This window comes from Rhipicephalus microplus, chromosome 4 (assembly GCF_043290135.1).
Source record: "Rhipicephalus microplus isolate Deutch F79 chromosome 4, USDA_Rmic, whole genome shotgun sequence".
Taxonomy (NCBI): Eukaryota; Metazoa; Arthropoda; class Arachnida; order Ixodida; family Ixodidae; genus Rhipicephalus; species Rhipicephalus microplus.
In genome coordinates this window covers 135677038-135821216 of record NC_134703.1, presented here as the reverse complement: position 1 = coordinate 135821216, position 144179 = coordinate 135677038, and the positions used below count along the sequence as shown (strand labels likewise).

At 45.2% G+C, this 144179-nt stretch overlaps 1 protein-coding gene across 1 annotated transcript; it reads right to left on the bottom strand.

Annotated features, from left to right (window-relative positions):
* Positions 1 to 22994: 22994 nt before the first annotated feature.
* On the bottom strand, positions 22995 to 130036 carry LOC142814418 (uncharacterized). Its single transcript, XM_075893177.1, has 2 exons — positions 129216 to 130036; positions 22995 to 23160 (listed from the first exon to the last, which is right to left on the bottom strand). The coding sequence occupies exons 1-2, from the start codon at positions 130004 to 130006 to the stop codon at positions 22995 to 22997; spliced, it is 957 nt and encodes a 318-aa protein (XP_075749292.1). The 5' UTR covers positions 130007 to 130036.
* Between the last annotated feature and the right edge of the window lie 14143 nt (positions 130037 to 144179).

Sequence of the window (144179 nt, the reverse complement as noted above, 5' to 3'; positions counted from 1 at the left end):
GCGAATGCGCTTATACACACACACACACACACACACACACACACACACACACACACACACACACACACATATATATATATATATATATATATATATATATATATATGTATTATGAGACGACATCCGATACGGCAGCAACCAAATTGTCTTTTTTAATCCAGATGCACGAGCCAGAGAGCCAGCCCGCGTGTACATACGATGATGATCACTACGATGGTTTGGTGATACAGATGAAGATGAAGTACATAGTCAGCGCTCACACTATTTTCCCCCCTTCGCGAAAGAAGGCAGCAAGTTAGAAAGGGTTCGGACGCCGAATATGTCGTTTCAGTCGAGAGACGTGGGCGATCTCGGTGTGGCGGCGACGGTGATCAGGAGCCGCGTTGACAGGAGCAACGCGATAGTTGACCTCAGATGTTCGTTCCAGGACGGTGTATGGACTGAGATATCGGTGAAGGAATTTTTCGCAGAGCCCAGGTACACGAACAGGTATCCACAAAAGGACTTCGTCGCCTGAGCGGAACACAACAACTCGACGCTTCGCATCAATGTCGATTTTTCTCTTGTCCTGAAAGGAAGCAGTGTTGGCGCGGGCGATTTCGCGGCAGCGGGCGACGCGAGCGGCGAACTCTTCCGGGAGAGATGAAGATGAATCGGAAGATGTGGACAAAAAGGTGGTGTCCAGAACAAAAGTCGGTACACGGCCATACACAAGAAAAAAAGGGCTGAAATTCGTCGTAGGCTGTATGGCAGTGTTCTATGCGAACGGGACGAAAGGAAGTATTGTGTCCCAGTTTTTGTGATCCGGTTGCATGTACATAGAGATTATGTCGGACAAAGTTCGGTGAAAACGCTCAGTCAGACCATTAGTTTCTGGTTGATACGCTGATGTGGACTTGTGGATGGTGTTAGAGGCCTGTAAGACTTCAGCAAGGACATGTGAAAGAAATGTCTTGCCACGGTAACTAAGGAGCACACGCGGTGCGCCATGTCGTAAAATAATGGCGCGAAGGAAAAAATCGGCTACTTCCGAGGTAGCACCTGATCAAAGAGCGGCCGTCTACGCGTAGCGAGTAAGGTGGTCTTCGGCAGTAACAATCCAACGGTGACCGGCTGGCGTAAACGGAAGAGGTCCGCATAGGTCTATGCCCACAAATTCAAAGGGAGTGGACGGGCACGGCAGTGGTTGCAATGGCCCCGCGGAAAGAGACGTGGTACGTTTTCGGTGCTGGCATGACGCGCAGGAAGCGACGTACTTGGCGACAGAAGTGGAGAGGCCAGGCCAAAAGCAGTGAGTCTTCAGGCGGTCGTAGGTCTTGTGGAACCCTAAGTGGCCAGCTGTCGCATCGTCATGAAACGCTTGTAGAACTTCCAGACGAAGTGAGCGAGGAATGATGGGAACCCATTGGTTACCGAGAGGATGGTAAATTTGCCGACATAATGTTCCCTCTTGAAGCTTGAAACCGGCAAGTTGTCATCTTAGGCGGCTGTTTGGAGCACGCGATAAGCCAATGAGCCGATAGATGATTGTGCGGCACTAGGTATCGGCATGTTGGAGCGAGGCGAGATCTGTGGACGAAAGAAGATCCGCCGAGGCAACTAACTGTTCCGAAGCAGCAGCCGCCTGTTTGGTCACTTTGGCGGGCGGTGACGAAGAGAGGGAAGGTGACACTTCGGCGCTTTGCGAGAGCGGGCAACGGGACAAAGCGTTGGCATCTTGGGGCTCTCGGCCCGACCTATATGTGACGCTGTAGTCATACTCTTGCAATCCTAGTACCCAGCGGCCAAGACGTCCCGACAAATTTTTGAGAGACGATAACCAACACAGAGCATGATGGTCAGTCACTATTGTGAAATGTCGGCCGTATAAGTAAGGACGAAACTTTTGTATGGACCACACGATGGCGAGACATTCTTGCTCAGTGATGGTGTAGTATCGCTCAGCAGCTGACAGAGTACGGCTCGCGTAGGCCACGACTTGTTCTTCGGAAGCGTGGTTCCGCTGAAGAAGGACAGCACCGATGCCAAGTCCACTTGCGTCAGTGTGTAGCACAGTAGGTGCTGCAGGGTCGAAATGGCGAAGCACTGGCCGTGATGTGAGGCATCGCTTGAGGGTGTGAAAAGCGGCTTTGCAGTCATCCGACCAGACAAAGGGGGCGCTCGGGGTCAGACGTTTGTGCAGAGGAGCCGCAATAGTAGCGAAATCACGTACAAAGTGGCGGAAATACGACGCTAAGCCAAGGAAGCTGTGGAGGTCTTTCTGTGTGGTTGGTGTAGGAAAGTGCAGTACCGAGGCAACCTTGTCGGGATCGGGCTCAACGCCATGTTTACTGACGACGTGACCTTATACCTTGATTCTGTGACTGCAAACCGACACTTCTTAGTGTTGAGCTGGAGACCGGCCTTAGCTAAACACGTGAGGACTTCGTCTAGCCGTTCCAGGTGTTGGGAGAAGCTGGACGAAAAGATGACAACGTCGTCCAGGTAGCAAAGGCAGGTCTTCCATTTTAATCCCCGCAGTACCGTGTCTATCATCCGTTCAAATGTGGCTGGGGCATTGCACAGGCCGAAAGGCATCACATTGAATTCAAAGAGCCCATCTGGTGTAGCAAATGCAGTCTTCTCTTTATCAAACTCGTGCATTGGAATCTGCCAATAACCGGAGCGCAAGTAGAGACTTGAAAAGTACTCGGCACCTTGTAAAGTATCAAGAGCATTGTCGATGCGAGGCATTGGGTAGACGTCCTTACGAGTGATTTTGTTGAGTGATCTGTAATCAATGCAAAACCGTACCAAGCCACCCTTTTTTTTTTCACTAGTACGACAGGAGAAGACCATGCGCTTGTCGAAGGCCTGATGACGTTGCGCGCGAGCATGTCGTTGACTTGTTCTTCTATAAGCTTGCGTTCAGAAGCCGACACACGGTAAGTGTGGCGGCGAATCACACGAGATCCGCCAGTGTCGAGACGATGGGCGGTCATTGCTGTTTGACCCAGACCTTCGGAACAAGCGTCAAAGCAAGTTTTGTGCTTCATTAATAACGCTAGCAAGGCATCAGTTCGCGTTGAGTTGAGATGTTCACACAAAGGGGCCTTGAGAGCAGGAAATGCATCTTCCGCTGGCATACACTTTGAGAATGACGAAGCAGATGGACCAGTGACGACACAAAGCGGTACTTCTTCGGTAATGCTGGCAACGGTGGTCCCCTCTGGCAAAAGAAGTGGTTCTGGCGTCGTGTTGCAGACTGTGATGCTTGCATAACCACGGGAGAACCGCACTAAACAAGATGCGATGGTGATCCCTCGAAAAATGCAGCGCTGGCAAGGAACAACCACAGCGTCACCATCTAGAATGTCTCGTGACTTGATCGTAAGGACACGTTCTTGTCCGGGAGGCAGGAGGAAATCCGCAGCTGTCACAAGGTTGGGCGACGAAAGATCGGCAGCAGAAGAAAGCTCAGTGTCCGTAATACGAATGAGGGGCCGACCACACGAAATTACAGCAGACGCCGCTGACAAGAAGTCCCAGCCTATGATTATCTGATGAGCACATGAAGACAGCACAGCCGATTGTATGTGATGACGGATTCCATCGATGAGAACACGAGCAGTGCACAACCCGGTCGGGTGAATTGGACTGTCATTAGCGCCGCATAACATGGGACCGGCATAAGGAGTTTGCACTTTACGCAGGCGAAAACACAATTCATAATCAATTACCAAAATTGCGGCTCCAGTGCCTATAAGGGCGTCAACAAAAACACCTTCCACACAAACAGGCAGCAAATCAGCTGGACGAGACGGAGGAGTTGTAACGTTCCGACAACAAGCAGTTTCCCCTCCAAAAACTGCACCTTCTAGTTTTCCGAGTCCAGAGAGATCGGAGCGGGACGCAGGGGTGATGACGTACGCCGAAACAGTGACGGAGAACGGCGGCGAGATGAACGAGAAGGATGAGGCCCAGCATGAGACCGTGGAGGGGAGGGCGACTGACGGGAGGTGGATGGATACGGTGCGGGATCGTATTCATCGGGTCTCAGGGCAAAGTCTCTCTCATAAGCTGAGTAACCACGTCGTTCATCCTGCTGACGGCGGCGGCAGAAACGGGATATATGACCCCTTATGCCACAGTAGAAGCAGATGGGGCGCGGAGGACGCCATGTAGAATAGTGGCGTGGCCTTGGCGCTTGCATTGTCATCGCAGCCACATGGTTGCATCCGACGTCCGCAGGCACGGTTCAGCACTTCTCTTGCACTCAGCACTCCGCACAGCACTTCTCTTGCACTCAGCGCCCTCTCATGGCACCACAAGTCTCTCAGGAAGCCCACATATGGAAAATATGTTATACCACAGTTTCATGCCACTACCTGAGGGTGACGTGTTCGTTGTACACGTGTTGGGGCGTGCTCGGCATGATTTTAAAATGCCTGTCCAGCAGAAATACAATTGTGGCGTGTTACGTGGCCGGTGCAATCATTTGAGTGATCGATATGTGGGGTTTAACGCCCCAAAACCACCATATGATTATGAGAGATGCCGTATTGGAGGGCTCCGGAAATTTCGACCACCTGGGGTTCTTCAACATGCACCCAAATCTGAGCACACGAGCCAACAACATTTCCGCCTTCATCGAAAATGCAGCCGCCGCAGCCGGGATTCGAACCTACAACCTGCGGGTCAGCAGCCGAGTACCTTAGCCACTAGACCACCACGGCGGGGCAGTCGGTGCAATGAGCTCCAATGTGACTGCAAGCAATATATGACGGTGTTCGCTGTCGACGATGCCGAGGATTCGCATGTGATGCGACTATTGTGACCATAGCCCCAGCGCCCACAACAGAATTTCTGATCACGGTAAGCAAAGTTTCGTTTTGCAGCCATTGTGCGTTTTCCCTTTTTCGTGCCCTGACAAATATTGCAGCTCGTTTACAGTAATAAGGTAATATAGTATTAGGATATAAATTTTGTGACATTATTTTGTTACAACTAGTGCTCAGTCGCAATTGAGAAACGTATCATGCAGCGCATACTTTTACTTTATTTGCCCTCACGTGTCAGCTTACAGTCTTTTCACAACGTTGTTATATAAGGAGTGTTACGTACCATGTTCTGGCAGATGTGGTGATTAGCGGTGTAGCGTTCGTGCTAAAAGCGTACTCTGTCCTAGCACTTATTCAAGCCTCACTGAGGCACACGCGAATGAAAAGGCAGCTCTGTGTTCTCTTGGTGGCACACTTGAGTGGCCCCTCGCACTCTCCACGACCACCTTGTTCTCGTCAAGTTACCACGAGCGCAGTCAAATAACAATGCTTAAATGAGGGGATAAGCATCGACCGTATTCTGACAGCGTGAAATACGCACGGATTAGTGCTCATGTGTCAAATTACGTGCAAAAAATAGACTTGGACAGATGCGGAATGTCTAGCACATTGTTGCATTCAATATGTACCACTCTTGTTTTTTTTTTCATGGTCCTAAAACAAGCTACTTTACTGAGAAAAATAAAAAAATAAAAGGTTTCACCACATGTATATGAACGTAAGGACCAAGCATGATGTCGTAGGCCCGTGTGCTCAGATTTGGGGGCACGTTAAAGAACCCCAGGTGGTCAAAATTTCCGGAGTCCTCCACTACGGCGTCTCTCATAATCATATGGTGGTTTTGGGACGTTAAACCCCACAAATCAATCAATCAAGGACCAAGCCTGGGTACATAGAGGCAGCAAGAAACATTTCACCTGAAGGAACTGAACAGTGAGCGTGCCGTCGCCATATGCTTTCTCATATATTATCATAGACCCGTCTGCTTTTTCGCAGACCCTAATATGGTTCACAGTGGTACCATATCACAATGGTGCCGCACGTGGCATATGAAACTGAACGTCGCTAAATGCAAAAGCATGCACGTAACCAGGCGCTACGTTACCTCTTCGTCCTATTCTCCTAACAATTAACCCCTGGAAACCACAGCTTCTTATCGCTACCTTGGCGTTCACATATCTAGTAACGTGTCATGGAAACACCATGTCCATTACATATTATCTTAAGCAAACCAAACTTCGGGTAACTTGAAAAGAAGGTTCTATGTTGCCCCACCGTCGCTAAAACGATCGCTTTATACCGCCTACGTTCGCCCTCTACCAGAATACGCCTCATCTGTCTGGGACCCGCACAGCTCTACATTATCACAAAGCATTCAGGCAGTACGAAATCGATCTGTTCATTTTGTTTCATCTAACTACGATCGCAATGCCAGTGTCACAAACATGAAAGCTGCTCTTAATCTACCTTCCTTAGCAACACGTAGAAAACAATCACGCATTCGTCTTTTTCATAAAATGTACTACCATAACCCTGCTCTTCGTTCCTTGTTCACACACCCAGCTCCATTTCACTCACACCAACTTGACCATCATCACAATGTTGACATACCCTATTTTTCATCTACTGCAGGCTCGCAATCATTTGTCCCCAGGACAGTAGGTGATTGCAATCACTTACCAGCTTTCATAACTGATATAACTAATACAACTGCATTTAAAAATGTCATGTCCAGCGTACTGTAGCACTACATGTTTATTTTTCCAACGTATTGCACTTTAGTAGATTTCCGCAATATGTTGTATAAATCTTCCAGTCTTACTTTTTTGCAGTTATTGTTCATGCTCTTGTTTTTCCTATGCACACCCCACCCCCTCTGTAATGTATTTATACCCTGAAGGTACTCTAAATAAATAATTATACAAACACATAAATAAATTAATAAATAAATAAACAACTATTAAGACCTCAAGAACCTAACCCACGTGGGCTTATTTCAAACCGATTGAAGTGTTTTTTGGCACTTTTGAAGGAAAAAAGAAGTTTGATCTCAAGATATGCAATTGCTTGGTGAAACTTTATTGACAAAGAATATTTGAATAGATGTCTCAAAGTTCTCATGTAGATATCTTCCCACAAAAGCTTTTCAGTTACGTATAGCTGAGTCACTGTACATTTCCGCATTTTCACAAAAATCACCATGCACACGCAGGCTTAATAAATATTTATTGATTTTAAAGTTTGTTCACCCCTGAGCGAAGAAGCATGGTAAGCCACGATACACCTTTCTTTTCTTTTTCAGGAAACTTGTATTTTCCAGGTGAATGAAAGTAAAATGCAGTTTGCAAAGTGGAAGAAATATAAACACACAACGTCTGCGTGTACCGTGTGATGTATTTTTTTCCATACGAAAGAGTTTTGCACGAGGCATGCAGAGGTTGTATACGCTTAATTCCATGCATTGGTCTGCTGTATTTGTCGTAAAACTTACATTTGAAGATTTGCAGCATAAAATTTCAGTTTAGAAGTTGTTAAGTACCTTTACAGACGAAAACACGCTATACCTTTAATAATGGTTAAAATTTCAGAAGTTGCTAGTTACTTTTTGCTTTAAAGGTTTCTCTGTCACTTGGAGAAATACCGTGAGCTATATGCTAGAAGTTACCATATTGAAAAGTAATAGATATAACTTTCAAATTAAACAGATACAAAGCTTAAAAATGTATGCCTCTACTAGAGGTTACGTGGTTAAGAGTGTAGCAAGGTCATGTACCTCACATTAGTTACACCACTGTGCTTGGGATTCCAAAGATACACTGCACTACAAGACCTCACAAACCTAAGTTTTGCCTAGGCGATTTGGTCTTGCGAACTTAGATATAAATTCATGGAGAAATATATGTTTTCACATACTTTTCGTCATCGAGGACGAGCAACTATGCAAGCTTCGGCGAATGCACTGTTACATGAATACCCGGAAGGAAGCAGCAGTGGCAGGAAAACACTGTGATATTTTGTCTACTTTACTGCAACACTCGCATAGTGACCATTAATGCGTAAAAAGGCCGTAGGGTCGCTTTCACAGGTTAGTGGGTTCGTGGGAGCCTCAGTCGCGACTGCGCTAAGACACACCCGCCTTGTTGTTTGTTTCCGTCTTCATTTTTATCTTCATTTTTTATATAATTAAAAACATGCAGTTGAGAATAGCGTGGCGAACAGCGCTCCTCATTTATGTACAAATAACACACTTTAAGCAAACGTACTCTTTAGCCTTTCCCTCTCATCTCATTCAGCACCACACACACACAGAACCAAGTTGCTTCTCCAACAGCACCCGCTCGAGTCTTAGAAGATCCCTGCCTCACTATGCGGGGAACATCGTCTTGAGGCATTATTTCTTTATGGGGGCATTCACAAATGGTCAGTCTGTGGGTGTGGACCACAGCTTGAAATGTGACAGCGAGTACGGACAACCGGCGAGGCGCCATGCATGACATCCTGTCGCATTAACGTCGACGCTGTCACGTAGGCCGCGTACATCACCGCAATTGGTTGACATCGCGCTGTCAAAGGCCCATCATTCGTTCCCTCTTCGCTAAAATCCTTGCGACGTCTAGACAATGTATGACGTCGCTCTAGATGGGCGGGGGTCACGCAATTTTCGTCTTTATCTACTGCTCGTGATAACATTATGTCGAAAGCTTTCCAAACAAAGTTAGATTGACGTAAATCATGGTTAATCGAGATATTTGACTTCTTTTTTAGATTGCTTGATGACGCCTACAAAACTTTACGAGTAATAAATTGTTCACTCATTGATTGATAGATTGATATGTGAGGTTTAACGCTCCGAAGCCATCATACATGATCATGAGAGATGCTTAAGTGGAGGACTCCGGAAATTGCGACCACCTGGGGTTCTTTAATGTTCCCCCAAATCTAAGCACAAGGGCCTACAGCATTTTCGCCCCCTTCAAAAATGTCGCCGCCATCATCGGGATTTGATCCCGCGACCTGCGGGTCAGCAGCCGAGTACCTTAGCCACTAGATCACCACGGCGGGGCAATCGTTTGTTGAATACTAAGTAAGAGATGGGTTTCTGTGAGGGCATTGCACAAATTTTGCACAAAGCGCTTTGGTGGATTTAAGGATCTTCCATGAACCTAATTTGAAATTATGGGAACGTTGTTTGCGTGCAGGCGGTTTCGGCTTTGACTGATGACCGACTCTGGCACATCAAGACGAAGCCGCGCCGAGCCGTTAGTTGACATGGAGACACGTTCTCCATCGTGTAGGCGTGGTATGACCGCGACGGTAGGCTTTTGAAAACCGGCTGTGCTTCAGACCCCTTTCTCACTGAATGGAACGCCACGGTGTATCCTTCTGCGCGTGACTCCTTGATCGCCATGATGACCCAAGCAACGAAAGCGTTTGAAGAAGCCGGTGCTATCACACAAGGGCTGCGCTGTATCCTAAATTATAAGGATAGCACTGTACTTAAGCTTGCCGCAGCATTTCGTAATAACGTCCGCTCAATCAATCTTCGCAATCTCGAACAAGAATGGAAGCATATGATCAACTATACACCGAGTGTCTGAACCATGGCACTAATCTTCATTGAGCGGCCTTGGTCTCACAAAGGGGCGTGTTTTGAATAGCAGTAACCATATGTAGGTACTCTTCATGAAAACTAACCATTTACTTGGTGTGAACCAAACATTAGAAGCTTTCTGGAACGCTATTTCAGCAATGAACGTTGACTCCATATTTGCCTTTAGTGTCCTTTAAGCGGTAAAATTGGTCGATACATTAGGAGAACGTTGCACAAGAAGCCTCCCTACGCAAACAGGAGGCCCCATCGATGTCTCATCGCGGCGATAGCATCCCGTCCGCCATGTCTGACTACCCCTGCCTGTGCGTGCTCATAAATCAACGCGCCGTTTTGGATTCTCTGCTTGCAAGTCAAAACGTGAGCGTTTCCTCGTTCAAAGGCACTGCGATCGAATTGTCCCCACCTGTCTCATTAGTCGGGGCGAGCGCGAATAATAGGCGGCCGAACTAAATGACGCATGGCTTCCGCACGTGCCAGGTTGCACTGGTCTTCGTGCTTTCCGACATTATACGCACCGCACGATAACAGAGCATGCCGTTCTATTCTCGGATCGTGCGTGACAGCAGCGCTGCCTTCGGCAGCAGCACAGCCTAGGAGCAAAGCTACGACTTCATAAGCCTAACGATCATTTCGACTGTCATTTTCGAAGCCGCAGGAAGGGCACATATCGATTTCGAAAAGAGGGAGGGATATGATTGAGAGCCTGAAACCGCAGCACGCCGACGCGAATGGAACGGATGCGGTCGTGCAGATATTCGTCAGAATTTAAAAATTGAAACGCCTGTGCGCACAATGCGAATGTCCAGAGTCCGCGTATGTTCTGCAACTTCCGCAGATTATGCAACACATTGCCTCTTTTTTTCCTTATTTGTTTTTCCGCCTTGTGGACGCAGAGCTGTAATAGATTGCGACCAAGACCGAGCTGTGTTTGTACGATAGAGAGCACTCTGTCATGGAGACGTACGGGCTTCGTACAACCCATGTCCCGTTTGCTTTACCGGATCGACCAGTGTGCTCGAGCGACCTGTGCAGCGGTCGTAGATACGATGATACTATTTATCAAAGAAGCAAGACAAACAGCCTTACTTGAGTGCGCGTGATAGAATATAGAGTCAGCACAACTTGTGTACCAAAAAAGCGTGAGCTGCTTCCTTTATTCGATGTTACTGTTTTTATTCACCGCATGATAAGAGATCTAACTCTTTTTGCAAGCAATCGATGTTGGAGCGATGACACCCCCTTAAAAAAAACTGAGAAGCCCGCCTTTCACTCAAGTTTTAACGTAGTAGATCATAAGTGAGTACGGGTACGTAGCATGCGGCGCATCATTCTATAGTGTCACACATTTCTTGAATATGTGCCTTTCTCCGCCACATTCATGAAAGAAAGCCTGGAAGAGAAGGGCGATGATGATGAATAAATATACACTGTGCAACATTAAGTCGGGACAAGTCATGATTCTCTAAGTGGGAATTTTGTTCATTCAAGGAACCCCCTGGCCTTCGCTTCCTCTTTGGCTCTGGCGACGAGGTGTCGTTGCTGTGTCAGGTAGACTGAGACGAGCGTGGCCTCCCCCGTTTTGTTGAGGACCCCGCTTTGTTGTGAGGGCAATGTGCCTACATCTAATTGTCATGGGCATTCCAGAAACAGGTGCGTTATAATGTCCCGTACGCCGCACTGTACACATGTATTATGTAGCATTGGGTAAAGCTTTTTTATACAAGTAATCAGCGAAGGTAAGTACTGCTTTCGAGTTTTCAAAGTGTCGTGCTTTCTTCTTAGTTTCCTTTTGGTGAGGTGTGAGTACAGCCTGCATTGTATCCTGTGAACTTCAAGGACTACCTAGTGAGTGATGGGTGCGCACAACGATTCGCGAATGTAAAGGGGACTTCTTAACAATTTAGTTATAAAATTCACATTTCCTTTTTGGTTGTAGAGTTACAGCGAAGAGGGAGAGAAATATCGCATCAGAGCAGTCAAAACTTTTTTTAATATGTCATTATTAAAGTACACCTTGAGGAAATGAGCCTGGTTGTGGGTGTATTTCACCGCCCTCCGAATGCCGAGAAGGCGTTTTTTGATGGTGTTAATAATTTTCATTGTTCTTGCAACACAAGCACTTGTAGTATATTGTTAGCTGGCGATTTTGTTATTCCTCAAATTAATTGGGGCGCGGACTTCCCGGAACCGCTTTCTAGTGCTGCTGAGACCTTGGTCGACATTGTTCTTTTTCATGACCTAACACAAATAGTAAAACAACCCCCCCCCCCCCCCCCCCCCGTGTTCAAAGTAATGCACAATCTATTTTGGATATTTTTCTTGTGAGTGACAGAACCCTTCGTCGAAATCCTGCTTTGTGCGCCTATGACGGTGTATCCGACCATCGATTGTTATATTTAAGCATTCCACTGCACGTAAGGAAAGAAGTGAAAGAAAAACGCGTAGTGCCAAATTTCACTCGTGCTGATGACGTCGCCGTTCTTGACCTGTTAGATATATTGTTTCCTGATTTCAGTGATATGTATGAATCAAGTAGTTGCTCTGTCGAAGATTTGTGGGGTTCCTTCAAGAATCTTGTTATGAAATGCGTCTCAAGTCATGTCCCCTCAAAGGTTATCAGAACGCAAACTGCTCGCCCTTGGACGACGAGGAAAGTAGTGCGAGCGGGACGCAAACTAGAGAAGATGCGCAAAAAACCATGCCAGAACCCGCCATCTCCTCATTTATCAAAATTTTCTAATATGCGTTTGCAGTTAAATGAAACCATAAAGAAGGCGAAAGACTACTTTTTCAACATATCTTTGAAAAACTTCTTGCTTTCTGATCCTGCGAAGTTCTGGCGACACTTGTCACCTAGGAAGCAACAGGCATATAAAATCCTCATTAATGGAGAATTGGTAACTGATGAATCATTCCTTGCGTCATCGTTTAACAAGTTATTCTGTTCAGTGTACACAAATGACGATGGAATACAACCAAATTTTGCGGTTTCTCAGGACGTGCCTAAAATTTCTGACTTAATGATAACTGAAGAGGGTGTCTTATTTCTGCTGCTTAAAATCAATATAAAGAAATCACCAGGAATTGATTGCATACTGAACTAATTTAGAGTAGGGTATGCAGAATGGTGTTCAAAGTATTTATTTATTATATTAAAAAAACATTGTCCACTGCAGAACTCCCGAGAGATTGGAAGCGCGCGAAGGTTGTTCCGATCCCTAAGGCAGAAAATCCATCACTAATCACGTCATACAGACCAATATCTTTACTGTGTATTTGCTCAAAATTGCTAGAACATAATAATTTTACGCACTTGTCAAACTTTCTGCAACAAAATAAATTGATTGATTACCACCAACATAGTTTCCGTAAGGAAATGTCGACGGTTACCCAACTCCTTGACACAATACACGAGTTTGCTTCAGCCTTAGATAAACAGAGTCAAATTGATATAATTTTTTTGTACTCCCAGAAGGCATTTGATCGTGTCTCCCACCATAAGCTTTTGTTAAAATTAAAACCCATATTACAAAATAACTCACTTCTCTCATGGATAGAGTCATACTTATCGTCTGGTAGTAAATGCGTATCAGTTGGCGGCTCGTGTTCACGCCCAGCGCTCGTGAAATCAGGCATTCCCCAAGAGTCGATTCTCGAGCCACTATTCTTTTTTAGTTTATATAAATTATATCGTAAACGATATACCTGTCAAAATAAAACTGTTCGCGGACGATTGCATCCTTGATCAGGAAGTAAACACACCTGCCTTACAGGCATTATTAAGTAGTGCCCTGGACAAACTACATATTTGGTGTGAAAAAATGGCAGATGAGCATAAATACTACAAAAAACCATCTCAACGACAATTTCAAGAAAGAAGGCACTACTTACTTTCCAGTATTCAATAAATGGTCACTGCCCCGCCGCGGTGGTCTAGTGGCTAAAATACTCGGCTGCTGACGCGCAGGGCGCGGGTTCGAATCCCGGCTGCGGCGGCTGCATTTCCGATGGAGGCGGAAATGTTGTAGGCCCGTGTGCTCAGATTTGGGTGCACGTTAAAGAACCCCACGTGGTCTAAATTTCCGGAACCCTCCACTACGGCGTCTCTCATAATCATATAGTGGTTTTGGGACGTTAAACCCCCCATATCAATCAATAAATGGTCACTGTCTTAGTGCTGTAAATCGCTATAAATACATAGGTTTAATTATCACTACAGACCTCCGGTGGAATGAACATATCACTTTTCTAGAAAAGAAAGCCATGAAAAAGCTTGGATATCTCAGAAGATCGTTACGACAGTCAACGCAAGAAATAAAACTATTAGCATATAAAACCTAGACTCGTCCCCTTTTGGAATATGCCTGCGTGATCTGGGACCCATACACAAGGAAAAATATTGATAAACTAGAAAACCTACAAAGAAAATCTGCTCAATTTATCTTTCGCTCATACAATCGACTTACGTCAGTCACTGCTTTGCTTCAGACAGCGAACTTGGAAGCTTTACATTTGTGGCGATATCGCGAAAGACTAAAATATATGTACCTGCTCTATCACGACAAACTTGGCATTGATTCAAGTGCGTATATAGAAAAAGTCGTGCGGGCGGATCACTCAAAAAAATTACAGGAATTTTCTTGCAGAACGAACTTGTACATGGGCTCTTTTTTCCCACGAACTGTACGCGAGTGGAATCGCCTCCCTGGTGGGATTGTGGAGGCGGCGACAGTGGCGTCATTCTTATCGGAGCTAAAAAACTTATAGCATATGTCTTCCTGCCATATTTGTACTCTTTGTTTTGTGACGTTGCGTTGTTAGTACACAAGTGATGTTAGTACGCACTTAATTAGGTATTATGTTATGCGCAATTACACGTCATGCACTGTATATTGTTCTTTTTACCGCGTTAAAACCTGTTTGTCCGTGGCATTCTCTGTGCGTAATATATTGTGAAAATGTTCAGTGTGCTATATTCATAAGTTACCCACTCCTGCTTATGGCTTCACTCTGAAGCCAGCAGAAATCCTGTAAATAAATAAATAAATAAATAAATAAATAAATAAATAAATAAATAAATAAATAAATAAATAAATAAATAAATAAACCGCTTCGTATATCCTGAAAGCCACTATGAGCTGACATGCGCATTCTCAGCCCTCTCCTTTATCTTCTTCGCCCACTGCAGGGTGCCGATTCATTTGCGTAGGACGCAGTACCTATTATGGTCGAGAGAACGAACACATGGAAACAGAGACAGATGGAGATAAGTAAGTATAACGAAAGGGAACAGAGACAGAAGGAGACAGATGGCGAAAACACGAATGCAGAGAAAGAGAGAAAAAAAGAGAGAAGGAAAGAGCTAGAAAACAGAGAATAAATGTAGGGAAGTAAATAGCGGAAGACAGCGACATCTAGAGAGAAAAATATAGAAGTACAGAGAAATATATAGACACAGGTACAAACAGTTGATAAGAAGCAGATACACAAAAAAATCTCAGCTTCCACTACTTGCCCAGGACTGTCAGCACCCGTGAGGCTAGTGCTTGACCTAGCTAAGTTCTCCGAGTAACGCCAAGCTTATGCTAGATCTGCTAAGTTTTTGTTAGTGGTACTGTGTAGGGCTAGAATTTACTAGACTCGGCTAGACATGATGCTTCACTATACCTGTTAGGTGATGTTTTCAGTCTCGCAATCACTGTTACGTGATTGTGACGGCAACGTGTCACGTTCATACCTATCTCTAGATGTTAGGTCATTTCAGTGGCTTGACTAAATATTACGTGATATTTTGTTACACGACTGAAATGCACGATGTTATACGCGATCTTTCGTCACGCGAGTAGTTACGTGATGTTACGCAGCTTTAGTCACCTGATTAGTTGTCCGATGTTACTTAGAATTTATTCACGTGAATGATTCCGCGATGCTACCTGAGTGTAGTTTCGTGGCACGTTACGGGATATTTAGTCACTCGTCTTGTTATGAGTAACGTTACGTTACTGTCGGACAGCATTATACACGATGTCATGTGATTTTTCTTTCCGTGACTGGTTGTTACCTGATGTTTCTTGATGTAGAGCCGTGTGACACACTCGTACGTCATAGTTCTTGTGTCCCGAACCGGACGAATCGCCTCTCGTGTTCTGTTAGCGCAGTGGTAGAGGTTGAAGAGGATGAAGCGAGTGCTCGCTGCTTCATCATGACGATAATTTCTGTTCAAATTACCTTGCGCAACGAAAAGCCTAAAGATCTTAACTCTTCATTGCGGTAGAAAAAAGACAAATCAATCACAGTCACGTGTAATCCAGTGTAGCAAAAGAAGGCAAAAAATCTAGCGATGGACAGTAGGAGAGAAAGGTGGGCAATGCCACCAGCTCAGCTGCTTCCTCACCCTTCTCATCACTAGTCCACAACTGCGTCATTTATTGCTCTCTTGAACTTCAACGTGTTCTGTGTGATAAATCCCAAATAAACAGTAACAGTTTATTCTATTTGACTCACAGTGCTCCACTACACTAAATTTCGGCTGAAACGAGGCTTTGAAGGTATACTACAAAATGAATCAACTTTGTATTGAAGTCTATTTTGCTATCATATTTCAATGAAGCACTGCAAAATAAGGAGATCTGGAATCTTTTTGAGTAAACTTGAAAACATAAATTTGCGCCAGCGTTGTTAGCTGCGATGACCCAGCTTTATATATATGCACGTTAGTTTGCTGTTAGTTTATGAATCTTTTTTTTGCAAGAAAGTTACCGCATCGTAATAGCAGCCGTCGCAGCTGGGGTTCATGCCGGCCGTGAATGTCGTACGTAAAATATTTGCAAGTACTTCTTTCTCCTTCAAGTAATACTGCTTGTTGTGGTTTAACGTCCCAAATCCACGGTGTGATCATGGGAGACACCGCAGGGGAGAACTTCAGAAATCGCACCTGGGGTTCCTTAACGTGCACCTAAGCACACGGTACCTTGAAGTAGTAACTAAATCTAGAAATGCACACTGAAGTTTTGAGATTAAATAATGCCTAAAGAAATCGGCAGATCTGATTGGAATGCATGTACCTTGGGAATGCATGTCATGCGAAGCATGCAGATAGAAAGTGACTGTGTTGTAGCTTTTTAATTCAGCGAAATGTTACTAAGGGGTGCTAACGATATGCACAAAAGCACAGACAGACACACACACACATGGTAAATGGCCGCAAATGTTTTATATGTTTTTTATAGCAAACACCTCAAAGACCCTGCATACAGGGTTTAGCATGAGAAGTGGGAGAAACAAACAAGTTAGTTATTATTTACAAAGTGTGACTCAACAGAGTTTTTGAAGTGAACATGGTTCATGTGAAGGTCGATATCTGAGGGAAGATTGTTCCAGTCGATGGCAGTCTTGACAACGAATGATTGCAGATACGTGGCAGTGTGGGCACGGGGACGCTCTGCGGTAATATCATGGCTGATGCGTTGAGAGATGCGATGACCTGGACTGATGGGAAAACAGTTACGCAGAACATGAAAAAAAACTCATGAAAGAGTGAAAGCCTTGCAATTTCGTCCCACGTCTAAAGATTAGCTAGACCTGCCTTTTTATTTACGTTAGTTACACTGATCGTGTCAGAATAATTATATTAAATAAATGTAATCGCTAGGTTTTGTACTGACGCTAATAGATTGGCTATAACGCGTTCACAGGGATCCCAGACGAAATAAGCGTACTTCAATTTGGGTCAGATTAGTGTTTTATGAGCTAGTAATTTCAACCGAGGAATATCACGCAGTATGTTGGGGTTTTATTCCTGCTGGAACTCTCACATTATTTTTTTTTATTTCGTCAGGTCAACCCTGCAGATGTCTGCTTTTTTCTTAATGCTCACACGTTAAAAGTACCCAAATATTCTCACATTTCTTGGGTAGACATAAACTGTTAACCACGTGTGGTTCAGACCCGCATACCAGTGGAACATACACGTCCGAAGATATATGCCACTATCTGGCAGAAAGTGCTCGATGACGCCCGTGACGGGAGTATGATATTATTCAAGTTATGACAACGAGTGATATCCGTCAAATCATCTCACCCTCCCAACTAATTTTGGTTTACCCCAAGTTAAGGGGGTCATCACGAGAGCACCCGGATGTAGGCGAATAGATAGATAGATAGATAGATAGATAGATAGATAGATAGATAGATAGATAGATAGATAGATAGATAGATAGATAGATAGATAGATAGATAGATAGATAGATAGATGCAGTCTGCAACACGCAAAAAAAATGCTTCACATTTATTGCCTCAGCGGTCTTTTAAAGTGAGCTATCAGCCTAATCGTGCAAAAAAGACTACACGGGGTGATATTTAGGCTTATACGCAGGCTTTTTATTCCAGTAAGCGATATGCTTTGTTCGTTTTACGAGCTTCCTTTCATCCGCACAACCACCACTCATTTAATGAGTTTATTAGCGGCCGTCATAAAGAAAAGTTTTATATACACAACGTGTGCGCTAATGAGGCCCTTGCTTTCTATCACAATTAGGCCCGTTTCGACTCGGCGTAAATGCCTATGACATCGTTCTTCAGCACATAATTGTTTTGCACATAATCGGATAGGTCATCCAAATGAGTGGTTTCGTAATGGTGCTGCGGTTCCCAGCTAACGTTATTGTGCGTAGATTTTAATTCTGTGCTAATGAAGCAGGCCAGATTTATTTTAAAGGCTTTTATGTATGCTGAAAAAGGGACTGATTCTGTTCTTTTTATATTTTCGAATGTTTATCTTATTAAACAAAAACCGGTTTATTGAGCATGTCGGACACAAGTACACCAATATACGTTTTGATATTCCCGCTTATTCAACACGTTAATATACCTGAATGGATTAGCGTTTTTTTTTTCTCCCGTTGTTCTGCCTTCATAAATTTATGGTCACGCGAGTGAGCCACGCGTTCTAGACTTTAGGCTCGTGAGCAGAATACCATAGCCTGAAAGCTTCTGTGGCAGTTCCCTTGAAATTTTTTGATGCTATGCACACTTTATGAGTTGTAGCTAAAATGTAAATTTTTTTTTCGTGTTCACTCAGGCGAGACCTTAAAGACCAAGAATATTGAGCAAAATAATATAATCATCGCAGCTACCTGGGTATTGAAAATGCAGATGAACAAAATACTAAGTAATTCAAACACCTATTACTACAACCCAATTTTCTTTTCTTTGGTTGCCTACCAAATTCTGCTTTTGTTTCTGTTGTCCAGTATTTACCATGATATTTCTTTAAGTACTCGTTTTGGAAGGATTTTTGTTACATTTGGGGACCTCTTGTGCTACGCAGATGCGCTCTTACTATTGCGTAGCTACATTTGTTATCTACTTGAAGTTGTGCTCTGTCACAGGCCTCTATTGATGGACTAATACTTTTCGCGACAACAGCGGCACGCGACGCGAACAAAAATAAATCACTGCGGTGGCCGCAATATCGTTGCTGGTTAAAATGCGGCCGAAATAAATAAAGAAATCATAAATGTTCAACAAAATAAACAAAAGAAATGCCCGATTTCTTACAGTTCACGTAGTTTATCATATAACATGTGTTAGAAGATAACAGCGTGACAATGACAGAGTAAATTGCGACCATGCAATTACACGCTGTGTACGCAAGACGTCACTATTTTCGCAAAGAATGGTCAAAGACAACTGTTTTTGCATGAAAAAGAAACTTAATGAATATATGTTTGCAGCACAAAGCTGCAAGAACGTGCATGCGAACTTTATGAAAACATACACTTTTGTCAATGAACATTTTCTTAGTCCGGAGAACTCGGGACTTGTTGACAGGGGGGGGGGGGGGGCAGTAGCTAGGGGTGGTTGCTCTACTAATTTTCGGAGTGGCCTTGTTTAGTGCTGCAAATTTATTAGTGGTCTAAAGACGAGAAACACAAACGTGGTGGCAAAGCGTGCCTATCTCTACAAAATTCGGTCTATTCGGCAAGAGCATTCCAGAGACTAAACGAGTACCACCGAAACCCAGATTATACGAGTATTCACTAATCAGACCTGCTGAAATGCTCTCGCGTCTGTTTTACTTAAACTGTGGCATATTTCTCATCGGCGCCACATTTTAGTCCAACCAAGGCGTTCAATAATGCTTAATAAATGGCTCCTACCGCCTGCTTGCGCTCGTAAGCAGGCGGTAGATCCCATACCTAACCAGATCCCATACCATATTTTAGTAAGACAGTGGAAGTTGTTGGGTGTCTGATGAGGAGCATTTTGCCACAAGACTTTTTTGAATCACTTCATCACGAGTGCAGAAAACAGGTTTTTTGAAGCGGTGCGAAACGAGAATGAGCGGAGGCGAGCTCGAAAACCTTGCCGCTCCTCCACGTAGCCTTCGAGAGCCAAATCTCTTCCCCTTCCTCTCCGGCATGCGACCAAGAGGTCACGTGCGCATGACGTGCCCAAACAAGTCCAACCCCCGAACACGCGAGCGGCGTTGCTTTGTTGACCAGCGTTATTTTGTGGTCTTCTGCCTGTTTCTGCTAGATGGTTTGGAAACGCTGGCTTAGACGTGGTAGATTAGATGAGCACAAACCAAGTAATCTTTGTCCACATTGTGGGGAAATAGCTTCATTAGAACACATGCTCTGGCAGTGCACTAAATTCGCTCATTTATCGAACATCACCTCTGCCAGATGGGAGGCGGCAATCCGCAGCTCGTCCTTGGCAGATCAGCTGTGGGCTGTCCACCAAGCCCGCGTGGCGGCTGAGGAGCTTGGCATCTCAGTCCCCACGTGGGAGCTGCCCGCAACACAGTGATCTGTGTTTTGGAGGACCAAATAAAAGTTTATCCAATCCAATCCAATGAGTGTGCGAACGCGTAGGAGCGTCTGCTCGATGCGCTGATCGCGGGGATACGAACGCATGCGAAACGCCGACACATTAGCCCCCCCATCACGTGGCGATTTACGGGAGAAAAATAGAAAAAAAAAAGACGCTCACATTCCCTTATTGCGTGTCATTATATATCTTTTATTATTCTCTTCAAGCAACAAGTGACATAACATACGCATGCCATGTTAAATAATTTTAGCCATGTCACGTGCCACTGTTTGCAACGTGAGAGCAGAGTTGTCTACGTGGAGGACGAACGTCCCTGCATTGTCGTGTACGTAGGGCAATTCATACGTGCACGTCATGCCCTAATTCTCGGGGCGAACGCTGGCAGAAGGAAGGAGGAGCAACGTTCATCTTGAAATTTGACCCATTTCCGCGGCGCGTAGCGTTGAAAATTTTGGCAGACTTGATCGCGAACGCCTCGTTTACACATTGCGCTTGTCAGCTGAAAATTGTCACACTTGGTGAGTGGCCCTTTAAATAATGCGTTTAAACTCTATTTTGCAATACCAAGCATGCTTAGCGTTATGTAAATGACCGATGAAGTCTAGTCTGCTTCATCGTTTACGTTCTTTCTTAGAGCGGGGTCACAAAAAGTTTTTACACTTGAGGGGGTGACAGCTAATATGATGAAAAAGGAGTGCCGATACATTTTATTTAATATTTTAGGTTTATGTAGACACGTCACTGTTTACGATGGCCGTCAAGCGTTTGTAAACGCTGTGGTGCCTGTTCACGTGATCAGGATGAATCGCGTCACAGCGAGTAGCAGGCCGACTACGAAGGCCTGGGAACAAGGGCTATCTTGAATAGGGAGACTGGGTTGGATTGGATAAACTTTTATTTGGTCCTCCAAAACAAAGATCACTGTGTTGTGGGCAGCTACCACGTGGGGACTGAGATGCCGAGCTCCTCAGCCGCCTCGCGGTGGAAAGGGAGATAGAACCCTTACGAACTGATGAGACGCCTTCAGACGAATTGATTGTCTTTAAAGGCATCAGGAATGCCGGTATGTTGCAAGCAGAGACAGCTAGCAACGGGCCGGAAGAAAAGCTAGCTAACCAGTCCAGAGTTTTTGCAGAGCCTGTCAAATGCAGTGCACTTGAAATTAAGTGTGTCGAAGCAGCTGGAATTCTTAGCCATTCCGTCAAAAGGAGGCGTCGGCGAAAGCGTAGCTCAGAAAAGACGACAGCCGCCAAGTGCGCTGAAGCCACTGTTAAGTGCCGTGACGTCTTCATTCGAGACACCAGGTCCAGGGCTAGGCATAGAATCACGAAAGGGTCACCAAAAAAATTTTTGAAGCTCAGTCAATTACTGAGATTGCGATTAGGCAGGAAGCGCTTCAAGAAAGACCGAATTTCAAGGGAATTCGAACACCTAGATCCCCACTTGATCTCATTCTTTTCACTTCCACGTAAATGGAAGCAAGTGGAGAAACGTCGCCAGCGCTTGAGCCGTAATACAGGCTGTTGTTCCCCACCATGGCGAAAATGTCACTGGTTGGCTGGGAGGAGTAAACGACGCAGTGCAGTTCAGCGGCTGCGGATCAAACGTAGCTGCTACTGAGTTCAGCGAACAGGTTGGTTCGTCGTCCCTTTGTCCAGACCGCAACCCTCGTAAGCTGTGGAGCGCGCCTCCCTTGAGTTCATCTGAGAAGGTGCCGTCTTGCCATTACCGAGAGTGTATTTTGCGTTTAGTTTTGAGAACAATTTTTTTGGTATAGTTAGGTCACCCACGGATCAGTAAGAAATGCGTCTGAATTTTTGTACGTTTTACTTTCCTTCAAATCGGAGAAGCAGGCATTGATATGTTTGTTTCATTATTTTGTTTTCATAATACTTTGAAAGGTAACAGTCTGTTTTATTGTATTACTTTAACACAGAAGGCTGATTAAAAGCTCCTGTTTAAAATACATTCTGTGTTAGGCATTACGTGTTGTTAAGCGCGTCAGTGCAGGTTAAATTTTAACTTTGTTTTGAATAACGCATGCAAGTATGATTTTCAGTCTTATTTTTTGTTTTTGCTCGAGTGTGCTTCCTCTTGTCGAGGTGATAAATTATTGGCTGCACGCATTGAAGTGAGAGCTTGTAGGAGGACTAACTTTGTTATGTTTGATGGTCTGACGCTTGCAAGTGACTCCAGTGTGCGTGATTCAGAAATGCTTGGTATTGTAAATTGTAGTTTCGAGGGTCAAATTGAGTAACCTCAGCAGCTTCGATCGTCCACAATCTGTCTAAGTCACAATTGAGAATCACTCGAAAAAATCTGTTTGGTTAAACAGTGTCATGCATGGACTCTTAGCTAAAAGTGTGTCCGCAATGTGTATTTCTCCTGAGATACGTTGCTCGTGATGCTATTTTTTAGCTCAGCTTAACCTCGAGAAAATTTTTTTCGTTCGTTTTTGCTGGTCTTGCGATTTGATCAGCATTTGGAGGGCGCTTGCTTTGGCCAGAGTGGCTTGGCTTCGTGCTTGACTCCGCTGTTCCAGTGATCCCCTGTGGGGCTATGCAAGTTACCACCGGCAGAGAGAGCAGAACAGCTAGAATTCTCAACGGTCAACCAGCATCCCTCCTTCCGAGCCACGCTAGATGGCTCAAAACTTCGTATGAGTTGTCTGGCGGCGGTAATTCTGTTATGCCACAGGCATGGCTCTCGTTCGGCAGCGCTTCTTTTCACGAGAAACGAGCGCAGTTCCGGCGAACTTTCCCCCCTTCCAGCGCCACCTTCCACGCAGACGGTGGTGAGCCACCGTGAAGTTCCGGCGAAAGCGTCACCTCCTCCACCGAGCCACTGTGCAGTTCCTGGGAAAGCTTCGCCTTCTCCGCCAAGCACCGGGAACTGGTGTCAGAGAAAAGACCAAAACGTTAGTTAAGGCCGTGCTGGCCTGATGTTTGAGGATTTAGCCCCAGCCAACGTCGTCATGCTGGCCGGCTCTGTAAAAAAAACTATAAGCTGCTATAGTAAACGTTGCTATCTGTTGATGTTTTCACAACGATTGCCTCCCTACTCCACCTTCGGGCAACGGCTTCAGCGAAGTTTGTTCGACTGCTCGCCACTCTCGGCTACCGCTACCATCGAAACACAGCGAATTCCTAACAGTGGTGGCAGCGGTGGGATGCCATCAAAGCCGAATTCATAACAACGTTCAGTCATGCACCTCAGGACTTGTTACAAGTCTGGAAGCGTTTATTGAGAACGCTCAGCGACAGAACACTGGATGGGTTGATGATACGGAAGATGATGACAAACTTCTCGTCCTTTTTCTTTGTCAGCTTCTCTTTCTCGCTGTAGAGGCGCCGTTACAATTCGCAAGTTTCATAGAGTTTTACGCCACCCCGCGGCCACCGGTGAATTGTTTCAAATAGTATCGGTCGGTGGGGCGGCGGCGCTCCTGGGTGCATTTGCTTTGTGTTGTTCGATTCGTCATTGCAGCCGCAAAATGCCTAAGTTTAAAGGCCTAAAAAGCAATCGCGTGTGCTACTTGCCGAAGTGTACAAACAGAGCATCGACGACAATCAGCCTCAATTCCTTCTCAAGAGACACCGAACACTAAATAAACAGGAATCGGTCAGCTGGAGGCAAATTCGAACCGGCACGTTTCCAAATTTGCACATCCTGAGTAAAATGCACCCCTCGGCATACTCTCCTCTTTGCCCATGGTGTTCAGCTAAAGCCGCTCTGTACCACGTCACGTGGGAGTGTCAGGCCATTACAGCCTTACAACCAGTACAAAATCCAACAGCGGAGCGATGGGTGGAGCTGCTGGCCAGCGAGAAGCTGGAAGATCAGTTGAGTCTGATCAACCGGGGAGCCCTGGACTAAGCCCCCCCCCCCCCCCCCCCCGCAAGCCAAGCATCTCCGACTACTCGGAGCTTATCCGCAGAAAAGTTCCTGTAAATAAATAAATAAATACGTTTTCACCACCACCACCTTCCCAAGAGATGAAGCGAGAAAAAAGGAATGGATAGTGAAGTTAAGAATTGGCAAGTCGGTCACATCACAGATGAAAGTGTGCAGCGTGCACTTTATCAGCACCGACTACTTCTGCAGAAACGTAGGTAATAAAACGAAAATATCTTACTTTTGCTTGCGTCAAGCCCCAGTTTGTGGTCGCCGCTACATCTCGCCTCGTAAGAAACGCATATGTTTACATCTTGGGCTGCACCGAGTATGCCATCACTAGGTCGACCAGCACAGTTGTAGACAGCGCAGCGAGGATGAGCAGCTTATGTCATTTCATATGCTTTAAAAAGACGTAACTGCTTGTGAAGACGCACACAGCTTCTTGTGAAAGACGCCGAGTGCAAAGACGTAAATGTTTATGAAATCGAGAGAAAGACGTACTGTTTGTGAAAGAAGCACTTGGCATTTTGTGAAAGACACACTCCGATACTCTCTGTGGGCGCCATATCGAATCACCCACTGCGCCCCCTATAGGCGACGAAACTTGCCAATATAGTTTCGCTTCCGTTAGTCCATCCTAGATGGTCTAATTGAAATTGGCGACGGAAGATAATTGGCCACGAAAGAATACGGAGAGTTTGACTCACAGTATCAGACACATGCATAGTGAATATATGCAGTTCTACAAGGACCTAAGTTCCAGAAAATGATTGGTTGATGTCATTTTAGTTATCGACCTAAGACGAAAGCGAAGTGTGTCTAAAATGTAGTTGCGGTTTTGTTTTAAATGCAATTAGCATGCAGCATCATTATTACTACTGGTTCTTCGACATGGACGTACCCACAGTGACAAACATTGCTATCGGCTTGTCAGAACTACAATGACGTGATATAATAACAGCGTACCATCAAAACAACAGTGCGTTACGGGGTAAGCTTTTCGATGATAGGAGAAACAGTCCTATATGACCCCTTGCATTTAGGGCCTCAGTGTGTCAGTGTAGGTAGCTGACAGACCAACTTTCCGTCAAACATACCTTCATTTTTTCTAATCACTGTTCTCATGAATTCCTTTCTGTTTCTAAATAACCTTACCACCCCCAACCAACCTCTTTCCGCACGAAACCGCTAACACTGCAGGCCATCAAATTTTGGGTTTCGGCTCTGGTACTATTGCCACTTACTTGGTGCTCTAAAGGCACCACGAAAACGTACTAATTGAAGAGACGCCACTCCCATTGAGGCTGGTTCGGATTCCTGTATGTCGCAGGAACTGTCTCTAAGCAACGCGTGGTCCCCAAGGCTGCGACAATGAGGGTGATGCAGCTTGAAGTTTTACATTACCAGTGGAGGGCTGAACCCTAGCAGGGCCACAGTGACACATGCTTATACTACTCACATAGTATTTTAATTCCCTTCTTTCAGTCCAGTGCAGTGCTCCCTCTCGTGTTGCGAAAAATGGCGCATTCTTTCATTTTTTACAGCCTCCACTGCAGCCAAGAATGAACATATAAATGGAGAATATTGCTTATACTTGGAATAAAGAATTTTCTAAATGCTCATAGTAACGGTGTTCCACTAACAAGAACATTATATAAAGCAGTGTTTCAAAATATAACGCGAGTCGCTGTCGTCTTTCGCAAGCACAGAGGATATATTTGAAGAAAATGCAGTACGATAAATCAAGCAGCAATCAGGCTTGTCAAATATGTAGTACGTAGAAAGCGAATACGGCTCAGAAAGCTGGAACTGTGCAAACGTCCAATCTTGTTGTTGGTCCAATTAGCCATGTGAAGTCTCCCGGATTGAGTATTTAGACTGTGATGTCTTTCTGCTTTCCCTTAAAAAGTACCAAGTACTGTAAATCATTAGACACGTTTTCTATACATGCTTCATTGCACGTCATCTCATATTCATGTTCGTGTCAATGAAGTCTGTTTTGTAGAAATATATGAGCGCACTAAGTGGAAGAAAGAGAGCGCTTGACAAAAAAGACGCTCAACTAACAACTGCAATTTATCAAAAAAAATCATTGCACTAGAACAGAAAAATGCGCTAGCGCCAATACCTATCAATTAAAAAGGCAGCATATCCACGGAGGGAATGATGGAGAGTGGGGCGGAGCATCCGTCCGTCCATTCGTTCTTGTTTCCGTCCGCCCTTGCGTCCATCTGTGTGACCGTCCGTGCATCCATTCGACCGACCGTGCATGCGCCTGTTCGAACGTCCGCACGTCCATCTGTGCGTCTGTCCCTGCGTTCGTCCATGCATCCGCCCCTGCGTCGGTCCATGCGTCCATCCGTCGGTGCAGCCATCCGTGAGTCCGTCTGTGTGTCCGTTCGTCCATCTATTCAACATTCCAAGTACGACCATCTCGTATCTTTTCATCATATATTCCGCATATGCACCGCCATCCAGCGGACATTCTAAGGACAAAACGAGAGGTGGCACACGCACACTTTCTTACGGCTTGCACTTCGTATGTACTTCCCACCTTTAACCACCTCGAGGTAATGGTGTATACTAGTCCATTGTATTCATGGCACTGCGGCTCAACGCTCGCAAAACCTTTCTAAAACTAAGGATGTTACACCCAGGGAGTATAACGTAGCAACCCTTTCTTGTCAGACAGTGCTCAATGTACATGCCAATGGCTGCTAATGGCGAATGAGAGACAGGAGCATTCGGCTTTCAGTTAACGCGCACGCTGTGAATTTTTTATTGTTCAACAACGCACAAAAGAAATCTCTCACCGGCACCACCTTAGAGGTCAAAATGTAAGGCTGGTTTCACACTATGACTACTACTACGACTACGAGGGACGAACGGCTGCCGTATAAGGAGCTTCGCCCCTAAAAAAGCGTCAGCCCCAAAGAGTATGTTTATCTTCTTCAACTGCTCAAAACAGACATATCTTTTTCATCTAGCGCAACCGAGGGAACACTGATACACTTGCTTGCGCTTGCCCTAATCGTTCGACGTCCATGATATCGCTTGTCAATTTGAGTTTAATTTGCAAAAAACAATCCTCGTGCTGCCAAACTGCGGATTGCAACCACGATGCCTGCAGTGCATCGACAAGTGCGTGCCACATGCTATACCTTCAAGGTCGAAGCATGTCCTTTAAGTTTATCATTTAAACATCGGCCTGTCGGCCCAATGTACACTTTCCGCAGCTCAAGGGTATTACGTACACAACCCCTGAAGTACACAATACAAACAGCGTGGCAGTTTTTCTTTTTGCGCAACCACTCTTGTTCAACCTTTTTTTCTCACAACTACCTATTACGGGACACAGTTTACCAGTTTGCAGGGAGCCGTGAGAGCAACGTAAACCCGTGCTGCGCCCAATCTTCATCAGACTGTGCGACATCTTGTACACAAAGGGCAGGGCTACAACCGTTCTCGTTGGCCCTTTTTTCGTAGTTTGGTAGCACCTAACCGCTAGAACTTCTTTAACATGGTACTGCCTGCTACCATCAGCAGGCTGGCCGAGTAACCAGGACGGAGTAGGCGTCTTACTTGATTCTGGAAACTGCAAGCCAATTTATGTGGACATGATTTGCTGAGTGAGGTACTAAGACAGGAATTCGCTATCACCTTTTTAATAGCTTGCTTTGAGAAGAGTCAAGAGTAACAGGCACTTCTTTGACCGTGGGGAAAACTGCCAGCAAACGTGGTCAACTTGATTGAAATCAATGTTAAGATCTAAAAACTGCAAATCATATGTGGCTGGTTGTTCGTGGGTGAATGATAATGAACTTGTGCATTGTTTAAAACAGTCCAAAATGTTATTTACTATTGAGGTCGGGGAACAGTTATCCTTTATGTTCAACATCACTAGGAAGTCGTAAACATATCTGCCGACATTAACTATAGGTTGTCCCAGGAGCTCATCTTGTAGCTTCGTGTGGAATTTCGCCAAGAATATTTCACGAAGCACAGGGGCCACAAAGGACCCAATGCATATAACCATCCTTTGGACAACTGTAAAATCACCAAATTTCACTAAGGTCGCACGCAGGTAGCACTGAGGCCGCTCCATAAAATTTTCTATTATAGTTAGAGCATTGTTTTGAAAGTTAACTACCTTGAAAAAGTCAATGGCCTCCCACATGGGCAGAAACAGTTCATTGTGCGGGGCAGAATGAAACAACTTTTCAACATCAACCGAAAATTGATAGTAGCAGCGCACATACCTGACAACAGGCCTCCCACTAATACGTCCGAACACTTAAGCTTGAAGGGGTCATCAGGTGTCAATAATTTCAGGTGTCGTTGCAGGTAGGAGCTGACGAGATGCTGCCAAGATATCTTTTCATTGACAATGGCTCGTAGAGGACAGATGACCTTATGGGTATTGGCCAAAAAGAATACTTCTAGAACTTCACCTTCGCAAGATTTTGTGATTTTCGACCTAGAGAATGCGCTGTGGCGTTCGACTTTAATAGAACAAGTACTCATGCCCACATGACTAATTTGAGTGTGATATTCCAGTAGTAGCTATTAAGGGTGTAGCAAAATACGTTTCTTCCCACTGTCCTCTTTGTTTAGCGAAGCGAACAAGGATACATGCCGAGTTGTGGGAACCGAACGATGGTATAAAAAGGATTTAAAAAAACGATAATAATGCAATGATGCCACTAGGAGCAGTAGGAGTGCGGAATGGCCAGCCCTGGGCTCAAAATTCTGGAATGCCTGATTTCCTTGGATGATCTCCCGAATGCCTTATCTTCCGAACACTTTCGACAATTGGTGAATACTTCTTTGGTTATCAGGCTTACATTATGAAAAATGGTTAAGCATCCTCGTTATTTTATTGCAAATGCAATTATATATTACCGGAATAATTATAATTACCGGCATCGGCATTAACTTGGGCGTCACCATCACTCCCCGTATATTGATTGATTTGTGGGGTTTAACGTCCCAAAACCACCATATGATTATGAGAGATGCCGTAGTGGAGGGCTCCGGAAATTTCGACCACCTGCGGTTCTTTAACGTGCACCCAAATCTGAGCACATAGGCCTACAACATTTTCCGCCTCCATAGGAAATGCAACCGCAGCAGCCGGGATCCGAACCCGCGACCTGCGGGTCACCAGCCGAGTACCTGAACCACTAGACCACCATGGCGGGGCACTCCCCGTATATGTATACATATCGATATACACAAAAAAACGCAAGAATTAAAATTCCAGGAAAAGACTACAGTGCATGGAATTGAACTCAGGACTTTTAAAACGTGAGGATGCTGCTGCTGTATTTCCGATAGACCGGGGTTACGCGAAGAATAAAGATAAACTTAGGAGGAACACAGTTGATATAAAGACAGAGGTGTAGTAGGCGCATTGCTTATCAATGTACATTGCTTGTAATCAGCTGAGCTATTTTAAAAACGCTGCTTTATTGTTACATTTTATTGTCTGATTTACTGCTTTTTGAAGTTTCGAAAACACCAAATTGATGAAAACATGGTCTCTTTTCGGGAAAAGACTAATTCCATTCCCACCCCATGCCGCGCGAAATGTGCCTCATTCCATTCACATGCCATTCTTCCGTGCATTGGTTCCACTCTACTCCCGTTGCATTGCGGGGTCGAAAAATTGTGGGCCATTTCCAAAATCATTCTATTTCCGGAGTGCCAACTCCGCAACACTGCTCTGTGCTCCATCAGTGCCACAGATTATTATTTGCACATTGTCCGCAAGAAAGCGCAAAGTTCTCGGCAATGGTAGAGTCAATTTATATGACACCTACGGCGACACAGTTGCGCATATGTCCGGCTAGCAACCATAGCTATGCGGTGAAGTCGCACATTGTTTTTGCAGGTAAGATGCCTAAGCACTGTTTGGTACCGCGTGTCTCAGCTCCCGGCTGAGACACGCGCTACGGTGATGACCAAGGTGCGGCGATGACCCGGGATTTCTTCAGTCGCTGTTTTTGGCCTTCACGCAGCTTTGTTTGTTATAGTCCCTTGAATAAACCTTGCGTCAGCGAGTAGTTCGAAGCCTCCAATCAGAAAATGCCGCTAGCTAGAATTGGACCCACGGGTGATTGGGCTTGCCGCGTGTTGCATCGGACACATCGCAAGAGATTTCGTGGATTGCGTCAGACTGGCTGGAATCAGGTGAGGGGGCTTTCTGCTCGTTGCGTCAGACGCACCGCAAAATATGCCAAGGAGAGCATCAAACTGCCGCTTTGGTTGACGCCCGTTGCACCAGACAGCTCACTCGCTGGATTTGACACTGGTTGTATCAGTCAGTCTGTCGAGTTGAAGCCACTTGCATCAGACGACGCCAACTTCAATACTTTGGAAAAACAATGCAGTTCGGTTAAGACTCTCAGGCATAACAGCATGTCACCCATCACCGATCTACGAGTCTGTCATGTCAACGATTGGCGATGAATGAATAAACACCTGCCTTCGGGACTGCACCACGGGAGTACACAAGCATCTTCAAGTCTGTCTCGTACTGCATTAACGCAGAGGGACAAAGACTCAGTGGCAGCCGGATAGCGTGTGCCGCCGCTGCTGCCTTGTCAATTGTCGCGAGCTATGGCTGATAAAAACTACTAAAAAACAAATATTCTATAGACTCCAAGATTCTGACAGTGAGTTAGAGAAGCCTGCCACATCGATTAATTTATAATATGGTTTTGGATGGCGGTGATGACATGGCCCCAATACTTTGCACTTGAAGCCTAAGGATGTGAATCTAAACGAAATAAAAGCATCAGTTCATAGCTAACGAGATACTGAGTGCACGATGGTGACCTAATAGGTTCGGAGTGGACACCAACGTGCACAGCCGCCATCCTTGACGGGCCGCCATGTTGGTTCTTGGAAGTCGCTCATTTGCATCGAAGGTAATGTGCTTTTCTGCAGGATTGGGCTGGTTTCCTTACGTAGCAAGCTCTAAAGTAAGAGGGTTGTTCTTTGAGGTTTTCTGTGTTCAGGGACTCGAGTTTGTGTAATATACTTCGAAAACAGTTCGTTTTTCGCAGTAAACCCGTCGTATTGGGCGAGTGGGAACGAAAGTTTAGGGGCCCTATATTTGGGTGGCGGTGGACCTTCATATGATAGTGAACCTAGCTCAACGTGTGCGCGCAATTCTTGAAGCAAGCGTCACCTTGTCACTGCAGGCAGTTCAAAGGTGTTGTGGTGCAGGGCAGGAGTGCACGGTATAATTTATGATGGTGCCTGTAACCATGGGGCAGGTGGTTGAAACATTTGCATTGTTCGTGATGTTCTCTCCGCGCCAAATAACTGCGATGCCCTGTTTGTCATGCCCTCGTGCCTTATATATTGCTTCAGTGCGTAATAAAATTTCGTGCAGGAAGTTCACTTCCTCCATGCAAATCCCTACAATGGACTGCTTGGAAACCTTACAGGTAGTTAGCACTGGCGAAAATGAGAGAACTCAGTCATATCGCACCTAACCCTCTCCCCTTCTACCAACAAACCTGTAAATGAGGATTGACAGAAGACAAAGACACGTGATCAACAAGGAACATCTTTATTAGTAATGGTAGTAATCACTCGTGGTTTCACCAGAATGTAGACTTAGCGGAGCACTGGCTAAATCTGCAGAGGCACAGTTTTGCTCCAAGCTTGCTTCAGAAGTGCCATTCGGCACTGGAGCCACCTCAGATACCTGAGCACTGGCCGTCTTGGGTTGTACACTTGCGACTCTGTCACTTGAAATATCAGGATGCGGAGATGGTATGTTTGACAGAGCATTCCGATTCTTTGGCGGCAATCTGCACTGGAAGAGCTGAAAGAGTTGACAAGTACAATTTGAGATTTCCCACTCACTACTGCAAGAAAGAAGGCATTATTGAGTTTGTAAAAAAAAAATCACGCTCTAACTCTGGCCTTTGTGTAAGTCTTTTTAACGAAGCCCGAGCAAATCCACATGCGTTGTATAAAATCATTAAACGTATGCACGAGCAATGAATACTCCAAACAATAAAACATTCACATTCAATTGAGCTCACTTATGGTGAAAAGAAAACAGCGTCGGGATTCAATCTGGCCTTAGTTTTTTTAAACCATCCTGCCTTCTTTTCTCGTAGCTTGTGTCCTCAAAGTGGGGCTTGAACAAAGCAAGAATGCGAAATCTCATACAGGGTGCGAAATAAACTAACGTAATCCATTTACAGCACTAAATAAAACTGATCACTTCATAAAGTCATGCTTGTGGTGATAAACAAAAGAAAAAAAAATTGCGACGCTGCACCGCACTCTCCCACGCGGCAGATTTGAGTTAAAAGCAAACAACCAGAATCTTTTGTGCACAGAAACAGAAGTGTTTAGCACAGACATAAAGACAGACCGACACACAAGCAGACATACAACGAATGGACCCGAAGAGTAAATTTGTCGCATTCTATATTTTTAAAACCAAAATTTTTCTGGTATATTTAAACGAGGGTAGCTGTTCATCTCGCAAATGTGCCCTTTATGCGAAAAAAGATACCCCGTGATAAGACGCGCAAACTTTAGCTGCTGCATTGCACTTGTACACGAGTACACTTGAAACGCGTTCGTCGGCGTCTACACCTGCACTTCTCACACATCTGTGATCAAAGGAACATGTGAACGCGAGTGTCTGTCGGTGGTTTGCGGGCGCGGCGTTTACACATGGCAAAGCAAATGATTTCATGAAAATGCGGTGATAAACTCAATGAACTCGCGAGTCTCAATACAACAGGCACTCACCTCACAAATGCGTGAGGAAGCAGTTGGCTCACAGCAGTGTCGTAGAACTTGCGCAATCCAGTGTTTCCGTCGGTTCAAACAAGTCGGGGACCAGAACAATCTCACACCCCTCCATATGGTTGTACATTGCGGCACGCAGCACCCGAGAATTCTCACTTCAAGGCTCTTGTAGTAGCACTTAGCGCAAGGATGGTGTCACAGCAGATGCTATAGGATTCATAGCGATGTGCACAAGCAGCTCATACCGCAGCTTGCACACCCGCACTGGTAGATAGTGGCGGCGCAGGAACGCTTGATCGCAAGAACCAACGCCTGCTCTAGAAAGCGTTGCAAGAACCAACATGGCGCTTGTTGCCATGGAAAGCGGTACTGGCAACATTGTCTTTTAGCAGAGTGGCAAGTAGTGGGTCAAAGGCTGGTACCACCCTAAAACACGGAGACGCGCGCACATGTAGGCTCCCTAATTCGCTGCAAATGTCGTCAAAACATGAGTCTTTTACCAGCCTTGTTTCATGCATAGTGTCGCATTTTTAGCACAGCCAACACATTACTACGGCCTTTATATTTAGGTATCTAGGCATTTTTTCTAAAGAAACACACCGCCTAAAACATACGAACTGATGTGGCACCTCGGACATGCGTAATATATGCTTTTTGATCGACTACGTTCACAATTATGAACGCAGCCACCAGTTCAAGATGCGTGGACCTTGAGCAAGTGCTTGAACTTTGTCCAGGTGGATCATTTGTTTTATTTGATGGACAGGTTAACATTTCTGTATATGTGCATATGTGCCTTTTCTTTACCTTTGAATATTCATATGTGTATTTCCCTTTCCTGACATAATTTTGTGTGGCTGTGTTTCTGTGAACCATCGAATGTACATGTTCTCTCCACGTGATGTCATATCCATGTTCATGTAATTGAAGTGTGTTTTGTTATCATCGTTATTGTATGTATAAAAAAGTGTTCTGGTGAAAGGTATTGACGTCTGTGACAATAATTTTTTCTAAACACACATACCTTGCCTATACTAAGTGTCCTCATGAAGTCTTAGAACCCGGCACGGCTTCCTGCTCCCCCATAGTAGAGTACCTAGTAGTCTCAATTGTTAACCACTTTTCTAAACCCCCGCCCAACTTGTGTGGTAATCCTTTCGCTTTAGAAATGGCTAACTTCTCTCCCATATTTTAGTACTAAGTACTCAAAATCAAACACTTTTTCTAAACACACCAGACGTGAATTATCCATCTGCAATTTGATTGTTCCGTTCAGAGACAATACGTCACGATCTGGGACCCCTTTTCATTTTCTAACAGTAAAGTACCAAGTACTCCAATTCGTTAACCACTTTTTTAAACAGACAATATCCCAAGAAAGATTATCGTATTTGAAAAACAACTGCATATCCACGCTGTGATTGATGATGAGATGGGCGAAGCGTCCATTAGTCGGTCCGTGCTTCCTCTATCACTTGGTTCTGGCTTCCGTCCATCCGAGAATTCATTATCGCGTCCGTCCGTGTGTCCGTCTGCCCTTGCGTCTGTTTTTGCGCTCGTTTATCTGTCCGTCCATCTATCTGTCTGTCTCCCTGTCTGTCTTTCTATCCGTGTGTCCATCCACCAGTCCATCCATTCGTCCATCTGTCAGTACATTGATCTGTCTATTCGTCCATACATCCATCCGTCTCTCCTTTGTTAAGGGTTCGAGGTGGATGGTAGGTACGGCGGTTTTTTTAGGGTAGCAGGCTCCCCACCGTCGTCCGCATAGCCGATATTCGCCAGTGAGGGGACACGTTAGGAGAGGTAGAAAGAAGATTTACTTACATGATAGTTGAAAGATGGAACTGTACAGAGATTCAGAATGTACAACAGAGACTCAGTTCATGATTCAGCACATGATGCAGCTAATCTTCACACAATGTCTTCGCCTTTTATAGCCCGCCGTCTTTTTACAGGGAGATCCGAAGAAGGCGGTGACCACTCTTGCTACAAACCAGGTGACGACGTCTCAGTGGTCCACCAACCAGAAAGGGTGCAGATATTGCACCACTTGGCTGGGTGAAAAGATCCAATGGTAGCACAAGTGCACCACATAATGATGCACCCGGTTCAAGCCTTGAAGGCACCGCAGGGCGAGCAGGTAGAGTCTGGAGAGGGAAAGCTGAGCTCCTCCGGGGAGATGGCCGCTGACCCGAGTGTCAGCAGCGGTCCATGGCTGCTTTCAGCTACAGGCTTCCAGAACTTTCTCGAACATGGCAGTCCAAACGCTCGATCACTGAGAACGGCTTATTCGACGTGTTCCCACCCTTCCGGGCTGTCGGTGCTTTGTGATGGCATCGCGTATATGACAATAGCCGACTCGAGAGGTTAACCTAATGAGACCAAATACAGTGGCACCGCCCCACGCTGTTCGAGCCCGTTCAACAAAAAGGGTTGTCTCCCGAAGCTTTCGTTGAGACCCAACCACTACCTGGAACCTCTACAGGACAGCGTCTTGCAGACTGGGCGCCGATGGGGTTGAAAACATCCTGGCATCCAACAGCATTCAAAAATGGCGTCTGCCCAGACGAATTGCCGGGCCAACTAGCTCCTCCACCACCTGGAAAATCTCGACTGACCAGCGCTCCCAACCGTTGGGCACGAAGAGAGTGACTGAGGACAAGGACGATGGCCTGGCTTGGAACCTCCAGCTGCGAACTTGCAACACACTTTCAAACCACCTTACAATGATCGACAACAGCAAGACGAAACACAACACAATACTATGCCGCAGTCAAGTGCATTGAACTCGCCTAAAACCCTCCAGGCTTCTAAAAACACCAACCAAAGCGAAACCCGTCCGCTAAAGTTCTGACACAATTTTGTGCTGCGAAAGTTACAACATTCGTGGATATAGAAATGTCTTCTGAAGAAGGAACAATTTGCCGTGCGAGAAAAGCACACAAAGGCAAACACATTTTGGCCCCAGATAACCGTAAGCACCCTTTTTGAAAACAATCCTTCTCCAACCATCCTCACTACTATGTTGCAACCAACATCTGCTAACTTTTCACTAACTCACTGAAGCACAACTAACTACTCGATTTTCATACAAATGCCGCCTGAACCTACAAAAGTTATCTGGGCGCATTATTCATTTTCTCAAGGCGTAGTCGTCAGTACCTACTTGTAGGACACCCTGACGCCAACGAAAACTCACTCACAACAAATCAAACTGCGTCTTATAACTACCTGAAACGTATTCTTAACGTTAACGTTCGGTAGAGCGCAACTCTCAGCTCTAGAGATCACATGACCCCCAAGCACTCACTAAACTAACAAAATGAAATTACCATCACATACTAGTACGCTCGTTTGCTGAATTCAGCTTCATGTCAGCCCATGTTTTTAAAGAACGCACAGAACTTTGCTATGCGCCCCAGAACGACATCTTACTCTCATCCAAAGAGCGCTAGCATACCAACACGCACCTAACCATAGGCAATATCTCTATAACCTAGGCATCACTAAACGCTAGATGCCTTACACGTCAGGAGCACCTAGCAAAACTTGCGTAAGTTTTGTAATAAAAACCTTGTATCACATATTTGTCAAACATGAGCACTCATTCGCTTTGGTTTTATTCTAAAACCTTCTTTAAGAATGCTCATTTACTCCCCAAAGGCGGTAGAAAACCTGATTGATTGATTTGTGGGGTTTGACGTCCCAAAACCACTATATGATTATGAGAGACGCCGTAGTGGAGGGCTCTGGAAATTTCGACCACCTGGGGTTCTTTAACGTGCGCCCAAATCTGAGCACACGGGCCTACATCATTTCCGCCTCCATCGGAAATGCAGCCGCTGCAGCCGGGAATCGAACCCGCGACCTGTGGGTCAACAGCCGAGTACCTTAGCCAATAGACCATCGCGGCGGGGCAGGTAGAAAACCTCGTGCTACACTAAAGGGCACGAAGCATACAAACTATGGCTCCGCTCGACAACCCCACCACGCTTTGAATACTACCGGGGCGTACAAACTTAATTTACGATTTACGTGCTCTTATCTCAAAGAAAAACTCCTTTCACGCAGTCGGTTGATTGATGCGGGTCACTGCTTCCACATAACGCTTAACTAAAAACTCTCACACTGCTTGAAAAAACAAACCTGCACAGCAAAAAGTTTTACACCCACAATGGTATAAAAAGGGTGCTTTTACGGGAAAGCACCATTTGCAAAACCCTTTAACAACCATAAATGGTCGATTGAAAAAAAAAAGCTCCCCTTTGTTTAGGTGCCTGCCTCGATAGTACCCTAAAATAAGCTCTAAGGGTGCTTTTGGGCCTGAGAAGGGTGTAGGTGACGATTGATCAGATGGAATATGCAGCAAAAGAAGAACACAGAATTATAGTATTTGGGATTTTACGTCTCAAAAACCTCGATATGATTATGAGCGTCGTAGTAGTGGAAAGCTCCAGAGATTTTGACCATTCGGTGTTCTTTAATGAGTGCTGATATTGCCCAGGCTTCTACCTTTTCGCCTCCGTCTTAATTCGACTGCCACGGCCGGCATCGAACCCGCGACCTTCTGATTGGCGGCCGATCAGCGTAGTTACTGCACGAATATGTTGACCTTCCGTTGAATGATGGCCTAATTGACTTAGAATGTGTGAAGGTGCTTTGCAAATACAGCAGAATGCCAGCAGAAGCAAATCGCGTTTTATCTATAATGGCAATTAACTGTAATCCATGTTACGAAATCTTTACTTACCGTTGGTTTTAAGCTACTTGTTTGCTATGAATTATATACACACGCATGATGTTTGCCCGAGTATCTGCGTGTGTGTGCGTGAGCCTGCGCAGGTTAGATTACACCTGTAAGTGTTCTTTAAACTTTTCTTAGTCATGTTGGAGGTATAGCCTACAGAGAAGGTGAGGGAGAGTAATGTGCAGATCAAAATGAAAGAGCGAATTTCATGAAACATGCAAGAAAACCCACGAATAGAATTTATTATAAAGTGGGGCTCATTGAAAATAGTTACGAGAAAAAAAATAACACTGAGAACATTCACGTCTACGTGGACAGTATGTACATGGGGAAACTGAAAAAAAGCCGGAACATTGGCGTCCCTCTGGTGGTTCCGCGGGTGCGGAGTAAGTTCTTTCGATGTGGGTCTTCTTCCCAGTGACAGACAGGCAGCCTTCGTGCTTATATACACACGTGCCCACGCCTCAATGCTTGTCCGAGAGAAATCTCTGCTTAGAAAACAAGTGCGGCCACATAATCGTTCAGTGCCTTGAGAGGCCGTGAATACGCTGCAGCGACGTTAGAAATAAAAAAAAATTGGGTGTAGATATTGAGAAACAAGCCATTGAGAAGATAAAAGCAGTGCTCCAGTTTTTGAGGATTGCTTGCCTCGAGCGCACGAAGAGCGTATAATTTGAACACGTTTCAGACTAGACGGTAGTAATTTAGGGCCATAAAAGCTCTGCAATAGAACAGGAGTACCTAAACGACATATATTGTTTAACAAAAACATGGCAGAGGTTTTTCACATAATACGGTTTCGTATTCAATTGGCCTTCAATCACACTGCCACCGGTTTCAGAGCGAAGTCGCAAAAATATTTCACATTATCACATTGAGTGTTTTAGGCGCACACACTTCCAAACATTGGCGTGGGTTTGATGTGCTTCGTACTCACTGTATTTAAGAACAGGTAAGTGCAACCCTGTTGTTGGTTATTTTAATAAAAGCGAAAGACCAACGCTCGAGGCATTCTTCACCCAACAGGAGCAATTGAGTTTCCAAATGATCGGTTACAATATTTTACATTCCCATTAACATTGGCCACTCGTTTTTGCGGGCCCTTCCCTGACTTACTGCCAGGCTTCGGTTTTCTCACGAGGAAAATATCCCGGCTGCAAGCTCCGGACGTGCCAAAGCGCTATTCGGTCACTTACGTTCGTTGATGAACCGTTCTACGCCTAACGGGTGGTACGCCCTCCCAAAGAGAGACCAGAAGGTCTTGACCACACGGCAAGTTAGCAATGCGTGTTTATTATCCCCATGGTCCCTGCAGTGTGCGCATTGCTCTGAGCAGACGTAATGCCATCTGTAACTTCGGTTCACCGTAGGCAAGACGGACCACCCAAAGCGCCACACCACATCCCGAGTACTGCCTGGCAGCCAGCTAGGGGTGGGCAGGACCCACGGAAACCCGGGGTTCTTAACTTCGCAGTCGTAATTCATCAGCAATACCTGCGCCAGCCCTGTGAAGCCAACATCAGGGTGTACAGTATCCAAGTTTAGCGTGGCTTTTCTCCTATAGATGCCTATGGCATGCCTATAGAAGGGCGTCGGGTTCAGCGCTTTGGCCCCGGCGGCTGTGTCTGCGAAAAACAATTATTTTGCTCTACTAAGAAATACGTCGAAGCTTTTTCTGACGGGGTAATCTTCTGGTTGCTGGACTACCCTGAGGATCGTCTTCATCGCAAAACTATCTGCCAAAACCACGCCCGAAGGGTTGTTCCGGCCGCCCTTCTTGCGAAGCAATCATAACTGTTCATATTGGACAAGAAAGCGTTAAAAAAAGAAGGACTGCTCGATGATTCAGAGTATGGTGCACTCTACTATGGGAGAGAGCTTCGAGCTGTACAGGTATCTAACCCGTGGTCATGAAAAATCGGTAGATCCCACATGCTGTGGAAACCGACGACATGCGAAGTATGAATGAGGAACGTTGATATCTTACTTTAAAATCAGCACAACGTTACGAGGCGAACCTGCATTATGCCGTACATTACTTCCATGTTATGATTATCATGTTTTGATGTGTCATTTACCTTCGTCGTCTATTCATGTCATGCGATACCAAATATGGTATATGTGGAGCTAGCGAAACGGCCACTAGCACGCTGTGAGCGCTGCATGCAATAACGTTTTACAAGGCACACATATAATGATTATCATGCTTATACGTGTCATTTACGTTCGTAGTCTATTAACGTCATGTGATACCAAGCTTCGTATTTGTGGAGCTAGCGAAACGGCCGCGAGCGCGCTATGGGTCTAGCATGTAGTTATGTTCGACATGGCACGCATATCAAAATTATCATGTTTGGACGTATCATTTACCTTCCTCGTTCATTCACGTCAAGTAATATCTAATTTCGTATATGCGGAGCTGGCGAAAGGGCCGCAAGCGTATTATGAGCGTGGTATGTTGTGATGTTTTTACGTGGCACTCATGTCATGATTATAATGTTTTCACCAGTCATGTACTTTATTCATCCATTGATGTCACGTAACACCAAATTGAGTATATGTAAAACTAGCGAAACGGCTGCGAGTGCATCATGAGTGTGGCATGTGGTCATGTTCTTACATGACACTTTTCTCATGATATGATGTTTAATATGAGACATGAATGAATATCACCCATTCATGTCCTATAATAACAAATTTGGCATGTATGAAGCTAGTGAAAAGACCGCGCACGCACCATGAGCTTGGCGTGCAGTCATGACTAGTCATAACATGAATTCGTTTATTTTCTTTTTCAATAAAAAGTCATAACGTGAAACTCAAAACATGCATGTCATGATTTCCACGTTATGGTCTGTCACTTATGTTCTCGATGCAGTCGTGTCATACCATACCAGTTTTTCAAATGTCATGTGAACGAAACCACCGCAAGAGCAGCAAGACTATAAAATGTAAATCAAGACAGTCGTGACACGCATGACAAGCCAATTATGTTCCTCATACAGTTATTTTATACCCTACCAATTTCCATATCAATACCATCATCAGGTCGGCCAGGAGAGCTAAAAGTGATAGGCTGCTAGATGGATGGATGGATGGATGGATGGATGGATAGATAGATTGATAGATAGATAGATAGATAGATTGACTGATTGATAGATAGATAGATAGATAGATAGATATAGATAGATAGATAGATAGATAGATAGATAGATAGATAGATAGATAGATAGATAGATAGATAGATAGATAGATAGATAGATAGATAGATAGATAGATAGATAGATACTCTCAAAGTCGCCGAAGTTCGCTAAGAAATGCTTCGCATGTAAAAGTTGTTAACAATTTAGAGAACTTGTTACTCTATTATCGCAGACCGAAAAGCCGTCCTGTGGACCAGCCATTTCATGAGGCCATGTCGACAAAAATTACGTTTACGGCTGTCGGCTTCAAGCCGGATACAGCAACTTCTCGGTGCACATAGAACCTCATGTGTGTTAAGAAAATATGTTCAACTATTTTTGTTACTTGGTACTCAACTGTGGGAGAGCAGCAAGCCGTCCCTAATTAAAACCATCAACTATATGGGCCATGCAAAGGTCGTTGTCATTGTTGTCAGAGCCGCAGTACTCCGTTACCGCTACGCACTGCATGTTTCGCAAGGGGGATCATTGCTCCAGTTATCACGGTGCTTTCTGTATAAAAATATCTTTTGTACATAAAAAACCCTGCAGTGATTTGCAACATTTCGGTAGCTGCTCTTTCTTCAAGCGTGCTTATTAGTACGATCGCATTACTTCAAGCATGAGAAATATTCACTTTGAAAGAATTTGGAAAAAATCACTGTTTTGGGAGGCACAATCTTGAAAGAAGGTGAAGGAAGAGAAAAGAAATTGGCACACTCGAAAGTGACCTTTACTAAACCAGCTTTATTAAGCCAGGTTTACTAAACTGTTTCGTTAACTGTATTAAACTTAACTGTGCACATCTTCTGAAACATTCACGCATGTGTACAAACACAAGAAAAGCACAACAAACGCTCATCACAACCTATCAGATAAAAAAAAGCAATTTCATTATCTAATATCAACAAACTACGGAACACTGATACATTGTTCACCAAATTTCTGAATGCACATAGCCTAAATGGGTGTGCTTTTTGTGTGTTTGTACGCATGGGTGTGGGTTTCAAAAGATGTCCCACGGTTTAATATAAGTCAGTTGTGAGTGTGCGCTTTGCCGCGTCCCTTCTTTCTTTAAGTTTACGCCAACGATGTTTTACACAGATATACACCAACTAGCTTGAATGCATACGTTACCGAGTCATTGAACACTAAGGACTTGCTTGGCACGTTGAATGGCCCGTGGTGTATATTTGAGGGCGGGACTGAGCAGCGCAGCTTCCCCGCGTGTGAGGCGGCTGTGTACCACGCATGACACGACATCAGAGTGAACGCCCCAGAAATAACGAAGGAAACGAGTTGTGGCTACGAACATAATAATTAATGAATGCGCCATTTTTTCCAACACATGGAGCGCTACTCCACGGCAAAATAGGGGTATTCTGTGAATTAAGGAAGAGATGCGATTCACGTCACCATGGCTACGATTAAGTTCAGCTATTGAACTTAATTGAACTTTAGGGCTAGTAGTGCGACTTTGAAGAAACAAATAAAGAACTTATTCATAACCACCGGTCTACACTATCGAAACTACGTAATGGAGTCTCATGCCTCTGCAAATGCTTAAATTGTTCATAAATTTCTATGTCAATTATACGAGTGTATACAGCGCAATTCATTGTATAGGCATGCATTTTGTGTCTGTTTTTGAGTTGTTTCATTGATATCGTTTAGTTGTGAATTTTTACGAGAGTGACCTCTAATTCTTAAAATGTGTTATGTAAACTTCTTGTGCTATTTATGTTTGAATTTTGTGTGTACAATTGCAGGTTGCTTGAAACCAATGTATTGAATATATATATTGTCTGTCAGTACTGATGTCTAAGCTTTGCAGTGTCACGGACTGCGGAGGGACAAGGGCGCCTTTGTCAAGCTGTTCGCCTTTAGCCCTTTGCCCCTGCAGTGAGCTCTGTATCCGGCTTACTGTAAATAAAAGTAATACTACTACTACTACTACTACTACTACTACTACTACTACCACTACTACTACTACTACTACTACTACTACTATAGGTTCAGCTCTCTGTCGGTGGGGTTTAATATGGATTGAGAACTATACCTCCCTCCCCAAGATGTTGGCTCATTTTGGATTATGATTAGTTTATACACAGGTCTTGAAAGGCACAGCCATTCGCGTTTTCACATGTGTGGCTTAAGCGGTGTAGCATTATTTAGTAAAATTTCGCGTCAGCTTTCGAACACAAAAATAAATTGCAGGGATGTCATAGTTGAAATTCGAAATGATTAGTAGAGTAATTGGTTTGTGGCTTGTTGACAAAGGGGGAGGAGTATTTCATTTAGAAAGAAATAAGCGTGGTGCTTATATCACCATCTGTGGTCACATTGACTTATGTCTTTCATAACTCTCTCAAAAAGATGTTGAGAAGTTTAAAATTCAATTTAATAATAGATCTAGAGTTTCACGTCACGAAATCACGATGTGAATGTGAGAGATGCTATAGTGAAGCATATCGGAGTTTTCGAGCATCTGGAGTTTCTTAACTTGCACTGACAGCGCGAAATACACGGCCCTTTAGCATTTGGCCTCCATTGAAATGTCTTTGCCGCGGCTGGAAACAAACCCACGAACTACGCTTCAGCAGCCGAGCAGCACCTGCTGCACCACGGCGCACTGTAGCTTGACTTGCAGGAACACAGATATGGCTGTTACGTTGCTAGCTATGTGTGTTATTGCAACGTGAAAGTTCTTAGTGAAGGGGTTTCCAAGACGTGGCTCCAGACACCCACCAAAAGACGAGGTCGTTTTGACACTCCACTTTATACACCCATGAAAAAAAAAAAACGAGCACACTTAACATGGACAGACTATGTAAACAATCCTTTGCTGTCTCTTTGCGCTTCCGAAGTTCTAACCTAACAGTCCCTCATCTTAACATGGACACAAGACACGAGGCTTGTCTCACCAAAGTTCGTTGGTACTTCTTGAGCTGGATCACGCTGTCCGCACAATAGACCAGGCGGCTACTTGAAGGGTAGGCCCCACAACCGTAGCTGCGTCCGGGCCGGACCGCTCCGCTGGAACTCATGCTCGTATCCCGACAGCTCCGCCCGTTCTCGGGCACAGGATGCCTGGAAGCCACAGCACATCAGCTACGCACAGCCGTGGCAGGTAGTACGTGGCAGGAAGCCCAGGCTCAGCTGTTACCAGGCTCAGGTCCGGAACCCAACGGCCAAGTAGTGAGCCCCGTCTTCCTCGTTCCTTTTCTCGTACCTTCGCCGCCACCCTCCTTTTTTTTTCCTTTTGGGTTTCCAGCCCAGTGATCGTGTCACCTTCGTCGTTGTCCCTTCCCAACTCTTGTAATGGCACACAATTCGGACTTTCACGCACGTCACTTATCACAATGGCCTCCGCGCGTAGGCCGTGTCCATCTATGTGCCAGCCGGCAAAGCTGGCTTGCCGCGGGCCATAATGCTGTGGAGTCCAAGCTTGGGAAAAAATGGCAGTATATCCACGGGGTGAATGAGGGAGAGTAGGGTGAAGCGTCCGTCCGTCCATTCGTTCTTGCTTCCCTCCTTCCGTGCATCCGTCTGTGTGACCGTCCGTGCGTCCACCCGTTCATCCGCGCGTGCGTCCGTCCCTGCGTTCTTTCATGCATCCGCCCCTGCGTCCGTTCATGCGTCTATCCTTCCGTGCAGCCATCCGTGCGTCCATCCATGCATCTGTCTGTGTGTCCATTCATCCATCTAGTCAACACTCCAAGTACCACCATCTCGCATCTTTTCATCATATATTCCCCATATAGAAGCACCACCATCCAGCGGACATTCCAAGGACCAAACGGGAGGTGGCACACGCACACTTTCTTACAGCTTGTGCTTCGTGTCTACTTCCCACCTTTAACCACCTCGAGTTCATGGTATATACTCGTTCACTGTATTCATGGCACTGCGGCCCAAAGATCGCTAAACCTGTCTGAAACCAAGGAGGTTACGCCCAGCGAGTATAACGTAGCAACCCTTTCTTGTCAGATAGTAGTCAATGTACATGCCAATGGCTGCTAATGTGGAATGAGAGACAGAATTCGGCTTTTAGTTTACGTGTACACTGCGAATTTTTTTTGTTCAACGCACAGGAGAAATCTTCCACCAGCACCACTTTGCAGGTCAAAGTGTGGGACATGTTACGTACTACGACGAGGGACGAACGGGTGCCGCTTTAAAGAGCTTCGCCCCTAAATATGCATGGTGATTTAGAACACTATATGCTATGAGACTGGGGAACTGCCGTGTTAGGTTGTTTATATTGTAATCAACAGCTTATATTGCAGAAAGCTATTGAATGAGGTAACTAAATCTGCGGTGTGACGAAAATTTGTCTGGCAACAAAAAATCAAGGTTCAACAAAACTTACGCTTGCCAATTAAAAGGAACACAAAACTGAATCGGTGTTTCGGTGCCGAAAATGGGTGTCTTTTTCACAATAAAAATAGAATGGTGGCATTTTATTGTATATGTGTCGAAAGACGAAACGTGCTTGGTGATACCTCAAAAAGTGGACCTAATGTTCGATTTATCATGTTAGTGGTATATTGTATGCAAAGTGACTCGACGAGCAGGTGGGATGATAATCTTTGCTTTTTTTGATTATGAACAAGCCCTAAAACAGCACAACGCTTCAAGCATTAAAAAACATAGTACAAAGAGTTGATAAACGTACTGATGGTTTATTTACAAAGAACGAAAAATTCGCAGATCCCACGTACCTTGGGAATCGATGTTATGCGAAGCATGCGGAGAGAAGTTGACTCTATTGTACCTTTTTTATTTGGCGAAACGTAACTTTATGTATAGAAGCGTGTAGAAATGTACAAATGAAGCATGTTTACGTTTGCGTAACGGTGCCAGTAGGAACATGGGTATTAGCAATACCAAAAGTGGTGAGCTGTTATGCAATGCTTGTGCCAGCGAGGATGGTGGCCTTCGACACTCTTATATAGGTGATCTTTAGTGAATAGCGTTTCCCTACAGCTGTTGTTAGCTCGACATGGTAGCTGTAATATAAGAGTACGTATGTATTGCTTATAACATTTGATAGCCAGTGCTGCCACCGGAATTGGCGTTTCACGAACATCACACCCTACTTGAAACACAGTTGCGAGATTCTATGTCCAATCAACTATATGACAGCGCAGTACATGAGCACCCATGCCGTCCATTCGTCCATGCATCCGTCCCCCCAGTCCATCCGTCCAAGCGTCCATACATTCATTGATCCATCTGTCCATCCGTTCGTGCATACCTGTCCGCCAATCCATTCGTCCGTTCATAGGTTTGCCTGTATTTTTTCGGCGACTTTAACGTAGACAATATGGTGTCACAGGTCTCGTTAATTTGGTAGGCGATCGCCGGGCTAATTCCAAGGGCTGAAGTATCGGCCCCCGAACCGCACCACGAAAGCGTGGACAATTTAGAAGTGGTCCTTTTTGGCGCGGCCAGCGAACGCCGGCTGTGGCCCAAAGAACAAGTCAGAGCCGAGAGTTGATAACCAAAACAAAATTATATTCTCAATAATGGCAGATCAAAACAATACACAAGTATGCACGCTACACAATAGTTGAATACAATATGTCACCAATCAAACAACGTACTACACAGTGCAATCAGCCACACACGGAACAACGGACACAGACAACAATACGCACTACAATGCAGTCGCATGCATTGAACAACCAAGACACTTAAAGACTAAGGAGATAGAAAACCTATTCAGTCCAAAGTTCTTGGAACAAAAATCTGGATGATACTCTTCCGAGAATCACTCACTCAAAGTCCAGCGTTGTTGTCGTTCTGCTGCACCCGAAGTTTCTCTTCCAGGAAACCTCTGTCGTTCCGCTGCCCCCGAAGTTTCTCTTCCAGGAAACCTCGCCGAAGTTTCTCTTCCAGGAAACCTCGCGTCTTCAAATGGCCACTCTCCAAGCTTCAAACTTCTTCGCCGGAAACACGTCGGCTTCACACACGCAGCTGTTGCCACGCGTCTTCGCTCGATAGCGGTAGACACAAGCTCTTGCCAGTAGCTCGAGCCTTCACCCCTCAGGGGGAAATCCTCTTCTTCTCCTGCTTTGCCCCTACGGACAAAACCTTCGTCGACTACACGGCGGAATCCCTTCGCACTCTGGCGCTAACTTCCGTCTTCTCCTGATCTCTCATCTCGGCTGCTCGATTAAATACCTTCCGCGCGCGATTCCAGAAAATTCTCATAATTTCGTCGGCGCAATGCGCAGCGAAGGCTGGGGGAGGGCGAGACGGTTTGAAGGCCGTCCGCGACGGATGACACAACCCGGCATCACCACGCCCCTTTCCATCTAGGAATTTCGAGAGCTTGCTCGGCAGCTGGTGTGGGGTGAGGAGGTTCGTCGGTGAACCCATGCTTCCGAGGGGAGAGGCGCGCACCCGGGGAGTCTTTGGATGTTTTTTTTATCGTGGACCTCGCGGCGTCACTCTGGCGCTTCGTCGCGAGAATTTGGCGGCGCGCCCTTTTTGAGCACTCGTTTTGTGACATATGGACCTTAAAAACTATAGCTTTACTGAGTTGTCACCGTTCACTTCGTGGAGATGCATTGATTTCTTTTTTCTTAACACTCTCAAATTTAAATTATCAATGTCTCTTCGCGCCTTTTCTTAGTTGATATAAACTATTATTCACCTTCAGTGCATTGCAAATAACTGCAGTCGGTATTGGCTCAACGTGATGGTTCTATCGTGTGAGTACGTATTAATGTTTACAAAATTGGATAACCATCACTGCATCCCCAATTGACGCTTGAAGAAAATGGCGGCCTATTTTCAAAGCAGTTGCAAGACTTAGTATGGCTCTGTGGTAACATTCTTGGTTGCCACGCAGAATGCTGGGTTGAAATCCTGCTGTGACATTTCTTCTTTACACTTGTCGGGTAACTGCAGCCAATGTAAGCATTTTTCCAACACTCACGCGTTTTTTTTGATTACCCGTGTGTGTTCTTGCGGATATGATGTGATGTGTTCTTGGGTGGATATGATGTGTCAATCACCTGTGGCACATACCCGCCCCGGCTTATGTGCCATAGTCTGGTAGGAAGTGTTTCACGACGTAGGTCACGGGATTGCGACGTAATTCATGTGATGTCCAGCGAGTCATGTTCGTCAAACTAAGTTATGCTACTATAGTAATTTTGGTTTATCCCAAGTTAAGCGGATGATCATCAGAACACCCAGAAGTAGGCGGCTGATAGATAGATAGATAGATAGATAGATAGATAGATAGACAGATAGATAGATAGATAGACAGACTCCAAATGTGCTTGCAGCACGCAGGGACATGTTTCGCATTTAGAAGACATATGAAGGCATCAACATGTCTTTCAATGCCACCTGTGGAAACTTCAACATTTTAAGCAAAGCACTGGCTAGGGTTATCACTATTCGTTAGCATTTTTGTTCGCTTATGTTGACGCTAAGATGCAACTGGTTAACCCCTGTTTTTTATTGTGTTTTTGTTTGTTTGATCTTGAGAACTTGAGAGCAAACACACTCGGTCTTCACTCCCGACTATACGCAGGAATAACAGTTTCACTTTGTCTGCTAGGAATATTGTTACAAACATTGGAGAGCTTTCTCATAGCATTAGCAAAGTTTAGCGTTAGCGTTTCGAGCCACTACGCATGCGTCGTACGCTAACTGCTTGCGGGACCCCGTTAAGTGACGGCAATAGCGGAAGACCGCAGCGAAGGCCTAATAAGAGAATGCTATTCAAAAACTTCCTAATATGTATGAAAATGTTTGGTGAAGGTGCAACAATGGGTGCCAACATGGCAAGGTTCCCGCGGTATAGTGGCGACTTTGAACCAGATTGGCTACTTTCTTAGTGCCTGTAGCGAACAATACTTCTGGCTTCTGGATACTTCTCAGAACGCAGCTCTTTAGGCGCTTCTCTCTGCTTTCAGTGGCGTTGCCGTTGTGGATGTCGTGACGTAACTAGTTTGGCGAACAGGGACGAAAGAGAGTGAACGCGGAGCGCAATGAGCGGCTGTGTTAGCGACTGCAGTGCCTTGTGCCTTCTCGTGCGTGGGGACAGCGCTATGTGTGCCTCTCGTGCATCAATAATAATAATAATAATAATAATAATAATAATAATAATAATAATAATAATAATAATAATAATAATAATAATAATAATTGGAGTGTTTTGTACCAAAACTGCAACATGATTATGAAATACGCCGTCATGCAGGGCTCAAGAAGTTTTACCATTTGTTATTTTGTTTCGTGCACTGACATCGCACACTATATTGGCCTCTACCATTGCGCCGCCTTCGATACGCGTGGAGGCGGAAATGTTGTAGGCCCGTATGCTCAGATTTGCCTGCACGTTAAGGAACCGTAGGTGGTCAAAATTTCCGGAGCCTTCCACTACGGCGTCTCTCATAATCATATGGTGGTTTTGGGACGTTAAACCCCACATATCAATCAATCCTTCGATATGCGATGACCGGGATCAAACGCTCGACCTTCGGGTCAGATGATGCCGATCCCTGTCGTCACTGTTCCACCGAGGTGGGCAGTTTGTGCGTGAGACGCCCTAATGGACTCTTAGGTTTTGCATCCAGTTTCCTGTGCATGACTTCACCCTTCATAAAAATAGTTTTTGAGTGCATGTCTCAGACACTTTAAAAGTGCGTTCATTGTCATTGGCGTCTTTGCGACCGGCAGAAGGAACAAGGACGAAATAGAGCGAACGTGGAGTGAAGCGGAGGATGAAACACGACAATAGTGGAGAGAGCGCGAGAAGGAGAGAACGAAGGTGGCAATACAACACGTCTCTCGACGGCCACCCGTGACGCCACAGTAGTGCGCACCGTCATTTGGTTGCCGATGACGTCACTACTGATCTATGCAGTGAAGGTACGTACCGATACCACATTTGGAAATGCAGCGCTACCGCAATGAAGCTCTGTGTGCGGCGGCTGTTCTGGAACGCGCCCACACGCTGTCTTCTTCAGTCTCCCGGTTAGCGAAGTAGTCGCGCCTCCACTTGTCACGGAATCAAAATGCTCAAACAACTTCGTTGCTCAGAATTTGTATTACGTAGTATTGTGATCATCGCTGAATATTTTCGCATTAAATAACCAATTTTCTATCAATTGCAGATATAAAAAAGTATTTTCCAGCGTTTCTGCCGTGTCAGCCAGTGCGCACGCATGTCTTCACCCCACCTGGCTTTGAAAGTTGAGGTGCAGGAGTCTTTGCTTCTGAGCTTGGTTACAACGAATATTCGCAACAAAATGAAGCTCGACTGTACATCTTTAAAATATCACTGCATGAAGTTAGACTGATACACCTATATCTTAGACTTATAAAGTTCAGTGGATAAAAACATTTTATTTTAATCAAGCATCTTTGACCTTTTTAATGAGTTCGGTCTGGGATTTCGAAAAAAAACTGCATCAGTGGGTGTAAACAATTCGTTCTGTTATTTTTGAAGTTTTTTATCTTGTAGAAAACAATGGCATTGTTTATTCAAGTGTTCGCAACATCACTGAAGTGATGTTTTGTGCAGTTGCCTAACATAACCGCGGACATAACTGACCAAACTCTGACAGAGCTACGTTTGGCTAAACTTGGCTGCATTTTGCTTGAGTTCTGGCTCCCTTTTCAAAACGACGTGACGGCAAATCTACAGCGGCGGCGCGTCCACGCCAAAAGTAGTTATGCCGGCCCAATTTAGTAATAATGCTGAGTTGTGCAAAAAGTATTTCTGGCCATTTAACAGAGCTGTAAGTGCGCGTGTGAAGACAAGGTTTGCTTTGACAATTTCTACGAAAAAAGGATCAACTCTTATTTTTTTGGTATACTTAAACATTAGGTCTTCGTAATGGTGCTTAAAGTCAGCTGGCAACTGGTACTGTGCGTGTGAAACCATGGAACCATTGTTTTTACTTTCTTTTTCATTCGCCGTTACACTGTTACCACGCCAGATAGCCATCGTAAAATTGCTTAGCTATACCCTGTCGTTGCAGTCTCACAAATATAACTAAACAGGGTCCAATAAACCACAAGCAGTCGAATAAATTGGCATTAGGGTGTGCACTAAACCATGAAATTATTTTCACTTCTATTTGGATATATTAGGAAACGGGGAATCATCCAGCATCAAAGTATAGACGCGGGCTTTTTTTACCCCAAAATTCATATAGAGTGGAATGTTTTACAAAAGACAAATGATAAACATAGGTGGTTTCCGAAGCTTTTAACAAGCGCCCTCCCCCCCTATAAATATTTAAGCTATGGTATCGCCAAGTGGTCGAAACTTTCGGAGCCCTACACTACATCATACCTCGTTATTATTCTGATGTTATGACGCGTAAAGCTCGAGATAGTACTATTATTATTGCTACTATGACCGCGAGTGCACTCAACAAAAAGCTGTGTTTAGTAAAACCTCAGTTGGCATCTACACCGTCACTATCGTTCGGCAATATTGTGCGCTTTTGACAATCACACGGAAACACTTACGAGGCTCTCATATCAAATCCTAACCGATTTCTGCCAGCGCGCTTGTTTTCTACGAGACGGCATTAATTAGAACACGTTCACAACGCCTAGATTAACTCTCCGGGATGGACCATTCATTCATCACGGACCACTAGACCATCAGTAATCTTGCGCAATCTGTTCCAACCTCGGTGGCACGTCGGACCATTCGTCAAAGGAGGAGAAAAAGTGCCGTTCAGGCACGTCGACGCATCCGTTACGTCCCTTTCTTGTGCAGCTGCCTCTTTTACTGTACACGTTGAAAACTTTCAGTATATATGTCAACTTTCTGAAACTCTCTTTCTGAAGCCGCTGTTGTCACGGAGTAGATCACGCATAGGCGTATCAGCCGCGGGGGGGAGGGGGCAAGGGGGGCGCGAGCCCCCCACTAAGAAAAGTTGGGGGGGCTGAGCACCCCCTCCCACTTTCGAGAATGCTCACTCTTGGTTGCAGGCTCTTTTATATATATATATATATATATATATATATATATATATATATATATATATATATATATATATATATATATATATATATATATATATATATATATATATATATATATATATATATATATATATATATATATATGTGTGTGTGTGTCCCGGCTGACAAGTGAGGTAGGTTTTCGCGATAGAGTTGGTACGCCACTGAGTAGTTGAGACAATACTAACGCGTGTGCGAGTTCGCCAGTGGTTTTCAGACTCCCGTAGAGTGCATGGTCTGGTACCAGTAGAAAACTGCTGAACCCTGGAATGCTCCTTACTGTTTTCACTGAAAGGTGGAGGAAGCTCGGCGCACAATAAGCAGGATTTTTCAGAAGAAGCACTAAAAAGCAGGTCTGTAGTTCTAAAATCTTATATTTTAAAGGGACGGACAATTTTTTTTTTACCCAGTTTTTTCGGAGTGACCAAAAGATTGCATTTCACGGTGTTCGCAGCTAATGTAGTTACCTTCGAAGGCGCGTAGTCATTTCATAAGCAGTATTTTCCATTTAAAAGGCTCTGAACAACGATGTGCCTTTTTGTCCAGCAACGCTGAGAATTCATAGCGATGCCGGTAGCCCTTCAATCGGCTTGTGCATGCTGTAGTGACTATGCCTAACCACATTTTTTCCGAGCTTTGGAACTATTTTTGAAAACAACAAGGTGTTACCATGAGATGATGCGGCTTTATACAGCTATCCTGTATTTGTACCACATGGCGTGCGCTCATGAGCGTGATTCGTGGATCGCTTGTCCCATGGTTGTCCCGTAGTCGTAAATCTCTAGACACGCAAGCCAAGCCACGTCACCGTAAACGTCACTGCGTGCCATTTCTGAGACAAAGTATTGGTAAAAAACGACGTCAATCCGAAATATTAGCAAACTGTAAACAGCGTGAACGAATCACAAGCACGCAAGAAAGCTGCTGAATACGCGCCGATGAGGAAGAGATCATTACGTTAGGTGAAGGCGCCACCACTTCATTGCTCAGTAGTAAAGTGTACGCCTATATGTACAATTTTATAGAGCAATATATATATATATATATATATATATATATATATATATATATATATATATATATATATATATATATATATATATATATATATGAGCTTTTCGAAGTTGCAGAAGCCGCAATTCGATGCAGTCGGTGCGAGAAAAAAGCAAGTGATGCTAACATGCTGATGTTTCCCGGCACGCTATATAAGCGCCAAATGCAGAAGTCATTTCGACTGCACGCTGGGCGGTGTGCCCCACAAGTTTATTACGATTTTAATACGTAAAAAGAAATTGGTGTATTGAATTATTTATCCATATTCTAGAGCGTACAAAATAGCCATGACAACAAATCTGAGGGGCTTCAATAGCCCATGATGAAAATATACGATCAATAGCGTTGGCTCAAAACCATATCAGATTAAGAATTTCTCGTTTGAATGTGATTATTAATTACTCACATCTAGTATCTATATACCAAGGAATGATTTCGGGTGGATTTTTACTAACTAAAAGTGGGCCTGATTCCACTTCAAAGCAAATGACTCATTAGCGCGCACATTGTATAAGTCAAATATTATTTTCCAATGGTAACTAATGAACTTTCTTCTCTAATTGAGTGCTGGTGACGCGGATGCCATAAAGAGATTAAAGTGAATCAGAAAAGTGGACCTCTTGATTAAAGAATAGCACGCATAAAGCTAATGATTCGCCCAGCTGTATTCTTCGTTGGACTATTGATTTGACAGTTCAATTTAAAACATTTGGTTCGTATTCTCTAAAACATCGTAAAGCAAACTTTTTCGCTGGAAAATACTTTAGCTAATCATATGTTAGGCATATCCAGTGGACCAATGGTAAAACGCCCGCAAAAAAGAGAAAACTTGTGAGTTCGGTCCTGTTGCAATATGCGTCACACTTTACGCTAAAACAAAAGTTTGAAGTTTTGTTGAAAAATTCATCTATTCCTTTTCAAAGAGAGCTAAAGTAGGTGTAATGATTAGACGACGGTCGTGCTGGCCACTCTGCGCAGTGAACGCCAATATACAGAGTTGTTTCCGTATTTGGTTAGATTATCGAAGACATAAATATTTGGCTGAACTGTAAAACAGCAAGAGCTTCATAAGCTGCGTCGTCACTGGTAATAATTGATCAGCATTTCTGTTATTTTTTTATTAAAGGCACAGCAGTAGTTTGAAATCAACTAATATCTGGAAAGTATCAGGAGATCAAGCACCGCAATTTCCTAGGTCGTCAGTAATCTTGCTAATATATAATCTCCATTATTCTGAAACTGCACATTATTTCATTAAGCCACTCAATTCTTGGCCAATCCCCAACAGTGGGTATAATCCCACGGACAATAGGTGGACAAGAACAAGTGTCAGAAACGAAGACACCAGCTCTACTATAAAAGCTTTGTTCGTTTAATACTTTTCAAGCCTATGACTTTCCATTCCATTCATTCCATCTAGGTTATCCAGATCTGGGACAATCGTTCTCTGTCGCATGTGACTTGGGGTGTCTTTTATACTAACGCATTTGCTTGCCGCATCGGATGGGCAGACAGTGCTGCGTGAAATCATTGCGGCGCTGAGGAAACTTCCATCAAACATATTTTGGCTGGTGTCCTCAGTAAAACTGTCAGAGACAGTCTCTGCAAGCAGTGTTTGCACGCCTCGACGACCAGCCGCTTTCCGAAAAATTAAGCTTGGAATATCGGAAAAATGTGGGCGGTAACCTGCGCTTCGTAACCTGCACTTCGCCGATGACATTGCATTGCTGAATAACTCAGGGGACGAATTGCAACTCATGATTACGGAGTTAGACAAGGAGAGCATAAAGGTGGGTCTTAAAATTAATCTGCAGAAAACGAAAGTAATGTACAACAACCTCGAAAGTAAGCAGTGCTTCGAGATAGGTAATAGTGCACTTCAAGTTGTAAAAGACCATCTCTACTTAGGGCAGGTAATAACCGTGGAGGCGAACCACGAGGTTGAAGTAACGAGAAAAATAAAAATGAGGTGGAGCACATTTGACAAGCACTCTCAAATTATGACAGGTAGATTGCCGCTATCCCTCAGGAGGAAGGTATATAACAGCTGTATCTTACCGGTAGTACCGGTAAGATAAAGGTCTTATATAACCCTGTTTATAAGTCTCCAGGTATCTGCTTCATAGCTAAGTCTTAGCTATGGAGCAGAAACCTGGAGACTTACAAAAAGGGTTTGGCTTAAATTGAGGATGACGCAGCGAGCAATGGAAAGAAAAATGGTAGGTGTAAGCTTGAGAGACAACAAGACACCAGAGTGGATTAGGGAACAAACGGGGGTTGAGGAAATCATAGTTGAAATCAAGAAGAGGAAATGGACATGGGCCGGACGTGTAGCACGTAGACAGGATAACCGCTGGGGATTAAGGGTAACTAACTGGATTCCCAGAGAAGGCAAGCGGGTTAGGGGGAGACAGAAGGTTAGGTGGGCAGATGAGATTAAGAAGTTTGCGGGTATAAATTGGCAGCAGCAATCACAGGACCGAGTTAACTGGCGGAACATGGGAGAGGCCTTTGTCCTGCAGTGGACGTAGGGAAGCTGCTGCTACTGCTGCTGATGATGATGGGAAAGATTGAGCTTCACGCCAAAAAGTGACGAAGGCCCTCCTGAAGTTTCTGCGATCAACCCGCTTCATCGAACGTTTGTGACGTTTTAGTGTGTTTGCGTGCTTTCGCTTACGTCCTGGTCTCTTTCTCTCATTCCCTTTTTCTTACTTTTCTGGCTCCCGTTTCTCCTTTCCAGTGCAGGATAGCAAACCAGACACATGCTTTCTGGTTAACCTCCCTGCCTTTCTTCATACCATATATATCTCTCTCAATGTACGACTGCATGCATTGTACAAAGGCTATGCGACTGAAAAACAATTTAAATGTTTTTTGTAGTTAAACTGTTGACCGCGCAAAAAATGTAGAAATCAGGGAAAGAAACATTTCTTTTTTATTGCTTTGTTTTATACAATGATTGAAAATAAGGTGTGCACTTAGAAAAAAAAATAACTATCCCACACTAGAATACTACCGCGCACGTAGCCTGACGTGTACTAGACTATAGCTTTGAATTATAACGCTTCAAAGTTTGGGCACAAGGCGGACTTCTAAGTTCTCATGGAAACGGTTTCATCGCATTATCGGTTGCTTACAGTATGAATTTATTCGCTTTGCATGCGGCGAATCGAAGGCGGTGGCATCAATTAGAAGAAGCATTCTGCACTATTAGAGGACAAAAGTTTAGCTGACTGTATGCTTCATCACTCGTGCACATCTGAAGCGGTTCGTATTGCTCCCTGGATAAATGATTTCTTCGTATTTACGACCACTGCATAGGCCGCTATAGCACACTGGTGGATTTGGTAAAGCAAACGGGACATGAGTTGCAGGAAGCTCATGCGTCTCCATGACGGAGTGGCCTCTATCGTGCTAACAAAGCTCGCTCTCGGCTGTAATATTTTACAGCGCTGTGACCACGATGCACAAAAAAATAAATAAAGGAGAAGTGATGAGTTGCATTTTATGTGAACGTTGCAGAACACTCAGGACTATGGCACGACGCGCACGGACTTTTGTTTTGTTTTTCTAATTTGGATGAACATTTGTTGAAACGCTATCATTTCGCTCGCTTCGCCGAAGTGCGGTTTCGAGCGCTTAATCATATCCCCTTACTCTTAAAATCGATATGCACCCTTCCTGCGGCTTCGGGAACGACAGTCGAAATGACCGCTAGGTTTATGAAGTCGTAGCGGTGCTTCCTACAGGCTGAACTGCTGCCGAATGCTGTGCTGCTGCCGCGCAGACCACCAGGTTACAACAGCATGCTCCGTTATCATGCGGTGCGTGTACTGTGGGAAAGCTCGAAGACCAGTGCGACCAGGCACGTGCGGAAACCACGCGTCATTTAGTTCAGCCGGCCATTATTTGCGTTCGCCCCGACTAATGAGACAGGTGGGGACAATTCGATCGCAGCGCCTTTGAACGAGGAAGCGCTCATGTTTTGACGACCAAGCAAAACATCCAAACCTGCACATTGATTTATGACCGCATGCAGGCAGGGGTAATAAGACATCGGAGAATGACCCGCTGTCTCAGCGTTTGAACATCGGCGGTTGTTTGCTGCTCGCGCAAGAAAGATCCGTTTAGAATAAATGTGAACGATTATGAGCACTGTGTTCAGAGAAATCTATTCTCACAGACAGTGAAGATCAATAACATTTCAACAGAACAGAACGTTCACGAATACATAAAACATTTGTTGCTTAAAGAAATGTATACATAGTTAGAATACAAGGTAAAGAAAAAGCACAAATAAAAGGTGACTATCAAAAAGGTTGAAAAGGAAATGCTTGAGTGGAAGCTCCCACAATGCTTTACCAGCAGTAGACAAGCCTGCTTTTGCCCTCCAAAAATCTCAGAAGCATGCTTTTCTCTGGTGGGGCCCACTTAGACATCAAGCACCTTTGGTTTGTTAGTTTACAGGCTACCATAATTATCATATAAAACATAGTTCTTTCGAAGAAATAATTCTCACTGACTAGTATGGGTGACTTACCCCCGTATTTGCAAACGCTCCTCGACTTGACTTCCACCCTTCACTTGACAGAGTTGAGCACTGCGCCACCGCTCGGCTGAAAATGACGCTGCGCTACTCAAGAATTGCAGCAGATTATCACTGATATGCAATGAGCGGCCGTGCCTAGAGACGGCGCTCCCATCGGCTTTCTCAAGTGAAGGTGTAGCGTTGAGTGAAGGGATGTTCTAGAATACGGGGGTTAATCTCCAATAAAGTTTGCCTTGAATTCAAGCCTTACCAAAGAAAACTACTAACACGAAGACGCACTTTGGGCACTATCTGATCCGTCAAAGTTGCCACGCTGAACTCGTTGGGCGTGCTAGGTTAACGTTCATTCTCAATCGCTGAACGTCAACAGCTCATCATGCCCCTAGTAAGAAAGCTGCTACAGCCGCGAATGGTTGGCATGGCTTCACGCATGGTCAAAAATTTCCACTCCAGCGATTTGTTTTTAAACCTCCTTGGTCAATATGTCCATTTCTTGTATTTACATGGCATTTACACTGGTAATGAACGAACGTCGGCCTACCAAAACGAGGCAGGCCGAAAGACAAGCTTCGCACGTCTTTCACAGACGAACATAAACGGACATGAGCAGTGCCGAAAGAACTCCTGCAATAACAATGATATATAGCATGGGCAGTTGTCAAATCGTAGACGACAACGCATTGTCGAAGGCCGCCGCCCACCATCACCACGGCGACTCAATGAAAAGCGGCCATTGCTTGAGCACAACCACAAAATAAGAAAATGGAAAGGAGAAAACGAACCCCGCTTGATGTGCTGACAGTTGTTTATGTTTATGTAAATGTACTGCGTGGTCGAGGTAGTATTTTTGTTTAAGCTCGAGACATGATCCAACACAGTCAGATTGTCAATCATCAAAAGAAAGCAAGAATATGTGTGACCACAGGCCACCGCTACGTTGAAATTAGTCCTATACCGGCCAGGATCACATCCTCAGAGGAAATAATATCTCGATATCTGCGGTTTTACACACCGAAACAGTGATATGGCTAATAGTAATACCCCAGTTGCAGCTTCGGAAATTTCGAGCATAGGATGTTCTTTCTGTGTGTATTGTCTCTTTTTTGTGAAGATTATTTTGGCACTTTTTCTTGTTTACAAATATATAAATGCTCGTTCACAGGCGCTATTCAAGGAAATGTGTGCGTTGGTTGTTCACAAGATGAAGTTGAAAGAAAATTTGAAAAACGACTTCAATTTTCGAACATACCAATCAAGCTGCTTCAGCTGGTTAACTGAGCGAACCCGTTGTTCTAAACTGGTTAACCCCCTTGCCTCTTCTTATTTACTACTTGTTTACTCTTGTCTTCACTATATACAAAGGTGCAAATACCAAACTTTTTTTTCAGGTAAAATGCAAGAATTCACAGCACTTCCTTCTTTGGGCCTATGGGATATCCTACTTATACTGAAAGAAGGGAAGTCTGTTTCGAGGAATTGCGCTGTAATTTTCACAGGGAAGTGGGAGTAGAGGCGTTGGGCGAGCACACCGCAGAGGTGCTTGTTTTTTTTATTCTATTTTTGTTCATACTAGCGGACTGCCCCACCGCGGTGGTCTAGTGGCTAAGGTACTCGGCTGCTGACCCGCAGGTCACGGGATCGAATCCCGGCTGCGGCGGCTGCATTTCCGATGGAGGCGGAAATGTTGTAGGCCCGTGGGCTCAGATTTGAGTGTACGTTAAAGAACCCCAGGTGATCGAAATTTCCGGAGCCCTCTACTATGGTGTCTCTCATAATCATATAGTGGTTTTGGGACGTTGAACCCCGCATATCAATCAATTCGTCCAAGTGAACTTAGGTCGGTTGTAAGAACGCTGGAAGCAAATTTCGCTGGCTTCAGCCTTTTCAAAAGCACATTTATTTTATGCGGTAGAATGAAATGCATGGTCGCTCTTTTCTTAGATCGTGCTGTTTAGTAAGACCAACCCTTATCGTATCTGTGAACTCTGAAATAAATATTTTCGTTTACAAGGCTGAACTTCCTTCGAAATGATTCCATAAAATTGATAGCTGACACTATCTTCAGCGCATTGATATTGAAGAAACGTTTTCATATATACTATAAACGTGATGTTTTAGGTGCAGCAGCGAAAGCTGATTATACAAACTACCAACATCCTATTCTTTCTGTCAAACCTTTTGTTTCCCCACGTTTACATAAAACCACTAGTAACAACATCTCCAGTACTTTCCTTGGCATCATTGCCTGTTATTCCTATTAATAATGTGTCAAGCAAGAAAAGCGAGCTGTAAATTTGCACTTCTTTACAATTTAACTTAGAAATTTATATTAGCAGGCAGGTACAAATGCAGTTTATTGTTGCCATCAGCTGGAATCAATGAAGCTTTGGTATCATTGAGCTCGATTCGACGAAGTGTTTTCAGAAGTAAATGAGCAACACTTCACTGATTTTTCCCCAACATTTACACAAAAGGCGTCAGGGGGGAAGCACCTTACGCCGTGGTTCGTTTCCTTCTCTGTAGCAATAGTAGTATTTAACCACCTCTAGCTTATGAGCTGCTCATTAGATAACAATGTGTCTATATGTCCTTGGAAATAATATAACTAGATAACATTAGTGGTTTTGACCGCATATTCAAGGAGTAGATGATGATGAGTGTGGTGAAGCGTCCGTCCATTCATTAGTCCGTGCTTCTGTCCATCTGTACATTACTCGGTCCGTGCGCCCATCCGTCTGTCTGTTTATCCACGCTTCCGTTCATCCACCTGCCCGTGCATCCATCTGTTCGTCTGTCTGTCCATTCATCCGTCCGTGCGGCCGTCCGTGTGCCTGTTTACCGATGTTTCCGTTCGTCCACCTGTCCGTCATCCATCCGTTCGTCTGTCTGTCCGTTCGTACTTTCGTCCGTGCTTCCACCCATTCGTCCGTCCGTATGTCCATGAATCCATGCTCTTGCCCACCCATCCGTCCTTGCTTCCGTTCGGACGCACGGACAGATGGACACATGGACGAACATTTCGCTCCACTCATCATCAATCACTTCGTGGATATGATATGATTTTTTTTTTGGGGGGGGGGGGGCATGTGCTGCTACGCGAGAGCATTGAAATTGTTAGCCATGCTATAGTCACGATAGTTTTATCTTGACTAGATGTACACCACCACAGTCGATCACGGCGGTGCACATGCATTAGCCACAAGAACAAACACTGGCGTCGCTGTGGTCGTGGCGATGTGAAATCACGTCACATCACCCCGACCGCCTTTTTCTGCGCCTTTTTTGCCTTTTTTTGCGCCTGCCGTGCACAAGGTATTTAGCGATTGTAATTATTCCTCAATTTTGTGACGCAAATTTCTCAACATACAGAGTGCAATGTTTCACAACTAGTGAAAGTTTTTAAAGCTGTAAGAAGTTTCCATAATTTAGCTTACGATAGGCAGACTCCCATCCAAACTGATGATTTATTGTGAAATTGGTGATACAGGAGAAGACGTTCGTTGCTTTTGTGGCGTACACCACATAATGGGTACTAAGAAAATATGCTAAGTGGTACTAACGTTATTACAACTAGGCATATACTCCGGGTTCACAAAATGTCTGTGCCGAAGTATGAGAAATGAAATAGAAATGTTTTCTATTCACTAAATAGATTCCGCTTTACCATGCAAGTGATGCCTGCATCTGCAAATGATCTAAATGATTTGACAGAGCTGCGCTTTCTCCAGCAGGAGACATTACATGAACATGGCCGTCATAAGCACTCACTTAACATATTCGTCAAACAAAATAGCTCAAAATAATATTGCCCCACGCACAACCATTTCGGGAATAATAAGATTTCCGTTCACTGGGATCATATGTACAGGTTTCTTCTCAACAGTTGCCAAGGATTATGTAGTTTTATACCCTGATTCGTGTGAAATGCTGGAGTGTTCTACCACCACCTCACAAACGCTAATGGGAGCTTTACACGGAAGCACCTCTGATAGCAACAATGTCAATGCAAACGTCAGAAAGTTGAAATGAACTCTTTCTATGGGGAACTCACAGACGTGGCCCAAGCAGTGGCGTAACCAGGGAATGGCTCACCGGGCCTGTCCCCTACCAACCCCCCCCCCCCATATTTTTGCTCATACTGAGAAAAAAAAATGACCATTTAAAATAGGTGCCTTGCCCCAACCCCGAAAAAAATTTCAACCTATATGCTTCTGGACCCATTCAATACCTAAACAACCTGTGCCTTGATGAGGCGATGACTGATCTTGCACATCATGGCCACCAACGGGTAATCAACTGCAAGGAAACTTAACACATGAGGTGGCCATATAAACTGATAGTTCGGAGCGCAACTGCACCGTTGCTAAGATTCTGCACGAAGAGACCGCAATAGAAATTTCCGCACCTAACCTCCACCGCTTTTACCATCAATGATTTGGGTCAATTAAAGCTTAAACATTTTTGCTAGAGGAACATGAATCTGAACAGCGAGTTGAGCGAGCAGGTACATGAGAAAAACACACAACAGCGGTGGTGTTATTCTAGGGTGAGTGCCTTCCGGTATATGTTGTGATACTCGATGCTGCACGTGAGCGCGCGGCTTGACACACTTGTGAAGTGCTGTCCGTAGATACTTGGATTCCTCCGGTACAAAATATTCTAGGGGAGAAACCCTGATATCCCCAAAAAGAATCACCCATGCACGTCTCAACCTTGCAATGTAACTATTGTACCTTGATTTCTTCTCAAAAACACATGAATATGCGTCAATGAGATTGTTGTATCCAAGCGGAAGTGTCTTCTTGATTCTCACACACGCATATTAAACGAATATTAGCGCGACGTAAACAGAGATGGGAAAGAGAAGACAAACGACAGCACTGACTCGCAACTAAAGTTTATTCCTAAAAAAAGCGGAATATATGACATCTAAAAAAAAACAAAGCAAAGACAAGAAAACAACCATCGCGCCAGTTCAAAGTGGCAAAGCTTTATAAATGGCTATGTGACTAATCAAACATGCAAGCTATCAGTGAGATATGCAACTTCTGCACCTTATAGTGTTATGGAAGGCCGGCTGATGCAATTATCACCTTGATTGATTGATTTGTGGGGTTTAACGTCCCAAAACCACTATTTGATTATCACCTTTCAGTGATATATAAAAAGCTTCCAAGATTTCTCGAGACCATTGGTCTTTGTGGCAACATCAAATTTTTGTGTTTCGCGTCAGCATAATTGCATCAGCCAGCCTTCCACAACACTATCAGGTCTATAAGTTTCATATCTCACAGATAGCTTGCACGTTTCATTAGCCACATAGCGATTTATAGAGTTTTGTCACTTTGAGCTTGCGCAATCGTTCTTTTCTTGTCTTTGCTTTGCTTTTTTTTAGATGTCATATATTCCGCTTTTTTTTTGAATAAACTTTAGTTGCGAGTCAGCGCTGTAGTTTGTGTTCTCTTTCCCATCCCAGTTTACGTCGCGCTAATACTCGTTTAAGATGGAAGTGTACCAACTCGCCCTATTTTCCTTTCTGATGTTTCACACACGCGTCCGAATGGAATTGATCATCGCGATTAGCAGCGGGACAAAGACCTTTTCACTCATCTCACATCGCTATACGGCCCTGCTCATGATTGTGCAGCAGCAAAAGTAAACTTTTTATTGTTTACCTAAAACGTTACTAAATCTGTTTGCTTCATTCTGTTTGCTTCAGATTGAGACAAGCAAAAAGCTTGCGCAAACGTTGGAACAGCGCACGAAGCGAGCGCATCATTATGTAGGCACGCCGCCGCTCACATCGAAGAGTCCGTGTCATGACGTCATCTGCCAGGCGGCGCCACTCCAACTTCTCCGGGCTAATACATATCAAGGGGCACTTGGTGGTGCTGGTCGGTTTTTGCTGCAAATACTCTCAGAGCATCCCGTTAACTGCTTTCGTTGGTAAGTGGTTTTCGCGACAGAGTGCACTCATCATCTGGGAACTTTCTTGCTGGGTCTGCTCGCACGTTAATGGCATTGATTCTACCCGTCTTTGAATATAGTCAGATTGTCCTAACTTCACGTGAATGTCTACATCGTCTCTTTTGCCTTGCAATGGAAAAAATTCATGATCCGGCTGCCCTGGCAGATTTTTCACACGCGCGGGCTTGTATTAGTGGCAAACAAAATGACTCGGTAACCTTCGGGAGATGCTATGCACAGTGTGAGGTTTCGAAGGCCGCGGAAGTCCTGTCCTGAATTTACAAACTTTCTGATCTATTGAAATATTTTAAACCCCCCTCCACGTCGAATCACCACGTCAAATTCAGTTTGGACTGTATTCTTAATGAATAAAACAAGTCGCCAACCTAGAACTGTTTTCCGCCAGGCGTCCTCTAGACTAAAGCTCTGTAACCTGGGGCCCTGGGGAAGTATTTTGCGGCTTTGAGCACGATGCCAGAGCCCCGCCCTGAAAGGGGGTATCGCATTTTCGTGCTCAAATGAGGTTATACGGCAACAAATAAAGATAATTTCGAGTTCGCAGTGTCCCCTAGTACCCCATCTTCGCATTTAACCATGGAAATGTCTTCCATACCTTTCTTTTGATAGGCCTGAAAGACGGCGAAAAATGCTTCGTTAAAAGACTAGACCCGGCAAGGACCGCAATCAAAGAATCTCCATTTGTGAATCAAGTGTGTACACTGTGGTCCATTTACCGAATATGTTCTCTTCGCATGCAACCCCCCTCCCCGACCCTCCGCTTTCGTTTTGACTTCCGGCACCCACCATGACGACTTTATGTCACTTTTAGCCCAACGCCTCAATATGTTGCCGTCCCCTGCTTCAGAGAAATTGTATTTTGATTGTGCGTGTTCCACGGATTTGAGTGTTTTTTTCTCTTTTTTTTTCATCTTTATCTGTCGACGTGCTCTAGTTAATGTACAAGATCTCGGTGCCGTCTTCTATTCTTAATCTCGCAATCTCTCTTTACCTGCAAAGAATCCCCCAAGTTGGTCAATCAAATTTCAGTTAACAAAGTTAATATTTATTTGTAAACTGATTTTGAAACAGCACTCGCATTATTTGTCATCCTATATCGATTAAGAGAGGTTGGTATTAATGCACAAGCTTGCAGTTTTAAACACCCATTATAAACAAACGCCCATTATAAACAACAAGTTCAATTCAGCAACGGAGCTACCTTAAAGGGACATTAAAAGCAACTATTAGGACAACGTTGATGAGTTATCGGCGAGGAAGCTATAACCTTCAGTGTGTGCAGTGCGCGTAAAGACTGTCTTCTGAAAAGTGAACCCATTGAACCCAACCACCTACACCGAATTGCTCGTGTTTAGATTTGCTCTTGGCGCAGAATAGAACGAAAATGATCGTGGAACCAATCAATCTAGTATATCAACTACAAAGAGATTATCACTACCATAACTCAATAATAAAACATTGCCCCCACCCACTCCGTCAAAGCCGCATGTGTGGTGTTTAATAAAACATCACTGGAAATTGAAGTTCTCAGTGTGGCATGCAAAGCGGCCAATTTTCAGGCAAAACTCACACTTCTCTTTCTCCTGCGAGTGCACAGAACTTCAAGCATATATAGGCGAGGCCAATCTATTCAAAAGGAAAAAGAGAAGATCATTTCGCTTTGTGGCTTTGGAGCGTCACCCAAGAGTATAATATAAAGTGAGGGGCTCAGCTGCGCTCTCCGTAGCCAGAACACTGCCATTGTATGAGCCGAATGTTGCTGATAAAGCCTGATGGAAGCTTGCCGATGGGATCAGACGAGATTACTTTCTCGCCCTTTTTTGTTCTTTTTTTTTCGCATGGCTTACCCCTAGATCTACATCATCTGTTTCTTCCATTCCTTATCTCCACATAAAATAAACAGATGAAGAAATAGGTAAATAAATGGAGGAGGTACAAAAAGAGCTCATCCCCAAATGCGCTCGGCCATGTTCCCATCTACACAGGAACGATTTTCTCCTTGGCTCAGTCATTTGCACTAAATGAACGTTCATACACGAACGTGTGTTCCCTGAGTTCAATCCCATATTGCCCTTCTCCCCCCCCCCCCCCCCGCAATATGAGCTGAACTCATTGCGATAAATAAAAGCAGGTGAAAAACGAAACAAAAGGCCTAGGAACGAGCTTTTCCTTTAACTGAAGTGCGACAAAAAGTGCGTAATGCTGTCGCATGAAAGTTCTTAGACTGCAAAAGGAGGTGGAGCACGAAGAGAAAGGAGCAAAAAAACTACAGTTTCAGCTTCATTATTGGAAACTGAGTATCTGCCATAGCGGTCCAATGTATGCACCACCGGCGCTTCGAGTATTACTTGACGCTCTTCTTCAAATTTCGCTTTCTTCGTGGCACTCTCCGGGCATGTTTTTGCGTGCGCTCTATAGCTGTACACAAAAACACGAGGTAAGACAACGCAAGCTCCAGATTATACATAGCAGAGTTTAACCCTTATCTGATTGTGCGATGCTGTGGGCAACCTAATCAAGGCCATCTTGGAAGGGCCGACGCAATCCTCGCTCAAAGTTCCAGCACACTACTAACGCGAACACTTCTCAAAGTGGGCTTTCTAGTGTAGGTCCTGATTACGCCCACTGTTTCTGTCACCTCAGACAAACGGCGCTGATTGAAGACCGAGGAGGAATGAGAGTCTATTCGTCGACATGGCACTGCAATGATTGATTACAAGACAATATGGCGTTGCGGCATTGGCTTCCAGAGGTGTCAGTCGGGAGATTTGCGCAGCTGACACAGAAACTTTGCAACTCTTATTTCAGTCTACCAGAAAATTTCTAAGAATGGCTAACCATAGCTGTATTCACGTCAGGACCATTTTACATGACATTTTGTGATTGTTTACCATATGACTTACAAGCCATCAGGTTCGTTGCAATGGTGAGTCAATACATACAATGATGGGGTACCTGTATGACAAAATCGTAGGTGCTACAGCTTTTCATGTACCCAGTTATTTTTTATACACAGGTGTTTTGAAGGGAGTGTATATCTGTTATTATAACCAAATCGTGGAGCACGCGACGCTGTAAATTCGACATAACCAAATGTGCTGTGCACATAAAACTAGACCTACAACTGCATTTTACTATAGGAGCATGCTAATATCCCTAACTGAAATATATTGCACTACAACTGTTTCGCTTATTTCATTGCAAAAGGCGACTTTAAATGAATTTTTAATGAAGCAATAAAGATAAAGTTACATTGTTACCTGTAAACACTCTTTGAAACAGTTTTTATGGAATTACCTATGAAATGTATTATCATGGCCATATTTTTCTGTACTCATTGTCGTTATCTGCGGCCGCTGTCTTCATACTGTGCCGGCCCTAAACAATTAGTGTCATATTTTTTTGTTTGCGTTCGGTCTGCCATCTTATAGCCCACAAGTAATTTTCAGTTATAAAGATAGTGACTTTTTTATTCTATATCAGGAATGAGGCTTTATAATTCATTGCTCGTGCTGTAAATTAAGTGGCTAAGTTTACGTTGATGTTGACGACTGATTCCTTCCTCTTTTCTGCATATATAACTTGCTAATGCAGCTTAAGAATTTTTCGCCGAAGCTTTCATTCACACGACCACATTCTGCGAAACTCACATCTGGTGTGAATAATTCTTTCTTATGTACTTATGCAAAACTTATTTCAGTAAGATAGAACGACCTGCCGTAGAAGCCTAGTGAATATAACAAGGAGTTTAACAAGTGCAAGTCAACTTTTTGGCCTTGTTTTAGCAGAGACAAATTGCAGCAACTGTTTAGAATTAGGGCCAAAATAAAGAAACCCAGGTGATCAAAGTATTTGGTAGGCACCCGTCATGGCCTGTCTAAACCAATCCTATGTTTCGGCACGTGCTTTTCGGCAACTTGTCTACATGAAAAAACATTTCTCCAGCTGTACTTCTTGTAATTGTTGGCCGCTGCTGAGTCAAGAAACAGTAGAATACCGTACGAATACTTTATATGCATATGGTAATAATCACAACATGAACTATGCAGCATTATGTGCCCAAGACCGTGACCTAATTGGAAGCCTCTTTACGCACTAATACCAAACAGTAAACGAAAACAATAAAATTTAGAAATAAAAAAACAGACACTCTTCGAGATCAAGAATAAACGTTTTTATACAAATGGCATAATTATCCAACTTGGCAATATCAAAACAATTATTACAATGTGGCTAAAAAGATTCCACAGTACGCATCATTTGATACACAATCTGCAGGATTCCTCGACATAAAGTTAAATGACGCCACTCTCATCACTCACAGCGGTGAAGCAATGCAGCACACGGTTGCTATGGCGCTGCTCTCACGGTTCACTGGCGCCCCCTGGGCTGCTGGAGCATTCAGGCACACGATTGCGAAACCATGCATGAACGAGTGCTGTCAGTGGCCAGCCTGACGTTCCTGCATGCAAGGATGGTGAATTCGCTGCTCTGAAATGGGTGAAAGTACAACAAAAAACTGCCATCGATGAAAGAATAGCTAGTGGGACCTTATTCAAACAACACAAGTGAGTCCACATAGGCTCCCCGCTACGCTCGATAACGTTACATTCCGTTAATAGAAGGGCCGCACATTTGCATCGTAGCTCTTTCGTAGATTGACACGCTGTGTTCCAGTCACTGCGCCTGTCAGAATGCTGACGAATCCAGCACAGCGTAGGTCACACAAGGCTTGCGCATATTTAGGCTAAGAGCTTAGCATGAGAGTCGTGAGGTTACCGCCTTTTATGATGTACTTACTTATTTACTGGCTTTCCTGCTGTTGCGTCATCACGAAGCAAATTAATCGATGAGAAAAATTCACGAATGCATTCCTGTTTCCTCCAAATACATTAAAAACAACGTAATGTGTGCAAGTCATCTATCACCGTGTTTAGTGCAATTATGCCCCCAGATTACGGGTTTCAATATCTTGAGTGTGTACTTCAGAATATGTTGCACAAGCTAGACAGTTCAGTGACAGGCCATGCGTAGTGCGAAGAATCTTTTATAGAGAATCGTCGAAGAGACAGCCCCACCCAGCAACTGTATGGATCTTTACCTGAACGTGCCTAAGATAGCTAATATCGCTTTGCGATTATTTATGGTTTTCGCAGCAGAAGGCCTTTTCACGTCATATACACAAATGCCGAAGACTGTTAGCTTATCCTTGAATTCACGATAACTCAAGAGGATTCGTTATGAACCCCTCAGTGCTATAAAACATGGATTTTGTATTATTCGAATGTAATAATTCGGCTGATAACTCAACGGTTCGATAATGCATATAGCAGAGATAACCCTGTTAAAAAATACATGACACGCTGATAAAACCATCTGGAAGAGCAATTGACTGCCAGCAGTGAAAACCTTTTAGGCAATTCAACGCTCGAGTCGAAAATGAAATCTGATTGTTAACATCCGATTCATGTTCCGGAGGCAGCGTTCAAACTTAATGTCACCTTTGGATGCTATTAAGATTAGTATTTTGTCTTCCCTGAGAATTACTAAAGTGAAAATCACCTAGATAACTTTCACGCTCCTCGAAAACTTAAGAACTTCGCGGAATGGTATCAGAATGGGTTCAAAATGACAATCTCGCGACCGCGGCGACCACGCTTCGGACGGAGGTGGAAATTCTGGGGAGTCATCGTGCTTAGATGTAGGAGCACGTTAAACAGTTCCAGATGGTCGATATTTCCGAAGCTCTCCACCACGGCGTCTTTCATTATTGTATGGTTGTTTTGGGAGCCAACCCAACAATTACTTTAAAACGACTATCATTTAGAGGAGTTGAAAAAATCATGTTACTGCTCAGCGTTTAAATGAAGAATCACTGATAACGGAGTCACGTGAAAGCACCGTGTTTCCATTTTTCACTCTCGTAAGCTTCATCCGAATTTGCACCTCAAACGCGACGCTTGAAAACTTCTCCTCCTCTTATCACGATGGTGTAGGAATATCAGACCACCGTGACGGTCCGACTTGAGACGCAGCGAATGGGGCTTATGAATAATGAATCTCCACGTATGCCGCTAATGAAAACTGAGCCTTGCAAGGTTCCACACACAAGCACTCGCTGGCAAAGCTGAACTTGCGTAAAGAATTGGGAAATTAGGAGGCAGTGGCTTGGATATCATTGGCCTTGGGAAGGTTTAGGAGAACTGGATAAGATGAACACATCATCCGATGCCGAAGAGTAAGAAAGTAAGTAAATAAGTTATTAAGTAAGTACACAAACAAGTAAGTTAATAAATAACTCAATAAGAGTTTTCACTTCTTGCTTACCCATATACTTATTTGTTCCGTCAGTCAGTCAGGCCATCACTCGGTCATGCCGCGCGAGCCTTTATTGATATCCGGAGTTTTACATGCCAAAACCATAATAGAGTTATGAGACACATAGAAGGGGAGGGCTTCGAAAACTTTAACCATCTGGTGTTTTTTTTTTTTTTGAAATTAGCCTCTATCGCGTGGTCCAAGGGCATCGGTGTATTAATCTCTAGCGGCTCGGACCTAACCCACCACTTTTCCAGTCAGCAGGCGAGCATCGTAACCGCTACGCCAATGAAATAGACAGCGTTAGTTGTTATTGCAGGTAGTAGCAGAGAACAGAGCATCATAGGTCACGAAAAGCTGGAAAGACTTAATAATTTAGACCAAAGTACACTATGCTGTTACCAAATTATTGAGATATTCTAACTCGCATTATCTGGTGACGTGGTTCACTGTTTTATGGTTCTGCAACTGCTCTTTACTAATCAGTCACTTCCAGCGAGTACGAGCAATAGTTCCTAACACTTTTGTGTTCATATCTTTAAAGCACTCACTTGTGAAAACCAAAATCTTTCAATAGAACAACACTCGACAAGTTATTGCCAGGTCATTCTTACTACTAAGAGATCAGTGATGTACCGCTGAACGGTTAAAACACAACTACTATGGTTCATTTTCCAATAAATATAGGTATTCTTCATAACAAGAGTTAAAAATTCATTTCTATCACCAGCATTCCTTTTCGAATGTTCGAAAAGCCACTAAGCAACGTTTGAAAAAAAAAAATGATTTCGTTAATTTTTCCTGGCTTTCTTTCCTGGCCTTCTTTCGTCTTTTTGGAACAGTAAGTGACGCCAGCAGTCTATTCACATCATAATCTTATCAGCTCTGGATCAGCTCATGTACGAGAAACATCTGCCGTGAATCGTCTTTTGCCTGCTCTAATGTGCAATCGCTCGCCTGTTCTGCTTTGTCTTGCCCGATTACGGAGCGCAATCAGATGATTTTTCTTTGTTTTGTGCGTCTTCAGCTTCTAAAGCACATACAACAGAGTGTGGCCACAAAAAAAAAACGCGAAATAGGTTCAATGTTTAGGGCTGACTTTTCCCACTTGTTCTGTGAAGAAATTAATGAGGGGAAGAAAAGAACACCAGGAATAGTAGTGAATGCGAAAAAAAGAAACTACTCTGGTCTTTGTACACAAAGTGGTTTAAAGGCCCGTCAACAGCGGTGCCATTTCAAACAGGCGTAAGGTGTCTGCTGAATCCAAAAACTGTCATAAGCTGGCAGGGAAATCATTGCTGCTATCCCTGCGCGTGCCGGTTGAGTAGGACATCGTGGGCCTGCACGGACCTCTGGCACGGACATCACAACGGGAGCTTGAAATGCGTTGGGTGCTCCCAGACACGTTCCAGAGCACAATATAAGCGTTCTAGAGGGGAACTAGCCGAGGCGCAGTTGAAGAATTCTGGAAGGCGATAACGCTTGCACTCATTTGTGAAAGCGGGGCTTGCTCTTTGCCTGACCCAGTAGAAACGGGAAGAAACTTTTGAAGAAGCACCGAAAGGGATTTGAAGTTGCGTTGTAAAAGTATAGTTAAACTTGTTGGTATACATTGATAAACGTAAGCCAAATACTGGTATGAAGCTTGTATAAGGAGGGTGAATGATACACATTGTCTAATTTTATATAGCATAGAATTAGTATTACGAATATATCAGCGTAATTTGACCCCCCCCCCCCCCCCACCATACTTCGTAATCCTTGATATAGCATAACCTGGTCAAGCTGCAGCGAACATATACGAAAACCCTAGCAAAACCATCGTATGAGATAGCATACAGCTCCCAAGCAGAAACGCCAAGCAGAGCTAGCCGTGTTTCTTTTTTTTTTTTACCGAAATACAAGTTCGGGTGCAAGCACTTTGCCTAATCACATAAAGACCTGCTGAATACACTGGGGTCAGTCAGAAGCTAACCGCCTTAATGCGTACGCCACCTGACAGTGTATCCTAGAACTTGGACAGGAGAGGCAGGTCCAGCGACCGCGGGGCGTGATCTCATAAATGCACCCCTCTACACGATGCTTCCATTAGTTTCACGCTTTCAGCTCCTCCGCTGAAAACGCATGCACAAATATGACACGAAGAGGATGCATGACGTCATGCATTACGTTACCTCGCACTTGAGGGATAACGTGTTTTGCAGTGCGGAAAGCGTGTTCCTCTTTTAAGCGCCCGTGTTGCAGGAATGAGCACGAGCCTTCTTGTTGTTGGAGGAAATTTTTCTTCGTGCGACATGCTGGAAATAGTAGTTCAAAGGGTGCTTATAAATTGCCAGGTAGCTTATCAACATTTATTTGGAGAGAGCGTACACAGTGAATAAATTATTACTTTAGGTATTATTAATAAATTACTGTTTAGTATAATAAGTGGTATTCCTATAACTTGACTGATTGATGCACATACACAATCCCTTGCAAAATCACCACGTTCAGTTCGCAGGGATTCGCAGCAAGCGCTAAATTCATGTTCTAATTTAAAGTTTTGTGAACTGAGCCAAAAATATTAGCAGCTGAATGAATATCTGAAAGCTTGACCGGCCCGCTGGAAAATTCAACCAGCATCTTGCCATTGATGTTGAAACTTATCTCACGTTCGCATTGTTAGCCTTTAGAAGTTTCCTTGATATAAACTTGGACATAAGTTGTTTTACTGTCTCGAATCTCTTCGGGAAATATGAACTACGTAATTGAAAGCCACAAATCCACAAAGGCCATTGCTGAAGTAGGCATGTCACATACGTTCTAATAAAAAGTTACAATTGTACTTTTTACAACTGTAACGCTTTGGTGGTACGACCACTTAGGACCTTCAATATTTTATTTTGCCATGTAAAAACTTACAAAGTTACATTGCTTTTTTACTCGCGTCATTTGATTTAGAGTGATAATAAATACGAACACATTCTGTGTAGATAATCATGCACGCAGCCATATACAAGAAGGCCGGACTCTCGGTATTTGAAGATGAGTGTTCATAGCAATGCGCGGCTTTGATAGTCACGCTCAGGGTATATTTTCTGCAGGCTTCTCGTGGTAAAAAGGCTAATGGGTGCAGCTATACTTTCAATGCACTATGCACCAATAAGAGCAACAAGATTACATAAAGTTGTAAGTGCACCGGGGCTGGCAAGCCACTTATGTTGTTATTGTCAATCTCACTAGCGACGGCGTAATGGCCTTGCCTTTGGTACCACGCTTTTGCTGCTATAACTACGCAAGTTAAGAATGACAAATATTGGCAGTACTGCGATGGAGGAAAAACGCCGGGCAAAATAACATTTTTTGCATTGGATAGACGAAGCAGGCGTTTTGTAATTCGGGGATACTCGCGGATTTATGAACGCTCGAATTTAAGTTGTGTGAAACAACAGCAACGACAAAAAGTTTGACCGCCGCCTTTAGGAATCGTGGATATATTGTTTAGCCGTCCAAGGCGAAATGCTTCAAAAGTTGAAGTAAGCGCATACCTATGAGAAGTTTTGCGACTACAGGTGGCTTCTTATTTCCGACAAGTGCGTCTAAAATTGAGAGTATCCTAGACGGATTTTAAAATCCCCCTTTTTTTTAAGTTGAAATATCTTCAGAAAATTTCCACTCGCCCTGCCGTGGTGGTCTAGTGGCTAAGGTACTCGGCTGCTGACCCGCAGGTCGCGGGATCGAATCGCAGCTGCGGCGGCTGCTTTTCCGATGGAGGCGGAAATGTAGGCACGTGTGCTCAGATTTGGGTGCACGTTAAAGAACGCCAGGTGGTCGAAATTTCCGAAGCCCTCCACTACGGCATCTCTCATAATCATATGGTGGTTTTGGGACGTTAAACCCCACATATCAATCAATCAATCGATCACTCAATCAATCAATCAATCAATCAATCAATCAACAAATTTGCACTCTGTTGAACGCTGATGTCAGTAGTAAAAGCACTGCCTGGTCGTACGCCTCGGACATTCATTTTCTTATAGCTTATTTTGCAATTTTAAAGACGATAGTCTTTTTTTGGGGGACCTCCGACGCAAAAACTTGGTCTGTCTGTCTGTACATGTGTCTGTTTGTTCATTCTTAGCGGCACCGGGTACTTAAAACGGCCGACCCAATTCGCAGCGCCCACCAATGTTGATCAATATTTAGCGTTCATATTTGTGCAATTGCCATACAATAAGCAATTATTGCACAAACCTGCGGCACCGTAACAACACGTATGTATTCTGCGTGTGCATCTTCTACCAGAAAATGCATACATAAGTAACTTTAGGACCGCAGCGCTTATCACGTGGCGCTGACCATGCAACGCTTGCGCTAAATGATTAGTGTTTCCAATGCTTTGCTAAGACGCAATGGTGGTGGCACCAACCCGTCGCCTTGCGTTCCTCACCTTATCACCTCTGAGACGGCTGCGCACACCCGCCTCCGAGCCACGCGCTTCATTTTGCAAGAAGACTGCCAGGTGGCGCTCATGTCTCACGTGTGACGTGACTTGATGCGCTCGTTCGCCTCCGCTGCACGCTCGAGGCACTCTAATACAGCGCCTCCAAAATACCATTCACCGATTTTCTTGCGCAGAACATCAAATTTATTGTTCACTCTCTCCACACGCAAGACTATCGTCTTTCGATGCCATTTGCAGATTTCATGCAGATACGGGGCATTTTTTTTAAACATAAAATGATAATATGTCGGGTTCCACCAAGATTTTCTGTCACGGTTGAGACGTCAGTGAATTTCACACTAACAGATGGCGCTAAAGAAGACATTGGTGTCAGATTCGAGCCGATCACCTATCGAGCGGTGACTACAGGATGAGTGTGATTTATTCACTGCACTTTTACCAAACGCGCCTTCTATATTTCACACATTGTCCAATTCAAAGTGACCCTCCTTGGAGAAGAGTGGTGTTGACGTCTTGGGAAAGTGATGTAAATTACAGTACCGCGACACGATAGAGCACGGACAAGACGCAATTTTGTAGTCGCATATAAACGGACATTGGCCTAATGATTTCATTTGCCTTGATTTGACATGTAAAGTTTAACGTCCCAATATCACCATAAGATTATGAGAGACGCCCTAGTGGAGGGCTCTCGAAAGTTCGATCACTTGGGGTTCTTTAAGTGCTCTGAAATCTGAGCACCCGAGCCTTCAGCAGTTTCACCTATATCAAATATGCAGCCGCCACAGCCGGAGTTAGATCTCTTGACCTACGGGTCAACAGCTGAGTACCTTAGCTACTGGACCACCGCTGTACGGAGGGCTTAACGATTTCAACTTTACTTCGTTTCAATGCAGTTTGAGTAAATCTTTTGCTGTATGACACACACAAGGGCGCAGAATCTTTCGCGCGTTGACGCTTCAAGCTATGCAGCTATGCCACTAGAGTTATCGGAGCATTCTGCGGTTCTGTACGATGGAGGGCGCACACCTTGGTTCTCTGCTAAAATGTTGACGCTTTTCAATAGCGTGTACTATTGTACTCGCTATCGTATTAGTAATTCTGTGCACATTGGTAGAATCTTTGTGCGTTATTATTCACGCGCTCTGCTCGTGTTTGTGTTAACGTCTTCAGCTAACACAAAGGTTTAATGACTATCATTGACATTATAGCCACCGGGATGAAGATGTTCTACTATTGAATCAACGTAGGTGCGTCCACATTGAACGGTGCTTTACCGCCAAACACCAACAGACATTCTACAAGCTTTCCTTTATTAATACGCAATGAACACCACCAGCAGGAGTCACCCTTCCTTTCTGTTCTTTTGTAAGTAGGCTCCAGCGTGTTCGCGTCGATATTACGATCAAGCAATAAAGCAGCGAAACGAGGGCTTGTCAGGCGTCTTACATGTGCTACGTCCACTTTCAAAAGTACTCTCTATAGAGTAAAGGCGGCTAAAGCTCCTATCAACTAAATTGAAAGTACACTGGCAGAAAACAAAAGCACCTTCCACGGTGGATTAACGTACTACGGTATATAATTGAGAACGTGCTTTTGAATTCCTTTTGCTAGCCGAACGGGCAATTTGACACGTGCAGCGTGTAATGAACTTTCAACTTAAATATGACCCTGCCATAACGTTGTCGGTTAATCTAATATTATTCCTGCGTCAAGCAAGTGTAACATGACCATGGAACAGCGCAGGGCTGTGAATTTATTACACGAATTGAAACAAGAGAACTACAAGAAAAAAGTATAAAATTGCCATCCTAATAGCATGCTCTATAAGAATACGAGATTAGCAGTTCACGAGAGTTTCCACGTGTCTCAACAGTCAGAGCTCCTGTTTATTCAATAAATATTGATGCATATTAGCGACGTTGACGAAGGTAGCAGTAAGCGTCTTCAAGGTGAAACTGCATGCATTTGGCAGAATTTGTGGCCGCGTAACGAAAAAGGTAATGCACGCTATACACTGATGTCGGTGCACTGCTCACCGTTAGAACGTGCCGTCGTCGGATATACATCACTCACCGAATGTTCCGGTCTCATCTCTGATCATCGCGCAATAGTGCGTATAGGCTTGAGCGTTGGCGTGGTGCGCGCTCTCTTAACGAAACCATATAATATAATCGAGAATTTCTCAGATACTGAAGGTGCAGCTTGCGCTGAGCCTTTCTGACTTTTTTTCTGCAGCAAAAGTGAAATAGCAAACGTGCGTGACAATATTTATAAATGTTGTATTGCCCATATAGCGCACCAATTATCATTACAGTTTGTATATATTTCGTGAAACAGCTGTTATGTTGTCCAAAAGGTTTATTCCGCAGAAATATTGCTGTAACACACGTCCTTGAAGTTTTGTTTCACATTTATGCTGTAAAATGAAATTCAAATGGCTCACAAGGGGAAGCTGTTCGCTAAAATGAGCTCGTATATCGATAGCACAAGAGCTGAAGATTCTTACCTATAAGGCCTTACGATGTATTTTGTGTATTTTGGCATTCTTGATGATACATTGAATAATGATACCTGTATAGTGTTACCTAGTAAACAGCGCACACATCTTGCCGAAGGTAGCAGACACATCTTGCCTTGAACCGGACAGGCAGGCATGTTACACAGCACTGCAAGAATACTTACGTTATTTGAGCAGCATGCGCACGTATATTGGACGGTGGTATAGGGTATGATGAGTTGGAAAGTGATTGCTGTTAATGTTAAACAAATGAAATAATTTTTAGTTAGACCGGCGATGTCAACAATTCGAATAATTTTCTATTTACAGCAATTCGCATTAGACCAGACTCAGTTGTTATAGGGGAGCAAGTCCTGAATAATATCTCAGCCCAGACACTGGAAATTACAGTGACGAATGGTTTATGACGAGAACACGGCGAATATGTGGTACAGGCTGGCACACTGCCAGCACTTGAGGAGATTCGCCTGCTCAGGTTAGTAATTAGCGAGAAGGCATGACGAGAACCCGGAACTTGGCGGGCAAGAAACCAACGCCCCGAGATCGAGTGATACAGAAACTGTATGCCGGGGCACTTTATCTCAGAAGGAAGGCATAGTGATGAAGAAAAAGAAGTGCCGAGAAAAGAACTTCCGGTACTTCTTCGTTTCCGCTTGTTCTGTGCGAAGCATGCAGGAGAGCCTCCATGGAGGCTAACAGCCGTATTCCACCCTGCGAGGTGTCTAGTTTTAAATACTTTGCAATTCTTAGCAAACTTCGGCGACTTTGAGCGTATCTATCTATCTATCTATCTATCTATCTATCTATCTATCTATCTATCTATCTATCTATCTATCTATCTATCTATCTATCTATCTATCTATCTATCTATCTATCTATCTATCTATCTATCTATCTATCTATCTATCTATCTATCTATCTATCTATCTATCTATCTATCTATCTATCTATCTATCTATCTATCTATCTATCTAGCCACCTACGTTTGGGTGCTCTCGTAGTCACCCCCTTAACTTGGCGTGAGCCAAGATTAGCATGGGAGAGTAAGATGGTTTGTCGAAGATGACGCGCTGGTCAAGATATGTATAATGTTACAATCCCGTCGCGTACGTCGTCAAACACTTTCCGCCTGACAGAGGCAGATACCTACGGGCAGGTATATGCACTGGGGTGCATTTATGTGCCACAGGTAATTGACACTTAGTGTCTACCCAGGAACGACGAGAACACACATGGGCAATTTTCACGCGCAAGCGTTAAAAAATACCCGACATCGGTAGCGTCGACCCCCACGAATGTAAAAAAATGAATATCAGGCTCTCAGCTAGAATCGAGCCCAAGCGTTTGGCGTGGCAATGAAGCGTTTTACCTCAGAGCTACGCCAGGTCTCGTAACTACTTTTCAAATAAACGCTAATCTTCGTGAAACGGAAATAGTAGTTGCAGTGATGCATACCCAATTTTATAAACATTACATATGTACTCCTTTCATACAGCCGTCACGTCGGGTTAACGTCAACTGTGGTTAGTTGCCATGCGTTAAAACTCATTCATGTTGCAGTGTCCAGGGCCAGCATCTTCGCTAGCATCAGCGCTTCATATCAGCATGTGCTCTTGCTTATAGGTATGTCCATTTGGCATCGTGGCGCAAGTGCTAACAACTGTTTATATAATAAACATCTGCAACTCTTCAACATATGTCTGTGCGCGCAATATTTGGACATATAAGCGTCCTTTCATGACGTGTCGCTTAATAAAAAAAATGCTACACGGTCATCTTTCCTCCGCATGCTTCGTATCACGTCGATTCCAAGGTACGTGGGATCTGCCGAAGTTTTTGAGCTGGTGCTTGAGATGTCACCGTTTAAATGAGTTATAGCACCGCACTAAGCTGTTAATCGAATCTGAGCGTGAACATCTTTTCGACCCTTCCATCACGTCTTGCACTGCTGTACTTCTGATAATGGAAACCAGTGGCAGGATAGGGAAGCAGCTAATTCCAAGCAGTCGTCTAGTGAAAACAAAAAGAAATCTCCTCTGCGATTTCCTCAAAGGGCAGCAGACGTTGTTGAATTCTTCCAAGCACTCTCCTTCCTAGATTGCTGCAATCTTATATGTCCATTCCTACGAAGGCCACAATCCATGCATTGTTTAAAAATATCATCAAGTGACATCTACAACAATGACCACAATGACAAGAATGACAACAGTTACACTACGACGGCGATGTAACGCGAAATGGTCCCACTAGACATACGTGTGTGGACGCCAAAACGTCAACTGGCGCGAAAGAAGTCAACCAGAAGACATCCTCATCATGACCGCACGTGGTCAACTTCTCCTTTCTTGCCTTCAGCATTCAGCCCTTGAGCAATCAGCATTCAGCCCTTGAAAATAATTTGATAAATACAACAGTGTAAGTGTCCTATACAAACAGGCATGTAGTTTTAACATTAGGAGCGTCGCTGCATACGCAAACGATAACATTCTGCGATCAATCAATTCAATCATTAATATAAATGAAATGCGTAAGTGTGAATGCAGCAGGGCACTCATCTTCACCGTGCCACCGTTCATTGGGCATGGTCTTTTAGATATGCGCAAGCACTGAAACTATAAACTGAAAATTTAGTTTTTATTTTACAGGTTGAAATAGTGTATTTCTTTATATTTGCGAAATTTACTGATGCGAGTTCAGGAAAATTCGGTGTTGTGAACTAGCTTCGAAACTTTTCTACGCTATCTCATCACCACAAAGCCTTCTTGATTTTAGCGAAATTTGTCCAAGCACTCTGATAAATCAAGACCTCTTGCTCCCGTAAGTTGCTCTAAGGCAACATTCTATTGAAGAGATTGTGCACATAAATATATGTATTACGTGCTTTTATGCCAGGTAATTTCTACTAAAGCGATTGTTCTCGTTACTCATCCAGTAATGAAGAAGACGAATAGTTTCCACTAAGAAAACAAGAAAAAAAGTATCTAGCGTTTTTCTGCTATTAGTTGGCGGCACCTTCTCCTACCCTAAAAAAAGTGGGCACCGACCATTCAAAGAACAAGTATTGTTGCTGTTTTAGTGAAGTCGCACGTGGTTAAAGCAACATGTAATATTTGCGTTTAGACACAATGTATGTAATTTCAGACTAGTCATTATAGTACGAGCACCATTTTATCTTGTGTGAAAATAAATTGAAATAATTCTAATTTTTGTTGGTTTGAAGAAAGCTCTAGCAAACAGCCTTTTTTCTCGATCCTTGGCTATGCATTTAAAGTGTCTGCTGTAGGAGGCATTGTAATACCTTGCGACATTGACGGAACGGTCACCCTTCTTTCGCTGAGAGAACAAGAAGGATAATGACCTTAGCAGATAACATCATTAGTAGAACATTTTGAAACGTCAATGGCGTTGTTTGCCTTAGTGTCGTGAATAAAAGAGCTTTACAGGCACCTACCTCATCCATCACTCTTCCTCTCTACTCTAAGCTCATTTACATAGGAGCAGTTTAGCAAAGTTTGTCGTGCTACTGAGAACATAAGAAACACAAGCATATTGTGCAAACACTATTTCACTTTATGTTCTTGTTATCAAAAGGTTGTTCAAACATAAGCCATATAATTGGTGATGTGTATCTTGATTATACTGCTGAAGAGTTAAAGGATAAAATGGCACCTTAAGTAATTAAGTGTATAAGCTACGCAGTATCTTTTTTTACAGATCTGATTTGTAGTCGAAAAATACATTCTAATTCACTGTGCGATAAAAGAGTGTAAATCAAACTTGCTGTCCGGGAAGGTGTTCTTGCATGTAGCTTCGAACGAATTCATTTAAAAATACAAGCTTCAATAAGTACAAACAGAGATTTCATTCAGAATGTCCTCAATTGTGCCTAAGAGGATTATTTTGCAATGCTGCTTTATTATTACGGGGTTTTTCAGGCGCTCAACACATTTCATTCAACGTATCGAATCTGGTTGATACAGGTGCGCGAAGAGCGAATAAGTTGTTTCGTTCTATAATTATAGTTAAGAGTTTGCGACAGGGCTCTATATTGGTAATAGCTAATTACACGTTTACTTAACAAGCTCATGTGTTGTACCTTGAGCTTCCATTTGTAGTGGTGAAATATTCCAACAGTTCAAATTAGGGCTACCAAACATTTTTTTTATAAACCTAGCACATCCACCGCTTATGATGAATTGCTTTATTCGAGACGAACTCGTGCTGACGCACACTGATGACGATATATACAGAGAGAGTTATACGAATGATGATGACACGTTTAGTTGACAAAGAAGAGCCAGTGACTGCGCTCACGCTATTTACACGTTTCTGTCCCGCAGGTGACGGGATCAAATCCCGACTGCGGTGGCTGAATTCCCGATGGAGGCGGAAATGATGTAGGCTCGTGTGCTCAGATGTGGGTGCACGTTAAAAGACCCCAGGTGGTCGAAATTTCCGGAGCCATCCACTACGGCGTCTCTCATAATCATAAGTTTTGGTACGTTAAACCTCACATATCAATCATTTACACGTTTATTTCGGAAGATTAAATGTGTTATCTTGCAGGACGGTTGACGCCATAGTTTTACGCATACTGCTTCCAGTCAGAGCTGATCGCTCCGTTTGGTAACAAACGGTAAAGAGCTTCTAGAACTAAACAAACAAAACAATATGATCCACTGCAAGCTAGCTGCCATGTCCAAAGTTTACTGCTAAATGGTTAATTGACTTCTGCTCATGCCTTCGTAGCAGTAAGCTTATAACATTTAGGGATAACGATCGTTGCGTCCACAGCTGGCACGCATTGAGCGTGAGACCATTATTTGCCGAGAGTAATAGATTTAAATGTTGTTTTCTTTTTCCATGTACAATATAGCCTTGCAATTTATTCCTATGGGTATAACACTAGCTCCTTTCCTCTAAAAAATCCTCCAGTCAGAATGGTGATTGATTGATATGTGTGGTCTAACTCTCCTTGCCTAATAAAGTCTTCATTTTGTAAACATTCGTTTGGGTGTGCATTTGCTTTGCCATGAGTACCATATTTTTTTAATATTTTTATTTTATGTAAAAACTACACAGAAAAAATGTATGCAACAATATGCTTGCCATCATTATAGTATTTTCTTTATTGCATTTATTATATCTAATACATTTTTGAAACAAATAATTACAGCAATATTACAATAATCAACAATACTTTACTATATTTACTATAATAAGACTTTAAATGCATGTCATCTCTGTCAAGTTCTAAACTCAATTTCATCATTGCAGTTGGGGAAGAAATCTCTAAGTTATCAGAACAATCTTTTTTGTCACTCGACAGTACTCGAGATAACTTTTCTGTACAACTAAATGAAGATTTTTTCCCCTAATGATAAAAAACATTAGCGAGCAAACTGTAGTCTTCTGAATCATATCTGTCAGGTATTAAATTAGCTATATTGATTTCTACCAAATAGGTGAAACCAACTATTACGACAGAAATAAATTTCTTCTACCCACTCGATAGTGACGGCCATAATCTCGAAAAGCCACCGACGACCAGCGTTGCAGAAAAAAGAGCAACAGTTGAACACTACAAACGAAACCTGAAGACAATGCCCTCGCTCCATCTCTACGCAACGGCAGTCTCTATTTTCCTCCATCAAAACCGAACCGCGCACTGATGCCGAAACGAAGGCACGTCTTGCACCAAGCACGCTGGCAATAAATGCATGCGAGCGTAAATCAAGTGCTATTGTACGTCGGCAATATATGATGCAATTTCATTTTCCAACGCTCCCCACCGCGTCCCCTTCAATCGAAGAAGCCTATTTAACGTACGCCGCTGACACTGGAGATTTTCCCATTGTTGCCCTCTTAATGCGACGTTTTATCGTCCTTCCTCCCACGGAACAAAGCGCCAACGACGTCTGTGTAAGCGGATGGGTTTGATGCATCGACTCTGGCTTGCGTCAAGACACCGAACAGTATCGCAAGCGTATGAACTGAAAGAAACAATAAGAATAGTAGGGCAAGTGTCTGGCAGCCTTGTGAGGAAAAGAGGACCCCGCTACCATGCAACGATCGTGCTGCGTAGGCTATACCCGCTTCTTCCTCTCTCTATCTCTCGAGTTTCAGAGCATTGTGCGCGGGTGTCGCAAAACACGCGTCTCGATGAATAGATTGGGCGCATTCAACCAGCATAAGAAGCGGGCGCTCTTTCTTCTCCGGAGCCGCAACGATGGAGAGCTTTTGAGGCGAGCCTGCTTTACGACCGACAACTGCTCGACCTACTCGGCCTCCTCGTCTCTCGACATTGCTGATTTTATGGCTGCGATTGTTGGCTTGCATAGGGAAAAGACCTCCTTATAGCTTCCTTGCTTCATTTTTTGTTCGCGTGTACCAGGCGTGCCACTTGAGGCACCAGTCATTTGAGACGCAAGCTGGAGGGCTATCCGCAAGTAGTTGGCGCGAGTAGTTCACGCTGCAGAAGTAGTGAGATTTTCTATTGCTGCTTCGATCACTGTTGTACGGAACGACGTTCCAGGAACTAATTTCTTTTGGGAGGAACACCACCGTACCACTCAGGATCGGCGGAACTGTAACGGCAACGCGTTACGTTTACGTAGGAACGGCAGAAGGAGCGCCCCTCCCCCTTTTTTTATTCTAAACATTATTTTGCATTCAGAAAGTGCAGCACACAGCACATAATGCAGAACCGGGCGGAGCGGCGACTGCGTGAGGGGTAACAATTTACTACTCAGCTGTAACTGGACTATGTACGCTGCATCCTGCTTTTCACTTTGATGTGCCCTCCGGGAGCGCAGAGAGGTGCGCAGTGTCGAGACCGACCACATGTGCGAAAAACATCTGATTACTGTTTCTATAATTATGACACAGTTTGACAGCAATCAAAGGCTGTTCTGGAGTGTAGGAGTGCTGACGCACCTTGGAAAAAATTTTACTTGACATTCGAGACTTATTGAACCTCGTTGTAGGGCTGCCACCAGGAAAGGGCACACTACTTTGAACCTCGGCGACCTTTCCACTCGGCCAACTCTTAAGTATAGCCGTCTTTTTCTGTGTGTGCTTGTGTGTTCTTGCGCGCGTGCATTTTGGCGGTTTTGCTATGCGTCCACGGGACCTTGTTGACATAGTCGAGACACTTGCGTGTGGTTGCATGGTGTCTTCGAATGGAGCGAATAATCATCACGAAACGCTTTGTTCGCGCATAGTACAGATTCAGGTACCAATCATACCGCTTGAGACACTGAAAGTGAGTAAAGCACCGATGTGCTAACCGTGCACCGTAATTCCAGGCAGTGACTTCCCACTGTGCACGTATGGTGTTGGGCCCTGACGTAACGGTATTATTTTGAACCACCTCGCGTGGCGTACAAAATATTTAGGGATCTCCGAAACCCATTAGTGTCATCAAAAGTAAATGAGCACAAAATAAGTGGCTGCGCATCTTGCAACAAAACACGTTGCTAAGTCTGTGCCCTTATACGAACGACACAGAAAACCATCAGCACGTTTTCAGACTTCACCATTAACATTCGAGGTTCTTTTATCTGTGATACTTCAAACATTACATGCACGCTTGAAGGCACCGTTTGCGAAAATCAGTACATTGGTGAAACTGAAACTTCATTTCAATCACGCTTCAATAACCATAGATCGCATGCAAATAAGCTTCTTAGTCTAGCATTTTCAAAACACATTCAATTACCTGACATCCTTTTGAATATATTTTGGTCACTGTAGTTGAGTCAGGTTTTCATTCGCATCACCACCGCGAAATCCACGAGTCTTACCAAATCTTTAAGTTTATCACCACTTCATTTGGAATTAACGGAAGCACAGGCACATTTACGAGCATTTCCACCAAACACAGTCAATCATAATCTGGTCTTTCTTCGGCTAGGCAGGTTTTGATTTAGCACGGTCACTGAAAAAAAACAGTTTTTATCCAGCGGCCGTCGTTCTAGTATCTTTTGTGTTTCTTCTAAGGTTGCTTTAGTAATCAGCCAACATCTTCCACAGTCATAATACCAGACTACGTGTTGATGTACTGCTCTGTAGTATCATCACCAGTGTCTGTGTTGTGTAGCTCCACTAGTTTTTCTTTCTTCGTTTTCGCGACTTGCTTTTCAGCTTTTCTTGTGTTAACTCTAAAGTGTTGAAAGGGCGGTTTGAAAACGCCAGGCCTGCGCGGAAGGCGCACCACAGTCAGAGAAAAAGCTAGAAGAGCGGCCTTTCAGAGCATTTTTCAAAACACTCACTGAGTAACTACTGCAAGCCCACTTGCTTGATACCCACTAGGGCATTAATAATAAACTTTTGTGTAGTAGGCCAGCATTCGCTATGCTATTTTTCTCATTCTTCTGAGAAGCGTAGTATCTACTAAACACTTGCAAAAAATTTCATGCCAATTCTTTATGCAGTGGTTGATGACGATAAGAACTTATGGCTGAAGTGGGTATGCGCCTCAGTTGATACGAGAAAAAGAACAAGCTTTCGCAATCGGTTGGAGCATTGGACGGCTCACTCTTTACGCTATTCGCATTGTGCGATGACTGGTTGTTATTTCAGTGTTTTAAAACACTTTATGACACGTATTAACGCGATTGCCTTCCCGACATCAAGCTGCGTAAGGCAAGTTTGCCAACACGTCACGAGCACCAGCGTAGCTCCATAGAAGAATACTGGGCTGGCACCCAGCAAACCCGGGTATCGCGCGCCACTGTGTAACACGTAAGACAACACATATTCTAAGCAGTTGCAACATTCACAACCAGTGATGCCCGAGCAGTGAAATGACAAAAAAATGTGAAATTGGCCAGCGTATGATGATGATTACAAAGAGTCAACGATACAGGTCATGTTTACAGTTTCAACAATGCACTCAAGCATAATTAGAACTATTTTATATAATACATCGACTCTTGAGTTACATTCCTAATTTTCACTTTTATGGCTGAATTTGTCGTCCTTCAGATTCCGAGGTCAATCATCTTCTGAAATGCATACCACGGATGATGTATGTCAGAAATTTCTGCTCGTTATCACAGATATCAAAAATAGTACTATACGTGACATCCCAAAAGAATTAGCCCTGATTCCAGTTTGACTGTGCCACCACGAAATGTACATAGACGGTCCCTGGACCGAAACGCAAGCAATTCGCGTTTTCATCCAGCGCCCTTCGTGTATGATTTACCTTTTTTATGACAATTAAGTTACGGGACCCCGTAGTTGCCCTGCACAACAAATCTTACCATCGTGGTGGGAGTGCTTATGGCTGACTCTGCCCTTCCTCGATGGTACGGGGAACACGAAAAACCTTCATTGACCCCAGGGAGGGAGTTCCGGTTACAGTGGTTCTCCTAGAAGGGGAGAAAGGGAAAAATAAAAAGTAACATTATGCTCTGGGTAGCACTGCTGGGTGCCTCCAGCAATGCTCCCCGCTCTGTGGCAGGTGCACGTGCTGCCCAGCAGGCTATAGCTTGTACCAGATCTTTCTCCATATAATCTCTGCTTAAAGTCTGTCGCTGAGACTGGTTGTCCGTAAGAAACGCAACAACGCTAGTATTTTTGTGTTTTTTCCCTCTTTAATTTTTAGTTAACATCTTAACTTTTCCTCAGCACAAGGTAGCCAGAAGATCAGAGATTAAACTTAGCCCGATGTCTCTTCGTTTTTCTCCTCCCCCTTCTTCATATAATATACTTTTAAATGTGCATTAGATGTCGTAAGTAATACGTATACTATGTATATCACATGCGTCCGTGGTTTGCACTGGCCCCTGTTTTCTGGTTACCGCAAGGACTCCTAATGGAATGTTGCACTTTCAGATTTATGAGTAGTAGGTATACTTTTGAAAATTGCATCAGTTATCTCCCTGTGCAGGTTTAACGATCCAGATCTCGGGTAATAATCTGAGAATTGCATATTTTATGTGTTGTATATTTGTGTGTGTGCTGGCTAAACTTCACTTTGGACGCGGCGTTTTGTAGGCAGACTGTTCAAACGAACATGTTTACGTACTGCACCTTTAATCAAAGCTCGCTTATTATGACGCAATATTGCAACCAAATCAACGTCAGATAATTGTAAGTTTGAACGAACACCTAATTTATAAAGCGACAGCCTAATATTGATGCACTTTGCGACAGCATGCGGAAATTATTTGTGTGGCAATAAAATGGCCATACAGTGATATTGCCGCTCACAAAAAGCCACGGAGGTGTGGTAGTTCTAGCGGATTGATCCTTGTCTTACGCTGTACTTTGCGGAACCCTATTGCACTGACAGGAAGACCGGAGAGTGGCTGACGAGTTCCTCTTAACTCATTTAACGAAAATCGATATAGCCAACGGTGAAGAGATCAGAATTTGGCCTTATTCGAAGCCACATGCACCCCATGCCCTGGAGGCCAGTCTGTGGTCTCGTCCGTAGTGTACACGAAACGACTGTCCTCTCCTACTCTTCCTGTGTTCTCCATCCGGTAACCACGCTTCTCAGTGTTCGGTGCTTAGTTTGTGCTAACAAAAGAGACGGTGACCACCATAAAGATCGATGGTTGCCAGAAAGAAGACATGCATGCAGAATAATCACGATATTGGCACGTGTAAACACGTATAGAAGAGAACAACGATGGAGGTGTTTTGCAGACTCCGGGTAGCGGGACTGTAACTTTAGCAGAGGAACACGAAGAGGGCATGCTGTGTACAGCTGATTCTGAAACACGCTGTTTCGCTGTCACAAGTTGTTTCCATCTTTTTTTCCTCGCCACACCGCGACAATATATAATATGTTTTATCACCAAACACTTAATGATGATAAATAATAGGGTTTAGCCTCACAAAATATTGATATGATGATGAGAGAAGTCGCATAGTAGTAGAGGGCTCCGAAAATTTAGACCACCAGGGGTTTCGCGCCCAAACTATGACACACGAGCCCCGACCATTCCCACCTCAATGAAAAATGCGGCCGTCGTGACCGGGATTCAATCCCGCGACCTGTGGGTCTTTCACGCTGAAGAACTTGTAAATGTGGTGTCCTAAGTTTAAAACAACGAGGAACCGGAGACTATGGACAAATATATTAAAAACAAAGGCTCGGAAGTTGCGTAATATGACTGATTGACTTGCGGTAATACAAAAATGCACTCTATTATTCAATATGTGCCGTCAACCTGGCATATTCAATTCCTGGAGAGTGTAGTCGCATAATCCGGTCGTATGACCATCTCATGTGCTGAAGGAAAACGGGAATGTCCCAAACCCTGCGGCAATTTTCCCGCATAAGTCTATCTATTGTCTATAGGTCCACCTGATGTCTCCACGAGTCTATGAGGCAGCATCTGGTACTTGTACGAGTGTGCGAGATATCTTCGTTCGAGACACCATGTTTTCTGTAGAGCATTTACCACATTCTTGATTTTATTTTTAAATATCCTCCCCTTGCCTACGTTGTAGAGATTCCCTCTCGATTGTTATATATCAGCTGAATCTTGTGACAGTGATACACTAGAAAAAAAAACAGCAGCTGCATTCTGATCATTCGCTGACCACTGATGGTGCACGATGGTAAAGTTTTCGCCATTGTTCTTGGGGTTCTCTTTGGTCATTGGTCTCATCTGCCTTCTCAGCGAAAAAGCTATAGCTTTTAAAAGAAGCAAATCACACAATGCCAACGATGGAGGTCCGCCTTCTTACGAGTTCTGTATTCACTGAAAGAGCACCGCATTTTTCAATTTTATGTAAAGTGATATACGAGAAGTCATTTAGGGAATCCTAGCTGAATTCAGTTAATCTAAGCTCTAATTGAAAAGAAGGTATGTTGCAGTTTCTCTTGTAATATATAAGAGTGCTTGTTCCACCCTTCAAAGCTACTGTTATATTTTGCAAGCAATCGCACCAGGAAAAGAAAACATTATTTAGCTATGGAATAATTTTAAAGCGTCATGCCTTATGAGGATGCCGTAAAAACGTTTCCACACTGTCACATCTTTAGCGAAATCAGCAGCGCTGCACATTGCATTAAGTCGCGACGTCTACCAGAATTTTAGTTTATATGAATCGCAGCGTTTTGGCGCCAGGCAGACCAAGAGATTTGGCGCACTACCTTCGTAGGGCTGCATCTCTCCGGTGTGCTGGATGGGTACTCATAAAGCCAGCAGACTACTTCACTTGAAATTTGAATTGGCTCCATTTTATTAAACGTCATCAAAGCATGTACCAAAGGTACACAGGGCAACAAACCCAACGAGTGCAAGAGATCATCCGAAGAAAGCCGGTAAGAACGTCCTTATACGAGACAATCTATCTATCTATCTATCTATCTATCTATCTATCTATCTATCTATCTATCTATCTATCTATCTATCTATCTATCTATCTATCTATCTATCTATCTATCTATCTATCTCTCTATCTATCTATCTATCTATCTATCTATCTATCTATCTATCTATCTATCTCGGCACCTACAGCTTGGTGCTGTCGTGATCACCCTCTTGGTGTAAACTAAAACTAATATCGTAGGGTAATCTGGTTTGACAAATATAACTCGGTGGTGATGACATGAATCATCATTCATCACGTACGTCGTCAAACACTTTTCACCAAAGAGTGCACATACCCTCGGGCGCGTATTTGCCACTTGTATGCGGGAATATGCCACAGCTGATTGACACTTATATCTCTCGAGGAATTGTGAGCACACACGTGGGTAATATTACCCGAGAGCATTAAGAAAAAGCTGGCATTGGCAGCGTTGATCCAACGAACGCATAGAATAATCATCATGGTCCCAGCAAGAATCTAACTCTAGTATTTTCCATGGCAACCAAGTATTCTACCATAGAGCCACGTCAGGTCTTGCATCTGCGTTTAAAATACACCATAATTTTCCTTAAGCACTGATGGCTATTCAATTTTGTAAACATCACATATGTACTGCTAACATACAGGCCTCACGTCGCTTAATATCAACTTTTGTAAGCGCAATGTACTGAAGCTGACTGATAGTTTAATTCGACCAAGTAACGGTGTGAACAGACATTGATAATTTTCATTCGAGAGCGTTAAGAAAGATCAGTACATCCCCTCCAAGGGAATAACAATGAGTAGGCTAGGCTATAGGCCTAAAGGTCTGTAATGGCTACTTTGAAGTCACCGACTAATATAAAGGGTGGACAGATGGACGAATGTACGCACAGATGGACAGACAGAGGGACGCATGCCCGGATGGAAGGAACGGTGTACATATCCACGGATGCAGGCATGGGACAGATTGGCGGAAGGATAAAAAGATGGGTGGAAGAACGAACAGACGGACGGCATCAGTGATCGTGTGTTGTGTTGTCTTATAGTTGATTACACAATAATTTGGTTTTATACACATGTTTTTTTTGTGCTGGTGTTCTATTTCGCGTTTGGTTTTGTGGGGCGTGATGGCTGCAAACTAAGTCAACCCTAAGAAACTTCGTCCCTGAAAGCTTGCATCGGCAGCGTTCACCCAACAAACGTATAGATTAAGTTCATAGTCACAGCAGGAATCGAACCCCAGCATTCTACGTGGAAAGCAAGCATTCCTCCACAGAGCCACGCCAGGTCCAAGAACTGCTTTTCAAGTAGACCCTGATATCTGTGAAACGTCAACTGTAGTAACAGTGCTGGCTATCCACTTTTATAAACAGTACATACGTACGTTTATCATACAGCTGCCACGAAGGGTTAACTACAATTGTAGTGAAACGCCATCCACTGAAGTTGATTTATGGAGCAGTTTCCAGGGCCACCTTCCTCGCTGGAGCCAGCGCTACATATCATCTTACCACTTCTGGTGTTGCTAATGCCCTAGTTGCTTTTGGTATCATTACACAGTGTTTGAAATAGGTCGGTGCGTACATGATTTGTGCATATATTTAGCATCATTTCATATGTTTCGCAAAACAAATAAATTACAGCACAGCCACCTACCCTCCGCATGCTTTATATAACATTGATTCCAAGGTACGCGAGAACTGCCAATTTTCTTTGATGACGCCTCTCAAGTAAGAAAAGATTTCTTAGATTTCATCTACAGAGAGTGCTACCAGAATCATGGCCCACAATGCTTTGAATATTTTGGCAGATGCCACGTACAGTGGAAATCGATGATATTGTTACGTAAAAATGACACGAGGCGTGTCTATTCAAAATCTATATTCAAACTGATGCGTATGGCGTCGACTAAGGTAGAAGACAGCACGCACAACCAACAGACCACTTCCTCGTTGTCGTCTTCTGACCGCTGATATGTCAGCTACGTAGCATTACCCCCCGCCCCCCCCCCCCCCCCCCCGGTGGTAAAAGCGCCGTCTCGGTGCACATTAACTACGGTCTTCAGTAGGCAGGTGGTACGGTTTTAGCCTGTTGACGTGCACAACATCACTGGGTGTGGTTGCAGGCAGGCTTGTGGTCTCAGATGCAGGAATGATCTCATAGGTGACGTCGGTTACCTGGCGGATGATACGGTAAGGACCCATGTAGCGAGACAACAACTTCTCTGATAAGCCAACTCGACGAACTGGGCACCACAGGGGAACAAGAGAACCGGGTGAGAAGTGAACGTCAGCATGGCGGCTGTCGTAGATGGCTTTCTGGGTGGCTTGCGAAGCCGAAAGTCTAGAGTGGGCGATCTGACGTGCGTGGTCAGCACGACCAATAGCGTCGCGTGCATATTCGTTTGACGGCGTTGTAGTGGTTGGAAGTAGGGTGTCGAGTGGTAACGTCGGATCACGGCCATAAAGCAAATAAAAGGGTGAATAACCGGTAGTGTCGTGGCGCGAAGAATTGTACGCGAAGGTCACGTGAAGTAGTGCCAGGTCCCAGTCATTGTGGTCGGAGGACACATACATCACGAGCATGTCCGTGAGGGTCCGATTTTGCCGTTCGGTAAGGCCATTTGTTTGGGGATGGTAGGAAGTGGTCAGCTTGTGGTGCGTCGAGGAAGAGCGCAGAAGATCATCGATTACACGGGACAAAAATGTGCAGCCACAATCCGTGAGTAATTGGCGAGGAGCGCCATGGTGTAGGATAACGTCGTGTAGCAAAAAGTCCGCAACGTCAGTAGCGGTGCTGGTGTGGAGCGCTCGAGTGCTGGCATACCTAGTTGCGTAGTCTATAGCAACGGCGAACCACTTGTTGCCCGATTTCGACTCGGGAAAAGGACCGAGAAGATCTATAACAACACGGAAGAAAGGTTCGGTTGGGATGGAGATCAGTTGAAGAAGTCCAGCCGGGGGCGTAGTAGGTCGCTTCCTACGTTGGCATTTATCGCAGGAGGACACGTAACGGCGAACGGACTGGGCGAGACCGCGCCAAAAGAAGCGGCGACGCACGCGGTCGTACGTCCGAGATACACCCAGATGACCAGCAGTTGGTTCATCGTGAAGCTCGTGCAGCATGGTTGAACGCAAATTTTTCGGCACGACAAGAAGGAGCTCAGGGCCATCTGGCTGGAGGCTACGAAGGTACAGCGTGCCATTCAGGAGGACGTACATGCGAAGTGACGTGTTGTTCGGAGCAGATTCGAGACGGTCAATAAGTTGTCGCAGAGAAGCATCACGACGTTGTTCATCACCAATCTGAAGAAACTGGGACATTGACATGACGCTGAGGCTAGGCTCGATGTCTGGTTCGTCAGGCTGATCAACAGGGTAGCGGGATAAGCAATCGGCTTCCAGATGGAGACGTCCAGACTTATAAGCAACCGAGTAGGAATACTTCTGTAGGCGTAATGCCCAACGACCAAGTCGTCCAGTGGGGTCCTTCAGAGAAGAAAGCCAACACAGTGCGTGATGATCTGTGATGACTTGGAAAGGGCGGCCATACAAGTAAGGACGGAATTTCGAGACCACCCAAACAACAGTGAGACATTCCCGTTCTGTTATAGAATAATTGCGTTCAGACTTTGAAAGCAGACGGCTTGCGTACGCGATTACACGGTCGCTGCCCCGCTGAATTTGCGCCAAAACTGCACCAATTCCCTGACCACTCGCGTCTGTTCGCACTTCTGTAGGAGCATCGGGGTCGAAATGTGCAAGAATAGGAGGTGTCGTTAGAGCGGTGATTAGCTGAGAGAAGGCGTCAGCTTGAGGAGGGCCCCAACAAAATGGGACGTCTTGTTTGAGAAGGTCGGTGAGTGGCCGTGCGAGTGCCGCAAAGTTTTTCACGAACCTGCGAAAGTAGGAGCAGAGGCCCACAAAACTGCGAACATCATGAACAGAGCGTGGGACTTGGAAGTTTGTTACAGAGCGTACTTTCACCGGGTCTGGCCGTATGCCGGCAGCGTCAACAAGGTGACCCAATATGGCAATCTGACGAAGACTGAAGTGGCGCTTGGAGGAATGGAGCTGCAGGCGGCCCGTCGAAATATGGATAGAATGGTCGAAAGGCGTTCAAGGTGGGTTGCACAGGTAGGTGAGAAAATGATCACGTCGTCCGGGTAACACAAACGTGTCGACCATTTAAATCCTTGTAGGAGCGTGTCCATCATTCTCTCGAAGGTCGCTGGAGCGTTGCAGAGCCCGAACGGCATGACCTTGAATTCGTAAAGGCCGTCAGGGGTAACGAAGGCGGTCTTTTCTCGGTCCATGTCATCTACAGCAATTTGCCAGTAGCCAGATCAGAGGTCGAGAGATGAAAAGAAGGTGGCGCCATAGAGGATATCAAGGGCATCGTCAATGCATGGTAGAGGGTACACGTCTTTTTTGGTAATTTTGTTGAGGTGGCGATAATCAACGCAGAAACGCCATGAGCCGTCTTTCTTTTTTACTAATACCACGGGAGATGCCCAAGGGCTCGTTGATGGTTCGATTACGTTTTTCGTAAGCATTTTGGCCACTTCTTTCTGAATCACTTCTCACTCGGACGCTGACACGTGGTACGGCCGACGGTGAATGGGCGCTGAGTCACCAGTGTTGATTCGGTGAGTGACGATTTTAGTCTGGCCCAAGGGACGATCGTCGGTGTCGAAAATGTCACTGTATGAGGCCAAAACATGGCAGAGAGCATCGGCCTGGTGAGGCGACAGCTCCGATCCAATCATGTTTCGAAAAATACCATCGTGTGAGCTGGGTGACCGTAAGACTGCGCTTCGATCAAGAGCAGATACAGCGACAACACTGACATCGTCATCTGTTATGGCAGTTAGCTGAGCTAGAGACATCTGGCAAGGCAACACTTGAGTGGTGCAACCAAAGTTAAGAAGTGGAAGTAACACACAGTTATCCGCTATGGTCGCGATAGTATAGGGCACAGTAACACTGCGCGTCAGCCGAATGTTAGTAATTGGCGTAACGATATAATTACCGTCAGGAACCGGAGGGGTTGATGACAAAGACACGTACGTGACGGCTCGAGGTGGCAGGCGAACAAAAGTGGTTGGGCTCAAGCGGCTGGTGGGCTTGGCTGAGTAATTGGCAAAGATTGGTAGATCAAGGCTGAGGGTACCAGATGAACAATCAATTAAGGCCGAGTGTGCCGAAAGGAAATCAAGGCCAAGTATGAGGTCATGAGGGCAGCAGGCTAGCACGGCAAAAAAGACCACGGCGTGACGACCGGCAATGCTGACACGTGCAGTGCACATTCCGATTACTGGTACAGTACCGCCATCGGCAACACGTATTGCCTGCATCGTAGATGGCGTCATAATCTTTTGTAAGCGGCAGCAAAGAGAAGCGCTCATAATAGACAGGTGCGGTCACAGGAACATGGTTGACTTGTACTTCAAGCAGGCTATGGTGCGTGGGAAGCGTCAGTAGATGATTTTCGGCCGTCATTAGTATTGAAGCTTCACCTCTATAAGCTGCAATATCTAGTTTTCCTGCTGCGGTCGTCCAGAGAAGCTCGGCGAGGAAAAACGCCGAGGTGGCGGAGAGCGGGATTGGCGACGTAGCGGCGACGGGGAGCGAGAGCTGCGGCGACCGGGCAAAGGGGCGTCAGTGGAAGGCCCGTAAGATGACGACGAATAGAAATTGAAGGGTGCGGCGACTGAACGTCGAGGGGCCGTCGGATGCATGAGCGCCGAGGTAGAGAAAGTCTGACGTGGTTGGTTTGACCAACGGCGGCGGCAATAGCGAGAAACGTGCCCCGGATGGTGGCAGAAAAAACAAATAGGCCGGTCGTCGGGTGTTCGCCATTCCGAAGGGTTACGGAAGGACATTGTAGGAGGTGAACGGCGAGCGTGTCCTCGGGAGTAAGACGGGATTTCAGGGTAAGTCAAGGGACATGCTGATGGAAGGCCGAGGTTCGCAAACTCCTGCCTCACCACAGCTTGTATTAACGCCACTGACGGCTGTTGTTGGTCAGAGGCGAGCGTTGCGAAAACGGGTGGCTGAAGAGGAGCCGGACAGGCGGCTTCGATTTCCCGATGAACAATGCGTGTGACGTTGTCATACGTGGGGGGCTGGTGGGCGGCTTCACACGATGAGGTTGCGGCCGTGTTGGGCAGCCGGGTGAATCGCTGAGTAATACGGCGGCTCTTGGCTTCTTCGAACCGCCGGCACTCTTTATGGCGTCGACGGTGGCAACGTTGTTGTAAACTAGAAGATTAAATGCGTCGTCTGCTATGCCTTTCAACACATGGGCCACTTTCTCAGACTCACTCATGTGCTCGTCAATCTGGCGGCATAGGGCAATGACGTCGTGAATGTACGCGACGTACGACTCCGTCGACGTCTGTGCACGAGCCGCCAGTTGATTCCGCGATGCGATCTGCCGCCCAACGGTGTCGCCAAAAAGGTCGTGCATCTTCTCTTTAAAGGAGTCCCAGTTTGTAATCTCCGCTTCGTGCGTCTCGAACCACACTCGCGGTGGGCCATCGAGGTACAAAAGCACATTGGCAAGCATGAGAGTCGGGTCCCACTTATAGCTTGCACTGACCCGTTCGTACCGGTTGATCCATTTGTCGACGTCAACGCCATCCTGACCGGAAAATACACCGGGATCACGAGCAGGAGGTAGAACGACGTATGTAGAAGTCACGGAAGGGGCAGGTGGTGAAGACGATGGTTGTTTAACCTGTGACATGGTTGGACCTATGATGATGCCGCCGTTGCGGAGCTTCGTGATGAAGACGGGGAAGTACCCAGCACCTCCACCACAAAGATGTTACGTAAAAAAATCACAGCATATCCACGAAGTGAATGATGATGAGTGGGCGAAGCTCCGGAGGTAAACCTGGTAAACCATGAATCCTCCGTACATTTTGCCCACTCGATTTTATTGCAACGCTCCCCCTAGCGTACGTCGCCGCACTATATCGAACGATGACACGCGCCATATGTGGCATCATTCCTATTTTATAACACCTCGCATCTTTCATAATCAACTACACGTACCGCCGTCTAGTTTATAACATCTTGCATCTTTTGGATGGATGGATGGACGGACGGACGGACGGACGGACGGACGGATGGATGGATGGATGGATGGATGGATGGATGGATGGACGGACGGACGGATGGATGGATGGATGGATGGATGGATGGATGGATGGATGGATGGATGGATGGACGGACGGACGGACGGATGGACGGACGGATATGGCTGTACCCTTTAGATCGGGCGGTGGCTAGCGTAATACTTAATGCCGTCAGCTACAAGTACCGCCATCTAGTGAACACTGCAAGAACTGAACGAGAGGTGGCTGCATACAGGGGACGCACAGCCCACGCCTTAAGGTGCTTCGCTCCTAAAATGACACGAGGCGTGTCTATTTAAAATCTATATGGCGTCGACAAAGATGGAAGACAGCACGCACAACCAACAGACCACTTCCTTGTTGTCGTCTTCTGACCGCTGATATGTCAGCGACGTAGCAATATGCTAAGCACGAATAAGAAAGGTCGATATTTCACTTTACTTTACAATGAGCGCAACGTTATGAAATGGAGGTAAATGATGCCGTACACGACTTCCATGTCATGATCTATTCACGTCAATCTATTCAATCTATTCACGTCAGGTGATACCAAATTTGGAGCTAGCAAAACGGTCGTGAGCACGCTATGAGCGTGGTATGTTGTCATGTTCTTACATGACACGCGTGTTAGGATTATCATGTTTGTTCCAGTCATATATTTTGTCATCCATTGACGTCCCGTAACATCAAATTTTGTATATGGGGAGCTAGCAAAACGGCCGAGAGCGCATCATGAAGGGCCCAATATACTCCAACGTAGCGTTGATGCACCCGCACGTTGGGCACAGTGACGCTACGTTAGCAAAACGTGAGCATTCTATAGCCTGACGCCAGGCGTGACCGGCGCAACCAGTGTCCATCAGCGTGGCCCAAAGGCAACCGCTGCGATATGCAACATACTGCATTTCGCGCTGATGCGTTATCCAGACAGCACTGCGTCTCCTTCTTTTTGGGACGGAGGGACGCAGGACACGCTGAAACGTGCATGCGTCAAATCAGGGCAGCGCGACGCGCGCCTGCGAGTATATGGCAGGACCGGAGCCTGGCGTAGCAACGCTGGCGTGACCCGACTAAATGAACGCCGGCGAGCACGCGTACCACGTCACGTCGAAATGTATTGGCGCCTTGATTGTGGCATGTAGTCATTTTTAAGTGTGAATACACTTTATAAGCGACCCCAAACCATCCACCGCCGTCGGCGGCGTCCGCAGTCTTCTCTCTATCTTTAAAAGAAAGAGGACTTGGCGGGCCGCAGCGCGACGTTCTACCGAATAAGCCACGGACGCGACGCTGATATCGGTGTCAGTAACGCGCCTTATACCCCCTCCCCCTTCGCTCGCTCCTCCGCTCTCCTCACTCGCTGCAGCTGCGCGCGCACCCCTCTCTCTCGCGCGCCCGCCTTCTCTCTCAGTCTCCCGTCGAGAGCGGGTCGTGAGGGGGAGTAAAGTTAAAATCCGTTGGCATTCGCCAGTGAGTTAACGTAAACTCCCCCGTGTGATCAAATTGCGATTCCCAGGAACCATTACACCATAAAGGCACCATAGTGTGATTAATAAATATAATAGTGCGAATTAATAAATACCCCTCACAGCATCACCCCGTGTATTCGCACTTAACCATGTTCACTCTCGGGGAAATGCTTGGGAGTTTTTTTATATCATAGGCATCTCTTGATTATCATGTTTGCACCAGATAACTTCGTCATCAATTGACGTCACGTAATACAAAATTTGGCATATGTGAAGCTAGTGAAACGGCCACGAGCCATCATGAGCGTAGCATCTACTCATGTTGTTGCATGACACGCATCTCATGTTTATCATGTTTGCACCAGTATCATACCTTCGTTATCCATTCAAGTCCCGTAATACCAAATTTGGTATAGGTGAAGATAGTGAAACGGCCGCCAGCGCATCATGAGCGTGGCATGTAGTGATGTTGTTACATGACGCGCATCTCATATTTATCAAGTTTGCACCAATCACATACATACCATCGTCATCCATTCACGTAACGTAATACCCATTTTGGTATATATGGCGCTAGCGAAGCGGCCGCGAGTGCATCATGAGCGTGGCATGTAGTCGTGTTGTTACACGACACGCATGTCATAATTTTTCATGTTAGGGTCTGTCGCTTGTGTTTGCATGCAATCAAGTCATACCATACCAGTTTTGCAACATGCCATGTGAACGAAACCACCGCAAGTTCTGGAGGACCGTGAAATGTAAATCAGGACATTCATGACATACATGTCATGATTTTCATGTTGTGACTAGTTATGTTCTTCAATTGTAATACGTTCTTCATACAGCCATGTTATGCCATACTAAGTTAGGTAACGATGCCATTATCGAAACGGCCAGGAGAGCTAAAAGCCGTAGGCGGCTAGATAGATAAATAGCTAGATACGCTCAACGTCGCCGAAGTTCGCTAAGAAATGCTTCGCATTTAATACGACAAAAGGAATTGGTATCCTGTAGATAACTGCTTCGACTTCAGGGTCGTAAAACGGTAGCGTGCACTAAGGAGAAGGCAATCTCGCTAAGCCCCATGGTGACGCTCCAGCGATGGTTGGTGGCGATGCTTCAATCGATGCCACGCATACTCGGCTTAGCGCTTCTTATCAGCATTGGAATCGTTTCTACGAGCAGAGTCGGCACTGAAAGGCTGATGTTGCAGCACCGGCAATGAAGCGACCATGAGCTACAGATCACGAGGAGCTTTGGCGACCACCATATAACGCTTAGCGGGTATGGTGGCGCCGCTGCAATAGAAGCCGCAAGTATACGAGAACAAAACTTGATTGAACAGATGTGTTAGGAGCCCGCAGGTTTCCGGGCACCGGCACTAACCCGTTGAACTCAAACTTAATTCCTTATAGGGGTGGTCCATGACGCTTGCAGCCCGGTCAGAAGCCATAGTCTGGTCTACTTGGCCCATAGAAGCAAAACAAATTGCCCAAGTACTGAAAAACGCTTGCGAGTGTTAGCACGCAGGAGGTGGCTCCTGTGAGAAAGGAAAATGAATTGACAATAGCATAGAAGCTGTGAGATTTGTTAGATGTATGGGTCATTAGAAACCATGAAGTAAAAATAATTTTGTTTAAATAAAGAACAGTGTAATTTCCCGTCGCTGCTATGTGAAAAATTCGGAAAGCTTGGCGCTGTCCCAATGCTTCTTGCATCTGACGCTGATAACGACAACAGCGATGAGAATAGACAGGCAAAAGCCTCGTGCGAAAGCTTAATCGTGCACCAATATAACAGCCAGCTTTGTACTTCGGTGTTATTACAGTTTCGATCTATAGTTTATAAACGGACATCGGAGCACTCTATCTGCAACTTCTCCCACACACCCTCTTGGCTAACGCTCTCCGCTGAACTGAAAGATTCCCTCTGTTTGCTCAGGTTTCATGCTTTCATAGACCAGCTTACAGCCTGTGTTGAATGCGGATTCGGCATTGATATTCGTGAACACCTCACGTGCTAGCAGCACCGTAGGGCGTACGCTTGACGGCTCTCATTACTCGTATGGTTTGTATACAGTATCCACACGACAAGCACCCCCCCCCCTTCCCCCACCTAATGCATCCGGTTGTTGAAAGCCGCCTGGGTCGTGTTTGCATCTACCATTGGTTTCGCGAATGTTCTGCCTGCCACCCGCTGGGCGGTTCTCACGGATGCATTCGATTTCTCATTCCGCAGAGCGGCTGCAGTGAACTATAATGCAGTATCTCCCTGTTACAAAAAAACAACTCCACCTCCACCTGGCGGCCGAATGCTTCCCGCTGAAGAGAAGTTTTAAACGCAATTTCTGGAGAACCCAACTAAAATGAGCAATGGTCGGAAACAGTGCACAATAGTCGTCTTTACTCGAATTAGGAGTTTTGTAAATATTTAGAGATGGTGCCGAATCTAGAATTCTCCACCTTTTGTCAGACTATTACTCATTACCTCTGCACTGTCTTCAAAATACTTTTATTTGTAGTCCTTTATTATTACTAATAATAACACAAATTCTAGCTCAGATGATAATGAGAAGGCTTTCTTTATTATCACAAAAAAAAATCGGCATATCCCACGTACCTGGGCATTGACGTTAGACGAAGCATGCGGAGAGAAGGTGGCCGTGTTGTCATTTTTTCATTGAGCGACACGTCATGAAAGGACGCTAAATATATGTACAAATGTTGCTCACACATATATATGTTGAAGAGTTGCAGATGTTCATATAAGCAGCCGTTTGCACTTGCGCAACGATGCCAACTGAAATATGCGTATTAGCAACACCAAAAGCTTATATGAAGCGCTGATGCTCGCGAGGATGCTGGCCCTCGACACTGCTACATGAATCAACTTCAGCGCATGGCAACTAACCGCAATTGACGTTAACCCGACGTGACTACTGTATCAAAGGAGTACATATGTGATGCTTATAAAATCGGGTAGGCAGCACTGCAAACACTATTGACATTTCACTAAGATCAGCATCTATATTTGAAAAGTAGTTCCGAGACCTGGAGTAGCCCTGTGGTAGAATGCTTTATTGCCACGCAGAATTCTTTGGTTCGATTCCGGCTGGAACCATGACATTTATTTTATGCCTTCTTTGAGTCGACGCTACCGATGTCGGGTATTTGTTAGCGCTCACGCGTTAAAATTGCCCATGTGTGTTCTCGTCGGTGCTGGGTAGATACTAAGTGTCAAAAACCTGCGGCACATACCCGCATACCACCGGCACATACCCGCCCGTGGGTATGTGCCACTGTCTGGTGGGAAGTGTTTGACGACGTACGCGTCGGCATTGTGACATTATTCATGTCTTTGCCAGTGCGTCACATTCGTCAAACCATCTTACCCTTCCATGCTAATTTTGGTTCACACCAAGTTAAGGGGGTGACCACGAGAGCTACAAAACGTAAGTGGCTAGATAGATATGGTCAAAGTCGCCGAAGTTCGCTAAGAAACGCTTCGCATTTGAAATCATCCATTCAACTGCGAACATGCATGCCACTCAGAAGTTACTTGAACAATGGCTCGTTTCCTCGGAGTGCACGAGACATAACGCGCTGTGAACCACCTTCACCATGTGATCGTCGATGTTCGAAGCCAAATGTCTCCAAGGCTATTGTGTGCTTGAGCATACTAGAAGGCATGCGCGGCGGGTAGCTGCGTGTACTACATAAATGCACTGAATCAAGATGCAATGCCAAAGTGGAAGATAAATGGGACTTATAGCAAAGAAGCACGAAATACGTGGCTTCTTTGAAGAATGTCGCAACGACAAGAAAGCGCTGGCATTGATTGCCCGAAATTATCCGAGCGGGCTCGAGTAATAAACAAATGCCGAGACACAATGCCTGCCACCAGAAAAAGCAAGCCTCGTGTCATTAACCTCCCGCTGGGTTCAACCGCGCGAGTGCCCAAATAAGCTCCACTTTTGGCACACTTTTTTCTCCACTTTTGGCACAAAAGCGCGCTGGCTGCGGAGCATGGAGACGCGAATGGGAGGAGATCACCGCGGTACGATGGAAATCGCGAAGTGTACCTTCTAAAAAATACGAGTGGGGTAAAGGTGCAATATTTGCTCGAGAGGCAACAAAGGATTTGTGAATTTATATTTTAGACACTATACGGTTCGGCGAGAACTTGGCTATGTGTGCAAGTGTGTGTAGGTTGTAGTCTGAGCCATCGTGTATGAAAGATGTATAAAATATTACTTCTGCTGAAGCATGCAGAAGGTGAAAGGAGGAGGTTACACTCCTATATACTTCACGTGAAATCACTGTGAGAAAGGAAAATAAAAGGTGTTTCGGTGTCGTAAAAACAGGGCAAACAGCAGTCCGCGCTATGTTATCTAGTATATGTTACATAGATATGTTACATAGTATAAAAACATGGCGTCCGATGGTACACGTAGCATCGTACACGCATCATTGCTTGTGATATTTGTATATTCTAATATGTGCTCTCCCTGATCACTTATGGACATTTTCCGAACAGGCTTTTAGTCCCTTAAAGACGACGCATGACCTTAAGTGAAAGGTATAAAGCAGCAATTATCTGTGCTCAGAATGCGTTTAAACGCTTTCCGAAATCGGCGGTCGGCATTTCACAAGCAGTCAGACAATATTGATTGAATCATTTGTTTAGAGAAATCATTTGGTCACTATAGGCGCAGAGAAAATTAAGGGCGGGCTTGCACAAAAATATTTTAGATGACTTCACACTTGAAAAAAAAGGAAAAATAAAGGCTGTGGTAACAACGGATTCAGAAATGCCCCAAACCAAGTGTGGTCTTGTTGAGATTTTCCTTTGATATAATAATGAAATTGAATATTTGCAAATGTTAACTGCAGTTACAGGGCACCTCCACCTTATATTGCGACCCCTGAGCAGTGCAGGGCTGCTCGTTTAAGCGACGCATGAGAGTAGTCGGCACCAGCGTGCGCATTTGAGCAAACGTGCATAAAAGGCGCTCTTTGTGGCTCGCCTGCCAGAGCATGGCGGAAGCTCCTGTAGCTGTACGGGGCACCGTGTCGAGAAGAATGATTTCGACACAAGCACGTGCAAGGAGATGGAGGCCCCTTCTCCCCTCTCAGTTGACAGGCGAGACCGCAAAGCAAACAACATTTTCCTCGCCGAGAGCAACCTCAAAGAAAGCAGCGGCGCGTGTCCGAACCGCAGTAGGCGCCCTGGCGTTAGTCACTGTTTACGCCCGGTTCCGTATGATTCCCCTCTCCCTCGTAATAGCTGGCTGTCTCGTAATGCAGTAAGCAGAGAGGGAGGCGTGTAACAAGCGTGTAAACTGGCAAACAAAACGAATTTATGCTGGAGCGGTTTTTATTTGATCAACGAAGCTTAAGAGGAGCGAAATGCAATGACAGAGCTTATCTTAGGGGAAAAAAAGAGGTTGCCTTTTTGAGCATTATACCAGCAGTTTTACGAACCGCAAAAGCGAATATAATGGCGTTTCTTTAAAATCTTATATAGTTTTCCTTCAAAGCGTTACTTTTCACCCTCTGCTTTCCCAACGTACTATATTACACTCTATCTTATGCTGGTATCTGAAAACGTAAAAATCTTGTCATAGTGAAACGGTTGTGGTACTTATCGCAAACATCGCTTATTACTTCACTGACCTATAGCATAGGGGAAAGCCGCTATATATTAAGACGGTTGGCAGTCAGCGTGTGGTTGTTTTTGTGCCTCATTCATAGCCTCGTCTACTGCGCTTTTCCCCTGCAATACGTTCAGCCAATTAGCCCACAAGGTCATCTTCCTCATCAGCTACAGCGCTAAAGCAAATGAAGGTTAGGAAGTAGAATGACGACCAACTGTGTTTGGTCGTCGTTGGTTGAGCACAGCGCAATAACCAGTCTAATCGTTTTCAAATGGTAGGGTAATTGCAGCTTTTACAGATGCTCTGTTTTAATTTATTTATTTTCTGCAGGACATTTATATTTAAAAGCTGCTTCGATAACCACCTAGGTTATTCTTTTTTGAGTTTTCTTTTATTATAACCTAGAATATCACGACAAATTTTTTTTTTCATCCAAAAACATCACTTATTCTTTGTATACACATTTTATATCAGTTGTCACCTTACATAACTATATAGTAGACCGTTAGAGAAAACGCCGAGACCTGAGCTGTGCATTTAACGGAATGGGTATGAGTATACAGAAGAGCGGAACAGCAACAAAAATTGATGAATTGCTATTACAGTGCCGCGGCTCGATGAAAGACCATTGACAGTGCGGCGGGTGCACCCCAACACCGCTCGCTTTGTTTCCTTCTAGAGCGCACATCATCGTGGTTTCGAGGTGTGTTCGCGCTGCCACCAACCGCTTGTAAACTCGGGGTTCCTGTCAGGGCAACCATATTGCGCAGCGAGGGATGCGGCTCCGCGATGGTGAGTGCAATAAAAATAGCCCCTTTGTTTTCATACCGGGAGCACAAAGGCACTCGAAAGGAATGCCGCGCGTCTTGAAATTTTTTTCTTTCTGTCTTCGACGGTGCATGACGGCAGGTCTTTCGAAATATATCTCTCTGACGTACCCTTTGAACATGGTCGGTGCGAGAAAGCACCTCTATTTTTAGGAAGGGCTGGCAAGACATTGCCGTATCGGGACTTCTCTCGCTGCTTTCGTGGGCTTCCTGGATATTCCTAGTTTTACAACTATCATACTGGAGTTTCGGCTTATCTGAGATCTTATTATCCTGTGAATATTACCGGGTCAGGCGGGGCATCAATATAAGCGGTCGCATCTAATACCTGCTTGTGCCAAGTTTCACCAGACCATAAATATAGCCATTAAAGTAATTCGCGGCTGCTGATTAACACGACTTAACGAGAGTTTTGTATACTTCTACAACATGCGATAAGTGCAATGACACTACAGGCTTCAGAAATATGCTCGGTGTTGCTCTGCGTTAAGCAACTAAAGGATAACACTGAATAACGGTGGTACGCCCACAGTCTGGCACTAGAGGGTCAGCTATGGACAGCCCAATGATACTGCGAAGAAGCTGAAACACTCGGCTTTTCGGTACGATTGTGGGAGCGGCACGTTTCTGGCTGCGAAACTTGCGCGGCCCATCAAACCTAAATAAAATTATTCTATCCACTCATCCACTTCCAAGCCACGGAACGCGGTCAGTGGCATCCTGACCCCGCAGCATACGCCCTATTTGCCTCTGGCTGGACTCCAGCCGTATTCGCCGACACCGTCACCCACACATTCTTTTTTGCGTTAGACATGGCTCCAGCTCCATTCACGGCTCAGAACTGCCTGTCAGCGTATGCAGGTATGCCTCCCACGCTTACCGATGTACAGGGAATACAGGCTGATTTAACCATGGGTGAATTCTTATCAGCAATACACCTATCAAAACCGAGCAAAGCATGGGGACCAGATGACATATGAACTTTCTACTTGTCCTGTTAGAGGTCATAAACAAAGCTTCGGCTACTGTAACCACTCCTGACTCTTGGTGGCATGCAAAAACGGTTGCCACTCCTAAAGCAGGAAAACCTCCATGAAATATCGCAGAGATGCGTCCGATAGCTCTCACGTCAACATAGGGCAAACTGGCAGAGCATATGCTAGTGACACGCATCACGTGGTGGCTCGAGAGATACTCCTTTTATCACCTTGGCCAAATTTGGTTCCGTCCACATCTGGGCACTCAGGATGGCCTTGCCTACCTGTCATCCATGGTTCTCGTTGTAGGTAGATCTCGACGGATTCGCACCATTCTGCCTATGGACATCTGTTAAACATGTGATAATGTGAGCCATAATTCTATTGTTGAAATTCTCCACTGGCTTATATTTCCCCGTGGAGAGCGCGCGTTTGTTAAAGCCTTTCTTCACGATCGCAGCTTCTCCACTCGCCTAGCTAGTCAGCCAGTTGGTAAGTTTGTTTCCAATAGAAGTGCCCTACTAGAATCTGTGCTCGCACCAGTTCTTTTTAACGTGGCCCTCCTCCCACTGGCACTGAAGGTGGCGGTAATACACCACGCAAAATACATTATGTGTGCAGACGACATCCCTATTTAGACAGTGCACCCAACAATCAGCTGTGAAGAACAATCACTGCAAGAGACACTCGACATAACCCACAACTGGTGCACCCAGATTGGTCTGGAAATATCCAAAGAAAAAACGAAGTTCATGTCGGCTGCGAACAAGTGTGGACGTTGTAAACTAAAATTCTGGCCTCTGCAGTTAATTTTAAATCAGCAGCCACTACTCGAAGCCTCTGATCTCCACGTATTTGGCCTGAAAATTAACGCCACCGGATCGGCAGGACCTTGGGCCAAGAGTGCCAAGCAGCAGGCATTAGAAACAATACACCTCATACGAAAGATTGCGAAGAAATCTGGTGGCGCTAACTCCAACATGGCTTGCCTCCTTGTCCGTTGGATATTGCAGCCAAGGCTCGTTTACTGCTCTCAGTTCCATCACCTCACGCTGGCAGAGTGGGCACTTCTAGAGGTGATCAACTACGAAGCCATGCGCGTCGTAGCTGGACTGCCACAGATCACTCTACTGACAGCACTGCAACAGGAGTCCCAACTAAACACAATTGATGAATTAGTGCATGAGCGTCACTGTGTGCGCAACGGCAAGCCATCAACGTTGGGTTCAGCTGCTGCATTGGCGGGGTGCATAGGCAAAGAATTTCAACACACACCTTCAGGGACGACTACTATTGCCCCGTGGAACAAAATGCAACTGACTGAAAACAAACCCGTTGGTCGCCTTTACAGCCTGGCTCCACGCCAGACGAACGCCCAAGCATCCCGCCTGTTTCGTACAGATAACCAAAATGCCGATAGTGTCGTCGCTTATACGGATGCCAGTGTGAGTGGCACCACCATTCATACCGTGCTTGTATGGCCAGGCATGCTCATATTTTGCGCATCCTGCACCACCTTGCTGACCTGGCCGCCATACGTGATGGACTGGGAGCACTGCTACCTCTTCTACAACCAGGCAGATGCTCTCAGCTCATCATTCATACGGACTCAACGCAAGCTATCCCCGATATACGACGAGTGTATCACTCTACGTCACTCTCAGATATATATTCACGTTCTTGCTGCCTCCGCATCTGTGCAAATACGTGTTCAGTGGGTTCCACAAGCCGCTTTGCCGGACCTTGTAAACGCTGATTTGGCAACCCACCCTCAAGTTGCACAATACCCGCCACCGCATTCTCCTGATTACGCTCAAGGACAGATGCTCCGGGAAAAATAAAGCCTCCGACGGGCCACACGAACTCATATACATCCGCGTGGACCAAACCTCCCTGGTGGTTTAACCCGCCGAGAGGAGGTTACGTTGCGGAGGCTTCCTGTTGGGGTTGCGCTTACCCCATCCATAACCGACCTTTGGGCGCAAAAGTACCAAGGCCCGTATGGCACATCATACCTATTTTGTGACACCCCAATCCAAGATGTAACTGCCTCACACTTGCTGTGGACCTGCACTGGTCTACAATTAAGTCGTCGCCGTCACCTCCGTGCAACAGGTCTCAGGCCTGGCCGACCACCCGACTTTACCCACTGGCTTCGTGGACCACACCACCATTATCTACTAAACTTTATACATGAAGAAAACTTCTATGTGCATTTTGGAATAAAAATTATGCGTATGGGCAGACTTTCGAAATAAAAAAAATTTTGACGGAGCTTTTGGTGCAACGTGTTCTCAGTGATGCAGTCGTTAACACAATGAATTTTTTATATTGTATTATTTTAGAGAACATTCATGGTGGGATGAAAAAAAAACAAGTCTAGCGCATTGTGCTAGAAGGGGGGAGGGAATTCATACAACTCCTTTTGGCAGACGCTGATAAATCAGTGAAGCTGGTGGCGTGCAGTTTGGTTGAATCAAGTGGAATGAAGTGGGATGATCGATTGGCGGATTGATTTATTGATTCATTGATGGAAATACCTTTACTGTGATTTGAATGCCTTCATTGTGATTAGAATTACTTGATTGAAATGGGTTGAAATGATTGATCGGTGGATTGACAAATTCATTCATTGATAAAAATAACTGTATTGCGATTGAAATACCTTCATTGTGATGAAAATAGCTCTATTGCGATTAAGATTACTTTGTGAAACTGAGTTGAATCAAGTAGAAATAAAGTGGGCTGAGCGGCGGGAGATGCAGTAGGCGGCGAGTTATGGGAGAATTGGGAACAGTGTCATATATCTGTTTTTATATTTACAAAATTTCTGTAGTTAATTCGCACCTGACCCATTTGTTGTGTTTAATCAGGAGATATGTTCAAATTTTGTTGAGATCAGACCCACAATGTATTCCAAAACAAGCGAATTATCACACACGCGTGTGGGACCTTGGTGAAGTACGCAAACCTAATTGCCGTCAGTATCTTCATTCGTATTATCTGAAGGACAATCATGAGGACAATGTCTACAGCGAACCACCTCTGGCCCCTGAAAATTATCCGGTACCACGTCGCATTCAAGATTTATCCCATCCGAAGTTTTAGACTGATACACGTATGAGACAGCATGTTTAACAGGTCTCAATGTCACCTTCATTAAGATATGCTTTCTAACTCCCCCTAGCTGGCTTAAACGTTGGTGGTAGTTCGTGTACTACGCGTGGCTTTCCTTATCCCTTGGAAATATGATTATTAATTACCGCAAATACCTCTACCTGTAGGTATTAAACTTTCACCCCCACCACCACCTACGTCTGTAAGGCGTCCGCCATAGCTATGACATGTTGCATGTAAAAAGATGTTTTTTCAGAGGTGAGACAAGGGAAGGTGGGAAGAGATCTTCCACAAATTTGCGGGCTTTCGCACTCGTTTCTGGACCTTGTTCTTACTACAGAAAGCGTTTACGCCTGCTGTGTGATGTAAGCGACCTTCAGTAGAAATAACCATGGAGTCATACACGTTTCGACTTCGCCATTAAAACAGTCCTAATAGCCAACCAAGAACAACTTAGGCACAATACGCACTCGAAATAATTCTTGAACGTATGGTGGTTCATCAAGTAAGTGGGGTCCATCTTCACGCGAGACTCGTGGCGCGGCTCTCTCCAGCAACATGTCGTCACCCGACCGAGGTCGCTGTAGTAAAGATTGGTGCACCTCTCAACTCCAAGCAGTGCTTTTAGGGGGAAACAGGGAAGTTTATTGCCAACTGGTAACAACATTCCAGGTGAACACAACTGTCTCGTGTGAAAAGGGGTTTATTGGCGACTGTTGCGACGGTGGTCCTACGATGAAACACGATCGGGGAAGAGCAAGGGTCAAGCAGATGCCAGCGATGATCAGCACGAACCGAGCGAGAGAAGCCCAGCACCCAGTACCCAAGCGGTGGCGATGTTGTTTGCCAACGATGCGTTTTCTTCTTCACAATTTGCCCCCGCCGAAAAAGAGCCATCCTGGCGACCTAAGAGTCTGGAGGCAGAGGGCTATGATATGGCTTAAGGCGGGCGACGTGGACGATGTCACGTCCACGCCGGCGCATGTCATCAGATGGGGAAAGTGGTTCAATGAGAAAATTCACCGGCGAGGTTTGGTCCAAAACGCGGTATGAACCCTCGTACTTTGGAACGAGTTTTGAGGAAAGGCCGGGGGTTCGGTAAGGAACAGCCAGCCATACAAGTGATCCAGGGGAAAAGCTGTGGCTTTGTGAAGAGTCGGCGTTGTTTTCTTTCTGGCGCTGCTGTTCTTGGGACGTAAATGTGCGTGCGAGTTCACGGCACTCTTCCGCATTTCGGGCAGCTTCGGACACAGAAGGGCATTCGGATGCGTCAGGACGGTATGGAAAGAGAATGTCGATGGTGTGGGATGGTTCGCGTCCATAAAGGAGAAAGAAAGGTGAAAATCCAGTGGTAGACTGTGCCGCGGTGTTGTATGCGAATGTGATGAATGGAAGAATGCGATCCCAGTTAGTATGATCGGATGTCACATACATCGCGAGCATATCGCCAAGGGTGCGGTTAAATCTCTCCGTGAGCCCGTTAGTCTGCGGGTGGTATGCCGTGGTCTTTCGGTAAACAACATTGCATTCAGAAAGCAGAGACGTGACGGCTTCTGATAGGAAAGCTCGACCTCGGTCACTTAGTAGTTCTCGAGGTGCACCATGTCGTAGTATGAAGCGATGAAGGACGAAGGATGCCACGTCCCGCGCAGTGGCACTTGAAAGGGCGGCGGTCTCAGCGTAGCGTGTTGAATGGTCTACAGCGACTATGACCCACCGATTTTCATCTGATGTTGTCGGTAGAGGGCCATAGAGATCAATTCCGATCCGATCGAAAGGTTTGGCAGGGCACGGAAGCGGTTGAAGCGCGCCGGACGAGTGGAGAGGCGGTGACTTGCGGCGTTGGCAGTCAGGGCAGCCCATAACGAATTTTCGAACGAAATTATACATTCCGCGCCAGTAGAAGCGATGGTGAATGCGTTCGTTAGTTTTGAAAACTCCGGCATGACCACATTAGGGATCGTCTTGAAAGGAGGCGCAGATTTGTGATCGCAAGCTGCGCGGGACCAGCAAGAGCCACTTCCGACCTTCAGGGGCGTAGTTGCGTCGGTGTAGCAGCCGATCACGTATGGCGAAATGAACAGCTTGACGTCGGAGAGATCGTGGTACCGCAGTGGTTGACGATCCAGAGAGACAGTCAAAAAGGGAAGCGATCCACGGGTCCTCGTGTTGTTCACTGGCAAAGGACTCGAGGTCGAGAGATGCGACGGAGTTGGTACCAGTGCTTCCGCAGGACAAGTCGGGAGGTAAAGGCGAACGCGACAGGGCGTCAGCGTCAGAATGCTTGCGTCCGCTGCGATAGATGACGTGAATGTCGTACTCCTGGATTTGCAGTGCCCACCAAGCTAGGCGGCCAGAAGGATCCTTCAATGTGGCGAGCCAACAAAGTGCATGGTGGTCGGTTACCAGGTAAAATGGGCGACCGTACAAATAAGGGCGGAACTTGCGAAGCACCCACACTAGCGCCAAGCACTCCTTTTCAGTGACGCTGTAATTGGCCTCAGCTTTAGTAAGCGTGCGACTCGCATAAGCGACGACGTATTCGGAGTAGCCCGGCTTGCGTTGGGCGAGGACAGCGCCAAGACCAACCCCGCTAGCGTCTATGTGAACTTCCGTTGCAGCTGTTGAGTCGAAATGCCGAAGAATTGGAGGAGATGTTAGCAGACTACGGAGCGTGGCAAACGCAACGTCGCAGTCAGGAGACCAGGATGAAAGGTCTGCGTCCCCGCGTAGGAGGTTGGTCAGTGGTGACATGATCGACGCAAAATTTCGCACGAAGCGCCGGAAGTACGAACTTAGTCCAACAAAACTGCGTAATTCTTTCAGTGTAGTAGGTTTCGGGAACTCAGCGACTGCTCGCAGTGTTGCAGAGTCGGGTAGAACACCATGCTTGGACACGATGTGTCGCAAGATGGACAGCCCTCGCGCGGCGAAGCGGCACTTTTTAAGGTTCAGATGGAGCCCAGCGTTGGTTAAACACGTCAGAACCAGTTGGAGCCGGAGCAGATGTATAGGAAAATCGGGAGAGAACACGACAATGTCGTCGAGGTAGCATAGACACACAGACCACTTCAGTCCACGCAGTGTGTTGTCCATGAGTCGTTCAAACGTTGCAGGAGCATTACAAAGCCCAAATGGCATTACGTTAAATTCTTACAGGCCATCTGGTGTAATGAACGCAGTTTTCTGGCGATGAGCTTCTGCCATAGGAACCTGCCAGTATCCCACTGGTAAGTCTAAGGAGCAGAAGAATTCGGCTCCTTGGAGGCTGTCAAGGGCGTCGTCGATGCGCGGTAATGGATAGACGTCTTTCCGCGTCACCTTGTTTAATCGCCGGTAGTCGACGCAAAATCGAATCGATCCATCCTTCTTTCAAACTGGAACGACAGGAGATGCCCAAGGACTGTGCGATGGTTGAATGACGTGACGGCGTAGCATCTCTTCGACCTGGTCGTTGATGACGTGACGTTCTGCAGCACAGACACGGTACGGTCTTTGACGCAATGGCTGGTGCGAACCGGTGTCAATGTAGTGGTGCACTGCGGAAGTGCGACCCATTTGCGGTTGAGAAACATCGAATGAATTCGCGAAGTGCTGGAGGAGATTAAGAACCTCGGCGCGTTCATGGGCACTTAAGGTGTCGGCGATGGAACTCGAGAAGGTGTCACTCGACGAGCATTCCAGTGGGGAAAGGGCATGAAGTTCGGTCGAGGCGTTACTGCACGATTAGTCTGGCATGTTAAGGAATAAATAGGAATCGAGGTACTCCACTCGACCGAAACATTCGCCGGCAAGTAGCGTAAGCGGTGCACGAAGGTTGTTGTGGACGAAAATATTGCTTCGGCCAGCAGTGACGTCAAGTGTAGCGAAGGGCAAGGAAACGGCTCTGTGGCTCATGAAAATGTCGGAAGGTGTAAACATTACTGTAGCATCGTTATGGTCATCGCAGCAAACAGGGACAACGGCAAGAGAGGCTGGCGGAATTTCGGTGTCTTCACGCACGACGAATTTTGGGGACCGTTCAAGAGTTTCGTGCCAAGGTTCGTCAGACAGGTGCGAAAATTGAACTTCAGTGCGTGCGCAGTTGATGATGGCATGATGATGTGACAGGAAGTCCCACCCGAGGATAACGTCATGCGAGCACACCGAAATGACGATGAACTCGACAACGTACATAGAGCCTTGGATGAATATGCGGGCTGTACAGGTGCCGAGAGGTCGAACTGGTTGTGCGCTAGCCGTACGAAGCGATAGTCCAGAGAGCGGCGTGGTCACTTTGCGTAGGGAGCGGCAGAGCTGGGCGGATATAACAGAAACGGCAGAACCTGTGTCGATGAGGGCAAAGGTAGAAACACCATCGACAGATATGGCAACGACGTTAGCAGGTGAAGTGCGAGGACTTGGGCATTTCGACGACGGCACAGTTCTTGCCTCTGGAACTGCGGCGTTCAGTTTTCCCGGTTGGAGGAAGCGGGGGTCGGGGACGCATTGGGGACAGAGATCGCCTTCGAGGAGACGGCGAGCGGGGCGAGTGAGTCGGAGATGGGGGTTGGGGTGACTGAGACTCGGGAAGGTTAGTGTAGCCATACTGCTGTGAGGGGTAGGGAGCAGGTAGGTGCGTGGGCTGCGGGTCATACGGTAACGGCCAAGTAGCGTTGTGTTGTGATTGGAAGCGACGACGACAATATCGTGCCACGTATCCTGGAGTACCGCAGGCGTAGCAGATTGGTCGATTGTCAGCAGTGCGCCAGGAATTGCTGACTCGCGGTGCGGCCCAAGGTATCGAAAGAGCGGTAGAGTGGGGAGCAAGTGCAGACATGGGGGGCAAATTCTGCTGGAGGGGTCTGCTGCGTACCACCTGGGCATAAGTAAGAGGCGCGGCCACGGGCTACATAGCCGGCGCATGGGGAACAGGCATGGCCACAGGCTTCTGGTGGGCAGCGACGGGAACAGTCTGGGCTACCTCTTCGGCAATAACGTCGCGGTGTGGGGAGGGCAGACGAGAGGACGGCGGCTGCTGCGTGAGGGGAATCAACGACAGCTGCCGAGCTACTTCTTCACGCACAAAATCTTTGACCTCTTGCAGTGTTGTCGAGTAATCAGGAACAGAAGTAAGACTAGATAGTGAGTCAGCGTGTGACGAAAATGGCCAAGTCAGGGCGCGCTGCTGCCTCAACTCGTCGAAACTTTGACATAAAGTCACAAGTTCCGCAACGGTGGCAGGATTGCGCGCCAGGAGCATCCGAAATGCGCCGTCGTTTATCCCTTTGAGGATGTGTTGAATCTTCTCCGACTCGGGCATGGCGCTGTTCAGACGGTTGCAAAGACCAATGATGTCTTCGATGTAACTGGTGAACGATTCGGATGGCTTCTGTGCGCGAGTCCGCAAGCGTTGTTCGGCTCTGGACTTGCGGACAGCGGGTCAGCCGAAAACGTCAGCAAACGACGTTTTGAAGATGAACCACGTCGTAATGTCGTTTTTGTGGTTGTTATACCACATTTCGGCCACGTCAGTGAGGTAAAAGATGACGTTAGTCAACTAGTCCGCGTCATCCCACTTGTTGTTTGCGCTCACCAGTTCGTAGTTAGCAAACCAGTCTTCCACGTCGGTCTCATCAGCTCCGCTAAAGACCTTGGGCTCTCGCAAACGAAGAACGTCGGGGTTGCTGGGGGACGGAGTGGAAGAGCCAGGTTGCGCGTTGTTGGTAGCCATGATGGGAGGTAGCGTTCGGTTGCGCAGCTCCAGGTTTAGGCGACGGTGAATGGCAGCACCCAGGTTCAGGCGACCGGGAATGTCAGCACCCTCCACCAATTGAAAAGGGGTTTATTGGCGACTGTTGCGACGTAGGTCCTACGATGAAACATGATCGGGGAAGAGCAACGGTCAAACAGATGCCGGCGAAGATCAGCACGAGCCGAGCGAGAGAAGCCCGGCACCCAGTACCCAAGCGGTGGCGATGTTGCTTGCCAACGATGCGTTTTCTTCTTCACAGGTGTAACAAAATCACTTCCGAAGCTCTTTATAGCGGCACCCGTTCATCCCTCGTAGACCTTGTAGTAGTGTATAACAAGTATAACATTCCGACCTCTAAGGTGGTGCCGGCGACAGATTTCTTCTCTGCGTTGTTGAACAATAAAAGATAGTGCTCAATGTACATGCCAATGGCTGCTAAGAGAAAATGAGAGACAGGAGAATTCGGCTTTTAGTTAACGCGCACGCTGCGAATTTTTTATTGTTCAACAACGCACAGAAGATAAGAAAGAGTTGCTACGTTATACTCGCTGGGCGTGACCTCCTAGGTTTTAGAGAGGTTTAGCGAGAGTTGGGCCGCTGTGCCACGAATACAGTGAACTAGTATATACCATGAACTCGAGGTGCTTAAAGGTGGGAAGTAGACACGAAGCGCAAGCCGTAAGAAAGTGTGCGTGTGCCTCCTCTAGTTCAGTGTTTGGAATGTCCGCTGGATGGCGGTGCTTGTATATGAGGAATATATGATGAAATGATGCGAGATGGTGGTACTTGAAGTGTTGAATAAGTGGACAAACGGACACACGGACAGATGCATGGATGGACGCACCGATGGTTGCACATACGGATGGACGCATGGACGGACGCAGGAGCGGATGCATGGACAAAAGCAGGGACGGACGCACAGATGAACGTGCGGACGCACGAACAGACGCATGCACGGACGGGCGGATGGACGCATGGGCGGCCACACAGACGCACGCATGGATGAATGGAAGCAAGAACGAATGAACGGACGGATGCTTCGCCCTACTATCCATCATTCACTCCGTGGATATGCTGCAATTTTTTTTTCAGCCTCTGAAAGTGGCAGGTAATGCTTTTATCCAACGCTGCCTTTTTTGTTTTTGTTTTTTCGTGCGTATTTTTTACACCAGTCTGAGGTCCTTGCTTCAGTCTCGAAAAAAGGATATCATCACTGCCACCGAGAAAGATTGTCCTTCTTCCGCGTATATGTAGCTAATGTCTAATACCCAGACTCTCACTTAACATCGCTTTCATTTATTTAATGCCACAGATCTAAAAGGAGTTTGTGCGTTAATTCTTGGCCACAGCTGCGACAAACGTACGAAAAACCTGACTGTTTAGTGGTACCGTACAGAAGGGTATAGGGCTGCGACGTGGAAGGAAACACAATAGTGACCCTTCTTAAAAGGCCATGTGGTGAACATACGTGGTGCTTTGAAACAACAGCACCCACACACGATTCAAGGGTGCGTGGGAGAATGAAATATACACAAGACGAAGAATGGAACGGCGTCACGCGTCGGTGACTCTTCTCTCCCTCATTCAGATGGGTACATAGTTGCTTTGTTTTTTGAAAATGTCGCAAAGGACGCCTGGTAAATAAATAAATAAACTATTGACAGCAAGATAATTCCACAGGCGCAAGCTTGTATATTTTTTATTTTCTGTTTTTTGGCTAACACTCAAATTGCCTAAGTGATACTAGTTACAGTTGCTCAGCGCGTCATGTTATTTGTGAAATGAGCGCGACTACGGAAACAGGGCAGGTCGTGCTAACAAATCCCGGCTGCGACAGCTGTATTTTCGATATAGGCGAACTGCCATAGGCCCGTGTGCTCAGAATCCGGTGCACCGTAAAGAATCCCAGGTGGTGGAAACTTCCGGAGCCCTGCACTACGGCGTCTCTCATATTCATATGGTAGTTTTGGGACGTTAAACGCCACATATCAATCAATCAATCAATCAATCATACGAAGAATTCCCCGTATCAGCATGTTACACTGCAAATGTCGTCGAAAGACGATAGTCTTGCGTCTGGAGAGAGTTAACATAACGTTTATTTGATGTTCTGCGCAAGAAAATCAGTGAATGGTATTGTGGAGGCACTGCCTTTGTGTGTCTCGAGCATGCAGCAGAGGCGAACGAGCACATCAAGTCACGTCACGCGAGAGACATGAGCGCTACCTAGCAGTTATCCTGGAAAATGATGCGTGCGGGGCGCCCCCGTCTATGAGCTGATAAGGTGTAGAACGCAAGGCGACGGGTAGGTTTCACCACCATGTCGTCTCAGTAAAGCGTTGGAAACATTTGCCTTGTCGTGCAAGCGTTGCATGGTCAGCGCAGCGTGATAAGAGCTAAGGTCCCCAGAATTACTTTTGTTTGCCTTTTCTAGTAAAAAATACACATACAAATTATTGACGTGTTGTTAAGGTGCCTCAGATATGCGCAATAATTGCTTTTTAATTGACAACCACACAAGTATTAACGCTCAACCTTGAGCAGTATTGGTGGGCGCTGCGGATGAGGTCGGCCGTTTGGAGTAGCGGTCGGCCACTTTGGTACCGTTTAAAGTAACGTTAATGGCGGAGAAACAGACAAATGTACAGACAGACCAAAATTTTTGCGTCGAAGATCTCCAAGAAGGAGCCTCGTCTTTAGAACAAGCCGTGCTCCAAAAAAGCAGCCATCGCTATTTGATGGCACACTTCCGCAAAGCGGGCTCGTAGCGCACACCGAAGGCCATGGCCGCTTGGCTGTGTTAGCGTTAAGCCTGTCATGTAAGGTTCCTGTTTCGATGGTTGACGGCGCCACGAACGCGCCATTCATCTTGCTTCGGAATTCATTGGAGAAACCCACTCAGTTAGGTGGCCAGGCCGGTTCACCATTGAACACGAGTTCGTAAGCTTGGAATATCATCCTCGATGGCCGTACTAGATGGGAGAACAATGCACAACCCGTCGAGCAGTGGCCTTTTCGGGCGAGGTTCAAGGTATGCAGGTGTTTAGCATTATTTAGTTGACTGCAACGGTTGCCGTCGCACTCAAAATTGTTAACAACTTTTTCGACACACACAGATTGCCGAACACCAACAGCTCAGCATGCTCTCATAGTAAGATGGCTACTACAGCCGCCATATTACGGTTGGTGCGGCTTCACTCGTGAAGTGAGAATTTCCACCCCAGCCATTTTTTAAACCTCTTTGGTCGGCTCGTCCTCTCTATATGGGTGAGAGATGGCCGTTCCGAAAAATCGGAGCATATCCACGGATTGAATGATGGTGAGCAAAGCGAAACGCCTGTTCGTCCGTCTGTGTGTCCGTTCGTCCATCCAACCGTCCATCCGAGCCTCTGTCTGTTCGTACGGCCGGACGTACGGACGCTTCGCCCCACTCATCATCATTCACTCCGTGGATATGCTGTGCAAACCACTAACGCCATCTAGTTATATTATTCCAAGGACGTATGCGCAGAAGACCATCTACTGAGCAGTTCATAAAATAGAGGTGGCTGCATACTACTACGACTACTACTACGACTACTACTACGACTACAGAGGAGGAAATGACCCAAAGTCTGAGGAGCTTCGCGCCTAATACCACGGAAAGGTGTCCCTGCAGCCGCTGGCTGAAGCAAGCTTACGACACCTGCTCTTGTCAAATGTGTACTGCGTCGCTATTCAGCATGAAATGTAAGTTACACGAAACCTCCAGCAACTACTTTTGCGCATTGTAAACCAGCAAATATGTGTTAAATGTAGGTTTCTACGTCATGGATGAAAACGAGCTTAATTTTTACTTTGAAAACTAACGGATATTACAACGAAGAAACATAATGCAATGTGCCACACACTTGGGCAAATAATATTGAGTGGTGGTTGCAGATATTATCACAGTGTCTGCTCTTAAATTTTGTCCTTGTGCGATTTCGTTACTTATCTCCGTCCGGCCCCCGGGCCGAACGGGTTGCCTGTTGAATTTTATTTGACGTTTTGGGAAGGCATTGGTGCTCTTTTTACCTCTGTTATTTGCCGCTGTTTTGAGAACTTTGATTTGCCTGATAGCTTTCGCCATGGTCGAATTATTTCAATACATAAACGTGACCCATCGTCGGCTCGCCCAAAGGAGTGGAGACCAATAACGCTCCTCAACGTTGATTACAAAACTTTCGCGGCAGTTATCAGTCGGCGTTTGAGAAGCCTGATGCCCTCCTTATTAGGTCATCATCAGACGTGCTCTATTCCTGGAAGAGAAATCCACAGTCTCTTTTTTGTGACGCGTGATATAGTTGCGTACACGTTAATAAGATCAGCTCGGGGACTCTTGGTTTCACTTGACTAGGAAAAGGCATTCGATCGCCTCGAACATAGCTTTATATTTAGCGTAATGGCAGCATTTGGCTTCTCGCAAAACTTCGTTGAGCTTCTCAGAAACGCATACCGAAATATACGCAGCACGTTGTTTCTTGATGGTTTAAAGAGTGCGCCGTTTCTTGTTACCCGTGGTGTTCGCCAGCGGTGTCCTTTATCCCCTGCACTTTTTGTACTCAGCCTCGAACCATTCCTTCAATCGCTAATCACTGATCCTTACGTTTGAGGCCTTCCTCTTCCAGGTAGTGGTACCGTGACGGTGACAGCATTTTCTGATGACATCACGTTGTATTTGAAAAATGAGGAGTGTTTATCCCATAGCCTACGACTTTTTGCTACGTATGGCACGATTTCAGGTGCTCCGTTAAATTTTTCGAAATGTCGATATTTATTCATTGGTTCCCCAGACGCCTGCCTAAGTCCCTTTCCTGTGGCCCGTTCTTCCGCCACAGGAAAGCACTGGCGGGGGCAGCGTTTCGACTAGGAGCAGTAATTATTGACACCGGACGTGATCCCTGAAAGATCAAAAGCGTGCCACGTCACGAGCTCATCTCGCACGCAAAGCCTGTCATTACGGGTCGTTCACGCTCACGTCCTACGCAAGTGCGGAGCGTGTTGGTGGCCGTCCCGCTCCTGCCTTTTTAAATGCGAAGCATTTCTTAGCGAACTTCAGCGACTTTGGGCGTATCTATCTATCTATCTATCTATCTATCTATCTATCTATCTATCTATCTATCTATCTATCTATCTATCTATCTATCTATCTATCTATCTATCTATCTATCTAGCCGCCTACAACTTTTAGCTCTCCTGGGCGTTTTGATAATCGTATCAATACTAAACTTAGTATAGCACAACATGACTATTTGAAGAACGTATTTAGGTAGTCATAAAATGAAAATCATGACATGTATGTAATGAATGTCATGATTAATTTTCATGATCCTGCTGTTTTTGCGGTGGTTTCGTTCACATGATATGTTTCAGAACTCGTATGGTACGACATGATTGCATGGCGAACACAAGCGACAGACCCTAACAATAAAATCATGAATTGCGTGTCATGTAACAACATGACTACATAGAACGCTGATGATGCGCTGGTGGCCGTTTCGCTAGATTCACTTATGCCAAGTTTGGTATTGTGGGACGGGAATGAATGACGAAGGTATGGCACTGGTGAAAACATGATAAACATGAGATGCGTGTCCTGTAACAACATGACTACATGCTACGCTCATGATAGACTTGCGGCCGTCTCACTAGCTTCACATGTACCAAACTCGGTATTACGGGACATGAACGGACGACATAGGTAAATGACACATGCAAACATGATAATGAAGACATGCGAGTCATTAACAACATGATTACAGGTCACACTTATGATGCGTTTGTGGCCGTTTCACTAGCTTGACATATGCCGAATTTCGTATCACGTGACGTCAATAGATGACGAAGGTATGTGACTGGTGCAAACATGATAATAATGAGATGCGTGTCATGTGAGAACATGCCTACATGCCGCAAACAAGGCGCCAATACATTTCGACGTGACGCGGTACGCGTGCTCGCCGGAGTTCATTTAGTCGAGTCACGGCAGCGTTCCCACGCCAGGCGCCGGCTCTGCCATATACTCGTAGGCGCGCGCCCCGCTGCGTTGCATTCACACAATCGCATTTCAGCGCGTCCGGCGTCCCTCCGTCAAGAAAAGAGAGAGAAGCAGTGTTGTCTGGGTAATGCATCAGCATAGAGTAATGTTACTCTATGGCATCGGCGCGAAATGTAGCATGTCGCATTTCGCACCAGTTGCCGTCAGGCCGCGCTGACCGACGCTGGTCGCGCCTGGCGTCAGACTATAGAGTGCTCACGTTTTGCTAATGTAGCGTCGCTGTGCCCAGCATGCGCGCGTGTCAACGCTACATGGGAGTATAATGGTCTTTTCATGCTGCGCTCGCAGCCGTTTTGGTAGCTCCACATATACCAAATTTGGTGTTACGTGACGTCAATGGATGACGAAATACTGGACTGGTGCAAGCATGATAATCCTGATACGCGTTTCATGTAAAAACATGACAACATGTCATGCTCATAGAGTGTTCGTGACTGTTTCGCTAGCTCCACATTGTATCACAGGGCGTGAATAGATGACGATGGTAAACGACACATTCAAACATGATAATCACGACACGGAAGTCTAGTACGGCATCATTTACCTCCACCTCATAACGCTGTGCTGATTTTAAAGTGACATATCAACATTAGGGATTCATGCTTCGCATATCATCGATTCCCATTGTACGTGGGATCTGCCAATTTTTTTAGAGCCTTTGTAAAAGCCTTATTCGCTGTTTTAATAAAGTGCCGCTCATAAATGCCGTATTCTGCGTTCCTCGTAACGTCCCCCTGTCCCTTATTCATGGGCGTTTAACGATATCTTATTTCAGTTATCTATGATTCATATTCAATGAGAAGTAAAGCCTCAGAATAATTTTTCCACAATAAGAATTAAATATGGGAGCTTCCATCTTTCAGCCTTGCCCCACCGTGGTGGTCTGGTGGCTAATGTACTAGGCTGCTGACCAACAGGTCGCGGGATCGAATCCTGGCTGCGGCGGCTGCATTTCAGATGGAGGTGAGAATTCTGTAGGCCCGTGTGCTCAGATTTGGGCGCACGTTAAAAACACCAGGTGGTCAAAATTTCCAGAGCCCTCTACTACGGTGTCTCTCATAATCATCAGGTGGTTTTGGGCCGTTAAACCGCTTATGTCAATCAATCAATGAATAAATCAGTAATCTTTCAGCCTTCCGTTGTACCCGTAATTTGCAGCATTTTAATTTTTAAAGCTCTATGGTGCCTTCAAAATCAAGCAGAATGACTTCAGGTTGTGAAAACTGAGGCACTCTTCTTCTTCTTCTTCGTAATTTGTAACACAAGTTAATTGCAGAACGTTGTTTCTATTTCTCTAAGTGGTAATAACGGTTGTAGCAGCCGCTGACGTGCAGCGACCTTCGAGTGAGCGGTTAGGCACCATAACCATTAAACCACCCCGGTGGGTCTTCGGCTACAATGCAATACATCTATTCTATCTAATAACTGACAGGCTCGCGAATAATAACACTAACGAAGAAGCTCACTTATTGGTACCAGCTTACTTCTTTTCATCACGAGAAAGGTGTATATATGCGATGTTAAGCTTTCGTATGAACACATAATGTGAAGATATTCCTTCCTATTAACAGAATTTAGCATGAACAAAGCACGAGCTGTTCCTTCTCGCCATTATACATGTGCTTGTCTGTTGGCTTAGTGCCCATTGCTTGATATGGTGGTTGATTGATTGACTAAATAATTAATAAAGTTTGGACATAAGCTTGCATTGATGGTATTTGAATTGTGCGGTATTTACTTTATTTTTAGTTAGAGACATCTATTCGCTCGCTACAAGCTTTCTATTTGTGACCAGCAAAGGCAGTTTAGAACACCTAAAGGGACAGATCTACTGAACCTAGCCGATGAGAGCTCTGAACGAGGAGCACTCAGTATACTTCGCGTGAGGCAACAGAATCTGCTGTTCCACGATCATCGCCTGCACTCGTAGCGTGCCGCGTCGCCGGTTATTAGGAACACTTTGCTTTCCTTTTCGTATCCGAGTCCGGCACGACAGGACGCGATCCATCTTGGTCACGTTTCTCTCTTGACGCGACGCAGGAGCGTAGGTGGCGCCACTTCGGCCCTCACGAGAGTGGCGACCGTGTCTGTCTGTGCTCGTGAGCATCAAACAATGGGTGTCCTCTGTGCACTCGACACTATTCGTCTCCTGCCTTTTCTTCTTTTATTTTAGTTGCGAAGCATTTCTTAGCGAACTTCGACGACTTTGACCGTATCTATTTATATATTCATCTATCTATCTATCTAGCTGCATATGATCTTTAACTCTCCTGGCCGTTTCGAAAATGGGATCTGTACCAAAGTTGATATGACAGAACATGACTGTATGACGAGCATAAGTGAGTAGTCATAACATCAAAATAATGTTTACTATGTCATGAATATCATGATTTACATGTCATTATCTTGCTGATCTTGCAGTGGTTTCATTCCCATTAAATATTGCAAAACAGGTATGCTATGACATGACTGCATGGCGAACGTGAGTGACAGGTAATAATTGAGTGTAGCGTTGCGTACGAAGTCGTAAGAAGAAGTAGTTGACAGGAATCCATTCTTACAATTTCGTACGCGGTGCTAGACTCAATTATTGCAATGAAATACCAACTAGCCTGCATAGACACCCTTGTTCAAGATAAGTGAAAAGCCCTAACATGGAAATTATGACATGCGTGTCATGTAAGAACATGACTACATAACATTGTCATGATGGGCTCGTGGCCATTCGGCTAGCTTCACATATATTTTTGGACGCGAACGGACGACGAAAGTAAATGACTAGTTCAAACGTGATAATAATGATATGCAGATCATGTAAAACATGACTCATGCTACGCTCATAGCGCACTCGCGGCCATTTTGATAGCCTCACATATACCAAATGCGGTGTCACGTGCGTGACGTGAATGGATGACGAAGGTATATGACTGGCGGAAACAAGTAACCATGTCATGCGTGTCATGTCATGCGTGACATGACTACATACCACGCTCATGATGCGCTCGCGGCCACTTCGCTAGCTTCACATATATGAAATTTGGTATTACGTGACGGGGATGGCCGACGAACACAATTTCCAGGTGCAAACATGATAATCATGGCATGGAAGTCATGTATGGTATAATATACATGCCTATACCAGTGCTGGTGCTGGTATCGCAAACGTTAGCCGGGCCGTTGGTACGCAACTACAAAAAACATACTTCCATCTTATTTAGGCACGAGAGTGCGCATAACATTTCTACTGGTGTTTACTGCGTACTACAAGCGTCCGCCTCGTAAAGTTGTTCTTATTTTAAAGTGCCATATCAATCTTCCTTTTTACTGCTTTACATATCACCGATTTCTTGTGTACTTGGGATCTGCTTTTTTTTTCCTCTCAGATTTATCGCTATCACTTGATTTTTAGTTTTCAAGCACATACGACCACGTGCCTGTTGCTTTGGTTGACGCGAAAATCAAAGATGCCGAAGTGGACTACTAGGCTGGTTGACCCCTAAACGCTAGCCAACCGTGGTCGTGTGCCCTGGATGTCACCCTTGAAATACGCGCTTCTCACCGCAATCACAGAGCGAAATGTTGTGTTCATTTGGCAATGAAAAGGTTACGCACATTTCAAGAATTTGTTTTTTATGAGCTGAAAGTGTGCCTTGGTTGTAATGTGCACCCTTAATGAGAACTATTGACTTTCGACCTACTCTGCTTCTCAAACGTGCACGAATGTATAAGTAAAAGGGTACCTTACATTTTCTGCCAACAAAATGCTGCTGCCGTGACTGGGAATGTAAACCATGACCAAAACTTGAGCTGGGCCTCGCCTCATCCTCCTAAGCTACCATGACAGGTGCACGTTCGACGGAGGCAGAGTAAAAAATGGCAGCATATCCACGGAGTGAATGATGGAGAGTGGGGCGAAGCATTCGTTCGTCCATTCGTTTTTACTTCCGTCCGTCCATGCTTAGGTCTGTGTGACCATCCATGCGTCCATCCGCCCAACCGTGCGTGCGCCTGTTCGTGCGTCCGTCCCTGCGTTCGTCCATGCATCCGCCCCTGCATTCGTTCATGTGTCCATCCATGCATCTGTCTGTGTGTCCGTTCGTCCATCTATTCAACACTCCAAGTAACACCATCTCGCACCTTTTCATCATATATTCCCCATATAGAAGCACCGCCATCCAGCGGACATTCCAAGGACTAAACGAGAGGTGGCACACGCACAATTTCTTACGGTTTGCGCTTCGGGTTTACTTCCCACCTTTAACCACCTCGAGTTCACTGTATTCATGGCACTGTACCCCAACGCTCGCTAAACCTTTCTAAAACCAAGGAGGTTACGCCCAGCGAGTATAACGTAGCAACCCTTTCTTGTCAGATAGCGCTCAAAGTACATGCCAATGGCTACTAATGGAGATTGCAGCGTGCGCGTTCACTAAAAGCCGAATGCTCCTGTCTCTCATTCCCCCTCAGCAGCCATTGGCATGTACATTGAGCACTATCTTTTATTGCTCAACAACGCACAGAAGAAATCTCTCACCGGCACCACCTTGGAGGTCAAAATGTTATACTTGTTACACACTACAACGGCTACGAGGGACGATCAGGTGCCGCTATAAGGAGCTTCGCCCCTGAAAAAATGCATCCATGTGCGTTAAAAGAAACGCCCTCTTTATAGAGTTCTGATGAAGAGCATCATGATGTTCCAATTGTAGTATGTGCGCTATTGGCTGCTTGATTGGTTGCCTGGTTTATTGCAACTGCTGTAAAAGTGCGAAAAGACAAATAAACGAACGACCATTGATTGATGGATATGTGGGGTTTAACGTCCCAAAACCACTATATGATTATGAGAGACGCCGTAGTGGAGGGCTCCGGAAATTTAGACCACCTGGGGTTCTTTAACGTGCACCCAAATCTGAGCACACGGGCCTACAACATTTCCGCCTCCATCGAAAATGCAGCCGCCGCAGCCGGGATTCGAACCCGCGCCCTGCGGGTCAGCAGCCGAGTACCTTAGCCACTAGACCACCGCGGCTTTTTTTCTTTCTTTATTGCCTGTTTACATACAACATTCACAAACATATATACATCAAACAAAGTAGAAACATGAAACAAAAAAAAAGAGGTAAAAAGCATCATATTTAACAGGCTTTTTAAAATTCCTTCATCTGTAGAAGGCTTTCTACTTGATGAAGCCATTCGGGCACCTCTTGTTGAACCTTTTGTGCTTCCACGAACGAACAGACAGATTGAAAGAAATATTGCCTTACCGGACGTGCATTAACATCAGCATGGCGCACCGCCATTCTAGATTGCCATATACCATGCAGGCCCAGTAACATAACTAGGTCGAAAGGTATTCCTTCTTCATTTGATACTGGTAGAAATCTGATGCCATAGGCATCGAGAGGCAGATCCTTTTTCAAAGTCCTTTGGAGAACATCCCAGAAAAAGACTGCATCCCAGCAGTCCAGGAAAACATGTTCAATTGTTTCCGGCTTTTTGCAGAGAAGGCAATCAACACCCCAAGGAACGAATAAGCCTTTTTCTTGCATCCATGTTTTCACGGGCAAGGTCCCAGTGTGCAACTTAAAGAAAAAGGATTTCGCTCCAGGTGTTACCTCCATTTTTTTAACACGGCTTAAGACATTTTGGCCTGGGCCTACACGGTATAATGCTCTATATAGGGGAACAGGAAGAACTGTTTCTACTAAATCTTTGTATAACTTTTTACGCGAAACCGTACTGAGGTATTCCAATGAAAAACGCGTTTTTAGAAAGAGACATGAATCAACAACTTCTTTTAAGAAACCTCTAACACTTGCTTTCATGTGAACAGATCCTACCACAAATTCTGGCAACCGTCTTCCAAGCCTAAGCTGTATAACAGTACGTATGAATGGGTCTCGATTATTTCGGAAAAACATAAACCGATTAACTAACTGACGAAGGTACAAATGACACAGACCAAGTCCTCCAGAGCGAACCCGTCTGAATAAGTTAGTTCTACTTGTTCGCTCCCAAAAAGAACCCCACAAGAAAACAGCAAATATTCGATGAAGCTTCTGTAGATTCACACGTGAACAATGCATTACCTGAAGGACATACCAGAGCTTACTGACTAAAAATACGTTACAAAATGTCGCTCTGGCGAAAATTGATAGCTGGAAACCATTGAGTTTTTCAGCTTTTTCTCGTAGCTCCACGGCCTGACGCCGCCAGTACGGTTCACTGTCACAATAATATTCTAATGGCACACCTAGGTATCGTACCGGAGTAGTAGTCCATGAAATACCAACCACAAATTGTGGAGTCACAGGCCATTCGCCGTGCCAGTAACCCAGGCACTTGCTCCAGTTTACCAAACTACCACTTGCATTACAATAAAGGTTCACAATTTTTATGGTTTCAGCGATACTATCATAATCTTTACAAAACACAGCTATATCATCTGCGTATGCCAGCACCCGTACTTCAGCTTCTTGTAGTTTGTACCCCACTATGTTATTGCTTTTCATGACTTTTTGGCAAAATGACTCTATATAAATTGAAAATAGGAGGAAAGACAAAGGGCAGCCTTGTCGTACAGAACGTCTGACATTAATTCGTTTCCCAAGAACTTTGTTGATGATTAGCCGAGTTTTACATCCAGTATATGCCATTCGAACTGTATCTCGAATTACTTTGCCAACATTGACATAGTCTAACAAAAGAAAAAGAATTTCGTGCGGTACTCGGTCAAATGCTTTTTCTAAATATATCTGGATCATCGCGATGTGATCATTTGTGGCATCGCAGCACTCCAATACACTTCGTGCCTTGTGAATGTTTGTGAATATAGTGCGCCGTTTGATCCCACATGTCTGGTGGTCGCCTACAATGTTATTAATAACTGTCTGCAGTCTCCTTGCTAAGACTTTCATCAAAATCTTGTAGTCGATATTTGAGAGACTAATTGGCCTGTACGATTTCACTTCACGTAATTTAACTGCGTCCTCAGTTTTTGGTATTAAAATAGTATGAGATAGCAGAAAAGAAGGTGGCAAAGTCTTTATGTCTAAGGCTTCGTTAAAAACCGCTGCCAGGATCGGTGCTAGTTCGTGTTTGAATTCCTTATAAAATGCGGCTGTTAAGCCATCAGGTCCTGGGGACTTTCCCAAATGAAGGGCAATGATTGCTTTTGTCACTTCCGGTTCAGAAATAGGACATTCTAGGCTGTCTTTCCTGCAGTCCTCAACCTTTGGCATTAATTTTAAAAATTCATTCTTGAATTCATCTACATTTACTTTACATTTATCTAATAAAGTGGTGTAGTACTCGTTGAAAGCATCCTCTATATATCTTTGTTCACTTGTAACGTTACCCATGTATTCAATCTGATGTATAACATTCCGCTGAGCGTTTCGTTTTTCGAGACCAAGCATTCTTTTGGTCGGTTTCTCTCCTACGGTCATTTTCTCTGCCCTTGCCCTTATTTGTGCGCCACGATACTTCTCCTCATCAATTTGTTCCAATTTGGACTTTACTGACCTTATATCAATTGTGAATAAGCCTGGCGTTTTGCTGTCCTCTGCTAGCAGTTCTTTGAGATTTAAACGTAGGGTTCTTTCTTCTTCACTCTTTTCGTGTTTTATTACACATGAGCGTTCTATAGCTATCAACTTTATATTCTGTTTAAATTGTTCCCACTTCACTCCGTATTTTTGGTCTCCATTATCTATGTTTACCAACGCCTCTCGAACACTGTCCATAAATTTTTCATCTTCCAAGAGATTAGAATTCAGCTTCCACGTGTCCCAGTTAAATACTGGTCTACGTCTATTCCTTTTACCTATTACAAATGATACTAAGCAATGATCACTAAATGAAATAGGGAGGACATTGTACTCACTGATAATCGGAATTAAATCCAGTGATACGTAGGCCCTATCTAGGCGCGCATGACTGGAGCCTTGGAAATGCGTATACAGTGTTGGTCCTTTACCAATACACTCTGCAACATCCTCAAGGTCTAAGTCAGAAATTAGATTCGTTAACGCGACTGTGCTTGAGTCGTTGAAATTGGATGTACTTGTTTTATCATCGGCACTGATCACACAATTAAAATCTCCCATAAGGATGACTATGCGATCGCATTCACAATAAGTACGAATTTCGTCGAATGTTACACACCGTTCATCAACTTTAAGAGGTGCATATAAACAAATCACTCGCCAATTAAGAGAAAAGAAGGTCAAATCACATACAACAAACCTTCCGGATGAGTCAGACGTGACGTTTTGAACACTGGCACCTAAACTATTCCGCACAAAGATCACACACCCTGCCGACCTACCAACTGCATGACTGACGCTGGCGGTGTAGCGTCCGGTGAAACGTTGCAGTAGGCTCTCGGTGGCGTCCACGCTCTCCACTTTGGTTTCCTGAACTGCAATAATGTCCAGGTCTTGGTCCATGGCTAGTCTGTAGAGCTGAGTCTGTTTCTTCCTGGAAGCCAGTCCTCGTACATTGAGCGTCGCTGCTTTCACGAACCCGCTCAGCGACGTGATCGGTGAGCGGGTCCAAGCTGAGAGCCCTGCACGTTCACTTATTGGGCTCTCGTCGTCCAGGGCGGATCCATGTTGTTCACCTTTAGTTTGAGCGGCCATCGTCGCGTTTGAGCGACGACGACCGTTGGCGGGCAGCGTTTCGTTTCTTGCCTCCACTGACCACCTTCCACTGCATTTCCGACTTTACTTGCGTTTCGTCTACTTGAGCACCGTCGTCTGAATCGCGACGGCGTTTTGCAGACGCCGATTCTAATTCCATGTTTAAGGTATCCAGATCACTAGGCAAATCCTCATTTTCGTGTGTTTTGTTCGCCAAAGAGTGCTGTGAAGCCGAGTTTAGAGGAGTCGAAGCAGCGTTGGCCTGGGACACCGGCGTTTCAGGGCGCGTTGCTTGCAGCTGCGACGCGGCGTGCATCGCAGGCGCAGGACGCGTCTCTTCGCTAGTCGTTGGGACCGCTTGACTTCCCATGTTCCGTTCGGCGTTCGTGTCCGGGGCTGAAGAAACTTGCTTGCTTTTCCCCAGCACCGGCGTGTCGTCCGATGTCGTCTGCTTCTGTGGTATCGCAGGCATAGACGCTTGTTCGGATTCCTCCTCATCCATGAGAAGTTCACTCTGTTGAGTCTCTGGTCGTCGCCCTGCAGCTCGTGCGTATGAACGGTTACACTCATCCTGCTCATGACCGAAAGAGTGGCATTCGCTGCACCTTGGGACCTTACAATCGCGTCGCATATGCCCCGTGCTTCGGCACCGCAAGCACAAAGGCGGTCTTCCCGGCACCACGACCAGTGCCGTACTGCTGCCAATACGCACCTGATGGGGCAGTTGATCCACAGAAACGCCATCTCGTAGTTGTATGCGTATTACACGAGTGGTCGATTCAACTCCTTCAAAATCCTCAACTCTCCATCGGTCATCGGTCACCTCCTTGACGTCGCCGTATTCATAGAAGGCACGTCGAATAGCGTCTTTTGTAACATCGAACGCTAGCCAGTGCAATTTCATTTTAACTTCTTGCCGCGTCGGGTCAATGACGAGACATACCCGGTCTTTAACTTTGATAACGCCTGCGTCTGTCAGCGCTTTCTTTGCTTCCACGGTCTTCATGTTCAATAGCCACACGTGCGACATCTGATATGCTCCGATGCCACTTACTTGCTGTATGACGCCTAAATATTTGAGAGGTTTCTTGAAGTCGTCGATGCGGTACGGTCGGCCGCTGACGTCGCAGTGTAGAGCTACTGCTCGACGCATCGCTTCACCTGATGGCAACGAAGGCAGAATAATCCTGTAGTCCTTTGGAACGAGGGGAGACGCTGTACCGCGGCCGGCGTCGGCCGCTGTCGCTGCTCGGGATGAGCTTTCCATCCTGCGTCCGCACGCGTCGGTGACCAGAAGCAGAATGTACTAGACCACCGCGGCGGGGTGAAACGAACGACCACAGAGACAGAGTAAGAAGAGGGCTGAATACAGGGCTATTGTCGGCGAGATCGGGCTATAGGGGCAGCACCATCCCCGCGAAAGTGTGGATAGGTGGTCGGCGGCACATATACAAATACACGCAGCGGTGCTTCATTGTGTGCTACCTGAGCCATTTTTCGGCGTACAAAATGCGTGGACTGCAGTTCACTTGTAATATCAACACTTTTCTCTACTCAGTCGGTGCAAAACGCTTATGCAACGTTAACATTATTTACGAGTAAAGCGCATTCGGCTTTTTATAGAAATGCTCGCCCTGGGTGACTCTCTTCACTGTTTTACTTGTACTTCTACGTGGTTAGCTTGTATTCCGCCTGCTACGCACTGCTGTACACATATAGTATGACTGAACTACTTATTTACATCTTTGTCATCTACATCATACAAAAAAGAAAGAAAGAAAAATGGTAGAAAGCTCGCATTCAGTGCGATTTTTTCTGTACCAGCGTTCGCACCTTATACGCATGCGAGTTTTTTTCTCTCATTCTGTTCACCATGAAAAGTGGGACAGTCGATAAGTCCAGTCAGAAAAGCTTAGTCGTTGACGGCGCATTGCGCTACACTGTGTTTACCACGTGTGTGCACGTGTTCACCAGTGAAAATATTAAAAAAATCTTCTATAAGAGCTCAGCAGATAGCTTTCATTGATAGATTACGCGCATGACAGTGCTAGAACAAAGGCCTGGTTAATTCTGCTGAAGACAATGTGAAAAAAAAATTCAGTGAAATCATACGACATTATATATAAGGCCTGCCATCTGAGTTGATTCTCAGCGTCTGGGCTCTTTAAATTGTTCTTAAATCTGAGCACACGTTTGCGTACGGTAACTAAGTTTTAAGAACCGTTACGTACCGATGTGTCACAATTTATGTAATAGTAATATTTCTATGTAGTGGTACCATGGCCAGATAAACACAACTAAGGCTCCAATAATGATCGATAAACTAGTGCCGTAGTTGGACACCTACCAATAGTGCGAAAATGCTTGGCCTTAAGCTTTTTATTTTTTTTTTCACAACCAAGTCACTAAAAAAACGCCGCGTTCACACTCCATTTAATCGTCCTCATTTCCGGGAGGATGCCAAGAGGATTTTTCGATGTGCTGGAAACGGAAAGCGGCACTCACTCTGAAATTATTCTATTGAAAGGAGGGTACGACGACTATAAACAGCTCTCTGGAATGTTGCACTCGCAGACCTTTTTACAATGCATTAGCAGCAGAGCAAGACCGAATAATTGCGTATGTCGTTTCAGGCATACGCAGAAACAGTTCCACTCGCACTGACATCACCGGACGAACTACACTTCGAGAACGTGAATAACGCACGCGCACATAGAAACATGACCTGGCTAGCAGATGACGTACGGAGCAATCCACACTTCGCCTATGCAGCCAGTTGCCGCCAGGCGGTGACTCTGCTCGATATCGCGGCCAATAACTTCGATAGCAGTCGTACACAGCTCCATGTTTGCCGAAAAATTTATTGAGCACCGAGATAGTAAATGTGGTCTCATGAACAACCTCTATGAACTGCTAAAAACAAGTGGCATCTTATGCGAGCTGGTGGTTCGTATTTTGAAGGAACGCGCACCAGAGATGACGGAAGTAGGTCATTATGCTTTGAAAAATAACGCGCTCTGGCGATTGAAGCACAATCAAGTACAGTTCTTTTGATTGAAACTACAGCGTCTCTAGATTTCTCATATAGTATGTGATAGCCTGAAGCGCTTCTAAGCGATTTCAACATGAACACACTGTTGTTGCAAAGCGTAGGTGTGAAGTTATATTCACAATCGTTCATGCTAAGCACGTCAGCTTTTATTTTTATTTTAACAATCTTAACGATGAAGTAGTTGCATATTTCTTTTTGCATATTATGGCCATAGGTCTCGTTACCTGATTATCTTTATTCCATAAACTGTCAAGAGTAGATCAAGCTTCATCAAAAGTTAATTTTACAGAGGCTTCGAACATAGCTCGTTCGTGCTTATCGCCTATTGAGATGCAAGCCGTGAGTCATCTTTGCTAGTAAGTGTGCTTTTTTTTTTGTTCGCACTAGCACTTGTGTTAAACCCTTTTGGGACTAAGTCTATTTACATGGTAACTAGTTTTAAAAATGTGATTCTTGCTGAATTGAGTACACCCAAATGCGGCTTAGCCACTCAACAGGTGATTGCACAATTACGGCTTCACCTTCTATTTCACGTTTTCATTTATGAACAAAGCAAATGTCAGAATACCCTGTTCAAGGGGTTTTCTGAAAACATCCACATGAGTACGTTTATGGTAAAACGTACGCCAATATACGAAGCTTTGCTTATTTGCAGTGACAAGAGAAATCTGATCTTACCCACTTTCACTCACCACCATGACCCCGAAACCTGGCATTCATTAGTTGGCCATAGTTCAGCACCTTAACTTTGAAGTGAGGCTTATTTCATGCGTCACAATATTTTCGTAGTTGCTTTTACTGCCCTAACAACAGAGTACGAAAAACTCCAGACGCGTTCAGGAACCATGGATGAAAGAGGCAGGGGCTTGTCCGTTTGAGAGGCACGTTATATGTGCGCTCTCCGTGCACATGCAAGCTCCCTGTAAATAAACAAAAAACATTTCCACGCAACCTTAGCCACATACATAAGCAACTAACATTCAACACGGGCACCGGCACATGCATACACGAAAGCAAAAAGACGTGCTCATACGCAAGTTCGAGGGAAACGGTCGGGCACTCCTGCATTTTGTCCAGTGACTGAACAGTCGACGTTGGTCCATAAAAGAAGTCGGGGCCTCGGCATGGCGTTGGCTTTCGCCAAACGAAACATGCGTCTTGAAGCCGGAAGTTTCTCGGCCCCGCATGCAGTTGCGGGGCTGGAACCATGCTGAAGCCCAGGGGTCCCGACACAGAGTGTTTACGACGAACTGCGCCAAGTGCGAATGTATCGGGTGCAGTGGATGGTTCCTCGCTTGATGGCTGCAGCTCCACGGGTGCAAGTCCGCAGCCCCACTGAGGCCAAGGGCCACGCTTGTAACAATAAGGGCACTTTGCGGGCGTCACCCGGATCAGCCTTGGAGAGAAAGTATCCACTCTTAGGACAAAGAGAAAGGCTCAACAATCTATTTAACTCGCTTCCGGAAGTGAAAATGTGGGTGGACTGTATATCAACCGTTGAATCCGATGCAGCTAAGAATTCCACCAGACTACATAATAGTAATAGGTTTGGTCTCGTTCGTATAGCATTCCCTCACATTCATTACACAAATAGGAGGTGAACACGCAATACAGCACGCAAGCGCGGAACCACTGTGATAGGCAATCTAAATAGTACGCGTCTTGAGCGCAATGAACGCAAAGAGAACAAAAACAAAACAGCGTACTTGAAATGAAAAGAATGGCCGCTTCTTCACGTTTTCTGCTTCGTCCTCTTTCAAGCGTTGCGAGTTCCTATTTCACTTGCAAGACAGGTAGGATGGTTTCTGGACGCTTCACTTAAATGGAGTATATATTTGACAAAATATGCATTACAGAACAGCGGTGCTAATCACTGCGCAAGAAGGATGACATGCTCACACATAACAAAACATTGCGAAACGGGCTAACTTATAAGTGTACTATACGAGGTTATTATTTTCTCTTTATTTCTTCGTTGGCTGCCAGGACAGCACATACTTAGAGTGGTTGTCAGTGAACAGTCACTTGCAGTTTCCTTAAATTAATGTGTATTAATTCAATGTCGGCATTCGTGGCTCTTATGATGACTTATTTCAGTTGAACTCTGCTTGCATTCTGATTATTATTTTACGTTAGTATTGCGACTAAGCTGAACGCTGTCATCATTATTTTTCAAATTCTCGCCGTGACCTTTACAAAAGTATCACGTAGTTCCGCACGTCAACTTCAAACTGCGAGATAGCTGGTTTAAAATCAACATTTAAAACTCGTTTCTTTATCTAATTCGTTTTGACCTGAATCCGTTAAACAGCTGTGCTTTATCACTGCGCAAGCGCCCCCACATGGATGATTGATTGATATGTGGGGTTGAACGTCCCAAAACCACCATATGATTATGAGAGACGCCGTAGTGGAGGGCTCCAGAAATTTCGACCACCTGGGGTTCCCTAACATGCGCCCAAATCTGAGCACACGGGCCTACAACATTTCCGCCTCCATTAGAAATTCAGTCGCCACAGCCGGGATTCAATCCCGCGACCTGCGGGTCAGCATCCGAGTACCTTAGCCACTAGACCACCACGGTGGGGCCCCACTTGAATGACGATAAAGCAAAAAAGTTGATTTAGAATTGACACTTACACGCGTGTACATTTTTAAAACTCTCGTCCTTTACGTTCATCTACACTGCGCGGTCCGACACAGACGAAAGTCATTTCTCATATGGTTTCACTGCGAGAGGTGTACACGAGTTACGAGTCGAGGTGTATGGCGACCGCATCTTACGCGGTGTCCCGCTACACGAGTTCCAGGACTGTATGTCTTGGTAGTGTGCATACACTACGTGGGGCTCCGTATGTTACCATGCGCACGGATCAACCTTAAGGGCGCACTTGTCTCGTGGTTGATGGCTGATTTCCCTGCTCTGTTTCCTGCAGAATGGATATATCGAATGCAGGTTATGAGGTCGCATACTTCCTTTTTTTTCTTTTTTTTTCGCTCTTTCTTTTTATCGTAATCATTCGCGACACAAAGGCGTTGGCCAAGCACTTGCTATTAGTTTCGTTTACTTACCTTTGTTATTTTGCGTGTAGTCGTCGTTGCCGAAGTGAGACCTGATGGTGACCGTCCGAGGGCGGCAATATCAGTGGTCAGCGCAGAATTAAGCTTTGGCGTAGCTTGAGAAGGTGAAAATCACTTCCTTTGCACTACCGCGTTGAAAGTAACTTACTCTTCATCGTACGTTTGTTATCTCTTTTCATAGCATATGGCGCTGACGTCCCAAAACCATGTTATGAGGGACGCAATACATGAGGCGTCCGGAAAATTGAACCATCCGACGTTTAACGCGCACTGGCATCGTACAGTGAATGAGCCTCTCGCATTTCGCCTTCATCCAAAAGCGATCACCACGGCTGGGATCGAACCAGCGACCTTCGAGCTATAGCAGCCGAGCATCATAACCGCTGCTCCTCCGTGGTGGATATCGCACACACAGCCTAGACGTTACGAACGTATAGCCAATATTAGACAGTATCGGTAATGTGCTTGCAATTATGATTGTGGAAATGGTGAAGAAATAATACCACCCCTCACTATATCCAGTTAGAGGAAGTTCGTACGGAGTTCCAGGAAAATATTTTTGCTTCAGCGAAAGTGAAGCACTAAGAGTACAGATGTTCGTTCGTGTTTGGGTTAGGTTTTTTACTACTCTCACTACCTTGCTCATAATTTTAGTTTTCTATTGTTTTATTTGCACAATGTTTACTCTATGCAACCGCGAGTCATGCAAAGTTTATAGCCCATTTCGACTGAGCCATCGTTGTAATGCCAACCCAATCTCTACAACTGATGCGTGGTGCCCTCCCCCCTGGGAGGGGGGGGGGGGGCTCACGCATCTCAAGACATGTCACTCAACAGCGGCGTGCGCGGCGCGCGGGCCACCGCCGACGTGCCTCGCAAACATGCCGCAGCGTCGGGAAGAAATGCACAGAAATCAAAGCCTTGCTCCTGTCTATACAAAAACACTGCCTTTAAACTGCAGGGTCACCTGACCGGATGGTTCTTGTTAACCCGTCTCTGAGTTCACCACTTCTCGAAGTCCCGCTGACCACGTTTCCTTGGAACGTGAAATATCCGCGAGCTTGTGCCCTAGCTTTTCGTACAGACGTAAGACTAGCGCACATTGGCGTAGCTAAACAGAAATGGGGGAAAGTCACCCACCCCCCTTCCTCCTAAGTTTCTAAAATTTCAATTTTGTATCATATACACGAACCTATATGCCCACCAAAGAAGGAAAAGCACGATTGAGTGCCTACAGAAAAAAAGATCTGCCTTTATCTTTGCTGGCGCACCACACTTTGTTTTTGGTCTTGCGGCACCAGAGGTGTCTATCGTAGCTGTGTAACATACAGCCACCATCTGTGGTCCTAGTACTGTGTCCGAGCAGTCGTAAAGTGAAAAATTGCGCAGCTTGCATGAAATTGCCCAAGGCAGGATCACAGCATAGCTGATGGGCATATAGTTGGTCCTGGCTTAGCTAAGGCTATTACCCTCTCACCTATTTTTTCTCATTCCTTTTTATGTTGGACTATTCATGGCTATGCTTGATCTTTTTGTGTGTCTGTGTGTGTGATTCTATCTCATTCTATGTCTTTACTTTTTTTCTCTCCATCTATCAGTAGTCATTCTCCTAGCTTCTAACTTTTTCACTCTTCCCTTTTTTTCCCACTTATTTTTCTCTCCCTTTATATCTCTTCCTATGTACGACACACGACCGACCTCTAACATAGAGCAGCTCTACTGTAAAATAGGGCAAGTTGTATATAGAGCGGCGGCGCCTCTTTATACAAGTAAGACCAAGTGGGAAGTATACCATACATTCGATCAAGTGAAAAGTATGACAAATAAACTACATGACACTTCTGAAGCGAGCAAAAACCAAATTAATGAAAAAAAAGACGGAGAGGTAAACCACAGTGGACTTCCAATTTAATAGTTCTGCACTGAGAGGTAGGATGGTATGCTAGAGAGTCAACAAGAAACACAGTGAGGAAGGCAGAAAATATGTGCGCGCGTGAAATGACTATGCAATTCGCAGCACAAACCAAACCTCGTCAGCACTATGACCACTCAGACAAATTTATAGTTTGTTAAAATTCCAGTAACTCATTCGTATGCGTTTTTTGAGAAGGGCTATGAGGTCGGTATTCAAAATTTATTTAAACATTTATTGTACGACTTAACGCAATGTTCAGAGACAAACACTTTTGAGTGTGCTATAGTGCGCACTAATGACGAATCAGCTTGGAGGAATATACAGCCTAAATACCAATGATTATTTTGCTGCAATACATTGTCTCAGCCCGAGCGAGCATTGACAAATTTATGTAAAAGTCATCATTCGCTACTTGGTAGATGGGCTGCAATCATTTGAATAACAAACATTATGTATTTACCTCGTCCGGCTATTTGAAATTGTGGAATTGTTAACGAGTCAGTTGTCTTGGTGTTCTCTTTGATCAAAAGTTACGTGACTTGCTCAACTTTCTGCGCTTCAGAATACAAGTCAGTACACTTGTTCACTTGTGTTCACTTGCCCATTACCACTTCATTGCACGATTATGCTTTTTCTGTCGTAAACTGCCGTTAATATAAGCTCCAGTATCAGGTCGTAGTTCCAATTCTGCAAAGAAGAGTAAACACATTCGCATAACTCAACAGCTTGACTGCAAATTGATACAGAACGTAAATATTGTTGTCATCAAAATGCTTACGCCACCATGGTGAATGTCTTCCGAAACTCAAAATTGGATAAACCAAGAAGTTTCTCAATAAAAGTGAATCTTTCCAATACGCAAGTTTTTTTCAAAGGGGCACGTTTCGACCCAGGAGAAGCTACACAGCTTCCACTGGAGGCACTTGCCTCTATCAGCCAGGTGCTCTCGCTGAAAGTGCCAAGAAGCCAAACTTGCAGAAATAGACCAGAAACAAACGAACGTACGGTAACACTCACCACGAAACCGGAACGTTTGGAGGCCGTGCCCCTTCCAAGGAAGGCGCCAGGAGTTGCCGTTAGCGGCGTCTACCGTGAACCTCAAATAAGCTGTCGGCAGTGATTGACAGGGACAAACACCGTTCGCGGAGGCACCAATAGCTCTTCGAAGAAAAAAAAGAAAAAAAAGAAACCTTAGTGAAGAAGATCACACGTCCGCGGCAGTGGGGGACGAGCGAGTGTCTGGCTCGGGGGAAACAAGAATGCTCTATCTCGACTACGCCCGTTCTATTAACGCGTTCTTGTGCGGCGTTGAACGTCTTGTTCAGCCCGCATGCTCCAAACAGTTCTGCCATACGAAGAGGTGAAGGAGCAAACAACGCCCCTTTCGAGAGAACACCAAGAGAGCCACGCCGTGGAACGTACGGGCTAAAGAATCGAGGGAGCTGGTGCCTCCCTTGGTGCCCCCTTGCTTACAGGGAGGGACAGCTCTCGCTTGCGCTAGGGCTGAGGGTTTCGCGCTGCGGGAGTGATGCTTCAAAAGGCGAGAAGTGAGGGTTAGCATTGCGGCTTGTGTATGTACTTATTAAAGGTTATGGCTAAAGTAGCGCTAGCAATTTCTCTGCGGCTATTTGACGCAGCCTCGTAGGAGGTTGACCCTGCGAAGCTAACGTTACGTGAGTTGCACACATCTTTTTGTGCTTCAGTGCTTAAAGGCATTGTTTCTGTCGCTACATGAAAGAAGTCTGACGGTTATCTGTTGTTCAGTAATTAAACACGGAACAATACAGATAATCGAAGACACAGCAGCCTTTGTTTCAGTCCGAAATTAGGCGTAAAAGACGTTCCAGTTCACGCTTATTTGTGCTGCGTATGGCTAAGCTGCTGAAAAACCACAGCTACATTTTCAACCTTTTAAATGTGTACATCCCGAAATGTGCAGTGGCCACCTCTTATAAAATCAAATTCGCATAAACTATCTGCCGCTCAGCTCTAATTCTGCAAAGTTTTTTTGTGCCATCAAATAAATAGTTAGACGGCTTCTAATTTTGCCAGAAATATGGCAGAAGACAGACGACATTGGTTGAGACGAAAATAAAGCCTCCACCTATTATTACTCCACAGAGTACAGGACAGCTTACTTACACTGAAAAATGAGATTATATCGGTCATGACATTTACAGAGTATGACTGAAGCAGTGCTTTAAAACTCATGCCATTTGTATATCCATCCACCATAAATCACTTGCAGTGTCTAATTGCAATTATCCATGATGACAAAATGACAGCAAGCCCACTGATAGTTCGCTGCGTTGAAATCTATGGGCAATTAAATGCTTGCATTTTTCAAAGAGGACTCTAGTTGTCACGCACTTGAAAGCTTAGTATAGCTACACGAATATCGTAACAACCCCTGGTGATGTGACAGCACTACTGACCAGCTGAATGGTCTTGTTATGTTAGCCCACATCGTACATCACAGCAGCAATCGCTCTCAATCGTAAGCATACAAGAGTGCTAACGATATGACCGATGCTCGAGGTGACCAGGCTAACCATGCGACGAGGTTCCGTCAAACTGAACAGTGGTCGGGGTCAACGCCGCGACTCGCCCGTCATGATTCCAGAAGACGTGACGTGTCCGTCTCTCACCGCCGTCTCCTTATGTAGTCTATATACACCAGGATACGCTGCATTCATCCCGCGTGGCGTCAGCCTTCGGATGGTCATGGGAAATCTGTTATGCACAACCTTTTTTTCTCAGGCATTGTTTGCTTTTCTCACAACTTTCGAAGCCGCACTGCTGATAGAATGACCTTTGACCCCGCCTATAAATCTCTATTAGTGCTACGGCGTGAGATTACGCTGTCGTGTGCAATCAGTGCATTAGTACGCAATACATCAAAAGAAAACTCGCAAGGGAAGCTTTAGTAATGAATCAACATTTGAAAGGTATACAACAGTGTTTTAATTTCCCTGACCAGAGAAGCACCCTAAGAAAAAGGTAATCACCTCAGAGGTTGTATACAAAATGTTGATTGATTGAAGTTTTCTTTTTTAGCTTTTTAAATATTTGTTCTGTCGCTGCTTAGATAAACGAATGCTTTCTTGGGCGATCAATTTATAACACATTAAAAAAACTATAAGCGTAGGAGAAACGAGAGCGAGATGAGTAAGTGTCAGTTGGCCGTATACACGTCTTTTCATTGTTCATTTTTAGCCCTCCTGGTTTTTTATTAGGTTTTTGTTTTCACGGCACACCATAAGATATGCGTGTATGCTTATATTTGCTCCTGTAACTGTTTACCAAACCAGGTTTTGTCTTTCCAATGCTCTTTTCTTGAATGATGAAGTTTCTGCTACTTGAAACTTTGTTAAGAAGACCATAAGGGAAAAGAAGACCATAGAGAAAAAAATCAGTTTCGCGGCGAGGCCGAAGCAGCGAATGCGATAGCGAGAAGCTAGAATGTCATGCGAAGAACGACAAGCAGCTAGCGCACCACTGGAGCACAAGAAGGAGTGCTGAATAGTACGGAGAGGTATACATCGGACAAGCGTGAACTAACAGCTGGCACAGTTGTTACGCATTTACATTTGAGCAACGCGCTTCCAGTGTCGACTATGCAGAACCCGGTACTTTATTCTAACTCTTTTTGTTTTAAAATTTAGGGCGTGGAGTGATACCTTTGTCTCTCTTGCTACGTGTTTGCGTCTGACTCGCGGTGTGCCCGGCATTCTTTTTAAGCCGTGGGTCGTGCGTCCGCGATGTGTGTAGTAGTAGTAGTAGTAGTAGTAGTAGTAGTAGTAGTAGTAGTAGTAGTAGTAGTAGTAGTAGTAGTCCCTCTGTCTCTCTTGCTACGTGTTTGCGTCTGACTCGCGGTGTGCCCGGCATTCTTTTTAAGCCGTGGGTCGTGCGTCCGCGATGTGTGTGGTAGTAGTAGTAGTAGTAGTAGTAGTAGTAGTAGTAGTAGTAGTAGTAGTAGTAGTAGTAGTATGTAGCCACCTCTCGTCTAGTCATTTTAATGTCTGCTGGATGGTGGTATTTTCATAGGATGAACATATGATGAAAAGATGCGAAATAGTGGTACTTGGAGTGTTCACTATATGGATGGACGGACAGACAGACACTTGCACGGACAGACGGATGGACGAATGCGCAGAAGCACGGATGACTGGAGACGGACAGACAGATGCACGAATGGACGCACGGACGGAAGGTCGCACGGACGGAAGGTCGCACGGACGAACGCATGGACGGACGCTTGGATGGACGGAAGCAAGAACGAACGAACGCACAGAAGCGCAGACAGACTGATGCACGCTTCGCCTCACTCATCATCATGCATTCCGTGAATATGCTGTGATTTTTAGGGGCAAAGCTTCTTAAGCCACGGGTCGTACGCCCGTGATGTATGTAGTAGTAGTAGTAGTAGTAGTAGCAGGTCGTAGTAGTAGTAGGTAGCCATGTCTCATTTAGTCCTTGGAATGTGCGTTGGATCTCTGTTCTGTTATAACTATTTTGCTGTGAATAGGTTGAGGTGCCTATTGCCTCGGCTACTCCACATCACGAAGTTCTGCAGCAAAAAAAAAAAAAGGTTAGTACAGAACGGTACCCAAAATTTAAAATTACGGAAAAGAAAAAGAAATATAATAGCACACTGAAACGAGTTCAAATATCATGGCAATACACAGTTTTCTTAGAGCAGTTCGCACAGTGATAAACTGTTTACACTCACACCTTTCTTTTCTAGTGTCAGCATATGCATAAACACATTTTATATCTATATATCCCTCTCCGGCTGTCTATCATAGGCGCTTGTCCAGTCCGTCTCCACTAAAACGTCTGTCAGGAAGATTATTGCCTTTTTCCGGAGATGCATCTCATACCACGGTCCAGGCAGTTTCATTAATGTGAGGGGCCGTTTGTTCAAACTTCCTAATTTGATTTTTAATTTTTCCCCTTCATTCGCGTATTCAACGCACTCCAAAAGAATATGGCGAACATTTTCTTCTGCATGACCACAATGGCATTCGCCTCAGTTGAATCGATGTATATTGTGCAGGAAGCTGTTTGTGTATGCTACTTCCGATCGAAGTCGGTGGATTAATGTCTCTAGGTGTCGTGGGAGGTCTGTCATTATGGAAAGTTTTCTGTGTGGATCAACTTCACGCTACTTATACATGATGAATATATAATGAAAATATGGGAGGTAGCGGTACTTGGAGTGTTAACTAGATGGACGGACAGACAAATGCACGAACGAACGGGTGGACGGACGCATGGACGGATGGACGCATGGATGGACGTACGGATGCATGAACGCACGGATGGACGCATGGACGGACGGCTAGACGTATGGATAAACGCACGGACGGACAAACATATGCACAGACGAACGAACGCACGAACGGACGCAAGAAGAAACGCACTGATGGATGGGCAGTCACACAGATAGAAGGACGCACGGAGGAACGGACGCACGGAAGGACACACAGATGGACTCACGGATGGATGGACGCACTGACGGACAGACGGACTCATGGACGGAAGCGCGGACGGACTGATGGATGCTTCGCCCCACTCATCATCATTTACTACGTGGATATGGTGTGATTTTTTCCGACGCTGTGCTTACTTAAATGCTGTAATAGACCTTCTTCAGGCACACTAGGGCTTCCAATGGAAGCGCAAGCGGTAATCGGTAAAGTTGGTACGCTGCAGCAGCCCCCGCGAGTCGGGACAAGCGCGCGGGCTTCACGCTTCAAATTTCCGCTTGCACCGTGCCAGCGCTTCTCAGATCAAGTGAACTAAACAAGGATGAAGTGAACTAGACATATACTGCTGCATGATTCACTCACAACTTACAAAATTCAGTATTTAGGCGCCATGGCGTGTCTACGATTTGCACTTGTCCCCCTATTGAACCAGCTCAGTGGCTCAGAAGGTTCAGGTAATTATTTTTCTTTGTTAGTGTCAGTCCGCCTTCGATATAAATAAAAAGCAGTACAACTTGTTTGCCTGAAAAGTACAAGCACAGTTCATAAGTACACGCATGCGTTAGGAATCAATGTCGCTTGACGCTGTTTACGAGTAAATTGTACTGTTCTGGTGTATTTAAAGAGTGCTTTAGAAATAACCGATATTTGGTAAAATAAAATACATTCACTATAGGCCGTGTGCGCGTCACTTGCACGATATGCACATACCAACTTTCCTTGGCACAAAAGCACTGCTACTTTACTTAAAGACAACAAACCTGAGCGACGACCTGTAGACTGTGTGTGCTCCCCCGAGTGTGCTCGTGATTTTGCGTACCTTTTTATCTCTCTGCAACCTCCTTTCTCCCCTTCATCTCTTCTCCAGTGCAGGTAGCAAACCAGATGTGCGTCTGGTTAACCTCCCTGCCTTTCCTTGCATCTATATATATATATATCTCTCTCTTGGCATGCACTGTAACTGCAGGTTGGAATAAAGCTTACAAAGTGAAAAAAAGTAGGACCAAGAAAGAAGTATGCACACCGGAAACGCGCATTCACGACTTAAAGGTTATCGCAAGTGTTGAACGACAGATGTAAGACAAAGCGGATGCATCGCGCATGTTACAAACGGGCACCAAAAATCAAAGAACTAAGGCGCGAGTGTACAGTTAAACAGTAAAGTTAAGTTTCTTGTCTTGTAACGCTAGCGAAGGTTAATCGACCTAAACAAGGTGTGGTGGTCTTTATGGCATGTCTCCGAGATTTATAGCATGGTCTGGTTAAGGTGACTGTGCAAGATTATCAGGCCTTCAATTGAGAAATCAGCGTTTGCTTGAATGAAAAAGTGAGGAGCGATAGGATGGCTTCTTTAAACGAATCTCGATGCTCTCTGAGGCGCGTGTTGATACATCAGCCAGTCTTACCGATGTATATATGTGAACACAAGAGGAATGCGGTTACCAAGCCTTGCACAACTATTGAAAGAGCAATTGACATGCCTCTTATAGTACTTTTATCTGCCCACTGCAGACCCCTGCGACCTTTCACGCTGTACCGAAAAAATGTTACTAAGTTTATGGTGCTGAAAACACAACCCTCACCTCGTATCGCTTCTTACTTTCCTTTAAAACTCCACAAAACTTATGGATCGAATAACTGCAATATTCGTGGTTTCTTCGCGGGTGACGGTCGTCCGAATTCATATTTGTTTGCAGGCTGCGGCGGCTGCATTTCCGATAGAGGCGGAAATGTTGTAGGCCCGTGTGCTCAGATTTGGGTGCACGTTAAAGAACCCCAGGTGGTCTAAATTTCCGGAGCCCTCCACTACGGCGTCTCTCATAATCATATAGTGGTTTTGGGACGTTAAACCTTACATATAAATATTTGTTTGCAGTGCGAAGGAGCCGTTCCCAAACAG

Bases quoted from the DNA above. Each gene is read 5' to 3' on its own strand.
- LOC142814418 (XM_075893177.1), bottom strand. From the start codon at position 130,006: ATGGAAAGCTCATCCCGAGCAGCGACAGCGGCCGACGCCGGCCGCGGT. The intron at 23,161-129,215 runs GTCTATGCCTGC...CTCTGACACCAG, and splicing joins GAGGAGGAATCCGAACAAGC to TTCCCGGTGCTTGGCGGAGA.